At 40.2% G+C, this 117,536-nt stretch overlaps 2 protein-coding genes and 1 pseudogene across 11 annotated transcripts; 1 reads left to right on the top strand and 2 right to left on the bottom strand.

Annotated features, from left to right (window-relative positions):
* Nucleotides 1–16,819: 16,819 nt before the first annotated feature.
* LZTS2 (leucine zipper tumor suppressor 2) lies at nt 16,820–78,173 on the top strand (the record flags this gene model as incomplete). Of its 7 annotated transcripts, XM_081329368.1 has the most annotated exons (8): nt 35,785–36,101; nt 43,606–43,692; nt 45,181–45,302; nt 46,952–47,021; nt 73,093–73,503; nt 74,256–74,846; nt 76,254–76,523; nt 77,505–78,173. In XM_081329368.1, exons 3-8 carry the CDS (start codon nt 45,259–45,261, stop codon nt 78,171–78,173), a joined length of 2,055 nt encoding a protein of 684 aa, XP_081185494.1. In that variant the 5' UTR covers nt 35,785–36,101; nt 43,606–43,692; nt 45,181–45,258. The 7 variants fall into 7 exon arrangements, with proteins under 7 accessions (XP_081185495.1, XP_081185492.1, XP_081185498.1 ...); XM_081329366.1 differs by lacking the exons at nt 35,785–36,101; nt 45,181–45,302 and adding an exon at nt 16,843–16,975; XM_081329370.1 differs by lacking the exon at nt 45,181–45,302 and having other exon boundaries at nt 43,606–43,706.
* A 4,317-nt stretch (nt 78,174–82,490) lies between these two features.
* PDZD7 (PDZ domain containing 7) lies at nt 82,491–107,712 on the bottom strand. Of its 3 annotated transcripts, XM_081329357.1 has the most exons (16): nt 107,272–107,712; nt 105,625–105,765; nt 104,871–105,045; nt 101,266–101,442; nt 99,931–100,078; nt 97,822–97,882; nt 96,659–97,111; nt 96,138–96,323; nt 95,359–95,400; nt 93,925–94,070; nt 92,417–92,508; nt 91,544–91,647; nt 89,979–90,050; nt 88,778–89,377; nt 86,077–86,177; nt 82,491–83,192 (listed from the first exon to the last, which is right to left on the bottom strand). In XM_081329357.1, exons 1-16 carry the CDS (start codon nt 107,459–107,461, stop codon nt 83,046–83,048), a joined length of 2,835 nt encoding a protein of 944 aa, XP_081185483.1. In that variant the 5' UTR covers nt 107,462–107,712; the 3' UTR covers nt 82,491–83,045. The 3 variants fall into 3 exon arrangements, with proteins under 3 accessions (XP_081185483.1, XP_081185482.1, XP_081185484.1); XM_081329356.1 differs by lacking the exon at nt 95,359–95,400 and having other exon boundaries at nt 99,931–100,141; XM_081329358.1 differs by lacking the exon at nt 95,359–95,400.
* Nucleotides 107,713–111,322: 3,610 nt separating this feature from the next.
* On the bottom strand, nt 111,323–116,528 carry LOC308668698 (proton channel OTOP1-like; annotated as a pseudogene). The gene is made up of 2 exons: nt 114,559–116,528; nt 111,323–111,496 (listed from the first exon to the last, which is right to left on the bottom strand). The product of its transcript is annotated as a proton channel OTOP1-like (transcript).
* Between the last annotated feature and the right edge of the window lie 1,008 nt (nt 116,529–117,536).

Here is a 117,536-nt window from a genome sequence, read left to right as displayed (position 1 = left end):
AACCACATCACTGTAAGTTGAGAACCTATTGCATTTGATCTGGAAACACCAGCTCCATATATGACACAATGTGCTAAGGCCAGGATCTTACGTGAGACTGAGTGCCATAAAGGTATCCATGGGGTGCTTTGGTGCCCCCAGGCAATCTGCATAAAAAACTAGGAGTCCATAATGTACCAGCTTCCACAACGCCTCTAGACCTCATTAAATGATGGGTATCTAGCTTTTCAGAAGGTGTAGCTCTGCCCAGAAAAAGAACAATAGCAAGCATACATAATACAGAGCATCTTGTAGAAAGTGGATTGGGGGTATCAGGCTAGATGAGATAGCAGGGACATTCTGATAAACCTTGCCTTGTAAGTGATAACTCTCTTATGGCGTACATTTTACAAATGGGTAAGCTTTCTAATATCTATCTTCTGATAGCTGTCACAAGATACTTTCAAAGTGTAAAATGTGCCCACCAACCCACAGGTTTCCATTGCTAGGCTTATTGATATCACATTGTTATAATATCACCGTGCAAATAGCAATAGCACTTAGACTTATATACCACTTCACAGTGCTTTACAGCCCTCCCTAAATGGCTTACAGAGTCAGCCCATTGCCCCCAACAATCTGGGTCTTCATTTTACAACCTTGAAAGGATGGAAGGCTGAGTCAGCGTTGAGCTGGTGAGAATCAAACTGTAAACAGTGAACTTGCAATACTGCATCCTAACCACTGTGCCACCATGGCTCTTTTAAATGATACTGATTATTAAATGTGTTAGGCAAAATATTGCAGCAATACCCTTTCCCTCCCATCAGCCTGCCCACTTCTGTTGATCTTCCCTATGTTTACATTGATGTTTCTAAAAATTTCACATTGCTTCACCCTTTTTGAAAATTCTACATGCCTCGCCTCCCAGGCTGGGAACTGCTTTTTTGGAAAATGCAAAACATCCCATGAGCCTTACACTTCCCTCCCTCCCGGCATTGGTGCCTTCATTGTGACTGTAATCTTGACTACATATCAGAAGACTTTGTATTATTTTTAGGATGCATGGAAATCTATATTGAAAGGACCTTATTCGGCTCAGCTTTCATTAATCAGAGATCCAAATGAGTGTGAGTGGCCATGGCATTTAGGAATCCTGTTCATGTCCATTTGTATAAATGAGGAAGGAACACTTTTGGCTTCTTTTGAGTCCTGTAATATTGCAGCAGTTCACACATTGTGCTAAGCCACTATTTCATTATGGTTCGTTGAATAAGCCACAGTTACCTGTGTTTGCACAGTACTACAAACCATTAACTACTACTGTCAACAATCCGGCTAGCGGACTTCAACAAAAGAATCCCTCGAGGCAATTGAGTCCTATAAGGTAAATCTTTATTGGATACACTATCTTGGAACTGAAGAAGGAAAACCAGCTCTGAGTTTTCCCATTTGAAGGCTTGCTTAGTTTTAACAACAGATTCTTGTGGCCCCTGCCCACTGGGTGTTCACAGTGTCCAATCATAATATTTCTTTTTATTATGGCAACAGTTCACTTCTCCATCGAACACCTGTGGTAGTGACCTTGGTGTGGTTTAGGCTCTCATGGTTCATAAACAGCTTCTTGGCATTCCATTTGCTTTCTACCCCTCCCCCATTTTCTATGGCAAGTTGATTAGTGATAGAAGCTAGCAGACATCATAGCAATTCAATCTTGACAACTACTCATAAACCACAGTGCCTTGACTTACAAAGTAAACTAAGGCCAAATCAAAGAAACCACATTATGAATTGTGTACAAAGCTAGCTTTTTCTTTGCAATTGCTACCAATCACGGTAGAACATGACTCCTGGCTACTGATAGTGTGTATCCCATAATGCTGCAAAATTATGAGGTGCAGTCAAAAATGGTAGCTATCAAGAATGATCATGGAAGCCAGTTTCTCTTGCTGCTCCTGAGGATTGGAACCGCTTTAGTATTAGTACTGCTTTATAAAACCCTAATAAGACCACACCTGGAATACTGCAGCCAATTTTGGTCACCATATCACAAAAAAGATGTTGAAAGTTTGAAAAAAATTCAGAGAAGAGCAACTAAGATTATCAAAGGTCTGGAGACTAAAACAAACGAAGAACGGCTGCGGGACTTGGATTTGGCTAGTCTAAAGAAAAGAAGAAATAGGGGAGACATGATAGCAGTGTTCCAGTATCTGAGGGGCTGCCACAAGACAGAGGGGGACAAGTTGTTCACCAAAACACCAGAGGGAAGGATGAGAAAGAATGGTTGGAAACTGATCAAAGAGAGAAGCAACTTGGAATTAAGGAGACACTTCCTGACAGTGAGGTCAATCAACCAGTGGAACAGCTTGCCTCCAGAAATCGTGGGTGTTGCATCACTGGAGATTTTCAAGAAGAGACTGGACATTCACCTGTCTAGGTATAGGTTCTCCTGCCTGAGCAGAGGGCTGAAGACCTGCAAGGTCTCTTCCAGCTCTATTCTATTCTATTCCTGTGTAGGAGTGCCCAAATGAAAGTGAGTGCCCAATGATAGGCATGCCAATCAATCGATGAAAGAATGAGTGAGACTGCCATTCAAAAATTAACAGCATCGTGGAACATTTTTTCCTTGCAACTCCTTTCTCATTACAGATGTAACATTGATTCTGTAGAGTTATATAAAATGGTGATTTCAGAAATATGTTGTTTATGTTGCACAGTGTTTATGGTGTTGGCTCGTGGCTGGAAACATTCCTGATAAGCCAAGAAGTTGCTAGAGTACTCTGGCAACCACTAGTTCTCAACGTAACCTGATGTGTTCCCATGTATGCTGCTCCAAGCAGTCTGGCTAAAGCTATTTTTTAATATTCTTTTATTAAAACATACACTGGTGTAGGTGCTAAATTCTAATTTTCTGAAAGTATTAACTAAAATAGGGAAGGAAGTAGCACTGGAGTCCAAAAGAAAGATCTGTTACTTGATTCACCAAAGAGAAGAATATAGATCTTTAAAAATTCTGAACCTCCTAAGACTAATGTGCTACTCTCCCTTCAGGTAGCAGGTAAGTGCAGAGCAGACATGCTAATTCATTGTCTTAATTAATTATTATATCTTCTCATTCTATAATATTCATCTCATGGAAATGAATTATAACTTTCTGTTTCCTCCCTCTTATATCATTGCTTTTTTATTGGAAATTACAGGTAGTCCTCAACTTACAATCATTGTTTAGTGACTATTCAAATTTACAGTGGCACTGAAAAAACTGACTTATGGCTATTTTTCACAGTTATGACTGTTGCAAGCATCCCATGGTCATGTGATCAAAAATTGGCCACTTGGCAACTGGCATGCATTTATGGAGTTGCACTGTCCCAGTTAGTCCTCGTGATCACATTTTTAAAATGGGGCCCTCCCTCCCTTGACTTGGCTTAGCAATAGAAATTTTGGCCTCAGTTGTGATCGTAAGTCAAGGACTACCTGTATAATATCAGCAATCTATTCTACAATATGTACGTCTATTTCAGTGAAATTGCGCATTTGTCTAACTTCTAAAAATCAGAATAAAGATGAACACTGAATCATAATTAGCATATTTATAATTACTTTCACAAGGTAGAGATGCTCAACTGAGAATGGAAAGGTCAGCCACATGTAACTCTTATTGCTTATAGGTTATCTGATTTTACACAGAGGCAATTTTGCTGAATTCAGTAGGATTTTGAGGTTTTCCCCACTACTGAGGTAAAATGCCATTCACCCCACCCACCCCCATCTTCAGTCAGTGGTTGAAAACCATACCAGCATGAAAATTACTGCCCTATTGTTGACTTCTCTCTGTCTTCTATTGCCTTTGCTCTGATTTGTGGTCAAATGACGCTGAGTTGAGTTTGTCTGTGCAATGTGTACAGTCAAAGGGTTTACTACCCTCCCTTTTCTGGCTGGTAAAACACTTGCTAATTTTGCTGCCTCAGCAGGAACTGGGTATGTTGGCTGCAGCCCTCTGACATCTCTACATTTCTTCCTTGGCCCCTTCTCTTCTATTAACTCTGCTATGGCAATAGCCTCTGCAAGGGATGATGCTCTTTTGGGGAAGCAATGGGGTGAGAGGTTGCCTCACTCACCCAGAGTACTTAGGTGTCAGGTGTTTTTAAAATCTATAGGAATATCTCACTATTTCATTATTTTAACCTTTCACCAAACTGGTTGAGCACAATTACAGAGTTGAGCACAATTACAGAGTTCTGAGGAACCATTGGCTCAGCATGCTTCTTTGAGGGAGATGGTAGCAGAATGGCAGCAGATGAGCTGAATGGAGAGAGGCACGCCTGGATCAGCCTGTGAAGAATATTAATCCTGTTTAAAGTGTTGCAGCCCAAAGATGGAGGGAAAATGTCCTTGGTTTTAGCTTTGCTCCCACAAAGATAAATTGTTACAGGTTAGTAAGAGGGTTTTTTTTCCTCTTCTCGCCTAGCCTTTTCCCCAGTTGGCTTTCATGACTAAACAGGACTAAAATTCACTATTTCCTGGATTCTAACCTGGTACCTTTACCTTTAGACAAAGCTGGCTCTATTACAAGTTAGCAACAAGTGTGTATGTGTATTTCTCACTAGAATGAAGGTAAGAAGCCTCTGCACTTTTTAAAAGTCTCTTTAGTTTAATGCATGAACTTGTCTTGTTACTGCTAAAGTGAGAAAAAAGATTGTGCTAAAACGAGAAAAATAAAAATTATGCATTGTAACATGTATGGCTCTTCTGTAGATCTCCTCATTTTCAAGATTTGCAAGAGGTTTTGTGAGTGCATTTGGCTGAAAATATTTACAGAACTCCGAGAATGGGGAAACTGGTTAAAGCAATTTCCTAATATAAGCATTCTGCAAGTTCATTCAAAAGCCATCCCAAATGTTTTGTGTTGAGCATGCAAAGGGAGCACCTAAATTTGCAAAGTCCTTTATCGCCACAGCTCATATATATGTGGATCTCCTTCCTCTACTCTTATTTAAAGTTTTTTTACAGGCATTTTAGAAAATACCAACTAAGGAGACATGCAGAACTGTAGCTTAGAGCAAATAGAATAAATACTTTGTAGAATTAGTTATTCAGATAACTATTTGTTATCTGAATAACTGTTCAATGGAAGAACTAAGTTTGTTTTCAAACAAGCATCTAGATTGATTTTCCTCTCAAGCTTTTTAAAATTTAAGCATAGTATTAAAATGGGGAAAGGAACATTACTGCTGCTGTTAAGTACATAGTTGGAAGCTGAGGTCTATTAAAGCTATCCATAAATCTACTGTAATTGACCTTGCTCTAGATTTTATGCCTTCTGCCCAGAGGACGATGCATGCTATTTTTAAAGCCTTTATTGAAAATAAAAATGTTCTTCTGAAGCTTTTAGATTTTAGTGCTATTGTGTAGTTTTTATTCATTTATTTGTATAGTTATTTGCATGTTACCTGATTTGCAGTTTACCCTGATTGCCAGGCAGATTATTCTTTTTTTTTGTAATTATAATCAGATAAATATATAATTACAACCCCATCACTGGTGTTTCCATAGCTGGGGTTTTTCATACTGAAGTCCATAAAAAGGAAATTTGCTTTTACAGCTTTCCCTAAATGTTAACAGTGCCCTTTTGAGTTCACGATGCTAAAGCTGCTACAGAGTGAGGGGCTTGTAATTTGCAGGGCATCTCTGGGGATCTCTTCTTCTCAAGTAGTAGGTATCTGTTTAAAAAAAGTAGTATATGGCCACCTGCCACTATAAGGCAAGAGTGTTATAGGTTAGACAAGCACCATGAATTGGGTCCACCAATTATGCAGCTCTGCAGCAAAGTCTTTACTTTGCTAAGTCAATTAGCCTGGAACAATGGGCTGAGTAACTGCATTCTGTGACAGCTCTAGTTTCCTAGTTATCTTCAAAGAACAAATTGCAGTATTATAATTAGGAGATGACAAGGACATTATTCTTCAGCATCACCATCAGTTTCCAGAAAAGATTGCTTCTGGCAGAGGCACTTCTTTAACAGGAGCCATGAATCTAAGAATAACCTAGATTGCACACTTGCTTTTTCAAGTGATGTACAGCAGACCATCAAGAATGACATATGGAATATCCATGATGCCTGATAGTCTCTGTAATAACACCAACTCCATCTTGCTGAGATGCAATCTCAATCTGTTTCAGTTGCTAAGAGGTTCCAACCACTGTGTTAGGACTCTTGCTGCATCTCCTGTTGGGCCTGAAAATATATAACTGGATGATACCTCACCTCACACCACTGGACGATCTCTTTTAGTGGCTTCACATAGATATTACAGAATAGAGGAGAGAGCCAAACTTTGGGCTTTGCCATCCTTCCCATTGCAGCACTAAATGAAACTGCCCATTCAGAAAGGAGAAGACCTTTAATTAAACAATGCTCTCAATTCTCAACCCTCAGAGGCAGTCCAAGAAGATGGCAACAAACATCACTGAGAATTTAAAAAGTTTAGGCAAGATGAACCACGTCTATTCAGGTTTCGCCTTAGGTCATCCGTAAGAGTAATTAATGCAGTTTACATCCCATGCTTAGACCTGGACCTCAACTGGAAGGGATCTAGATAACTTGCTTGATCCACAGCCATGATCTCCCCTACCTCTTTCCTACCTAATAAGAAAAGGCTGACAACAGGATGGTGATTATAAGATGGCAGGGTTAGGCCATTGCTTCTTGGGTAGATAGTTTGCAGTCACCTCCTTCAAAAGCTGGTCTCTGAAGGGCACATTTCCCATTTTCCATACCAACCTCATCATTCCCTTCTGGCTTCAGAAAAAAAGGCAAGAGGAGCACGGAATTACAGGTGGTATTACTTATCCAACAAAGGACTCATCTGCATCTTCAAATGTCATAGTTTGAAAGAGTCCCAGATGACACTGCAACTGCAAGAAATTACCATGAGAACATATACATCCATCATCCAACTCTGCTTGAATATGAGTGATTTTGTCAGCAAAATGCCTGGCACTCTGTCCATAGCAGGGTTTTGCAATCCGGTAGTTCCCCAAGGGGGAATGAGTCACATTAAATAAGGCGGATGGGCAGAATTTTACAGCAAGATCTGTGCAGAGCAGTATTGATGCTTCAATCCTCTTTCCTCCATGGTGAAGGTTCAAACCTGAGAAGTCATCTTGACTTTTTGTCTTTTGTTAGCATTACTCCAGGCATTTCCTTCTATTTAAACTTTTTTTTTTGAAGTACAAATGGCCTTGCTCACCAGATTGTTATGAGAATGAAATGGAATATCTTCATGTACATTGCCCTGATTGTAAAAGGCATCTGGCACAAACCATTTGTCCTCCCCTGTGGACACCCACTCAGAGGAAGGTCAGGATGCAGATATGACATGAAAACAGAAACCAGCTATTGTAAACCTGAATGTCTGTTCTGTTCATTTCAGTTGTATGCACTTTAGAAATGGGAAAAAGGCCTTTCAATGGCAATTTTGATAGACTCCTTCATCTGCCACAGAGATATAGCTTGGGGATAGGCCCAATTGCCTTCCTTGTCTTACTAACTGCAGACATATTCACGGCTGATCAGTCTGCCATGCCTAAGTGGAGTTTTGTATTGTATTGTGGGTTCACAGACAGAATTGCCTAACACTTTGGAGAGTGAGGCTAACCACATGCCCCTCTCAACTCTGGTGCTGCCTCAGCATTCTTTCCTAAAGCAGCTCTCTGTTTAAATATTAAGCATCTTGGCTGAAATATTAAACATTCTGACTGTTCCACAATCAGTGCTAGGCTGGACACAGTGAAAGTGGAGACAGGGCCTTGTGCCAAATGTCTTGATGGCATTGTCTGTCTCTATGCAAACAATCCTATATTGGGGGTGGCGGGATCAATTCCCCACATAGAAAACACTTTTTAAAGACATGCCAAATGGAAAGTTTAGCCCATTTTAAATATTCATTTTCATTTGCTCAAAGGGCAAGCCAAGAAACCATCCATCCATCCATCCATCCATCCATCCATCCATCCATCCATCCATCCATCCGATTTAAATCCTGCTTCTTTCTTTAAAGGAGTGTGTTTGTGTGCTTATTGTTTGTAAACTGCCCTTATTGTTTGTAAGCCACTTGGAGTCACTGAGAGTGAGTGGGCAGCCATATAAATTCTCTAAATAAATAAATACAATGGGTGGTATGTGTCTTCCTCAATCTCAGATCCTCTGTTGGAGGCCGGGGAGTTGGAGGGATCAGTGCTACATCTTAGCTGTTCCTAACACTGCACTCTTCTGGTCTGAGAGCTCTGATGTTCTTCCTGGAATCCGTTGGAGCCTCTCCCTAAGCTTAGGAATCACAGCTCCGAGTGCTTCTATATCACTACTGGGACCACTTTGCCTTTACTTTCTACATTTTCTATAGTTCTTTGTTCAGGTCCCCATACTTCTCTGGCTTATCATGCCTCTTCCTGATATTGTTGTCATTTAGCACTACTATTTTCTGGTCCTTGCCTATTACCACTATGTCTAGTTGATTGGCCAGTACGTGCATGTCTGGATCTGAAAGTTCCACAGGATCTTAATGCTGTTATTATTCTCCATGACCTTCTGTGGAATCTCTCATCTGGACTTGGGAGGGTCCAGCCCATATACTGTGCAGATGTTCTTATACACAGAGCCAGCTATTTGGTTCTGAGAATCAGTGCATCTGTGTTCCTGCTTGCATCTTATATTCTGCACTATGTATTGGGTTATCTCTGAGATTTTCCTGTACAATCTGCACCTCATATCCTGTCCAGCATGGTAAACCCTTGATTCTATGGATCTAGTGCTTTACAGCCATGTGATATTTGAACCTTCAATTATTATTATAGCCGTAGAGCTTATCTCTATGTCCTGCTAACTGCAGTAAAAATTGCCTTGATAACAATTTTTAGAGGACAGATCATGACATTGCCTTCAACTCCTTCTCAGCCAGTCAGGGAGGCAGCTTGAAGTTGCTTCGACTGTTTCAGTTTTAATGTAGTGTTCTTCATCTTCTTCCAAGACACAAATCTTGCTGCATGAACAATCTGAGCCCCTTGTTTGCCAATGACGAAGGTAATTCAACCAGGAACTGGGGTCTGTCCAGCTCCTATTGACCTTAGCTTGCTTCAGGTAGGTTCCCTTCTCTCCTGCTACCAGGCACTGCCCTAGATGGCTATTTTGGCCTGTTCTGATGGAGTGACAAATATCTAGTTTCTGCAGATGCTTCTGCCAGTGCAGTGCTTGAATGAGCATGATGTGGTCTTTCTGCTGCTTCTGCCAAGAAATGATTTCATATACCGGTACTTTCTCCCTATTATTAGTTGTAATGGACAAGTCATCTGTGCCCATGCACAGATGGGTTTCTTCTGGGTGTGTCAGCTGTTGCCATTCTTTTTTTTTATTGAAAAGTTTTACAATACATTTTTGAATACAAAAAAACCCCTCCTCCCCCTCCCCTCTCCCCAACCCCCCCTCCCGTCCCCTCCCCCCTCCCCGACTTCCCAGAGCTGAATACAGGGTATAATAATACAAACAAGCATAATCTAAAATATGCTAACAACAATAATAAAACATTAAATTCTATCACACTTTAACTCTCCATAGTCAAAATATTAATAAAATAACTACTAACTAATTATACGTCATAAAAATCCGCTACTTATTCAAATGCTAAATGATACTTTTTAGTCCCATATTTATTCTGAATATATTCAATCCATCTTCTCCATTCCACAATGTATCTCTGTTGCGATTGATCTTTCAAATATGCCGAGATCTTTGCCATTTCTGCCAAGTTAGAGACTTTCAAAGTCCACTCTTCTATAGTCGGCAGTTCTTCCTTCTTCCAATATTGTGCTATTAAAAGTCTCGCTGCCGTAATTAAATTCAACATCAACTTTGTATCTATAACAGTAGTATCTGTAATAATACCCAATAAAAACAATTGCGGAGAAAACTTTATCCTTTTCTTAAATATCTTTTGCATATTCCACCAAATTTTAATCCAAAAAGCTTTAACCTTTTTACAAGTCCACCATATATGAAAATATGTTGCATCCTCACAGCCACACCTCCAACATTTGGGCTGGCAGTTCGGATACATACTTGCTAATTTTTTAGGATCTAAGTGCCACCTATAAAACATTTTATAAAAATTCTCTCTTAAATTTTGGGCCTGTGTAAATTTTACATTTCTAACCCAAATCTTTTCCCAAGTGTCCATTGTTATAACTTCTTGAAAATTCTGGGCCCACTTTATCATACAATCTTTAACAAGTTCCATTTCTGAATCAATTTCTATCAATGCATTATATATCCTTTTTATATGTGCTTGACCTTGATCTCTAATTTGTTTTACCAAATTTTCATCAATCATCGAGAAACGAACTTTCTGGTCCTCTTTCCATCTAGCTGTTGCCATTCTTTTGCACCACTAGTAATCTGGGATATGTGGAAGTTGGACTGAAATTGACAATAGCAGTGCTATTTCCTCATCTCAGCTGAGTGATAGGTCAGAAGTGCAGCTGAGGAAATGGACTGAATCAAGGGCTGCCCATGATAATCACTTACTATTGATACTGACATGCCCTTGCAGCCATCATACATAGTTTCTCCCCATTTCATCTGATGCCCCTCTGTTGTGTGTGCAACCAATCAACTAGGCTGCCCTAAAACTATGATGACATTGCCATTTATATAATATTTTAATGAGACAGTGACAATCAACACATTCCATTTCAGGGCTTATATGTTTTTTTGTGAAGATAAAGTTTATGATTATATTGTGATGAAACCATCACTGGATTGCATTATGTGTTCAATTAGAGAACCTGTGCCATTTAATACATTCTTTTCAAATAAGCAAATATTTATATTTTACAAGAGAAGTTCAACACTCTTGCAAAGTGTGTAAGAAGAAAAAGAACCTGCAATTATTATACAGAGAGGAATTTTGCCCAAAAAGAAAGCACAAGCTTAAATGACTTTTCTTCTGGGTTTTTTTTGGTAATATCAGTGCTTCATTCCTCCATCTTTACTGCTCACCATGTTGGTTTTTTGTGATGAAAGTGTTAAAAAGGCAGAACTTTAACTGCAAGGCTGCTCTGAAACTCAGTACAAGATCTCCAGGAGAGAGAAGGAAAGCTAGGAGAATGGGGATTGGTAGGAGACGTTTATAATGGGGAATTGTTCTGCCTTGCCTCTAATCTTGGGAGGCATCTCTGTTGACAATTGCAAAATGAAAGTTGTGTGATTTGAGCTGTATCATTGAGCTAGAAGAAATTGGATCATCTGCCCAACAATGACCATGACATGGGATCACTCGTAGGTGGCACCAGATCAAGAGTCTCACCAGGAAAATCCCCTCAGAGTATCCCCACTTAATAGGGGTTTGTTTTTTAATGTTCTAGAGGACATTTAATATTTTAATTGTTCTGGGAAGATTAAGAATTTTTTCTTCAAGTTCTCAAACCTAAAGTATGGAATGAAACAACACCCTACCTCTAAAACTCGAGTCTTACACTAAATTACTCTATTGCTCCTTTAATTAGGTTTAATGTGCTTATATTGTACCTGTATGGCTCCCCTTTTAATAATATTCATACTAGATTATAATAAAATCATATTTTCATTCAATCCAGTTAAGGTCCCACAACTTTCTACCAATGCACCAGTGCCGATTAAAGAAAGCAAGATGATAAACAGGTTATATGTAAGGACAACTGTAAATTTTTTGGTTAAAATCATACTTTTAAACAAATCTTATTTGCAGTGTTCAATGGATGTTTATAAACCTGCAATAATATTTTCCTGCGTCAATTTGTAATTCTCAGATCAGAGTTTTTAGTCTCTTTTAAAGTTATTTTTCAAGTACATGCACCATTTGATTTTATATAAGTCACACAAAAGTTCATTTTGTAGCTTAAGGGCTCCCAAAGTAAAACCTCTGCTGACTCATGAACTCTTTGTACAGTTGTTACACTTGGTAAAAGCACTACACTCAATCTTCAACACAAGCAGCTTTGGACTTGAACAAAATGTTTTCCTGCTGTTTTCTCTTACTAATAACGTGTAGCGGGGCTTTTTTTCTCATAGAACGCTCAGAACGGAGTTCCGGCACCTTTTTTGGATGGGACCTTGTAGGGTAGGCAAGGTGGGTTGTATGACATGTGTGAGTTCTGGCACCTTTTTCTTTTACAAAAAAAGCACTGATGTGTAGTGTCACTTAATCACAGCTGCAATTATGCATTCTGCTTTGACAACTGTGTGTACTCTTCTAACATCAGTTGTGTCTGAAATTTTTGCAGAATAGTACCAACAGAAAATGGTTTTGACACATTTGAGAATTATTTCATTTACTTGATTTTTATCATGCTCCTCTCCTTTTAAATCTTAATAAGCAAAAAAATTTTTTAATAATAAGCAAAAAAAACCACAACCCAACTATATTCTTTTCTGGAAAAACTTGCTGAATGCTTTCATTTTTGCAAAGCAGAAGTATACCTTTACCCTTTGAACTGGAAGAAGAGTGTTAAACAGCCTTTAAATAAGTCAAACATCTGTTCCTCATGATTTTGAAAAAAAATATCCTGGCAAATTAAAAAAAAGTGCTGTGGAACATTTTAAAAGAAAAAAATCATTAATACCTTTCAACTGTGCAAGATTGCTGTGGGGACAATGGAAGCATATTTTCTTTTTGCATAGATTTCCTATGTAAATGTTGAAATGTTGTAAAGTAGCTTTTATCCATATGTTCCTTGAGCAGATAACCTTTGGACTAGGTTCTCCAATTTCAAACTTGTGGTTTTCATTATCACACAATGATCATCATCTCCAATACGAAAACTATATTTTTCATTGGTAATTTTCCAAGGCATTCTATATATAACTAAAGAACAGTAGTGAAATCTAATATGCTAACATTTCTTGGTAATGTCTAATTGGAGCTATTAGTGGCATGGCTTCTTGCAACATTAAATGCGATCACATGAGAAGCTTAACAGTGCACCAGTATGTGTTGTTTCTACAACCTGATCAAGCATATACTATTCTGTAGTCAGTTCACAACTGGACAATATTCATGGCCCTTCTCTTTGGATTTCTTCTGCAAGTGATCTTTGGCATGTGATCCTATCATCACCTACCACTATAACATAAACAAGTACAGGTTGTTTCCTTCAGTTTGGAAGATAAGTTTTGCACTCTATTCTGATCCTGTCCCTCTTGAGGTATACACCATTATTTCTGGAATACAGTAAGTATCATAGGATTCAAAAAGAATTGTGTTAGGAATGACTCAAGACATACTGTGACATCACAAAAAATGAAAATTTAGAAAGTTGTTAAAGTAATGCCTAGACATCATGAGGGCTATCTGTTCAAGACCATCTAATTTTGTGTACATTGATAAGTTTATTTTAGAAAGCTTGGAAGCACATGTTGGTAAAGAATGATGTAACTTCCAAGCAGATAACAGAATGAATGATAACAGGATGCCACTCTTGAAACCGTTTGACCTTATGAACTGTATTCACAAGGACACAATCGTGCTATAATCCATACTAGAGATCTGTTATCTGGAAGATGTATTGTATTTATTTTTCTCTAATGTGCAAAAGATATTTTTAGTGAAAAGACTTAATTGGGCTAAACTGTACTGTATACACAGGATAGTAAGGGCAAAGTAATACGTTACAAAAGAAAATAAAGGAACCTTAGCCTATGATTGTTGGATAAATGTGAAGTGGGTTGTCTGTGTGGATTTTTATGTGAGAATTAGTAAGAGAAGGGAGAAGCTGACCTTTTGCTTTTCTTTCAAGAAGCTCTAATGTTGAAAGAAAGGTAAAGAAAGAGGACAACCAGCAGAGCTGAAAGACCAGATTAGGGGAAATCTATCTATGTGGTCAATAAGAGTTGACAATGACAAATAAATCAATTGATCACTTTCTTTCTAGCAATTTTGTCCTCCTCCCAGTGCTCTCCAAACCAATTGGTTCTCAGCAGAAATGGTAGAAATAAAGCACATTAGATCCCTTCAATCAATTTTTTTCCAGACATGTTGCATTAAAATCCCCAGTGTCGTCATTCAGCAGCTAATAGGCTAGTGGCTAGGAAGATGGGAGCCGTAGGTTAAGCTGTTTGGAATGACAGAATTCAATCAAGAATTTGTGCCCAGTTTTAGAATTGAAATCATGGCACCTTTCACATTAAAATAATTCTTCTGAGAATTTTTTCCCTACAGGATTAGCAACTCGACAACAGAGGGGAAAAAAGCCAGTTTTTGCATTAACAATTTAAAAGGAAATTCTCCTTTGGGGATATTGCAAATCAGATAGATAGGGATGCTACTTGTACTGTATATGCTAATACAGGTAGTAGTTAGTTCAGTTTGTTTAGTGACCATTCAAAGTTACAACACCCCTGAAAAAATGACCTATGAACTGTTTTTCAGTTACTTCATATTTATGACTGTTGCTGTGTCCCAAGGTCATGGGATCACCTTTTGCGACCTTCTGACAAGCCAAGTCAATGGGGAAGCCAGATTCACTTAACAACAGGATTACTAACTTATCAACTGCAGTGATTCACTTTTTTGCTTCTGTTGTTGATAAATATAACAAGGACTTTTGCATACGTGTACACTGCTGGGGAAGACTGAGATATTTGAAAGGATAAGTCTCTTTAAATAGGTGGATGCTAGTGGTTTTTTTTTTAAAGTACAATTACTTAATTGGAGCCTGGTACAAGAAAAAATAAAAAAAGAATTCATCTCAGCTGGGTCAAGAAAACAGGCTGCTTGGAGTCGTGGAGTCAGTGTTGTCTGATTTATGTGCTCTTGCAGAAACGGGCAAAGCAAGCAAGGATCTCGGCCCCATCTCTCGCAGAAGAGGCCAGGAACTTGCTTCCACTTTACTGAGAAATTATGTTTTTTATGATTCTGCATTTCTAAACCTTTGAAACAAGTGTGCATTTTTTTTGTAAAAGATGAAAATAGACATTTAATGGAAGTATGTGCTCCTCAAAAGAGTCTAGTGAAGTAGAAAAACAGGCTTCTGCTCACTCCCCAGCAAAGGAAGTTAACTCCTGTCTTGCAGGCAACACAGGAAACTGGCTTGAGATGCCTACATAGCATATGACAAAAAAAATCATGCTCTGTGATAAATCTTATATACGGTAATCATTCCACTGGAAATCATAGTTAACTAATTATGCATCATCTTACAGCTATGTGTCTTCCTGAAGCAACTTTAAAATTCAGGGACTCTCATGTGCTTCCTCTGTTTTCAGAATGTTGTTTACTTCCTTGTTTCTGCATAAGTTTTGCCAAATGTTCCTTTTTTCCTAGTTTCCAGAGACACCAGTCTTTTGCAGTGGACCTCTCCCTCAGTGGTGGGATTCAAATATGTGAACAACCGGTTCTCTGTGTGGATGCCGCTTCCTGAAGTCCATTCTAGGCCTGGGCAACAAAAAATTAGCTACTGGTTCTCCCGAAGTGGTACGAACTGGCTGAATCCCACCACTGCCCTCCCTGCTTTATTACTACATGTGTAGAAACTACTCTTCTCACAGAACTACAATTGATACACCCAGTGCTTTTTTTGTAAAAGAAAAAGGTGCCGGAACTCACACACATCATACAACCCGCCTTGCCTACCCTACAAGGTTCCATCCCAAAAAGGTGCCGGAACTCCGTTCTGAGCGTTCTATGAGAAAAAAAGCCCTGGATACACCTGAATAAATAAAATGTGCTCTATAACAACTCATGAGATAATAAACGTGCTAATTTTATGTTTCCAGAGTCATCTGGGTTTTTTATTTCCAGCTCATCATTTGAGTTGACAAGAAGTCTCCTTTTTCAAAATGCTTAGTTTCACAGAACTTCAAATGATATCAGGGCTCAATAATATCCCTACATCTTTTTTTCCCCTTTCAGATGCTACCATATTTTGCAGTTAAGTTGGGAGCCAAGTACAATTTGCATAAGATAATCAATGCAAACATCAGCTTACTATTTTGAAACAGAGTACTGGATTAAACAGATGATTTATTATAATACAAAATATACCAATAAATCTTATCAAATCTCTAACAGCTGATAAAGAACAGCCTCCTGTATGCAATATACATTCAATATATATATATTTATTAGAAAATGTAAGGTGGGTCATATTAAGAATTTTAACTTGTATCATGCATTGTAAACTTTATATTTTACTACTTTTTCTTATTGTATTAAGATATTTTTTTTTGTTTCTGGTACTTTAGAACTTGATATAATGGTAGTTAAGGATAGTGCTTTAGTTTGTTGTTTTTACAAAAACGTATGAAACTTACAGAAATCATGCGGACAATCTTGGTTCATTATTAAAGCAAGCAGCGGACCAACTTTTGAATGTTCCTAATTGTTCATAGTCAATCTGGATATTAAGAGAGCAAGAAAGTAAATGTTGAAGAAGGATCCTTATTTTACTGCGTCTTGTTTATGTAAGCCATTTCCCCCACTCTTGACTTCCAGCGCCTTCTCACGTCACTATATGAGTTCCCTCCTTCCCCGTCTCACTTTCTGTATTTTGAGCCCAAAATTTCTCCTTTTTATGGGCATGTATTTAATAACTTTTTAATTTTTGTAACTTTTTGTTTTATTCTTGCCCTGTACACCGCCCTGAGTCCTTCGGGAGAAGGGCGGTATAGAAATATTAATAAACTAAACTAAACTAAACTAAACTTTGGATCATCCGAGGCCGGCCGCCGGCTGTCGAGAGTCCCCCGAGCCCGGCCCCTTGCCTCTGTCCGTTCGCTCGACTGGCTGCCTTTCTGGGGAGGCTTTAGGGGGTGGCAGCCGGGCGGAGCCTGAATCTGAGGCAGAGCATGGAGAGAAGTTGGGGCGGCAGTCGAATGGGGTGGGCGACGGGAGCTGGACACTGGAGTCGGCTGTCCTGACGCTCATATTCGCGAGGGTGAGCGAGCAGCTGCCTGAATGCAAGGAAGGTGGGTCCGAAAATGAGGGAAAAGCGTGGCAGTTGTTTGTTGAAGGCAGGACTCCGGTGGTATCGACGGAAGAGAAAAAATGCAAGAGTTGTTTTCGTATTTGTAGGGAAACTGGGTTCGAACGTTTAGAATACATTAGCCAACCACTTTCTAGCTTAGTTGTAAAGGAACTTCACCGCGTGTGGTTATCTGTAGTGTAGTATGTCGTGTGAACGTAACAATACTGACTTGATTAAGTTGTGATTCCTTCAAACATCTTGTGCGAATGCACCAAAGGATGTTTACAACAGAAGCAGAAGCCAAGTGAAAAGCCATATGTCTTGAATGTGTGGTGCCCTGTATTTTAAATATGTATATTTATTTATACATTGAGGTGAATGGGGAAACGGATACACTTTTCCGGTTTCACATTTGTGTTTAGCTAGGTTAGTTTTTATTGTTCTTTATCTTGTGCTTTAGAACTGTTTGTTGCACATCCGGGAATGAGAGCGGAATTGAGTATAAGACAGCAAATAAATGCCTAAATAACTAAGTGGAGAAATGACTCACATTTAGAGAGTGAGCATCTCCTGGGCAGTCTGCAGATTTGTTAGGCCCAAACTCCCAAGAGTTGGAGTTTAAGCACATCTGGAAGAGGCCATGTTAGGGAAAGCTGGTGAGTAGAGGTTATGAGGTACCCTGTACTGTAGGGAAAGGCTGTGTTGTACCAAGTCTGTGGTTCTAATCTAGAGAGAGACAGAGCTTGCAGTGCATATTGCACTTGATGGAGTTGTTAGGGATTCAGAGAAAGACTGAAGGATGAGACAGGATGAGATGTGAGGATGGATAGTGGCCAGAAAAGCAGGCAAATGAAAAAGCAGATATATATATATATATATGGCAGATGGAAGAAAATATTTGGTGTTGTGGTGCCTTCTCTTCCACATCTAAGGATTCCTCTAGCGCAGGTTTTCTGTGAAGCTTCTTTTGAGTACATACAGTTCTCTGCTTCCCCAGCAACCTTTCCTTTTCCTTTCAAAATATTTTTTCTTCCCTGTGTCACAGCCACTTAAGAAAAACTGGCTGTCATGAAATCAAATACAGAGCAGTACTGATCAAATGAAGGTTTAGATTCTCCCTCAGCCCATTGTCCTATAATATATCAATTTCTGCTTTTTTTCCTTTTTGTTTTGCCAACATTTTTGGTTATTCTTATGCTGTCTGGATTATCATTAGGCACACTGTTTAAGACATCTCTGTTTGGGGCACCCTGTCCATACTTTCTGGGTATCAGCTTTCAGCCAAGGATGCAGAGCAGTTAACAGTGAAAAATGTACTTGTGTCCCCCCCCCCTTTCATTTGTTTGAGAGCTGAGTTTGTAGTTTGAATTAGAAGATTCTCATCTATAAAAAGGAGGCAAACTGTTCTTGATTATTTCTAGTTCTATACACGTTTATTCATCAGTAATTTCTCCTAATTGTCTGGGCTTTATTTTGTCCCAGATGAATATGTCTGGGATTGCAACATTAAAGCAAAGAAGAGAGTTTTATTGGTTTTATGTATGATTTCTAACCCCACTAAATTCTGCTGTGCTGCCTCAGGTGGGGTGGGGGTTCCCTGGATTAGATGAAAGAAGAACATTAGGACTGCAGGCTAAAAGTATGCAATCCCAGCAGAGTCACCTTAGATGTGAAGGTCATCTCAACTGCCATTTAAAGCAACCAGACACTTATATGAGACAGCAGCAGTACATGAAAGCAATAATAAACTATTCCTGTAGTTTACAAAAAACTATGGGTAGCCAATATAACATGATTGATGATATAGTGCTGAATGATAGCCCCTCAGATTGGATGGCACCGAACATGCAAACTGAGGAAGAGCAAGGGATATCTCAGAGCATTAGTTATAGTTACGATGTAGTAAGATTAAAGCTTTTGGGAAGTATAGTTGCTGAGGGAAAAGAATCCAAAGTTGCAAAGACAGAATTACTGCAGCTGATGTAACATAAGAAGAATGAATGAGGGAAAATTCAACACAGTTAAGGATAAAATGAATAATTCACTGATATCTTAGGCATCACCGAACTGAAATGATTCAGAATTGGACACTTTCAGTCAAAAGATCATACTGTTTATTATTCAGGACATGAAAAACAAAGAAGGAATTGATTCATAATCAGGAAGAATACATCAAGGATAATACTTGGTACACTTCAATCAATGAATAATGTCAAATAGACTCTATGGACAACCCTGTAATGTGACACTTACCCACGTTTATGATCCAGCAAATGATGGGAGCTGTAGAGGAGTTTTATGATATTTATGGTCAAATTCAGTCTGAAATGGATAGAATAGGCAAGAAAGATATGCTGTTCGTGGTTGGACGTTGGAAGTTGAAAAGGAAGAAAATATAGCAGGAGAACATCAATTTTTTCCAACCCAAACATTTCTTCATTGCCGACATAGTCTTCCAATAGCCAGAATGACTGTGCATCACCAGATGAAATATTCAGAAATGAAATTGACTATGTTTTTTGGCACAAAGAGAGAAGAGCCCAGTTATGATAGCAAAGCCATAGTCAGGGACTTACTAGGGAAGAAATAATAAGTCGTTCATGTGCAAATTCCACACTGAATTAAAGCAAAAGAAGAAAGCCAACTAATTTTGATATGAACTTCAATCACCATCATTTTCAAGAAGAACATTAAGAATCATTCTGAACTCCTGAATTTCACTGATAAAGAGCCAGAAGAACAATGCAATAAAATCAAACACATTGTTAAGGATACATGTAGAAGGAAACTGTCAAAAAACTAAGAAACAGAAGAAAGGAAACTGGATATTTGAAAAAATGATAGAAATTGCCAAAAAGAGAAATCAAAGCCAAAAAAGACAGGGATTTCAGGAAGGAACAAAGAATTTCAGAAAGATATTAGAAGAGATACAAAAAAGTAGTAAAATTATATCTGTAAATAAATATAGAAACATATATGAATAAAACAAAAGGCCTCCAAAAGATTTCCAAACTCAGAAAGAGATTCCAACTTCAAATTGGTTTGTTGAAGGATGCCAAAGGATGCCAGTTAGTAGTTAATTGAAGGAAGATAAAAGATGAAAGGCATATACTGACATTCTGTGCAATTCAGGTCAATGTCCAACATTCTCCACTTCCAAGACTATCTGGTGCTAGAAGATGAAGTTAGATTAGCATTCTAGTCATTGCTAAATTGGAAAGCTACAGGAATTCATGGAATATCTATAGAAATATGATAACAGAAAAAAAACTAGTAGGGATCCTAAACAAGCTCTGCCAGCAAATCTAGAGAATGACACGGTGGTTAACAGATTGGAAGAAGTAAGTCCACATACCAGTACCAAGGAAAATGGTTATGCACACTTTACAAACAGTGTGCAAACTATCAATATCTTTTATTTCACATTCTAGCAAAATAATGCTTCAGTGTAATGATCATTAGGGTCATTCTAGCAATGAAAATCAAAGGGCACAGTAAAAAAAAAACTTTAAATATAAAGAAGGCCAAATTAATAACAAGTAGAGAAATTCTCTGAGAGCTTACAGTGAAGATACTGAATTTGTGGACATCTTTTGCCTTTTAGAGTTGACTGCCAATAGTAAAACTGCAGTCAAAAATTAGGGTGAGGTTGGTCTGAAGATCTTGGTGACGCATCACAGCATCTTATTCTTTTCTGTCTACAAAGATCAGAAATGTGCAGGTCGTATTTTTTCCCTATGATATTTATGGAAACAGAAGTTCGAGTTTGAAAAAAGCAGTACAGGAAAAGTATTGACGCTTTTGATGAGAATAGCATGGATTGCCAAGATAACTAACAAATGGATCATCAAACAAATCAACTCAGAGTTGTCACTTGAGGTACAAATAATCAGGCTCAAATGATAATATCATGGACACATTATGCAAAGACCCATCTCTATGGAGAAGGTTATAATGCTAGGAAAGATGGAAGGAAAGAGAAGACGACAACAATTTAGGGGGCAGCAATATGGATGGACTCAATTATAACAGCAATGAATGAGCCTTTGGAAGACCTAAAGTACAAAACTGGGAACAGATTATTCTGGAGCAAATGTATTTATATGGTTGTTAAGAGTTTACATTGGCTTGATAGTACATAATGTGTTAATTCACAAATTAAGAAAAAAATAACTCAGCATAATTCTCATGAGGAGTGAATGTGTTTACATTTGTTCTCTTGCTTTTGGAAAAAAAAAGTTTGCTTTCCCAGCTTACAACTAAGGGCAAAATTCGAAGTACTTGAAAAACTAACTTTTAAAGTGGTATTTCTTGTAGTTGTATTTCTCTTGGTTTTTCCAAACTTGGTTCTATATGCAACAAAAGCCTGAGAAAAAGAAATGGCCAAGATGGCATTTTTATTGGATACAGTCTTGTTAACAAATATACCATATGCAACATTTCAGAGGATTATAATGCTTTTCTTCAGAGCTTGTAACTGAAACTGTTTAGAAGCCAGTGGCAGATTCTAGGCTGACAGCAGCTGCTCAGTGGTTTCCTCCTTGTATTTGGAGTAGGATTGGATATTTCTGTAATATAATACTTAAGACTTCAAAGCCTGTAGGAATTTAAGGGTGGGAAAGAGGTAAGGGAATAGTAGGAGCTCCTAAACTCTATGTGATTCAGCTGAAGAGAGAATAAACTCTTGGGCTTTCTCTTGGCAAAAATCCAGGAGTTTTTCTGCATTTTGTGCTGTGTATAATCTCTCATACAGAATTGTGTCTGCTAGGCCAGTGAACGCTGGCTGGGGAATTCTGGGAGTTGAAGTCCACATATCTTCAAATTGTTGAGATTGAAAAGCTCTGTGCTAGGCTATTCTAAGTTGTGGGACTCACGTTCATGGATTTCAGTGGGCTTTATGTTATGCCTTGAAACTGAGAACCAGAAGTGAATTGCATGCAAACAGGGAAGAACTTATGGAACTTGCACACACAACAAACCTAGTTGGCAGCATGAAAGAAATGTGAAGAAACAGGAATCTTACCCTGGTGTACTCTGATTAACTGCAGATGAGTGTTTGGCTATGACACTGTCTAGAAGGGTTTTGTTTTGTTGAAAGGGGACTTGAAATGCCAGTGTGAAGGACAGCAGGAGAATTCACCTTGAAACTGCAAGTAGTTTTAACTCTGGAAGAATGTGTCCTCTGTCATTTTCCTGCAAGGACAAGCATCTTTGGTGGTTGTCCTTTAGGTCAAATTACATCTGTTTTGTACATCTTTCCTGCCTGCCTGCTTGCCAAGTATGTGGTATGAGATGCAAAATGTAGTAGTGGCGATAGAACTCAATTTTCTAGGCACAATTTGAATCTTAATGTTGCCTAGAGGGAAGGAGTCCCAGATACGTTTCAGGAGAGAAATTCCATTAGGCTGCTGTTAAAATTAATTGCTTGTGCTTTTAACTTGGGTGCCCAAACTAGCTTTCTGGGTACAGAATTCTACTGTGCTGCAGCCAGATTTAGAGTGCACAAAATTATAAAGTGAAAGAATGATAAGAGTGATGGAAAGTAGAGAGAAAAAATATTTCATAAATAAAGGTTATTTTGATATCTAAATTGCATTGGTAGAAAGAAGGGAAGGTTGATAAATTCTGAGAAGGAATGATTTATGTTTTGCTTATGTATCCTATGTTGCTGCTTAACTTTCATTTGGCAACTGGATAGGGAATGTAAATAAAGTGATAGGAACTGATAGCTTATTATGAAAACCTGCTAAGATGACTGTTTGGGTTTATCACAGGATCCACAAGCAAAAGAGTTGTACTGATGTTCTGCTGGAGCTTCTAAGTTTCATTTTTTTCTTGCTTTTAGGAGAAAGTCAGAAACAGGGTGAGTAGTTCTCTTTCGAGATCTAAGACAAGAAAGAGCTCTCTGAGCAAGGATTACATAGATGGTTGTATTCATTGGATTTCTGAACATGGGATTTGTGTTCCAGGTTGAACGGAATTGTCTTGATGGTTCTGTTCTTGGTTTAATTAGTTTAAAACAGCTCTTTCTTTTGGCTGAAAGGCAAGGTTTTTGTTCACCTTGTAGCTTAGGAACTCTTTACAGGTTAGATCAGACATGTCAAACACAAGGCCTGGGGGCCGGATCCGGCCCACAAATTGGTTTCATATGGCCCGCGAAGCCATCCTGGAAACAGTGAGGGAACGGCCCCCACTGCCTTGGCCCTGGCCCAGAGACCCTCCTTCTGCCAGAGACCCTCAGATCTGTCCCACTCCAGCCCAGGCCCCCATAGGCACCCTTGATGCGAATGATGTAGAGTTGGCCATGCCCACCCAGTAGGCCACACGCACTCTAGCCATGCCCACCCAGTAGGCCACGCCCACCCTGGCCATACCCACCCGGCCCCTTGAGGGCAATCGCAATGCTGATGCGGCCCTCAATGAAATTGAGTTTGACACCCCTGGGTTAGATCAAAGCACAGCAGACATGATTGTCAGAAGAATACAGATTTAAAAAAAACACAAAGCACACATTTTGAAAAACAGGCTTCCTTCCCTCCTCTCTTCCGTATTTTTTTCCTCTTGTCCTTCATATTCCTTATACAGTATTTTTGTACTAGCTGAAAGGCAGATGGCTGACCTGGAGAGGGATCTGGGGGTGATTTCTGTTTGATGGTCTGTGGATAATTGTGTGTTTATATAAAAAAAACCCTCCTCCAAGCTATTGTTCAGCAAATGTATGGAATATTACAGCAGTCATCCCCAGAAAGAAACATCAAAACAAAAAAGGGGGAGGGGCTTATAACTATGCTGGGTAGGAATAATGGGAGTTTACTTCAGCAGCTTTCCAGAGCACTGACTTGACAGAGGCTTCATTTTAGGCAGTCACTGGAAATATACTTGCAAACACTGTCCTTAAAAACAATGCATTTAGTAACATGGAAAATGCTTCACCTCAGTGTTACATTTAGGACTAGCAATTTGCTAAATAAAAGCCAGCCATCCTTATTATCTGTATGCTGCCTTATGTCATGAAGCAGGTAATCTTTTTGAATGAGAGAACGGTATATATCCTGTACTTGCTACCTTATCAAAAACTGAAGCCTTTTTCTTTCATTTTGCCCTCTGGCTGCCAAAATGGAGGATTTATACTGCCTGCTTAATTTTGTATGGCACTTCTTTCTTTGTGGCAAGGAAAAGAAGAAAAAAAAACTGGGATAGTTGTTCTGACTATCCAAGGGGACTGAATTATGTAGTTACAACAAGGCTGCTTCTGTGTGAAAGCCACTGAATGGCTGAGAAAAAGCACCCATCAAACCATATAAATTTCTATTCTGTTTCAAGGCAGTTGGCTGCTTTGATGGTAACTTCAGGGAAATGAATGTCAGACTGTTTTGGAGCTTTTTACATACTGACAGCCTTGGGGCTGTCTTTGCAGTTTGTTACTGTCTTGTGTAGTAACGCTATAATTTACTCCTCTTGTGCTTCTGTTACATGTCTCCAGTTCAACAGGGTGATCCTTTTGTTTTCATTTCCCTGTTGTGTTTTGAAATGCAACTTTAATATTTTCAATAGAAGAGAATATGTGTAGCTCAGGGTTGAACTGTGGAGTCCTTGGTGCTCTCTGGAAAAGAGCCTAATGCTGGGAAAGATTGAGGGCAAGAAAAGAAAGGGACGACAGAGAATGAGGTGGCTAGATGGAGTCACTGAAGCAGTAGGCGTGAGCTTAAATGGACTCCAGAAGATGGTAGAGGACGGGAAGGCCTGGAGGAACGTTGTCCATAGGGTCACGATGGGTCAGACACGACTTCGCAGCTAACAACAACAACAACATTAAACCTCCCAAATACTTTCTAGAAATCATTTAGATCCATTAGGTTAGTGATGGTGAACCTATGGCAGGGGTGCCAGAGGTGGCACTCAGAGCCCTCTCTGTGGGCACCCGTGCCATGCCCCGGAGGTGGCAACTGTCCCTCTTCAACCAGCCGCCTGCTAATTTGCCGAGGTCCCACATGGCTGAATACATCCCAGCACGGTTGGTTTTCCTCACCCCCATTCCGTCCCTCCTGGCCTCGCATGCTCTCCTTTTCCCAGGCACAAACCACTGCATCACCTCCTCAGCTGTTGGCCGACCATTCATCTCGGAGGCGGCTTCTCTGAACTGCTGGCGACGGGCTGCGGAGCCTCAGAGTGAGCCTGTCGAGGGGCCAGCAGTCTGTGGCTACTGATGGACACTGTTGGCCCCCATGCGCTCGCTGGCTTCTGTGTGCGGGGGCCAATGGTGTCAGGCAGCTGCCGCCCCAGCCTTTGCCTTGCCCCATGGCAATGGCACCCCCACCCTGCCTCGCCTTACCCCACAGGATGAGTCTCCTACCTACCGCCCCACCTGCCAGAGACCTCCTGGAGCTCCCCCAACCCTGCCCACCCCCCACAGGTGTCCCTCCCCACAAGCAACATTGAGGTGACCACACCCACCAAATCTTCCATGACCACCACAGCCACAGCCACACCCACCCAGTGGGCCACGCCCACCTGGCACCCAGCGATAAATAAGTGGGTTTTGGGTTGCAGTTTAGGCACTCAGTCTCTAAAAGGTTCACCACCACTGCATTAGGTGTTTGTGCTGGATCATTCAAATTGGTTTCCCTAATGGAAGTCATAAGTGGCTGTCAATTATATTTGGATCAGGCTGTGATCTGATCATACCAACAGGGTGATGGAAATCCCTTCTGTCTCCAGCTCATATAACATCAGCTCTGGGGCAAAAATAAACTATGTATGACCACTTAACCCTTTTCAGACCCAAGATCACTTGAGGCAAGCTGACCCCCATGGGGGCTGAAATCTCCAGAAATCAGCTCCACGAGCTCAGGGAGAGATCCTGCTGGACAGCAAAGTGAATGGTTGATCAGTAGGGATCTCAAGGCAATTTATATAGGCACAAAAATATTGGTATCAGGAACCAAGTCCTTGATCACCGGAAGGCATTCCTCATGATCAAAGCCCCCTTCTACCTCCTCAAAGTACTGAACTTGCTCCAGGACCCAAAACACACTGTTTTGAAGAATTGCAGGTAGTCCTCAATTTATGACCACAGTTGGGACCAGAATTTTCATTGCTAGGACAGGCAGTTGTTAAGTGAGTCCCACCCAATTTTGTGACCTTTTTTTGGCCATCCTTGTTGAGCAAATCACTGCAGTTGTTAAGTTACATGGTCATGAAGAGAATCCGGTTTCCTCCACTGACTTTGCTTATTGGAAGCTGGTTGGGAAGGTTGCAAATAGCGATCACATGATCCAGGGATGCTGTAAACACAGGCTCGTCGCCAAGCATCCAAATTTTGATCATGTGACTATGGGGATGCTATGATGATTTGTAAGTATGGGGACTGGTTGTGACTAATTTTTTAAAGTGCTGTTATAACCTTCAAAGGCTTGCTTTTAAATGAATGGTTGTAAGTTGAGGACTTCCGGTAGTGAAAAAGTGGAAGGGCCATAGGTCAGAGCAGGGAGGAATTTGGATGTAAACTATTCCAAGTCCAGCCTGGAACATCCTCAGATATGATTGAGAAACAAAAGAAAACAAAACTTGAAACTCTGGGTAACTTCTACAGTGTGTTGTCAGTAAAACAATAATATCACTTGGTGATATTATTTACACTGGATATTAAAAGTTATTTGTGTTCTCTGCCAGCTATTTTTCAAAAAAGAAAAATTTAAATAAGTAAACTTCCAGAAGAGTGAGGGGAGGGATTTGGTAGGAAGTAACGTGAAATGAGCTAATCGGATGTAATTGTTGAGCCAGTTTGGTGTAGTAGTTAAGGCACCAGGCTAGAAACTGGGAGATTGTGGGTTCAGTCCCACCTTGGGCACAAAGCCACAAAGCTGGGTGATTTTGAACCAGTCACTTTCTACCAGCCCTAGGAAGAAGGCAAAGGGGAAACCACTTCTGAAAGACCTTGTCAAGAAAACTCCAAGGACTTGTCCAGCCAGTCTCTGAGAATCAACATGACTGAATGGAAGGGAAAAAAAATTGCAAAATGGGATTTTGCTTTTCTTATAATACATTGAAATTTCCTGTTTACTTTAGAGCACATTAGTATCATGCCTGTGAATAAAAATAGATCTAGTTTCACATGCTTTGTAATTCCTTCTGCAGTCAACTCAGTGGAAAATTGATTCAAACAGGCATAGCAAAATACTTTATTTTTAATCCCACCTTTTTTCTTTTTACAAATAACTCAAGGTAGTGAACCCACCTAATACTCCTCCCTCCTCCTATTTTTCCCTACAACAACAACCCTGTGAGGTTGAATTGGGCTTACAGAGAGAGAGAGTGACATGCCCAAAGTCACCAAGCCTCCAAAAGCCTGTACAGAAAAGAATAAACATTGATTAATTGGGACTATCCTAATATCGGGATAGGCTTATGTATGAACAACAGATATGTAGTACATTGGTGCACTTTTTTCCAATGCCAGAGCTACAGATGCAGTATTTTAATTTGTCTTCCTGTTTGAATATGAAGCCTTAGTACTGTACTGTTATTGTTTCATGGCTGTGCAGAAAGTACTCTATTGGTCTCCCACTTGGTATGAAATTATATTTCGTCAGGGGGTGGGGGATTGTATCTCAATAGAATCCCTGAAAACAGAGCAGTAATTATATCTGGTTAATTGCAGTTTCCTCCCAAATCTAAATAAATAGCAATCAGAAGTGGTCACAGCACCTAAGGAAGATGCTGTTTTTGTGGGATGCACAGATGGCACAATACAAAGATAACTGAACTAAAAAAAAATGTCATTAGAGTTCAGGAAATAGCAGGAGAAGGAAGAACGGCTCTGTGGGGCAGGTTCCCCTGATAGGCCTACAACAAGGTGTGTTTTCTTCCAGGGGTTGGCAAGAGTTTCAGCATGGCTGATTTGAGTGCAGAAATAGGGGAAACCATCTGTATAGTAAGCCAAGGCAGAACTTCTTTTTATGGTCCTAGAGCAATTTCTGCACTCCTCCTTAAATGGATCTAGGTCAATCTGTTTCTGCTACTTTTGTTGGAATTTCCTTGCTTTAAAGTGGTTCAGTGGTTAGTCAATGTGTCCTGCCATTCTCAGCAAGATCACTGGAACTTGCGTCTTAGGTTACTGTGCCTGGGGAAAATTGTCTGAAACTAATTGTTGCCTTATGTAGGAGAGGGGGGGGGGTATCAGGGTCCTGGATGTAAGGGCCTTTTCCTTCAAAATCCCAGTTTTGCTCAAAGTGATACGAGAAGCCTAGGATTGCTGGCTGTCATTTGTGATACATGTCAGCATTTAATATTATGCTATCTCAATCTGCACTAAAAGATTTTAAGAGTGGTGAAGTCACATTTTTAAGAAACTCAATTTTAGTACACACATAACTGTTTATGATTCTAAGTTCTTCTGTTATTTATTTTTTTAACTTCTTGGTAAGGAAAGGAAGAAACCTATGCTAGTTTACAGTATGATGAATCTTCCATGAACTTGTAGTAAAGAGTTGGCTTCCAAATTTGTGGTTAGCAATTTGCAGTGAAATATTTAAAAACGGCATGTGTTGGAAACCATAGCTAGATTCCACTCCATCTCACCCTGCTTTTCCAATGCTGATTTCACAATCTTGATGTATTTAAATTAGATAGATCTGATGTCTGTAACAAAGGCACTTAACCTAACAAAATATGAAGAATGAGAACAAAGTAGAGTTCAATCAGTACTTTCTATCCAAAATAGGTAATATTTTTGATGGCAGAGATGAATGAATGAATGAACCTTTATTATCAAAGTACAACATGTATACAGTGAGATTGGCTGAGCCTCCCTTCGTGTCCCCCCCCAACTCACAGTGACAACAAACGCACCATCTTGTTACACCATGTGAGCTAATTGCACAACACACCGGCCTCGCAAGTCTATCATACATAGAATTATTTCCCGTTCGGGAGCCTAACAGCGCATGGATAAAAGCTGTTCTTCAGCCTGTTGGTATGGCTGGCTATACTTCTATATTTCCTACCCGATGGTAGGAGAGTAAAGAGGTTACTGACTAGGGTGTGAGTCGTCCCTAAGAATTTTCCTCACTCTTCCAAGGCAGCGGGCCCTGACGATGTCATTCAGTGGTGTCAGGGAACAGCCCAAGATGTTTTGTGCTGTGCTCACCACCCTCTGTAATTTCTTCCTATCCGCGGCTGTCAGGCCAGCATACTAAACCACAATACAGTACGAGTGGACGCTCTCTATAGTAATAATGAACAAAACAAGCCAGAGCTAGGAGGCACATGGTGGTAACAAATCAGAGTTCATTTCTGAAATGTGCCTGTTGAGGCAAAAAATAACATTCATTTAAAATTATTAGCTTCTGAGTATGAATTGTTGGGGGCAGTCTGTAGATAACGCTCTTTTAAAACCAGTGGGACCTTGACAGATCTGTACCTTTATCTGGATTACAATGGGGCTTCAAAGTTTACTTTAGATACAGCCCTAATCCTGTTAATGTGGCAAGGAATATGTGATAAAAGAGAATTGGAAATCCATCTATCAACTACCTCTCCTCCACCATAAGATAATTTTTCCAAATTTTTCCCTGGTAGCTGATCTCCAGTGCCGAAATAGCTTTACAAATATCTGATTAGAGACATATCCACTTTTGTGCATGTAGGACAAACTATGCAGATTTATGTATACAAAAGAGGGGGGGGGGAGACAAACAAAAGAGAGAGGCAGTGAGAGAAAGACAACTGATTTCAAATTTAAATATTTTATTTTCCTGACTACTCTTTTTGCCAGCTACATATTTGGAATTTTGAAAGCAGGTAGTGCTTATGTTCACAAAGTAACTGCCATAGTGTTTCAATAAATGAACATTCATTTATTGAAAGTAACGTAGCACCCCCAGATTTTGGTGATGCCTCTGAGTGGTATTGTGCCAAATACATGTAATTTTAGTGCTCTGTTCTCTAATATGCTTAGATTTCTAGTTTGATTTGAAGATTGTCTGATATTAAAGGAGATACATGAAGGAACATTGCTGTGAGTACCACATTGCTCTCACCCGTGGAAAATTAAGAAGCAGGATAGAATTGGGGTCTTTCTGAATTTCATCTTATTGGAATAAAATCGACGGTGCATAGATTTTTATCCAGAAAGTTATAGGTTTGTCAAGGCATCATAACCAGATTTATTCTGAAAACTTGCAAGTGTCCACTTGAATGAATTTGGTTTCCATCCTATATGTGTAGTCCTGAGATTGAACTGGGTCATGGAATCCTGGGCTTCCAGTCATTTGGGGGAAAATATCTTTAGAAAATAAATTGTTCAGATATGTAATGAAAACTGTCACAAGTAAGTTGCAAGAACAATTCAGTAGTTACTTGCAGACTGTTGCCTTTGTAAAGAAAGTGCTTAAAATGGCTTCCTTCAGCTGTGGAATTTTTGTTTTTGATGTCCTCCTCCTGACCTTTCTTATCTGCTTATGTTATCTTAGGTCTTTAGCTAAAAGGAGGTTTGTGGTATTGTACTTCTACATACAACTCTGTGGACAATGCTGCTACTTTCTCCTTTAAATGAGGCTTGTTTTCCTCCGAGTATAGCTGTTTTAATGCAAGCCCAAACCTGCACGTGGTCTGTGTAAAACTCCAGACAGAGCCAGACAAGACTGCACTCCTTCATCTGCTGGGCAGGAACAGGCTCAACTGCTTTCCTGGGCTCTGATTAGAGGGTCCAGTCACGTAGGTTTGCTGACTTTGTGGCCTGTTTCTGCACTCTTCTTTTAAACGGCTTCTTGTGGAGCAAGAGTAAGGCGGTGCATTTTTTCCTACTGCTCTTCGATGATCCAGCAGCTGTCTGGATCTTTGCAGCCCAGATAGGGCAGACATTCTTTTCCTCAGTGGTAGAAAACTAGATTTACGAAAACTGAGAAACATTTCCATCTAAAGCAAGGGCTAGATTTGGCTTCCTTGGTGATTCTGTTGTGATTCAGGGTCAGCCTGTGGGTTCGGCAGTTGGGTCGGACGACTCAGAGGAGGAGGGGGGTGTTGAAGACCTTGCTGAGGGGGTTGAAGATCTTGCTGATGAGAGCCCTCAGCCAGGCCCCTCCCACCTGGTCACCACGGAGACCCAGCTGTGTGAGCCTGACAGTGTGGATGAAGATGACCCACAGCTGGCCCTGTTCAAGGACGCCCGACGCAGGAGGCAGTCAATTAGGAGTAAACAGAGGAAGGCAGTGTGGCTCCTCGGAAGGAGGCACAGAGAAGCCACGCCCTGAACTCTATATAAGGGGAATGTGTGGGAGGGCTGGTTTGCTGAAGGCAACCGCTTGGATAGTTCATGTTTCTTAAAGCTCCTGTTTCTTGGTTTGTCTTGTTCCGTTTGTTTTTGTGGTACTAAATTTGGCAGGCGTAATTCCAGCCTCTTGCCTTCTTGTAAAAGGGGTTGTGCCTGCCTTTTCAGATTCCTTGATCACCAGAAAATCTAGTGTCAGGCGCCATATCTTCTGATTGGTCACTAACAGCAGTGGATCTTTTGGCTGCTTCCTGCAGAGATTCACACATGATCACTTAATATGGTTCCAGTGTAATTGGATGATTAGTTGCAAAAAAGCTTGCAGAATGACAAAGTTTATTGTTGTGCAATTTTGTGACAGACGAAATCTGATGAAAGCTATGGAGTGGGCTCTTGTGACATCACCGAACACAGAAAGTTGCAGGTTAATTATTGAGCAACCCCAGATTGAACTAAAAACTCACTGCTAGGAAGTTTAGAGAGCCAATACCGGTCAATGTTGATGGTATTAAAGTTTGTATTTGACTAAGTATGAAGCAGTTTCCTTTGTTTTCTATTACCATGCCACGTTCCTCTTGAAAAAGGATGGATTACTGAAAGGACACACATTCCCTGGGTGTCATTTGCGCTCCTTATTCTATATATCAGCCTCCGAGTAAAAGCTGCTATGGCAAAACCAACACTTCTTACCAAGGTTTCTCTATCGTTCATTTCAATCAAGTATCAGAAACTGAGGTATTTATTAAAAAGTTGTAAGTAGTTGAATGGAGCATATAAAAATCATGGAACTCTATGTAAGGAAATAAGTAATATGCAACACTCCTTCATTTAAAATGCCATCTGGCCAAGGTGGGAGCTTTCCAGTGTATGTTACTTTGACCTAATAATGGGGTGTCAAGATATAAGGAGAAGTGAGAAGTAAACACAGAGCATGTGATTTTTCTCAGGGAAGAAGGTTAGATCCAAATTTAATGAGCTTAGCTACTTACAGTTTCTGTAATGTACTGAGGACAGGCAATTATCTATTTCCTTGGGATGGGGTGTTCATTTTGCCTGGTTATGAGTTCAAATACATATTCTTCTGTCATGTTTATATAATAAAACATCCTTGTCTCTGGAGTTTTCTCATTTGTAGGAAAGAATGGGATTGACTTGGTCCCTGTTCCTCATTTTTTTTTTGAGAAATAGATTATAAAATATACTCTGCTTGGGACTGCCTGAAATTCCCATAGATATTTCAATTATTGCAAAATGCTGCATTCAGAAATAGCAAAGTAAATGCCAGAGGGACAATTGTTCAAACATCCTGCAGTGGGAGAAAGATCTTTGCAGAGGTAAAGAAGAAATATGGATGGGCATGGAGAAAAAAAAAAGTAGGGGGGAAAAATGGAAAAAAATAGAATAACTCCAAAGAGAGTAATTTTGCATCTTCTATGAAAAAGTATGGATGTGGAATTTTATAAGAAGAAGAATGAAAAATGATGCTTGATGGAATAATGAAGTGAAAGAGGCTGTGGATTGTGTGTGCAGATGTGAGAATGGTTGCTGCTTGTTTATTTTGAGACTCTCACACTAAATTAAGAATTACATAGACAATTGTATGACTTCATTCAAATGGTAGTGTATGGTTAGATCAGGAAACGGAAGTAGAGAAGATTATTACTTTATGAATAGATGAACTAGCCTGACTTTCCTTACAAAGATCAAGTAATTAAGACTTGGTATGTACATACAGTATATGTATGTTTGTACCCTTAAGAGTTCAGTATTCATGTAGCCTTGCTAAAGTTTTTGTTGCTTCCAGTTAAAATTTGACAACTCCATTTCAGAGAAACAACATTCTCTTTGCCTTTTGTTTTTCTTAAGTATTTCACCATGTATACTCTCAGTTTATATTTTGATCACTTCTTGGGTTATGTTATTCAGTTGCTCATTTTAAGTGTTAAACCCAATTTGGTGAAATCAGGATCTTAGCTTCAGAGAGTATATATACATTGGTGATATGGATTGTCTCTTGGTATATTTATTTATGAGCATGAGCTCAATGGAAAGTAAGCAACATTTTTTACATGCTTTGGGATGAGCCTTTCTGGTCATAATTGGTTTCCTCCCATGTTTGCTACCTTCAAGACAATCATATATTTCCATATGTTGCATAATCCTTAAAGAGATAAACAGCCCCCACCTAGAATTGTTATGATTCTCTGGCTTAACATCTGAGATGTAAAACCTATGTCTGGGTTTTATTAGCTCAGCTGGCAGGTAGATGATCATTTATTTAAAACTTCATAAAAACAAAACACAAATTCCTCAGTCTCAAAATTCAATATGGCAAAGCAAAGGCTTAACTAGATGGTCTATAAATGAGAAAAATGCTTTTGTGTGTGTGTGCGTGCGTGTGTATGCTTTTAGGAATATCTATCTACCAAAGCGTTGGTCTAAAAAATGGAAACCAGGCCCAGTGGGCTGTCTCTTCAGAAGACAGGCCTTATTTCCAAGGAGTATTCTTTCCCCCTGCTAGGTGGAACTATTAACAGTAAGCCAGGCATACTTTGCAAGGCTTTATGCTGCGAGAAAAAATGAAGAACTTTCCAAGTATTAAAAGCATCCAGGATGTTGAAATCAACAACAGACATGATAGGGATTCCCTTCGATGTTGCTGGAAGAGGAATTGTATTTATACAACTTTTAGTATAAAGTATAGAGAACTCAAAGAAAGGGAAAAAAAAGCTTATCAACAGTCCAAACATGGTTGTAGGACATGTTACCTAGTTAGGTAATAAAATGTCTGCAAGCAAAGAACCATGCTGACAGAGCGCCAAGAACCCCATTGTTGTCCTTCATTTGTAAACATATAAAAGGCTCCTGATGACATTGTTTTTCATTTGTAACTTCTCGTATTGCTGTTTTAATCCCTTGTCATTCCTCTAAAAGTCTACAAAGGAGAAAAAGATGAAATAGCTGTAGAATGCCCTTTAATTGATAACAGTAGAAGCCATTCGTCTGGCATCACCTTCTATTTTCCCTGTTTCTTACTGCTTCCATGTTTCTCCTGTTCCTTTGTTTGAGGTCCTGTTGAATTTTAGATTGTAAGTTCCTGTGTGCAGGGAAGCTGACTCCTGTTACTTAATGCTATTTTCATTGATGATATGCCATGTCATGTTACATAAAAATAGAATAGAAAAAATTAGAATGTCATCTTAAGGGACCTTTGGAAGCCTCTATCAGTGCAGTATAAAAATGTTCCTGTATAAGAAATGTATATGCAGAAGTTTAAGAAGTTGAGGGGTCCTTGGTGCTCTCTGAGCTTGCTTGTTTTCTTACAGATGTTTCATTACCCTAACTAGGTAACATCATCAATGCTAGTCTGATTTAAGCTCTTTGACATCTAACTTGGTGGTATAGAAGAGGATGAGATGCTAACAATTCTACAATGGTTGTAATAAGGCAGTAAAGAACATTTTTCTCAATTTTCAGCTGGCAAGTCTATGAAGCTTTGAGTTCAGATTCCAAGGCTTTTAGATTTAGTTAAACATAAGTAGCATTCCTCAATCTGATAGCATCCAGATGTATTGGACTTCAGTTCCCAGAACTACTAGCCAACCTGGCCTTTGCATATTAAGGCTTTATACATCTGGAGGACACCAGATTGGGATAAACAATGATATAAAACCATGTCCTTGGAAAATTTGGCAAATCACAGTGAAGATTTAACCCAAGAATCATTCCATGCTGAGCTTTGGCAAATGTGATAATATAATGAACTTAGTTGATGCTTCTGAGAATGTAGAAAATGTATTTTCTTCACTGTTGAATAGCCACTATTCACCACTTCACATAGGAGATTTATGTGGAAGGTTTTCTAGAGTAGATGGTCTTCATGGAGGTAGCATCTACTGTAATATCTTTCTTTTTTAATCTATGACCACTGGGCAGTTAAGCTGCTTGTTATTCTGAGCCAAACTAGAGAAGTCAACTTAGCAGGATCTTTGCCTAGTATTTGTATGCTACTATAGGAATTTGATGAGAAAAGTGCTAGGTGGATGATGAGGTATGAAATTGGGGTGGTTACTATAGCTATTCTGGCTGGCAGAATCCAAATTTTAGGGTCTTGGAGTGCTGGATTGCTGCTGCTTTGAATTTTAGTGGCACTTGTTTGTTTCTCATTTGCCCAGCTGTATATTTCTAACAGAAATATCTCAGGTCTCCAGTATCATCTTCACACACAGAATGGATTCCAAGGAGTTGCCCTGAAATTTCTTTTGAGTCAGGAGAGTGAGGAGCATTGCAGTTAAGAGATAACCATGAGACCTCTCAACTAATCTTTACATGTTGTGCATACCAACTGGTGAGCACGCCTTGTTATTATTTTGCTAGGGGAGTGAAGGTTGCCTTTCTTATTGACTCAGACTTTTAGGAGTCAGGGGGCATCTCTTCTTTGAGGGAATGTCCACTTTGAGGGAAACAAAATATTACACTAAGTATCAGGTAACATAAGGAGCTGCCTTTGATGTTTAGCACTTGCTCGTACAGATATTGAGATCTAAGGTTCTAAATCTTGCTGGCTGACTGGCAAAGGGCTGTGCAGAAATGTTCCATCTCCTCCCACTCCATCTGGCAGTATCTTTGCCTGCCAAAAGAACTTGTTTCCGCATCTCTGTTTTATTTAAGAAATTCCCCGCTCAGAACTTGAAGCAGAAGAATGCGCCTTCCTGGAAGCAACAAGTCTACAGACCCTTCCTCTGCTCCAAACTCTCCTCAGGGGAAATGGCTGCTGGCTGTGCTCACAAAGGGCATCAACGTCATTCCTACACTGAGATGATATTACCAGACACTTGGTGATCTTCAGATGGATGCGGTGAGAGAAGGGCGTGCTTTCCTTGCAGGCTGAATTTTCTCCAGAACAGGCCCAACTGGTGCACATGTGGGAGGCCTGCTGAACACGGCCTTCCTACCATTTCTGTTGTTTTGCATTGGGGGGGGGGTGTTTCCTTGTCATTGGGACATGAGTGTTGATACTTGGGAGGAAGAAACCACAGCAGTAAGCTGTGGTTGAACTTGAAGTCAGAGTCTGCAACCGGGCAGCCATGAGACAGGAGCCTGCAAGCATTGTGTTTAGTTGGAATGGGCTAAACCTAGTTTGAAATATTTTATTCAGGACTGGATGATCAGCAATAGATTGGTAAGGCTTTGTCTCCAACTTGTTTAACGATTACCGATCTTATTTTTCTCACTTAAATAAAACGGTTTTGAATTGTTGCTTGGTATGCACTTTGGTTAGATTTGGATTTCCCCATTATTGTATGGCTCACAGGAAATAACAACTCATTGGCTCCTCCCCCCCCCAGTGGCCACCAGTATTTGAACTGGTTTGCACTATGGATGTGTTTGTTCTGGGAACTTACACAAATGATTCAGCACACTTGAGTCTTGTCTGTTTTACTGTAAATCACTCTCAAACACTACAAGATCCTCTTCTGGTAAAAAACAAAATCCACTAAAAAACCTACAGTATGCAAATTAATACAAAACTAAGAAGGCTTATGATTGTTTAAAAAAGAATGGAAAATTAGAAAAGAATATAATTACACCATAGCCAGATTCACTTTTCTTGTCCTGTTTTAGTTATTCATCTGACTTTATGCTCCATATTTTTTTAACTACAGGTTTTGTAAATGCAATTTGATCTTGGCTATGATATGACACAATTTAGTTAGTTTTGAATAGTTTTGATTTTGAAATGCTGGATGAACATTTCCACCATCCATCTATAGAGGACACTTGTTAAAGCAATTGACTTTATTTTTCATCGTCAGCAGATTTAAAAAGAAAGAAATAGGAACAGAAAGGCAGAGGAGTACTCCAGTGCTCTGGAAAGAAACTCTTGTAGAGAAGCTGGCTGTATCATGCGTTCCTTTTCATGGAAACAATCCTGCCCTTCCATGGACTCTGAGCATGTCCCAACAGAAGCTCTGCTGTCTATAATTCCAAGCCTCCCCCATATTTTTGTACTGTGAAAGTAGCTTGAATTTTGTTCCACTTGCTTTGTTGCAGTTTATTTAATGAAGGGGCTGTAACCTAAAACTTCAGTTTGCAGAGATTGCCCAACAAAAGGGTTTAGATTTGAATCAACTCCTGAAGGTGGCCACAGTCATGGCTATGTGACTGTGTGGGGACTGTGACTTTTGTACATACCGTGTTTCCCCCAAAATAAGACCGGGTCTTATATTATTTTTTGCTCCAAAAGACTTATTAAGGCTTATTTTCCAGTTAGGGCTTATATTCAGGGAAATATGATACTAAATGCGTCCATCTGGCTGGCGATCTTAATTGGGGCTTATTTTTGGGGTGAGGCTTATATTATGAACGTCCTGAAAAATCATGCTAGGGCTTATTTTCTGGTTGGGTCTTATTTCCAGGGAAACACGGCAATTGCAGCATTTTTATTTTTATTTTTAAAAATCATTTTCTTTTTCAAGAGATTTTGATTTAGCATGGCCTAAATCCCAGCAGCCATGTGAAGAGCTGCACCATACCATGGTTTACCTTAGCTTTCGCTCGTCTAATTTCTTCCCTAATACGAGTTCCCTAAAATCTCTCCCATCATCTTCCAGACCATATTACAATGTAGCCCAACTAACCTGAGAGGCGCCTGGCTGGGAAACTATTAACCTGCAGCTATTCCTTTCTAATTTGGGGAATGGGACATACATTGGTGGAGCAGTGGGCTAATGCCTCCTTAAGTAACACCAGCTGCCTGCAATTAGTGCAGGTTCGCATCCCACCAGGCTCAAGGTTGACTCAGCCTTCCATCCTTCCGAGGTAGGTAAAATGAGGACCCAGATTGTTGGGGGCAATTAAGCTGACTTTGTAATAATGCCGCTTGGGGTGTGTGTGAAAGCCCTAACAAGCAGGCATATACATAGAATGAAGGCTACTGCTAAGCTTGTAAGCCGCCCTGAGTCTTCGGAGAAGGGCGGGATATAAATGTAATAAAAATAAAAATAAATAAATAAAATAAATAAATTTCAGTTGAACTTTAGTTGGATATATAAACTCTCTTGGAAATTGCTTTGGATTTTTAGCTATACGCGCCAATTTCAATATGGTATTAAAATATTTCAGCATGCACAGGCAAGTTACGAAGCTTTGCAATGCAGAGATAAAGGCAGTTCTCAACTTACAACCACAGTTGAGCCTAAAATTTCGGTTGTTAAATGAAACATTTATTAGGTGAGTTTTCCCCATTTTACGACCTTCCTTGCTACAGTTCTTATGTGAATCACTGCAGTTGTTAAGTTAGTAACATAGTTGTAAAGTGAATCTGGCTTCCCTATTGATTTTGCTTGTCAGAAGATCGCCAAAGGTGATCCTATAACTCCAGGACCCTTCAACTGTCAAAAATACATGCCAGTTGCCAAGTGTCTGAATTTTGATCATGTGACCAGGATTTAAGTGTGAAAAATGGTCATTAGTGACTTTTTCAATGTTGTTGTAATTTTCAATGGTCACTAAATGAATGGATGTAAGCCAAGGATTACCTGTATTTGGCACAATGACACTAGGAAAAGCACTGCAAGACAGAAATGAAATTGTGGGCAGAGAGGACAATACATCTGAAGTATTAATCAAAGAAGCAGTCAGTTTTGAGGATTAAAATCATCTTTTCCTTTTATCTACTATGAAAATAACTCTTTACGAAGATGGATTCAGGGGCTGTTCTTGGGATTTCCTTGGCTATGGAGAACTTCTGCAAGTTTTTGTCAGGACACCATTCCTACTAAGTCCTGCCTAAGCAATTAGCTTCGGCCCTTTGTCTATTCAGCACTGTCCTTCACTCAAAAAAAAAAAAAGAATTCAGCAGTATAAATAAACTCCAGATGCAGAACACCCCACTCAGAACATTTCAAGCTTCATATGACAGGATGGAATCTATCATGTGCCAGTCATGTGGCTAAAGCCTGAGAAAACTTAACTCTTCACTATCTGATGCAGGCAAACCATTCAGCCTGCAAAGGCCTGGCTGAAGACAGTGTTAACCATTCACCCCTCTTCCCCCCCAAAAAAAGTCTAATGCACCTCTCGCTTTACCATCAAAGTAAATGCCACAACTTAAAAATCAAAGGGGGTAAATACCAGCCCCGCTAGTCAGTGTTGAGCTGGTTTGGAATTTTAAAATAGATATTTTCCTGACTAATAACAAGTGTGGAATATAAGGGCAATAGCAAGCAGCACAATATCATAACAGAACATTGTTAAGATCTATCTGATTAAACTTAATAGAACATAACCAGAGTTTTAAAAGATTAATAGGATAAAGTAGAGTAGAGAAGTAGAAGTAGAAAAAGTAGAGTATGTTTATAAGGTACTGAAATGCTAAAATCAAAACAGATGCTAAAATAACCCATGCTATCCAGCCATAAACTTCAGTGGGAACCTCATATAATTGCCTAACATTTGGCATTGAAATCATGCAGTCAGAGAAGCTGATATTGTGTAAACTGTATGTTGCCTTTAACTTTATATTTAAAGGAGGACTGTCAAGAGGAAAGAACTTCATATTTCCTTTTTTCCTTTCATTCTGAAATGCATACACTTTGTGTTTCCTGAACAAGAAGGATTTTCAGCTTTCCCCCCTAAAGCTGTGGTTCTCAGCCTTTTCTTCACCACGGACCCCCTTTAATACCTTTTGTGGCCACGGACCATGCCCACAGACCCCCACCCCCCAAGACCTAACTCAAGATTTAAATCATAACCTTACTTCAAGCTTTTGCAGACTCCCTGTGATGACATCGCAGCACTCTGGAGATCTGCGGGCGAAAGGTTGAGAACCACTATCCTGAAGTATTCTCAGATTACAGGTAGTCCTCAGTTTACAACAGTTCATTTAGTGACTGTTCAGAGTTACAACCCAGAAATTTTGAGCTCAATTGTGGTCGAAAGTCACATATGACCCATACCACACAGGAAAATGCTCTTCTGAGCCTTGCCTAAAAATCAGGTAAATCATCCTTCCTCAATTTTTTTGCCTTCTAGATGTTACATGAGAATTCTTGAGCTTATCCCAGTATATCAGGGGAATGAGAAGGAAAGAAAGCAGTTGTAGATTTATTTGACTTTTTTTTAACTTGGAGAATTGAAACAATGTGAAACTGAGAGGTGCTATCTTTGCTTATTATTTTTTAAGAATTTAGGCAGCTTCCATTAGTAGCTTTGAAAAAAAGAATTGGGCTTCTTTTGAGGATCATCATCTTGCATGTCATTCTGCAATATTGTGTATCCTGATCATTATGATCTTTACATAAAGTGGAATCTGCCATTACTTGCCCAGGGGACTTCAAAGTGGATTCCACAGAAGCAGCAGTCTGGAATGAAAATTTAAGAGGAGTGTCCAAAAACCTAGTATTACGATCATAAAGAGAACATCAGTGGAGGAAATATATTTATCCATGTGATAAAGTCACTTTAGTAAGAAATGAATTAAACTGGAGAATGTAGCAACAGCAGGAAGACAGCACATTATGCTAATAATGAAAATAATAAACCTTTATTGTCAAAGTACAACATGTGTACATTGAGATTAGCTGAGCCTCCCCCCCCCCGTGCTCTCTCCCCCGAACAGACAGTGACAACAAACCCTCCATCCTACCACACCATGTGAACCCACTACACCACACACCGGCCTCCCAAGTCAATTCTGCATAAGTTCACAGAGATTATGTCCCATTTAAAAGCCTAACAGCCCACAGATAAAAGCTATTTTTCAGCCTGTTGGTACGGCTGGCTATATTCCTATATCTCCTACCGGATAGTAGGAGAGTAAAGAGATACCGTCCAGGGTGTGAGTCATCCCTGAGAATCTTCCTCACTCTTCCAAGGCAACGAGCCCTGGTCATCCAGTGGTGTCAGGAAACAGCCCACAATGTCTTGTGCTGTTCTCACTACCCTGTGTAATACTTTCCTGTCCGTGGCTGTCAGACCAGCATACCAAACCACAATACCGTACGAGAGGATGCTCTCTATAGTAGACCGGGTAACTTCCCGGGTAAGAACCTTAAATAAAGGATTCTACAGCATTCACATTTTCACACATACAGTATAGTTCTTTGCCAGAGTTTAGGCACCTTGATCAAACTTGTATACTTAATGAATTTCAAAGTGAATAGAAGCTGATATAATCTGTACAGGGCATAAAGAAAAATCTCTCTACAAATTTTAATACATTTTTATTATTTGTATGCTTTATTTGTTGATTTGTTTATTTAACATTTGTAGCCTGTCCCATTGGTAGCAGATTCAGGTAGTATGTACAACAAAGCAAACATAAAAAGCCAAACTATATAAAAATAAATTATTGTTATGAAAATAAAAAAAATAATCATAATGATAAAACCAAAAGCAAACTAAGAGTGAACATATGCTAGAATAAGACTGTTTTGATCTACTTACAAAAATACAGTTATTTAAGAATCAAAATAAGAAGAAAAATATAGCAGATACAAAGCCTGGACATCCTTGAACACTTCCTTCGACAGAAGTAACAGCTTTCAAGCATTTCCTAGAGTCCTCCTAATCTTGCTTTTGGAATCTTTTCCTTACACTTCCTTGCAGAACTATTCTAGCTTAGAAATATTCTTGTAACCCTTTGTGTGCACTGCATCTTTGAGATCTTTGTTCAAGTAGGGGCATTCACAACTATTGTCACTGGCTTCAAAACGACAAGGCATGACTGGATGCTCCTTTTTACTGTGCATGTAATGGGCATTTAGTAGGTCCTTCCTTCCGTCTTCTATTCCTTCCTTCCTTCCTTCCTTCCTTCCTTCCTTCCTTCCTTCCTTCCTTCCTTCCTTCCTTCCTTCCTTCCTTCCTTCCTTCCTCCCTCCCTCCCTCCCTCCCTCCCTCCCTCCGTTGATTACATAGTTCCAATTTCAGCTTCCATTTCTTCAGTGACTGGAACATAGGATATGTTGGTATTTATTTGAACCCTTTCTTTTTTCCCACCCACACAATATTTCCTGTGCCACTGGCTGCCACACAACCTTAAAGCATAGTAGAACCACCCCCGTGCTTAATAGCTGGCAAGTGTTTTCTTCAAATGCTTCATCCTGTTTTTTCCAAATGTATCTTGTATAGTTGTGGTTGAACAGTTCAATTTTTGTTTTATAGGTCAAGGGATCCAAAATGTTTCAGACCTATCAATATTTTCTTATTTTTTTTCTTTTTTTCTGTTTTTTTCTCATGCACTTTCTTTCTCTTCTTTTTGATCTGTATTAGTTTTTATCTTTGCAATTGCAATTTTTAATAAGATTACTATTAAAAAACAACAACAGAAAACAGCCACTGTAACATCAACATTTTGGGGGGGCTCCTGAGGGGCTCCAGGAAAGTAGAAGCTGGTTAATTTAACATTTGTATTGGGATAATGTGATTTTAATCCATATTAAAGGTAACATTAATTGCACAGAAGAAATAAGCACATGGCTTCTATACAAAAGACATATTCTATGTTGGAGACCATGTTTTGGTTTTATTTTTATTATCTTTTCTAATGAATACATAAAAAAATAACACTGCAAATATAATGCCTTTATAGAAATCCATAATTATAGATTAATTATGATTAAAACCTAGTAAGACAGAGATGTTATTTCTTCGTAATTTAACTAGTTAATACTGAATTTGGCTTTGGTTGTGCTCATTTTTCTCTTAAATGAATGAACAGGATTATAACCTGGATTTTTTTTTCCTGCCTTCTTTTGGAACTGCAGATGAAGGCCCTGGAGGGTTATTGGGGGATAGTAAGGAGAAACGTAGTATTGTGGAAGTATATATTAATTCATTAGAACTGGAACAATAAAAATATTAACACAATTCCAGATGTTGTAAAATGTATTCCATCATCAGCTGGAGATCCAGAAAGGCTGAATTTACAAATACAAAATTTTGTATGTTGGTGCAAGAGTTAGAGAAGTTGGAAAACATGCAGTCACATTTTTAAGTTTAATCGAAATGTGAGGGAGAGAAATTCTTCTAAGGCAGACTTTCAAAAGTGGACTTGAGGTTGAACATTTGTTAGAAATAGGCAGAAACATGTATGAGCTGGCAGCAGTACTTCAGCTCAAAGTTTCCTCTGTTGGCAAACTAAGCAGCTGTTTGGTGTCTGTCATACATTTGGGGCTTTAGAAATTTGAAATTTCTGATTACATGAGCATGAGATTGGGCTGTCTGAAAGCGGAATATCCTATTTATAAATAATAAGGAACTCTTTTGTGGTCAGCTAAAGTATTTTTATTTAAGATCAGTCTCGACCTGCATTAGATGATGCCTAAGTTCCAATAAATATGGTGTTTTAAATATTTCAGAATGACTTCAAAAACTCAGAATGCTGCAAAACTGTTATTATATCACTGCTGCACTGAACTGCAGGCCAGTAAAAAGTTGTCTGCTTGGTATGTGTCCAAAGGTGATTCTTTTGTGACTTGCTGTATAAAAGACTCCTTTAAAATCTTTTAAACTATTGTAGGCAGCTCCTGGGCTTGTGTGCTTCCCTCAGAGCCCCCATAGTGGCTGGGCCAAAATGTTCAGCCCTGATTGCTTTTTGAGGTGTGTGTGAATGTTTTAAGGCAGGGATGTCCAAACCTGGCAACTTTAAGACTTGTGGATTATAACTCCCAGAATTCCTCAGCCAGCTATACTATTAAGGGGTAAAATGTGTGTTGTGTAAATAAAACTGGCCCTCAGGCTAAAAAAGATCTCACACACATACACATAAACTAAAAGACAATGACTTGGCCCTTCAGATTATTCTAAGTTTCACTACAAAAAATGTAAGTAAATTTAAATTGAATATACCGAAATGAAATAAAAAGCGGAGGAGATGGAATCTGAATTAAGAAGTTCTAAAGTCTTTGGGGGGTCTTCATAATTCCTATGACTTTTTCAGAGTATAAAATATTTTATATTTGATGCTCTCACCAGCCCTATGAAATTGACCCGACTGAAACTTGTCAATTAATTTTGCCTCCTGAGTAAGTATGTGAGATACTAAGCAAGATTTGGAGAGGCCCAAGTACAACACTTGCCTCTTGAATTCCACTTACATTCATTGTGGGGTGTTTCTGCTTTTTAAGAATGCCTCACCTTTATTTCTCACTTTCTCTTCCCCACCTGCCCAAATAACTATCCTGGAGCAAGATTGTTCAGTGAATTTACAGACACCCTGCTGGGCCAATCACACTACTGCTCCAGACACAGAAGGGGTTGGAGGGCTGGGCTTATTTATAAACAGCAAACATCAAAAGTCGACATAAATGCCAAAGTCTGAAGCAGGATGGGCAGGCAGGCTTGCTTTTTTACAGGAGCTACAGGTTTTGATTTCAATTTTATTACAGCCATTAGCCATCAAAAGGCTGAGCTGTGGACATATCTTACCTTCTCTGTGAGCCAGTCTTAAAACCATCTATTTTTCTTGAGTAGATGATGGGCAACAGCTCCAGGGAACTCAGAAACATTGAAAACCCAAAGAGCTGTTGGTTTTCCAGTGACTTTCAGTCTCAGCTTAGGCAGCTCTGCCAAATGGGAATCCCCCTTAACTCAGAGTCCTTTCCTTGCCCACTCATGTCTTACAACTGTTGTGGTATCAAGATAAATTTTCTAAGTATTTATTTTATTTCTTATTGATTTCATGATTTATAAGGCTGCCCAAGTTAGATAGTGTGACTTGGGGTGGTATCCAAAAGAAAAAAAACCCAAAATTATCTAACAGCACACAAACAAACTCTATATAAATACAAAATGTAAAATGGCGACCAAGCACACAATAGAACAACCACAAGGGACACTCCCACATAACTCTCCCCAGTGCCTGTGAGAATAATCTTGAGGAACAAGAGCAGCCTGTCTTCCCTTCTGATGGCCTCTTCCTTCTGTTTCTCCAGGTTATTTTCACAATCCATTACAAACAGCTAAGTCTTCAGAGCTTTTCTAGAGATGAGAAGACTTTGGGCCTGTTGTATATGGGGATAATTCCAGAGAGCAGGGAGATCCACAGAGAACACAGGTATCCTAAGTGCCATAAGATGACAAGGTCTAAAAGAAGGAACCTGGAGCACGTCCTCCCTGTGAGAGTGTGTGGGGCAGGCAGATGTTCTTGGAAAAAGGTCTTCACTCAAGTAACCTGATCTTAGGCTTTAACATTAATCACCAGCACCATGATTAGGCTTTAACGTTAATCACCAGCACCGTCTTTCCCAGATTCCAGGTTTAAGCAAAAGAGAGAACATGCCGACTCCCTAAAGGGAGGCATAGATTATTATGATGTCACAGGATACAAACTGAGTCCCAGTTCATGCCAATTGGTTTCAAATTCTTTCAGTGTCTTTTCATGCTTGCAGTCAAGCAACTTAGCTGTGAAAGCTGTGAGCCTTTTCCTCATGTTTTCAGCATAAGTTGATGAACCAGGAATATTGTTTTCATCAAATCATTTTGTAAATTGTCCCAAGGGTGCTTTTTCAAGAGACAACTGGACTTTCTTGTAATGTCGTATCCCTCCCCCTCTGTTGAAGAGAGGGCCATTCAGTTTTGACATAGATGGCCTTTTTGACCTCTCTTTCAAACCAGCGGTCCTCTCTGTCCAAAATGTGGACTTTGCTGTCTAACATTTTGGATAAAGAGGACCATTGGTTTGCAAGAGGTCAGCTATGTCAGAATTGAACAGCCCTCTCTCAATAGAGAGGGAGGGATACAATATCATCTATCTCCGGTCTACGACATAGTCCTTTCAGCAGTTCCAAGAAGGCTCCACACCCATTTGAACCACTAGGTGACCTTGAGGACACAGATAAACCTCCAAATGGCCTCAATGACTCTCTAAAACAGAGGTGTCAAACTCGCAACGTCATGTGGCGTGTCGCGACCTATTGTGACTTTTTCCCCATTGCCGGCAGTGGGGTGGGTGCAGTTTTGGCGTGATGCATCCAGCCCGTGGGCTGGCAACTTGACACCCCTGCTCTAAAAGAATGCAAGAATATAAAGAATATAAATCCTTCCATTCCTCCCCATCCAGTCAGAGCTGAAGAAGCTTCTTGGGTGAAAAGCAAAACATCTTCAAAGAAAAATAGGAAAGTCCAGTTGCCTCTTGAAAAAGCACCTTTGGAACAATCATGACCTGGATGACTGAGAATCTTCATACACGTTGTGTAAATTATTTTACGGCAGAGGCACAAAAATTAGTAATGCCTTCAAATGACAAGTCAACAGGGGATAGGGCTGCATTCTAAAAAGTAGGTGATGTAGACAAGATAAAAACAGAATTTCACTTTATTTACATTTAATTTAAAAGGTTTTGTTCCCCCCTTTTCTGCCATTTTTCCATTTGATGAAATCAGTTGGTAATAAGCTCAGAACAATTAAAAATTGTTGCATATAGAACAACCTACTTGGATTGGGAATGTTGGAAACTATAATCCAACACTTCTGGAAGGCAGAAAAATGGCAAAATTATTTGAAAGGCCACTTCTTAAAATATTTTGCTGCCGATAAATCTTCTGATATCTGCTTGTTCTCATACCATTTTCGAAAATAGTATTACAATATAGTGTAACCTTCTATCACAAACCGTGTGTTGTAGGCAAAACCAGAACACTTCTAACACGCCTAACTTAATCTAGAGTGTTTAAGTGTGGTTTACTCCTTCTCTTTTATTTGCAGGAGGCTTCCCTTTTCACATCATTGGAGGCCAGTCGACTCTTCTTGCCTGCCTGTAGTGGATGAACAGAAGGTAACGCCTAAACTAAAGCATCCATATTAGAATGATGCCCCCCCCAAGATGCTTTGGGTGGCAAATCTCTGAATGCTAATCAGCCAAGTCAGTGATGCTGCCAGGAAATTATGACAACTGTAATACAGCACATCCAGAAGTCATAAACGTGGGGAAGCGTGGGAGACACACTTTTACATATTAATTAAAATCATGTTTGATATAGCAACAAGGAATTGCTGCATGCTTCGTTTGGTACCAAAGATTTCCAACCTCTTAAACGCTTCAACTTCTTGCAATTAAAAAAAAAATCTTGAAAAACTGTAAAAGCTTTAGAAACAAGTTCCAAGAAGACAAAAGATATATAGAGGATCAATGACTTATATAGAAAGAGGAAATAGTTATTTTAGCTCAAGGGAATGGAACAAAGGAAGTGTTGACAGTTGCCAGATTTTAAATAGATATCAAAAATGACAGGGAACCATTTTCAACTCAAGTGAACCAGGCTAAGCCAAGTGACAAAAGATTTAGATGATAAACAAGGAAAAACTATATTAGCGCAGTTGTTTAAATTGGGGTTAAAGAAAAATGTACCGTCAGCAAACATTTTTTATAAACACTGACTAAAATTTAAGTATTCAGCTCATACCTTCAAGGGCTTGATAACTTTGTGTTGAACTTGATATCCAAAGAATATCTGTATCTATTTTCTTTGCAACAATGTAAGAGTGTTTTTCCATTGCCTTTTTCCAGATTGGTTTTTAATTTCTCTGTCTAGGTTATAGCCTGTTTTTTTCCCTTTAGTCTCCCACTTAAGTATTAACCAGATCCAATCCTACTTACTTTTTGAGATTAGCCAGCCTTGTCTATGTCTCACTTAAAACATTTATACTGTGCATTCAGAGGTCTGTTTCTCCTTGTATGTCAAAGGAATGCTTAAACAAAAATGTCAATGGGAAAAACGCTTTACCCACAAGATACCTGCCATCTGTTGTCATTGATAAAATATTAGAGATGTACCGTACATATGAATATTATTTGACTTAAGATGCCAAAGTTTGGAACAAATTAAATAATCTTGTGTGATCACACTGACTAGGAAGTGTGTATAATCAAGCACACATATCTACAAGAATATGTAATTTAATGCTGCCCTCTTGTGGTTGAAAAGGAAAAAGCTGTCAGAATTTTAAAAGCTGATTCTCTGGAGTGAAGGTAACGGGAGAAGATCTGTACTGTATACAGAAGGATTCAACAAAACTTGAGGAATGGGAGATTCGCCATCTGCAGACAGGATAGTCTGCAAATGCCAACACGACAGCAGGTAGCTTCTTGCATATGTTTTGCTACAACCAATTGTGCCAACTCCTCCATTGCAATTGTGTAAATAATATCAGACAGCAATGAGCTGACTTCCTAACCTGCCTGCTAAAAGCCTGGCACAACTTGAACAAACTACCTGTGGTAGAGAGAGATATAAACGCTGCAGAGAGCTTGTGGCTGGATAGGACAGGACACAGCAATGACTTAGATGGAATGATCAGGTGGAAGATGATGTCCTGAACTAAGTGAGCTGAAGATGTTTACTTTTAATACCAGTTTCTTCTGAGTTTCTTGTGATAATAAAAATTATTGAAAACTTTCTCCTCCTGCTTTCTTCCTCCCTCTCCCCACACAAAAACCACATTTTTAAGTTTCAAGGATAAACTAAAGCGCACCATGACTGATTTCTCTTCTTACACTGAAGCAGGAGAAGAGAATTTGGGGTCTTCTTAAAATCAGTGAGCTTTTTAAACATTTATTGAACCAAAATAAGACATGCACATAGAAAGTTTTTAAAAATATTTTTACTATTTGGTATTTTTATTTATTTATTTTAATTCCATTTATATCCCGCCCTTCTCTGAAGACTCAGGGCGGCTTACAAGCTTAGCAGTAGCCTTCATTCTATGTATATGCCTGCTTATTAGGGCTTTCACACACACCCCAAGCGGCATTATTACAAAGTCAGCTTAATTGCCCCCAACAATCTGGGTCCTTATCTTAGAACTCATTCATTCCTGTAAAAGTCTTGTGAAGTTGGATGCTGGCATTTCCATTTATTTATGGAGAAATGAGGCTGAGAGATATAGCAGGCTGTATGTTGATTGAACCACGTTTCCACTTATGTCCTGTGTTCTGTGCATGTTTAATGTGCAAGCTTAGTAGTCCCATAGAGGATGTCACTATATGCTTTGTAAATGTATAAACACAAACTGCCTCACATAATTGAAATTACTAAGACATCGTTCCTGGGGAATGTTCCACAAATATATTGTAGTTCTCCTTTACAGATCATTAAACTGGAGGGAAGCTATAAACAGATGCTTTCGCACGTTAGACTAAAGATTATGACAAGATTCTGTTCTTTGCAGAATCTAGACAGCTGGCATTTTACAATATATTTTATTGCAAGTTCTTTACTGTTACTGTAACTCAATATTTGTAGCTTAAAACTCAGCAGAAAACTGTTAAATAAAAATGAAACAATTTTTGTTTTCAATAGGTTAAATGTAACTATTTACATTTTTTAAACACACACACACACAAATCACCTTGCAATGGGAGAGCGGGGAAAACAGCATCATCCCTTCCAGTTTCATCATCATGGTGCTCACAGCATCACTTAGCTATTGAAAATAATTTTAATTTTTCAAAAATAATTCAATTTCCTGCGACAAAAGTTTGTCTACTATTATTATATGTAAAAAATAATCAGATAAAAGTTTAACTCTGAAAAGTATTTTTCAGCATGCATGAGAAATTAATGATTTTTTTTTCTGAGGGTAGTTCATTTCCTCTGCTTTTAACAACATGGATTGTTTAAAATGTTCTGATTTTCCCAGAAGTTTGCAGTCAGAATAAACTTAATGTTGGTCAGGGAAGGGCAGAGACTGTGAAGGAGAACTTAACAGAGATTCTGTAATTAAAAATATTTCAACATTTTCAGAACTGTGTCCAACTTTTCTATCTGGGGCCATTGTAACTAACCTTGCTATGGTGGTGGTGATCTAAAGATAATTCTTTAGATTGATTAGTAATCACGCAGAAAACAGGATGTTGATGCATGTTATCTCTGAATACAAACTTGAAGCTGCCTTTGCCGAGGCTGGCTGAAGGTCTATTCTGGATATTCTCGCCGGACAGAAATATTAAAAAATAGTGACAAGGATATAGTTGTGCCGGATCCTAGCATGACACCAGGAACCTGTAGGACTTGATCAGGTAATCGGTATCAAAGAAAGAGCTGGTGAAATTAGAGGCAGAAATTAGATGCAGGGCTTGAGTGCAGGGCTTCTATATTAATAATAATAATAATAAGTTGGAAGGGACCTTGGAGGTCATCTAGTCCAACCCCCTGCTAAGGCAGGAAACCCTATACCATTTCAGACAAATGGCTGTCCAGTCTCTTCTTAAAAACTTCCATTGTTGGAGCATTCACCACTTCTGGAGGCAGGTTGTTCCACTGGTTAGTTGTTCTAACTGTCAGGAAGTTTCTCCTTAGTTCTAGGTTGCTTCTCTCCTTGACTAGTTTCCATCCATTGCTTCTTGTCCTGCTTTCAGGTGCTTTGGAGAATAGCTTGACTCCCTCTTCTTTGTGGCGGCCCCTGAGATATTGGAACACTGCTATCATGTCACCCCTCACCCTTCTCTTCATTAAACTACACATACCCAATTCCAGCAACCGTTCCCTATATGTTTTAGCCTCCAGTCCCCCAATCATCTTTGTTGCTCTTCTCTGTACTCTTTCTAGAGTCTCGACATCTTTTTTTACATCTTTTTTATATTGTCTGCCAGTATGTTGGATATTGTTAAGTCTCAAGGGGAGCTTCCAAGACAGTACATTTTCAGTAGGCCGCCCGTTCGTGAGGTCTGGATACAAAGCGGGCTTCGAGTCAGCCCACGAATGGCGCCCGGCGTTGCTCTCGCGGCGCGGCGCTCGCTGCCTGCTTGTGGGGGGGGGAAAGGCGGGAGAGAGGGAGGGAGCGGGGAGGAAGAGGAAGAGGAGGCGAAGGAAAGCGGGGCCGGGCCAGCTCAGGGGAGGGGAAATCCAGGCACCAGGAGTCCCGGGCGGGCGAAGGGAGGAGCCTGTTCAAACTTGTCGAGAAGCGGCGGGACTGATCCGGCTGGAACTGTGTTCTGAGCGGCGGAGCTGCGGACCGGCACCATGGAGGCGGCCCGGCGAGGTGTGGGGCTGGGAGCCCGGGGGCGGGAAGGGGGGGTCGCTCAGGGGGGGGGCGACCCGCGTTCGGAAAGCGGGGAGAGGGAAGCGTGTTTTAGGCTCAGTGGAAGCAGAGCGCGCGCCGACCTTCTCTTCCTTCCCCTCCCCCCCTCCCCCACTTTAATAAATAGCTCGGGCGATCTGGGCGCCGAGACTCGCCCGGGGTGCAGTTGGAGTTGCAGTTGGAGACTTTTGTTGGGGGCGCTTCTTGCGTGGTAGTCTCTCCTGGGTTCCGAGCCGGGTTCGCATCCCGGGTTCGTCTCCTATCCCGGTTCGCCCAGCTCACCGCGTTGTCCCCCGCTCAGGGTTTCTGCGCGATTTTTGCCCTCTTCCTAAGCCCTCGGTGACGGGTGCGAACCTTGCTGGGGTCTGAAGCTCCCGTCGCCGTCCGCATACCCGGTTTCCTGGTGGAAAAAGAAAAGAGAGGGATAACTTATCTTTTGTCTTCGGGTGCTTTGCCTTCGGCTTCCTCTATTACAGGGGTCTTCAAACTTGGCCCTTTTATGACTTGTGGACTTCAACTCCCAGAATTCCTCAGCCAGCAAAGCTGGCTGAGGAATTCTGGGAGTTGAAGTCCACAAGTCATAAAAGGGCCAAGTTTGAAGACCCCTGCTCTATTACTTTGTCGTGAAAAGGCGGAGGAGGTGCTTTCCCGTCTGGGAGTCGGAGAAGGTGCCCCTTTCCCTTCTGCTGACCCCCAGCAACATTTTGCCAAACAACCTCTTGAAAGGGGCCTACCGGACTTCTCTGCCTCTCTCCTTAAATTCACTTAGAAAAACATGGCCCACGCTAACCCTCACCTCGCTGGTGCTCAGAATGTGTATCAACAGCAACAATTAACGATTGTCAGCAGCCTGTGGCTGGAAGCTCTCCTAGCATCTCTCTAGTTCCCCTGCCCTGGGCTTTTGTGAACTAGGGTGGGCTGAGATGGGCTTCATGCCTGTCAGAGTCAGTACCTGGAAGGATATTGGGACACTTGAAGGTCCTTTGGAATGGTATTAACAGCCGGAGTGACTTGTCCAGGGGTCTCTGATACCAGTATTCTGTAGAATAAAGTTCCCAAGCAGATTTGTTAGACTACAATATGAGATTGTGCAAAATACCTGAGAACAAGAAATGCAGGGTGGATAAATGGTGTATGTTGCTTTTGGCAAAAGAGGTACCTACGGTAGATAAACACACATGGGAGAGGTTAATGAGAAAGTTTTCTGTGCAAAAGTGATACTGGGGTAGACTGACTGAAGTCACCGATTCTAATGAACTAAACTGGGAGGCCTTTTAAAAACTTCACAGAAACCTCTAATAAAGGCTGTGGCTGAAGGCAATTGGGGTTATTTAATGTGTTTATATGATTTGTTTTGGAACGTGTGTAGCACTGATTGTCCCAGCCTTCATGTACACATTTTTATTCATGAGTTCTACATCTAATGCTATTCTTCTTGCTATGTTTAGTTCTGGCAGAAAGGTATTTGCCAGAATGTGGGATATGTTATCTTTCCACTTAAAAAAAACACCTCATGATGTGCACATGGGTTCACTTCCACATTTTATCTATGTGACAGCTCAGATTACACTGACAGATAATGACTTGTATCATGTAAACAACATAACATAAGTGAGCAGGAATACCTTCATCTTGTCTAGAAACACACATTGTGTTAGTTTGTTGTTTCCTGCTCATTAGAAGAGAAGTAACAAGGGCCCTTCTGTACCCTCTGAGAGAAATAATTAGGAGGAGTGAGAACAAACAACTTCTAGACAATGGATTTTACTGTTTTACCCTTTATCAAAATGTAGTCTTGCTCCACATGATGGAAATTTTCCCACCATTTTGGGGGCGTGTGTAAAAATATCTTTGAGGAGAAAATGCAATTTCTGTTCATCCCTTTCAGTTGCTAATGCAAGGAGCCCTTGGAGTGGAGACATCCCAATAAGCAGGCATTTTATCTCAAAGAAGTGGGTGCTTGATTGTTTTTCTGAGAGTTTAATGCTCTTTGAAGACCTGCCTGAAGCTTAGAATTACTTGGTAGAGTTCTGCTACTATGGCCAACTTCCTTCTTTTTGGAATAGGTTTGTGAATCCCTGCTTCGTTCTCCAAAGAAGCTGCTGATATTGCTAAGACATTTTGGCACAGGCACAGTTGGTCCCCGTTAGGGATTGGTGATAATGGGGAAAGCTGTGCTATCAGAAATCTCCCAATCTATGTGCTGACCAGTTGAAGACAGTGGTAAAAGTACTGAAGAGCTGTGAAGTCTGTGCACTACTCCAGGGTAGCATGCATGTAGGGAATCGTTGATGGTTGGTTCATCCGTGCATGCAAAGAATAAAACAGACTCTCCTTGGGCAGACTCATCCAGCATAGCTGAGAGGATTGTGGAAGTTCACTAAGGGTCTGCCTGCCCTGATCATATTCTTTGTTTCTCAGTTTTCGTCTGGACGAGCACGGTGGCTTCAGCAGATGCCTTCCTGCTCTCTGTGCTTTGAACTGAAACTGATGGGGGAAGGGTGGGTATAACCCCTTGATCCCTCCTCCTCTTCTTCCCTGCAGTGCCTTGTTCACCCAGTAGCACAGAGTTGAAGGCCGATGCTTCAGAACAGAAGTATGAGGCTCTTTTGATGGTTTTGTTAAGCCTTTGTTTGCCATGTGGGTGGTATATTTGATTTCAAAACATGATGACAAAAGTGCTCTGGGTATGGGCACTGATGTGTAACAGCCAGACTGGATTTCTGGGGATGATGTGGATTGAGACTTGGAAATATGCATGTACTAAAACTGCAAGTGGTAACTCAAGTACTAGGAAATTTCATTGTCTTGATTTTCCAGTGGAGCATGCAGTTTTTATGTGGAGATCTCTGCTTTCTGCTGCTGATTGTTAGATTCCCTATAAGACACAGATAGCTGGCAGATTTTCATTTGTTCTTTAGGATCATAACCTTTTATGTGTTGCATGTGTCTCAGCAACTGTGTCTGTAGCTCCAATGCCAAGGAATCATTTTTATTTTTTGATTTTAAATTTATATCCTAGCCTTTGTACAGGAGTTCAATGCACTATGCATAGCATTTCCTCCTTCAATGTTCGCCACAACAACCCTGTGAGGCAAATTGGAATGAGTGTGACTAGCCCCAAGTTGACCAGTGAGCTTCTGTGACTAAGGATGGACTTGAACCTGGAGCTCCTTTATCTTTGAGAAATACCTTCATTATTACACAACACTGTCTCTTAAATTTCTAAATATGAACCAGTGTAATTGCTGACCCGATATTGTAGGTTGACTTGTTTGCTTGTGTACAGGTATTTGTTCTTTAGATGTCCAGACATTTGTCCAAGAATATGTAATAATAATAATAATAAGTTGGAAGGGACCTTGGAGGTCATCTCCTGCTCAGGCAGGAAACCCTATACCATTTCAGGCAAATGGCTGTCCAGTCTCTTCTTAAAAACTTCCAGTGTTGGAGCATTCACCACTTCTGGAGGCAGGTTGTTCCACTGATTAATTGTTCTGTCAGGAAATTTCTCCTTAGTTCTAGGTTGCTTCTCTCCTTGACTAGTTTCCATCCGTTGCTTCTTGTCCTGCTTTCAGGTGTTTTGGAGAATAGCTTGACTCCCTCTTCTTTGTGGCAGCCCCTGAGATATTGGAACACTGCTATCATGTCACCCCTCACTCTTCTCTTCGTTAAACTACACATACCCAATTCCAGCAACTGTTCCCTATATGTTTTAGCCTCCAGTCCCCCATCATCTTTGTTGCTCTTCTCTGTACTCTTTCTAGAGTCTCAACATCTTTTTTACATCGTGGTGACCAAAACTGGATGCAGTATTCCAGGTGTGGCCTTACCAAGTCATTGTAAAGTGGTATTAGTACTTCACGTGATCTTGATTCTATCCCTCTGTTAATGCAGCCTACCACTATGTTGGCTTTTTTGGCAGCTGCAGCACACTGCTGGCTCATATTTAAGTGATTGTCCACTAGGACTCCGAGATCTCTCTCACAGTTACTATTGAGCAAGGTACCACCTGTGCACTACCTGTGGATTTGATTTTTCCTGCCTAAATGCAGAACCTTACTTTTTTCACCACTGAATTTCATTTTGTTAGAGAGCGCCCAGTGTTCGAGTCTGTCCAGATCCTCCTGTATTTTAAACCTGTCTTCTGGAGTATTGGCTATTCTTGCCAGCTTGGTGTCGTCTGCAAATTTGATGAGTTCCCCATCTATTCCCTCATCCAAATCGTTGATGAAGATGTTGAAGAGCATTGGGCCCAGAACAGAGCCCTGGGGCACCCCACTACACACTTCCTTCCATGTAGATGCATTGAGGACCACACGCTGAGTACGGCCTGTCAGCCAGCTACGAATTCATCTGGTTTTGATGCTATCTAACCCACACTTTTCTATCTTATCAAGTAGTAGGTTGTGATCTACTTTATCAAATGCCTTACTGAAGTCCAAGTAAATTATATCTACAGCATTCCTCTGGTCCACTAGTTTTGTTACTTGGTCAAAGAATGCAATAAGGTTTGTCTGGCATGATCTGTTTTTGACAAACCCATGTTGACTTTTACTGATGACTTTGTTTGCATCAAGGTGTTTGCTGATTTGTTGTCTGATTATCTTTTCCAGAATCTTCCCAGGTATTGAGGTCAGGCTGATAGGTCTGTAGTTTCCTGGATCTTTTCCCCCCCTTTTTTTGAATATGGGAACTACATCAGCTCTCTTCCAGTCCTCTGGTAGTTCCCCAGTGCTCCAGGATCTTTGAAAAATATAGTTCAGTGGTTCTGAGATCATGTCTGCCAGTTCCGTGAGAACCTTGGGGTGTAATCCATCTGGTCCTGGTGATTTGAACTCATCTAGGCTGGACGAAAATGGACACTTACCGTTTTCTTGCGTACCTTAACTTGCGTTTCTATTCTGTTTTTTATGGCACTGGTTTTGGTAGGTTGGACTGTTTTTCCCCTTTGTGTAAAGACAGATGCAAAAAACGAGTTAAATAGTTCTGCTTTCTCCCTGTTGCTTGTCACCTTGCCACTTTCCCCCACTAACAGACCAATCATTTCCTTAACTTTTTTCTTTTTTTTATATGTTGAAAGAAGCTTTTTTTGTTATTTTTGACTTTGGTCGCAAGCCTTAGTTCATTTTGATTCTTAGCTTTCCTCACTTCATCTTTGCAGGCACGGGCTATTTGCTGATATTCTGCCTTATTTATGTGCCCCTCTTTCCACTTCTTATACTTGTCCTTTTTATCTTTCAATTTATCAGAGAGTTCTTTATGAAACCATGCTGGTTTCTTTTGAGAGCTGTTATTTTTCTTCTTTGTTGGTATTGTGCTAGACTGGGCCTTTATTATCTCACTTTTCAAAATTTCTTCTTGAGTTGTTTTCCCCTTTAGGATTCCCATCCATGGAATTCTTCCCAAGGTCTCTCTAAGTTTATTGAAATTAGCTGTTTTAAAGTCCAAGACTCTAGTTTGGCTGTGTTCTATTGCTTGTGCTTCCAGAATGTTGAATTCCAATATTGCATGATCACTTCCCCCCAAGGTTCCTGTGGCTTCGACACTTTCTATCATTTCATCTCTGTTAGTGATAATTAAATCCAATATGGCTAATCCCCTATTTCCCTTCTCTACTTTTTGGGAGAGAAAGTTGTCTGCTATGTTTGTCAGGAATCTGTTTGATCTTCCACTTGGTGCAGAGTTTGTCTCCCAGTTGATATCAAGTCCCCCATTACTATTGTGATGTGCTTCCTACATACCTTAGTTCAGTGTTTTTCAACCTTTTTTGGGCAAAGGCACACTTGTTTCATGAAAAAAATCACGAGGCACTCCACCATTAGAAAATGTTAAAAAATTTAACTCTGTGCCTATATTGACTATATATAAAGTAATTCTCTTGAATAGGAATCAAATAAACACAAAGAAAGTATTTTATAATTACTTTTCAATTTTTCCCACGGCACACCAGGCAACATCTCGCGGCACACTAGTGTGCCGCGGAACAGTGGTTGAAAAACACTGCCTTAGTTAGCTGACTGGCAAAAAGTTCATCTATTTCCTCTATTTGGTTGAGCGGCCTATAGTATACATCTGTGGCAATGTCATTTCCCCCCCCCCTTTTATATTGACCCAAATGCATTCAAGTTTACAGTTTTCATCATTGTTGTGCTCTATTTCCGTAGAGATAAAGTTATTTCTTATATAGAGAGCAACTCCACCTCCTCTTTTGTTTAGTCTGTTTCTTTTAAATAATTTAAATCCTTCTAGCTGTGTGTTTCATTTGTGGGTTTCGTCCCACCATGTTTCCATAATGGCAACAATATCATACCAGCCCTCATTTACCTGAATTTCTAGTTTACCCTACTTACTGTTCATACTCTGTGCATTGGTGTATAGACATTTGAGTCCTTTATATGTAGTAAAATATGTCTGTCTTGTTGACTTGGAAGTCCTGAGTTCAAATGTTTCAAATGTTTCCTGTCACAGATCCCCATAGCAATTTCAGGCATGCCATTACTTTCTCAAGTTCCTTATGTAAGGGTCCCTACTTGCTGCATCATCATTCCTGAAGTAATAATTGTGCACCATTTGAAGAATTCTAAACTTTTATATAAATGCTAATTTTGTTACTCTATTATGGCTAGTAAGGATTATAGCTTTGTATAGTTTTGAGTTGTCAGATTAAATATGTAAACCTGTACTATATAGTGCTGAGCAGGGAGGCTTAAGCTGTTGCTGTTAACAAATTAAAAAATCATCCTCACATTTTATTCTATATTGAGCAGTATCAGATGTGTGTGTGTGTGTGTGTGTGTGTGTATAGATATATAGATATATAGACACACACACACACACATCCCAAATACATTTGGAAGATTGATAATAATGCTCATGAGTTCAGCTGTTAAACTGGGTTTGGGACATTTATTCAAAAAATATAAAACATATTTCTCTCTCTTGAAAACATTTGCACATTGTATTTATCCAAAAAGAAAGTAGTAGATGAATTTGCAGACTTAACATGCATCATAGAAATGTGGCTGGCAGGAGTGGGAATGTCCTAGATTTGCTTTTCTTATTTTTAGCTCTAAGCCAAGCAAATTCAAGTTTGGGGAGTTGGGGGCAGGGTGATAATCTTGTGTGACCCTTTAACTATGAGCTGGTGTCCTGCTCCTCGCATGACTTATGCGTGCTTGCATTAGAAATTGGGCCGTAGATACATATTACGCTACAGTGCGGATACTTTCTACTCTGCTGCCTGAATGGCCCTGAATTCATCACAAGGCTGTTGGTACAGAAGAGCAGAAACTGTGTGTTGCTGGATCAAACACCCCTGACCCGTCTGATCCAGCAGTCTGTTCCAACAGTGGCACAAAAAGCCTACCGGCCTACGGGGAGATGGCCTTCAGAGGCAGTCACACTACCATCAAGGCTAATAGACATTCCCGTGACTAATTGGTCCAAACTTTTTTGGAAGCCAGCCAAGCTGGTAGCCAACACCACATATTATGGTAGTGGATTTCAGAGTTTAATTACACATGATGTAAAACAGTATTTCCTTTTGTCTGTGCTGAGTCTGACAGAATTCAATTTCATTGGTTGACCTTTGATTGTAGAATCCTGGGAAGGGGAAAACAGCTTCTTCTGGTCCAATCTGTCCACACCATGCATAATTTTATACATCTCAGTCATGTTCCTTATCAGTTTGGTGGACGAGCAATTAGAATAATCTCTACCAGACACCTAATTTATCCTGTGGATTTTCAACAGGTGCTTGAGGTTCTCCCCAGAGATGTGGCCTTGTTGAGTCCTGGAGTGTGAAGAAAGTGAGACTATTGTTCCAAAGTTGTCTCTTTCTGTGCATTAATCCTAGTGTGCTCCCTGATTTACTGAAGAGCTGTGGGATGTGAAGTAACAGAAAAGAACTAATATGAATGAGCACATTTGGGCTTATTCTTCATTTTTTTAGTGTATCTACAGTCTCTCATAAGCAACTTTGTTTAAAACAGTGTGCAGCTGACGGACAAATGTAGCCCAGAAGACTCTCCTGCAAGCCATTGTAGAAGAGCTCGTTACTCTGTGGCAGGGGTCCCCAACCCCCGGACGGTGGACAGGCATCGGTCTACGGCATGCCAGAAACTGATCCGCACAAACAAGCAAATCCCCATCTGCAGAATGCAAGCAGCACACAAAAGCACACTCCCTCTGGTACACAGAAAAATTTCTCTCCACCGAACTGATCCCTGATGACCAAAAGGTTGGGGGCCACTGGTCTATGGTAGCAAAAAATCGGAAGGCATCTGGTAGCATCTTTTCTGACTAAAAATTTTATATAGTGGTAGAAAAGAGGCTCCTGGGCTCCTGATTTTCTGCATTCTCTGTGACATATTTTTTCAGATAAAATCATTCCTGTTCATTTTGGATTAGACATCATTGGGGCAGAATGGAATGAAATGAAAGGGGCAGTGTCTTGTGAAATCATCTGCCTGAAGCAGAAGTTGCTTTCCTATGCTATTGCAGATCATGGCAGGACTTAAAATTCCATCCCCCCCTGCTACATAGACATAAATGAAAGGAAAAGAATTATTGTTTTCATTACCTTATCTCAAATACACGTGGAGATTCCCTGCTGAGTTAACTTAATTATACCCATTTTGAATAATGTCCCTGATCGGCATACTGTAGGTGCTGTTCTGGGTGGGCTGCTGTTTCACCTCTAGCCAGCATTCACTGTGATCATAATTCATTGGTTGCATATGTGCAGCTACTACAAAACCTATCCCGATATGGAACTGCTCTTCAAGGGATTTATTCCATTCCTGAAGCTTGTTTTTAGTCTGAGATTTAATGTGTTTTTATAGATTCTCCATGCCATTTTTTCCCATTATGTGTACTCTTTGTGTAACCTGTGCCTTATTCTTCACAGAGCATCTTACTGTGACAGTGACAGTGTCTTTGTGATAGCTAATGCTTAATAAATTTAGTGTGGAAAAAATAGCTATATCTTTAGTACTTAAAGGGCACAAAATGATGGCTGTGTTGTAAGGGGCTATAATTTTGAGTAGGGAAGAAAATATTTTTGCATTTTGCAGTTGATCAGTTTCTGGACCTAAATAAAACCTGTCCACTGAATCCTGGAGATAAGATTTGGGTCATAGGCTATAAAAGTGACAGAGATGGTATTGATGTTTTGATGCCACTATCCCAGCTTAACCCATTTTGGTGTCTTTGTATGTCCAATCTAGCTGGATGGTTTCTGGCTACAGAAGACATTAATGGCCTTTAAAATTACTTGTGATTAGCCATTTTTGCAGAACCCACAAAACAGGCTGCCAACTGCAGTAATACATATCCATTGAAAGAAATCCAATATAACTTAGAAAATGCCTGCATTACCTTCCTAGGATCCCTGATTATCATTGGGGCTCTAAATACTTTCCCTCCTGCTTTTTTGTATTATTTGTTCTGTAACCTCTTATATATTTGAGTATAAGGATGTCTGGTTTTCTATATTCTGTGTTATATTTTTGACAATTGGCAATTTGTGTTCTCTCAGACTTAATTTTCATGTATTTATTTAACTCTTGATCTGGAAAGAAATTCTGGATTTGTTATAATAAAGAACTGAAAGAATAAAATGCTCTTTAATTCATCATGCTTAAGGGAAAAAACCACAAATCTTTAGTTATAATTCTACTAATAAGAGGTAGGTTTACGTACTCCACCAGGTTCTAATGTGATTGATAGGCTTAGTGAGTATTGTGAATTCAACCAATTCATGTTCATTCAGCAAAATGTAATTAAGCAAGCCATGGTTCCATGTGGTTTGATCATGACTGATAGATATTGTAGAACACCCTTAATAAACAGACTACTGGAGGCAATCCTTGTGTCCACTCAAATACTGATCACACTTAAGAACAATCTAACATCTCATTGATTAAGCTACGATATTAGTATTTTGAAATCCTTGCTTTACAAAACACTTTTGAATTGTCCTCTTAAATGTGGAAGGAAAACAACATCATCACATATTCTTAGGAATAATTATAAGATATAGACTATTTAAATTTTGATTTTATGAAATTCCATTAAGCTATTGACTTTACTTATTATACAGTTGCTAACCCTCATCATCAAATGCATTCCGTAACTAAGAACTTGCCAGTTCTACTTCCTCAATTGTAGGATTTTACATCCTTTTGGGGAATTTGCTTATTATTTATTTATTTTATTGCATTTATATACCGCCCTTTCCCTGAGGAAAAAACTAGTTATGTTTTCTTCTGATATTTGAGTCTCTTCTATATTTCTTTATTTCTTATCTTCAAAAACAAGTCTTCCCTGAACTGACCTTCTTATTGAGCTCTCTCCTCTTGTATAATGGGTTTCCCAGGTGCTAGGCCTGAGTAGCTCAGTGTGCAAGTTTCTTAGGCTGTTGTCTCTGAGAGTGACCCTGCTGTGGAGTCATATTCAGGACCTCCCTGGAGTTCCAGGTTCATTGGTTCAAGCTATATTTGCATGAAAACAGCAGCTTTGTTTCCTACTTCAGCTTCTGCCTTACTGTTGTTGGTGGATTATTTCACCCATAATCCTTTAGCTCTGTGGTTGCTGGGCAATGTTGATTATGCCACAGACAAGAGGATCCTGGCATCAAACAGGGTCTAAAGCAGCAGGATATTGCTTGCAATACAGATCTTGTTTGGGGACATATGTCTACTCTGGATGAGTAGTAGTAGCAAGTGTGGGTTGGAGAGGGTATGTTTCCTTCAAAAGATAAGTGTTGGAAAATGTTTCTGTGGAATTTACCAATAAATGTTTTTTCCCCAGTTGTGAATTCTGTTTAACCAGACTAGATTATTATAACATACTTCATTTGGAATTGCTTTTAAATCTAGACACATTAGTTAATACAGCAGGAAAAATACTTGTCCGTGGTGGAATCTTTTAAAAACCATTAATATTTACTGTTTCCAGTAGCTGGGTATACTATTATATAGTCATAAAGCCCATTGAGTAGATCTCTGTATTTTTTTGTCAGTTTATGTTATGTATATGCACAAAAATTTTAATTTTATGGCTCTGCTTACAGCAGAAGGATTTTGTATCATTTGATATATGTGGGTAGCCTTATATTTTTTACACTTCTGCAGGTTTTGTGGATTACGTTTGTGATATTATTTTTATATTATTACTGCTTCTTGAGAATTTTCTAATCATATACAATAGTTGCCATAGAAAAGGGTTTGAGAAAAATTGAGGCTTTAAAAAAAAATCCAGTCTTAACTAAGGCCATTCTGATTAGGAGTGATGGAGCTGAACTCTGATTCATCCCTTGTAGGCCATTGAGTAAGATTAACTGATTTGTGCCAACTGTTGTTGTTGTTAGCTGCGAAGCCGTGTCCGACCCATCGCGACCCCATGGACAACGTTCCTCCAGGCCATCTTCTGGAGTCCATTTAAGCTTACGCCTACTGCTTCAGTGACTCCATCCAGCCACCTCATTCTCTGTCGTCCCCTTCTTCTATTGCCCTCAATCTTTCTCAGCATTAGGCTCTTCTCCAGTGAGTCCTTCCTTCTCATTAGGTGGCCAAAGTATTTGAGTTTCAACTTCAGGATCTGGCCTTCTAAAGAGCAGTCAGGGTTGATTTCTTCTACGACTGACAGGTTTGACCGCCTTGCAGTCCAAGGAACTCGCAGGAGTCTTCTCCAGCACCATAGTTCAAAGGCCTCAATTCTTTGGCGCTCAGCCTTTCTTATGGTCCAACTTTCACAGCCATACATTGCAACTGGGAAGACCATAGCCTTGACTATACGCACTTTTGTTGACAGGGTGATGTCTCTGCTTTTTAGTGTGAGGTTCTATAGATAACTAAAGTAATATGTAATTTTGATCTTCTCTTCAAGATCTGGTGCCCCTGTGGTCAGGCTATCAGATTGTGACCTGCCTTGGGTAGTTTTCTGAGGGCCTATTCTAACTTCAGAGTTTCAGATCTTATTGTTTATACAATCTGGTTTGTGACTGAGCTGCTTCTCCAAGGGATTTATCCACAACCAAAAGAAAATGTTGGCAGCAGCACTGTCCTTTTCAAAGCATGCTTATGGGAACTAAAAATGTATTATGTTGCGTCAGACTGAGAACAGAAAATGTTTGTTGTATCAGATTAAGGAACGTGGAATACTTCTATGTGAATTGGTGTACATGTTAAGGGTGAGGCGATTCCCCTCATTGATTAGGCTACTGCACACAAAAGGTCTTAGGTTCATTCTCTGACATTTCTTGTTAAAAAGATGAAATAGCGGTTGAGAGAAAGGTCACTGTCTGAAACCCTGGGGAGCTGTCGGTGATCAGAGTAGACCAAGCTGGGCCAGATGGACAAGCCCTCTGCCCTGAATGATGACAGCAGATTTCACTCTTTCCAGTTCCTTACATGCAATTGCAACCGTCTAGCACTTTTGGAAAGATGACAAACTTAATCAGGGAAGCTAATTTGAATTAAGTACACCTGAGTTTGTATTCTCAGCCTTTAGATTAAAATATATGGAATAAGGTAGTGGTTACATTTTTAGTTTCTCCGAAACGTTTGGGAGTTTCAGCACCCCCAAAACCCCCACAGTTCTCAGTGTACCCCAAAACAGTTATGAGCGCTTGAAAGGTTTTTCCTTAATTTTCACGCTATGAGTGAACAATTTGGGGAAACCCCACCCCACCCCCAGCCAGAAAACTGTTTTATCATTCAATTTTTGGGAAAGGGGTTGGTTTGATTTTAATTTAGCCCTCTATTTGTCCAGACTGAATGGTTTAATCCAGGGGTCCCCAACCCCCGGTCCGTGAACTGGTATCGGCCGTGGCATGCCAGCAGCCAGTCCACACAAACAAGCAAAGCACCATCCGTGGGATGCAGGCAGCACACAAAACCACGCACTCTCCAGTCCATGGAAAAACCTTTCTCCACGGAACCGGTCCCTGGTGCCCAAAAGGTTGGGGACCTCTGGGTTAATCCTTATTTGGCATACTTAATGCGAGTTTTCTTAAGCCGTATTTATTTATTTATTTTTGGCTGCCCATCTGACCACAAGGTAATTCTTGTGGAAAGGAAGTAGGACCCCTCCCTTAGATAGCGACCCTATGAAGAACGTCAAATCTCTAAAACTATATATCCAGCCACATGGACATAAGATACTTTGGTATTTGAACGTAAGAAAACCCTTCTGAGTTTTATATTTCATGCTGCTTTTAAGCTTTAAAAGGTTTAATAGGTTTAATAGGTGTAACCAAGTGAACTAGTGTCCAGATAGTCCTGAACTTATGATGAGAATTGAACCCAAAATTTTATGTTGCTAAGTAAGACATTTGTTAAGTAAATTTTGCCCCATTTTACTACCTTTCTTGCCACGGTTGTTAAGTGAATCACTGTAGTTGTTAAGTTAGCAACATGGTTGTTAAGTGAATCTGGCTTCCGCATTACCTTTGCTTGTCAGAGGGTCGCAAAAGGTGATCACACGATGCTGGGACACTGCAACCATCATAAATATGTACCAATTGTCATGCATCTGAATTTTGATCACGTGACCATGGGGAATGTTGCAACGATCATAAGTGTGAAAAAGGTCATAAGTCACTTTTTTCAGTGCCATTGTAACTTTGAATGGTCATGAAATGAACTGTTGTAAGTCGAGGGCTATCTGTATTTTAAAATTAAATCAATTAACTGTGAGAGAGTGATTTTGTCCGTGATTAATTCAGAATGTCATCCCTCAGTATAATCAGTTATCAACTTTGTTCTCTTCATTGAAATAAAGACTTTAAGATAATTCGCTTCAGTTCTACTGTGTTGTGTATCCTCCTATTCATCAAATGATGAAGAATCAAGCCTACCATTATCTCCAAATATAAACGTTATATTCCAACTCCTGTGGATGACCCCACTGTAGGGTCACTAAATGTATAAAGTTGCAACTTTTTCATCACTATTTGATCTTGACTGGTGAGTATATTGGCTTACTTTCTCAGTTACGTTCTGTCACCATTGCTTGGAATGTAGCAAGTCTCTGGACTTCAAAAATCTGGGCAATAATTGAAGAGTAACAGATAAAAACAACTTTCCTTTCTGCCATCTCGGACTTTGCAGTTGGATGGGGCATCCTGAATAGAGCTGCTACAGATCCCCTTCCCCCTTAGAACAGTAATGAATTTGTGATAGACATAGAGAATTATTTTAAAACAAGGTAAGTCAATTGGTAAATTGAATAATAGAATTGGATAATCTCATATGGTTGCTTATTATCACTATTATATCTTTAAAGAAGCAGGTTCTCTCCAAAACAGATCACATCACAAGGCTATCTCTCTCTCATTGCTCAGATCTTAACTTCCACCCACTTAATAGTCACAGGTTGTTTTGGGATATGTAGGAGTGGAATCTTTCATTTGATTGAAGAGTCACTGATAAAATCTTTTCTGTTCTGAATACTCAAATTGCTACTCTGTAAAAATGTACACCTCCCCAAATTCAATTGTTGATTGTTGACATCTTTCTGCTAATGCCCTCGAACGCCCAGAACAGAAAAGTTATTCCTCTGCTCAGTTTTTGCAGTCTTATGATTTAGGTGCAGTTGACTTTTTCCTCTTTTTTTCCTACTTGTGGTCATTCTATTGTTTCCTCTGACCTTTCGGTTTTAATTTCTTCTGAAGTGTCCCCCCCAGATTTTACATTTCTAATTTCAACTTACAAAGTGTCCATTGGCCACAATGATATCATGTACATTATGATGTTATTATGGAAATGACATGGATTATTTGACATGCTAATTACTTTGGGATGCAATTGAAGCCTACTACATAATTCACATCATTTGAAAGATGACATCATGATGCACATGGTATCATTTCTGCCTATAGACATCCATGACCCTGGGCAAATTTTATTTCATCTTTTATTTCTACCAGCTCAAAGCTTTGATCCAATCGTGTGTTCCCTTTGCCAAAATTAACTGTCCATGGGTCTTTTTCTGAAGTCTGGTGTAGAGCCTGGGGTACCAACATGCCTACAAATACCACTCTTTGCCTCGCTGTATTTGCCAATATTTTAAACAATTAAAAATAAATTTTAAAAGCTTGTTTTCTGCAAAGCAAATTTCTAAATTATTACTATATACACAAAAATGTGAAACCATACCTGCCACAGCTTTGGCCTTCATATGCATCAAGTTCTTCCCAAGAACCTAGGATATCATATAGAATATATCTGGACCTGAGAAATGTGGGCTTTTGTAATTGACAGTTGGAAATTTTGTCAATGCACATATTTTCTAATTGCTATCCCAAGATTTTTTGGTATGTATCCAAGGTACTGGTAACCACTGGAGCCACCATGGCTGGTTTATCCCATAATCTTTCAATTTTGATTATTATGGTTCACTGCACAGTCAGCCAGATGTTTAGACTGGATTTGTCATTTTTATCCACCTATCGAGTTCTCATTAAGGGCCTGGGATAGGCAGATATTATTAATGGTGTTAAAGTATTTTAGCAGGATGTAAGCTGTTCCAAGTAAAGCTGCAATTGACTGATGGTCATTTTGTCAATGCTGATAGCGTTCAAGTGAAGTGTTAATACCACCTTATAATGCCTTAATAAGACCACACTTGGAATATTACATCCAGTTTTGGTTGCCACCGTATAAAAAAGATGTTGAATTTCTAGAAAGAGTGAAGAGAAGAGCAACAAAGATGGCTAGGGGACTGAAGGATAAAACATCTGAAGAACAGTTGCAGGAATTCGGTATGGCTAGTTTAATGAAAAGAAGGACTAGGTGTGAAATGAAAGCAGTGTTCCAATATCTAAGGGACTGCCACAAAGAAGAGGGGGTCATTTCTCCTCCAGAGCAGTGGTCCAAAATCTTTCCAGCTTGGCGGCCCAACACAGGGGGGGAAGGGAGGATAGTTCCGTGTGAGTGGCAGGCACGGGCCTGCATGCGTGCACAGCTCCATTTGTGCAAGCGCAAGTTCCTGTTGCTTGTGCAAGTGGAGGTGTGCGTGTGAGCGTAAGTACCTGCCGCTCACACACGCAGCTCAACTTGTACGAGTGGTGGGTGCTTGTGAAGCTCCACTCACAAGCGCCCACCACTCTCATGAATGGAGCTGTGCATAAGTGCTTACCACTTGTATGGCCAGAGTTCCAAACCATGGTCTGGTAGTGGGCCGCAACCTGGGAGTTGGGGACCCCTTGCTCCAGAGCACCTGAACACAAAAAGCAGTGGGTGGAAACTAATCAAGATGAGAAGCATCCTAGAACTAAGGAGAAATTTCCTGACAAAATAATCAGTGGAACAACCTGCCTCTAGAAGCTGTGAATGCTCCAACACTGGAAGTTTTTAAGAAGAGACAACCATTTCAGTGACATGGTATAGTAGGGTTTCTGCTTGAGCAGGGAGTTGGATTAGAAGATCCCCAAGGTCCTGTCCAATGTTATTTTGTTATTCTGTTAAGATTCTGGGTCCACTAACTAGCATCATCAGCTACAACTACGACTGGAATTGGAAAACAGTTGCTGCCAGTGAATAGAAAGAATACTGAACTGAACAGAGTTGTTCAACCTCAGGCAACTTGCAGTTCTAGCCTAAGAAGGAGTGACCATGCTAACTAGGAATTATGTGAGCTATAGTCCAGAATATCCTGATAGTACCATATTATGAGGGACACGGTGGCTCAGTGGGTTAGGACGCTGAGCTTGTCGATCAGACGGTTGGCAGTTTGGCGGGTCGAATCCCAAGTGCCGTGTAACAGAGTGAGCGCCTGTTAGTCATCCCAGCTTCTGCCAACCTAGCAGTTTGAAAGCACGTAAAAATGCAAGTAGAAAAATAGGGACCACTACGGTGGGAAGGTAACAGCGTTCCGTGCGCCTTTGGCGTCTAGTCATGCCGGCCACATGACCACGGAGACGTCCTCGGACAAGCACTGGCTCTTCGGCTTTGAAACGGAGATGAGCACCAGCCCCTAGAGTCGGAAACGACTAGCACGCATGTGTGGGGGAACCTTTACCTTTTACCTTTTACCATATTATGGTCCAGGAGGATTCCCTCCTATTGTTTCTAGAGGAGTAGCTGTGCTTGGGTTTTTTGGTGGCAAAAATAACAAAATATCTTATATGATGTACTGGACAAAGTAGTTTGTTGTGGCACAAGCTTTTGATGGATCACAGCTGACCTCATCTGATGCATGCAGTATAGTTAGCAGAAGGTTAAATGTACTCAAACAGCTGTGGGTGAGGGCAGAGAGGAATAATGAAAGGAGATGATAAGAAAAGTGGAATAATATAGAACTAATTGTTAATGATGCAAACTTATTGGATTGATGAACTGAATAATTGTAATACAAGAAGAAAACTTGGTCAGTGTTTGATCTGTGAAAATTAGTAATAACTGAATGAATTGTCCTTTGATTGTTTTTTATAACTGGCAGCAACAGTCAACATGGCTGGGGATGGTCAGAAATAATAGGAGCTACATTCACAATATTCAGAGGGACCCCCTATTGGAATGATAGATCATAGAATCATGAGACATTCAGGATCTAACTTAATCTGATTTTACGTATTATCATTGTATTTTCTTTGATTTATTAAAGCTTATGTAACAGGACTCTGTATTACACATTAGGTTTTGCTTGATAATCTGTAGCAGTGAGGTCGTTACTCTTTGTCTTCAATAATTTTTGCTCAGTATTCATGTCTTGTAAACTTTCTGACCATATTTGGGGGAAAGGGTTACTTTATCAGAGATACAAATTGCACTTTTTGTTCCCTCTAGAATTGATGGTTGCCTCAGTCTTAAGTGCAGATAGTCCTTGACTTATGACCACAATTGAGCCCAAAATTCCCTTTGATAAACAAGGCAGTTGTTAAGTGAGTTATGCCTCATTTTACAACCTTTTTGCCATGCTTAAGAGAATCACTACATTGTTAAGTTAATCATGCGGTCGTTAAGTGAATCTTTCTTCCCCCATTAACTTCGCTTATCGGAAACTCCCTAGGAAGACTGCAAATGGCAGTCCCAGGGCCCACTGAAACCATTGTAAATACGTGCCAGTTGCCAAGCACCCGAAGTTTGGTCATGTGGGGATGATGGAGCCATGGTAAGTGTGAGAACTGGTCGTAAATCATTAAATGGTCATTAAACAGTGGTTGTAAGTCAAGGACTACCTGTAATTCTAATTTACATGTCTGCATTTATAGATTTAACTCGAGAGGCCTTATCCAGAGACTTGTCCTTGCTTTAAAATAAAGAGCAGAGTCTTTCACTTTAATTCATTCCAGCAAATGGGGCAATGACCTCTGAGCCCCTTTACACCCTGGGGATCATTGGAGGGGTCTGTCTTTCCTTAGAGAGCGGGCAGTGGGAGAGAAGCAAATGTTTGCAAAAAGAAAGAGAAGCATAGCCAAAATATTAAATCAGAGGTCATAGAGATTTCCTCATCTCCTCAGCAGATCCGTTGTTTTTGCAGTACTAATGACATCCAGCTCTGCCCAAAATGGAGCTGAGCGAGGGCTGGTCTAGTGCCTAAGGTTAAAATAAATGCGAGTTAGTTCCACTTCATGATCCTGAACTGCCAGCAGGAGCAGGAGATACAGGCGTTTTTTCTATTTAAAGCACACCACAAAGGGCAGGTTATAAAAAGGAAATCTGCACTAGAGGCAGCAGCAAAGGGAGGGGGGAGGCCGAGTTGGCAGAAGTGGAGGAGGGCAGCTGTTACCGTTGCTGCTACTTGGACTTCCCTCCCCCCAGCGCTCTCCTTTGTTGCTGGCAAAGCAGGGGGAAAACCTTCCTGGAATCCTTGTTTTTATCGCCCCAGACAAGTATTTTGCAGGTCCCGAATGGATAAAGTGCCTCCTACACTTCACATTAATTAACACGAGAATGCTCTTGCAGAAAGCACAAGTGGTATTCTGGGATGCATTTACGAAAATATTTTATGTAACATTTTTTTGGTCCGTGATTTATTTATTTATTTTCTGTTAAGTAGAAATGCTTCCGAGTCCTGTGAGACTTGAACAACTGCGGAAGGAAAACGCTTGTAAACAGTGCCAAAGCAGGTGGATAACAGACATACTCAGATTTTCTTGGAGGCAGATAGATCTATTATTAAAATTACCCATACCAGCCCTTTATACTTGTGAGAGGCAGCTGGAATAAATGATCATGGTGTAGGTAGAGGTCATCCACATTAATAATCCCCAGAGCTTGAAGGGCCAGGAGAGGCTGATCTTCTTTCCAGATGAGGCTGTTTTGGCTCAGCTAATCTCAATGTACACATGTTGTACTTTGACAATAAAGGGTTATTATTATTATTATTATTATTATTATTATTATTATTATTATTATTATTATTATTATTATTATTATTATTATTATTATTTCCCCCTCCTTTGAAATAAAAGCCTGAGAGAGGAGCCCCCTTCCCAAGTTGCCTGGAAAGAAGGTTAAAATGCTCTGTAAATGATAATGGATCTTATGCTACTCCTGCCACTTGGGTATGTGTGCCAGAGGTCTCTGTGTCTGAACATTTCTGAGTGGAGATGTATGTATGTGCTGTGACACATGCACAGGAGCTCCACTGCTGCTGAATAATTTTGAGGTCGGCAATGAAACATTAAATGAACTATGCCGAATCTTTCTGATTTAGATATTGTGCATACACATGCACACAGATACTTTCACAGCAACTCATGTGTAGCATCTTTTTAGAACAACACTGAATAGATGCAAAATTAGACTTGAGGCATTTTCAGCAAACAAAACAAAACAAAAAAACCACTCTCCTCCCACTCAAACACCTCATCCCAGTAAAATTGAGTGAGGTTTTCATGTAAACATAGCATCTGCATAAGAACTCCAGGGCATGAGAAGTATGGGAAGATTTACAAACACCATAATCTCTTTAAGATCTGATGCTTTATTTAGCAAGTCTGCCTGCATCAAGGGAAGGGGGGAAAAAACATACCCTACCATCACTATCCAAAGAAAGTAGGCTTTAATCTTATTCTAGGAAGATTTTCCTTCTTCTGTTTGTAATAAGTTAAAATATCATTTCCTGGCTCCTCTTAATCTGCACTTTGAATGTGTTTTGGCTGGATTCATGTAACGTGCTAAACTTAATATAACAAAGTATAGTTGTTGCGTTGGCATGGTATGCTAAGATGGTGCATCCAAGTAAGTAATCCATGTTATGGTTTAATTGGGGCTATGACTTTATGACCACAAAACGCCAGTAAAGGCACATATAGGCTGGATTTCTGTAATATGCTGAATCATAATTTGCCCAATCTTAGTTTAGTCTAATTCAGAAAGTTTTTTTTTATTATCTTGTCTCCAGAAGATCAGGGCAGTCCATACATAATACTTCACTGTCCAATTCCCCTTCCCGAACAACATTGTGCAGTAGTTGGACTGGCCCAAGGTCTCCAGCATGTTTCTTTGACTGACACCAGCCTCTGCATAACAATTGAATGAAATAGATGGATCACTAATGTTTCCTATGTGAATGAAATGTGAAATATCCAAATTTGCTCTTTAGCTTATTTTTTGCTTTGCTTTACCTTCTACTTGTTGAGGTTTTCCATTTAGCATTTTTAACAGATCTTTCCAATGACCCTAGTCTGGTAGAGCGTGGAGCTGGGAACTAATAAACAACTTTATGGTGTCCCAGGGCTGGCTTGTCTTGGCCTTAATAGACGCCAAGTCTGGGAATTGGATCCTGAGTCAGAAAATTGAGCCCTGTCCCCCATTTCTCTCTAGACATAGCAAGAATGTGAATCACTTTACTATCTCTTCTGCTGATATCATTTTCATTTTCATAAAACACCGGCTTATGTGGCAGGGGACAGAGGGAGGACATGCACTGTTTTATATATAGGAAATTGAATTAATGTTGGGAGGGTTAGACAGGCTGCTGTGTTCTTGTTCTCTCTCTCTCTCTCTCTCTCTCTCTCTCTCTCTCTCTCTCTCTCTCTCTCTCTCTGTGTGTGTGTGTGTGTGTGTGTGTGAGTGAAAGAGAGAGAGAAGGGGGAGGAAGGTGGAAGTTGCATTGCTTACTGTTATCTAGCAGTAATTGGTAAAAGAATGTTTTTCTCAAAACTCTTGTCCTCCATTTCCTTTTAAAGAACCAAATTTCTATGACTTAAGACTATAGTAATAATATTGAGAAATGCCATTCAACTGATTTAATTTAGCACAGTAGGTAGTAACCGTTTCTAATGAAACTGGCAGTAAAGTTTTTCAATAAACCTGTATATATCCATCAGTTACTGCTATTTCTTTCCCCCCATGTTATTAAAAATCATTCTCTAAATATGGCTGACAATAATATATTACATTGAAATAGGAGAAGAAGAGTGAGGGTCTTGACTTCAGCTACAGTTAGTATATTATGCTTCATTGCAATTTGATATCTCCTTAAACTTTTAATTACTTAGGTAACAGAAAATAACTATTTTTGCCAATCATCTAAGTCATAAAATTAATATCGTAGTTCCAAACAACTGTCTTAGATACAGTTTAAAAGTAACTAGAAATCAGACAGCACACTAGAGTGAGAAAAAAATGGGGTTGGGTCATTTGTTAATACGTTGTATGATCCAGGTCACCACATTGAGGTAAAGTGTAGATTATTTTTTTAGGCATAGTTTTTTGTTATGTGAACCCAGCCTCACAGAACATAAGACTTAGCCCAGATTTGCAGAAATTCATATTTTCATGCATTTCATAAAAATAGCCAAAGCTCAAAGTAACCTTAACCGTCCTTAGTGCCTGATCTCAGTTTATATTTTTTTTCTTTCTTTAAAGATCACCTGCAAAGGCGTTACTGTGAACATCATGGCCATAGTGCAGACCTTGCCTGTCTCCATTGAATCTGCCACTGAAGGGGCTTCCCAACTCTGTGCTAGTGCCAGCTCATCCCCTGCAGACATGGGAAGCGTCAGTAGCCTTATTTCGGGTCGGCCTTGCCATAAGGCTACCTCTGAGTTTGGTGCTTTCCCCCTGCGTGGAAATGCTGGCTCCCAAGAGCTTCTGTGTCATGGACTCCCTACGAAGAAGAGCACCTACGCTTACGGCAATGAAGAAGACTGGGCTGAAGCTGTGTCCCCCATCAGCCCTTGTAGTGATGCAGAAGACCTGCAGGATGACAAGCCACGGAGCGGCATCGTCCGTGGACCACCTCCCAAGTTGGTTCCTGTTTCAGGGAAACTTGAGAAGGTAAGAGGAGAACGATATTTTGGCAGGACCATTAGATCTTTCCATTTAGAGCTATCTATTTGTGACTAGGCTCGGAGAACATATGCTTCATTTGATTTTTTTTTCCCCTGGTAGCCAAGGGAGATGATTTCACCTTAGAGCTAGACCTAGAATTTTGGGCCCTTTAATCATTTTTGAGGTTTAGTTCTTCCCACACAAATGAAATGGATAGGCTCAGTTTTTGGGAGACATATTTATTTCACTTGACTTTTATAAAATAATGGAGGAAAAACTATACCATTCTTATTCAATATGTGTGCTAAGAACCTTTTTGGCATAATCCTGAATGTTTTGGGGGACTAAAAAAAAAAGTGGGTCTGCCAAACTTTCCCTACACTTTAATCTTGTAGTGGAAGCAAGTGGTTCACCTTTTGAGAAAACATATAATATCAATGAGGGCTCCCCCCCCGCCTTTGCTTCCCTAGGACAGAGGAGTAAGGAAGATCCGCCATCCAGTCTACACTGATTAAATAATGTTGTGAGTTGTTTCTATCTCTGTTGGCTGTAAGTGACCAATTGTGATAGCCTTCCTAGGCTGGGAACTGTTCCTAGCCGGATCAACACACTATCTGAAATGAGGATAAAGAGGAGCCATCTTTTTGTTTGTGAAATATGGTATTTCTGCTTGAGGCTTACTGAAAGCATATTAATGGGAGAGGGTTTTAGTTAATATGTCCTTCCTTCATTAAGTTCTGCTTTCTGCTGTTTCTCAGAACATGGAGAAGACGCTAATTCGCCCCACAGCCTTCAAACCAGTTATGCCCAAGAACCGCAACCTGCCACTGCAGAGCCACTTGGTTCTGCGTCCTGGGACTTCGGTGCTCTCTGAGAGCCAATCCAGCCTAGCCCAGCTCTTTGGTGCCAATGCTGTAAGCACTGCAGAGAAGCTCAGTTCTTTGAGCTGCCATGCCAGCTCCCACTCTGGGACAATGTCAGACTCTGGGCGTAATTCCCTCTCCAGCCTTCCCACATACAGCACTGGGGGCAGCCAGCAAATAGAGCCAGTCAGTATCTCCATAGGCCATGCTAACCTTGACAGCCATGGCAGTGGCAGTTCACGCGGTCTTACTGGCCCATCAAATTCAGACAGTGGGCGGTCGTCCTCAAGCAAGAGCACGGGTTCCCTGAATGGCCGTGGGCATCCTTCCTCTGACAGCGGCTCCTGTGGGGGGCGTTCCCCTATGCACAGTGGCGCGGACGAAGCCCTTCTTGTCCATGAACTTGAAGAGAAGCTGAGGGAGCGTGAAGCCGAGCTGCAGCATTTAAGAGAGAGTCTGGATGAGAATGAGGTGGCCATTTGCCAGGTAACCTGGGGGTGGGAGTGAGGGTATCTTATTGCTCTTTCTAATATACGGGGCGGGAGGGAATGTATGTTGTCTAAAGACTGCTTCTGCAGGAAAGCTGCCTTTATCAGTGACTGATAGGCAACTTCCATTTAGCGGCTGGTATAGGGCTGGAACTGGTTGGATTATATTCAATAACTTGCAGGAAATCTGAGCTTCCTTCAGGGCCAGATAGGCCAAGTGCCAGATTTGTTTTTCCCTTATTTTTGGCAGCTTCAGTGGAAAAAAAGGGTGGATGTTTACAGCACTGAGTGGAATACTGCTGTGAAACAATTTGTCCTCTGTAAAGATTAATTAGCAATATAATTTAATTTTCATTATTGTGAAAATTATTAGCTGCTTCAACTTGTATCCCTTTGATCTTTCCTCCATATAAGTAATTCCTGGAATCTTATCTTATAATTTCTATTATCATTTATGATATAGGTGGTTAATTTTGGAGTATTTGTGCTGAGATCTAATGGGACCTAAGAATGGTTGCAGGTACCTACATCCAAAATCTTCTTGCCAATAAACCTGCTGTTAAGAAGACTGCTGTTGGGCCATTTAAAAAGTTACCTAGTCTAAAATCTTGTATCTCAAGAGTGGTCAGCTAGATGTCAGTCTTATAGCTTTGTTATGTGCTGAAAATCTTAGTAGGCAAAGACAAGCTGCTTCTGATCTTGGAGGTGGCATATTGCCATCATGACTAATAGTGAAGTGCTTCATGAATTTGCCTAATTCCCTTTTAAAGCACATCTAAATTGGTAGCTCTCATCACTTCATTTTGTAATGAAATTCAGTTTCAACTAGGTGCTATGAAAATAAACATTGGTTCCTGAATCCTCCATTGCTGAGTTTCAGTGGGTTAATCTCAGAGAGTAGTGTTAGAAAAGATGTAAAACCATTTTTCCTTTCCAATCTCTTCACCATACAGAATTGTATATATTTCTGTCCTTCTTGCTTTTATTTTTAAAATGGTCAAATAGATCTCAGGGTTGTTTGCTTCACACTCTGGATCATGGTTGGTTTCTTTTTGCACTACTTTCATCTCTGTTTTGATCTCTTTCTGAAACTTTGTTCTCTTTCTGTCTCGAAACAACAACTGTGGCACTCTTAGATGTATAATTCTGTCCTCCTTTAATATTTATAGTCCAGGGTCTTCCTTAACAGGCTGCCCACAATTTACTGTCTTCTTGAGAACTTAAAGGAACTACAGTTCTGCAAAGGAGTAACATTGACCTCCTTGTTTGAGGCAAATTTTGGGAAGGAGGACTACAGTTACAGAAAGCCCAGGATACCAAGGGACTATTCTGTGGTGAACTGAAGAATCCAAGGTTATATATCAGGGCTAGTTTCTAACACTGGTTTTCCCCACCTTCCTTCCAGGTATATGAGGAAAAGCAGAGGCGCTGTGAAGAGGAGATGGAAGAGCTCCGGCAGGGCTTCAGTGCTAAGTTGCAGCAATCAGCCCAAAAGGCTCAGCGTAGTCAGCAGGTGTTGCAACTACAGATTTACCAGCTGCAGCAGGAGAAGAAGAAACTCCAGGAGGATTTTGTTCAGCTGCTGGCAGAGCGTGAGCTGCTGGAGCAACGCTGTGCCACCTTTGAGCGGGAACACACCGAGCTGGGTCCCCGGTTGGAAGAGACCAAGTGGGAGGTAAGTGTGTGTGTGGGGGGGGGGGGGATGCTCTTCCATAGTTCTTGAAACTGAACGTGGAACTGAACGAGGCATCAGCATTAGGAATGGGGATTCTCATTCTCCCTCCAGCTAGACAAGGACAGATTGGAGAGATCAAGCTCACTTTTCCGGTTGTACCGTAGAATTATACTGCACCAGCTTTTTAAATGTTTTTGCAAATCGGTCACACTAGCGCTCCCATGGACTCTCTAACACACAGTTCACACATTATATTAAGTCATAAAATATAATTCTATTTTGTATAGATTTTTATCTCTAGTTTATAGTTCAGTGTGTTGTATAGATTCAACCAAGTGTATTTTACTCGGTTAATTGTGATTAAATGAGCAGTGTGGTGGCCTAGTGGTGAAGATGCTCACCTCCCTCTCAGAAGGTTGAGAGTTCAGTCCTAGGTAGTGGAAGATGTTTCTCTCCTAGAACGTAAAGACAAAAAATTATCTGCTCCTTGTAGGTGTCAGAAAGGGCATCCTGCCAGTAACCACTCAAGCTCTATCCTGACTCTACCATGAATTAAGGAACTAAAGTAAAAAGAAAAAATAAAGCAAGGGGTAATATGATCCCAGATAAACAAACACTCACTTTTTAATAGTATTCTGGTAATGGTATTGGAAATAATGTGGGGAAGGACAGCAGAACAGGGGAAATAATGAGAGAAGAAATTTTCTGTTACCCTGAAATACTTTCTGTTTGCTGATCTACGGAGAAGTATAGGAGAATGTTCACATTGACATGTTTGAAGTCTTTTCAATCTCATTCTCTGCTGACCTGAAGGCAACTTTGAGTTGTGATCTGCCCGAGTCCATTTTTATTCCTGAATTGAAAGAGAAACAGGTACTCTCATCATTCACATCACAGAATCAGATCTTAGCTCTGCTGAACTTGAAATGGAACATTGTGGCACGTTCCCTGTCATCTTATATCTCTTTTCCTTCCCACCAGGTTTGCCAGAAGTCAGGTGAGATCTCATTGCTGAAGCAACAGCTGAAGGAGTCTCAGGCAGAGGTCGTGCAGCGGGGTAATGAGCTCGTGTTACTAAGGGCCCAACTGAGAGAAGCACGGGCTGATCTGCAGACGAGCGAAGAACAGGCCTTGAGTTTGCAGGAGATGGCCCGTACCAAGGCAATGGAGTTAGAAGTGTGTGCCAATGAGTTGGCCAGGCGCAAGAGTGAAGCAGAGCTGCTGCGTGAGAAGGTAGGGCGGTTGGAGCACGAATTAGATGCTTTGCGCAGCACTAGTGGAGAACTCTGTCCCCTGATGGCTGAATGTGATGAGGTAAAAGCTCAGCGACAAGCAGCGGATACCCTGCAGGGTTTGCGTGCACAAGCTGAACGGCTGCGCACAGAGCTATTGTGTGAGCGGCACCGTGGGGAGGAGCAACGGGAAGTTTTCCAGGCTGAGCGTCTCACTTGGCAAAGTGAAAAGGACAGGGTCATCCGCTACCAGAAGCAACTGCAGCATAATTACATCCAGATGTATCGGCACAATCGTGATTTAGAGTGCCAACTACGCCATCTCAGTCTTGAACTTGAGGCCCGGGACATGGATGAATATGAGCTGCATGGAAGTGAAGGCATCTGCTTGGAGGAGATTGCAGCTACTGAAATCTGAACGTGCCTGTGGAAGCCGTATTGAATGGGTCACACTCCCACAAAGGGATACTGGTCAGGCTGGAGCATTTTTCCCTGGGATTTTGTGTGACTGAGCAACTGAGAATGCAGTGAGCCTCAGTTCAGTAGTGGAAAGAGCTACCTTTCCAGTCATAAATCCCAGTGATAGAACTTGTTCTGTCACTTAATCTTGGTCATGACCTCTCAGTAAGTCAACAGTTTAATGGCTATTAAAAGTAGAATAGTGTGTGAAACTAGGCAGCTGGCCTTAACTCTAGGAGGTATAGGAAGACCTGGTTAAAGATTTCCTGGTCAACCTAGGAGAAGGAAAGTGCAAATCCTTCCTTTGAAAGCAGCAGCAGCAGCAGCCTTTATTCCAGCATTTCACTGAAAATGAAGCAGGAATAGCCTTTGCTTTTGCAAGAGGCTGTTAAATGGTGCTGCCTTTCAAGTCCCAATATTAATTAGCTTTCCATAAGACCTTGGGAATCACCACTTGCCTGTTGCTCTTTGGGCTAGTTGGAGATGAGACTTGCATGGATGGGAATGCCAAGATTGTGTAGAGCACTTTTGCTTCTACTCTGTTCTTCTGTTACCTTTATGTAATGATCCAATGGACTGTCAGTCACCACTTACTGAATTTTGGGAGATTTGGCTGTTCAACAGCTAATTAGCTGCTAATCCAGTTAGATGCAGGTTTTAGACTGGCTGAGGAAGCTTTGTCTTTACAAGGCTTTTCTTGGATTTTTAGCCCACTTCTCTGCTGTATGTGAAGTATATCTTTTCTGAAATCCAAACACATAAATGCATACAATCAAAACCTGTACTATGGACCCTGTTACTGTGCATATGAAATACATTTGCATTTATTTCCTCTTTTGCACATGCTTCCTGTAGTTATGAAGGACAAGGACCTTTGTAGGCAATTCTTTGGCCAATAGATGATGTGGGCCAAAGAATTAGGGATCTGGGCATTACTCCAAGCTTATTTCTTTTTATAGGACAAAATATTAATAAATTATACTAGGTTCAAAACTGATTCTCAGTATTCCAAATTCTGTTGTTTTTAAAAGCCAAAAAAATAATAATTATGGAATACTTGCAGTCCTTTGGCTTCTCCCACCTAAAGCTTTGTAGGAAGACCCTATGCTAAGTATTTTTTTAAGGGAAAGCATATTCAGTACTGTGGAAACAGACCTAGTCTCTCTCTCACCTAATCCCCCTCCCCCCAAAACATATTGCTGCATCCATATTATAGACTTACCTGAGAGTAAGGCTGTTCAGCTCAGTGGGACTTGCTTCTCGGTAGGCATATATAGGAGTGTATTATAAAAGCCAAAGATTCTTAAAACAGACTCAGGATCTATTTGGTTATCCCAGGAGCCTATCTCTAGATTACAGCACCAAAATTTGGCAGATTCAGAGGCACTAGATTTTGTGCACTTATTTTAATTTCTTTGTTTTTTAAAAGAATTCCAGAATATCTGTTCCCCTCAACCCCTCATCCCAGCTCTATACCAAATATTTTGGCTCCACTGCCATTGCTACCCTCCTCCCCATTCTTGAAGGGTGAGTCAAAAAAAAAAGCCTAAGCATAGCATAGCTATTTGCTATGATGGGATCTGGATGACTTTCCACTCTCTCTTACTTACCTTTCTGTCTTTGGTTGGAACGCTACTCAGAGTATCTTTGTCATGACCTTGCTTGCCTGGGTATGTCTCTCTCACCACTCACCTTCATCCAGCCTCTACCTGTTTGCCCACCAACATCCACGTCCCGTTCGTATCAGGGTCAAAGATGGCTGAGTTTAAATCTCCTGCATTTCCCTGATAATAGTCTCGTACAGTAAGGGATGCAGTGGCTCAGTGGGTTAGGATGTTGAGCTTGTCGATCAGAAGGTTGGCAGTTTGGTGGGTCGAATCCCGAGTACCGCGTAACAGAGTGAGTGCCTGTTACTCGTCCCAGCTTCTGCCAGCCTAGCAGTTCGAAAGCACGTAAAAATGCAAGTAGAAAAATAGGGACCACTACGGTGGGAAGGTAACAGCGTTCCGTGCACCTTTGGCGTCTAGTCATGCCGGCCACATGACCACGGAGACGTCCTCGGACAAGCGCTGGCTGGCTCTTCAGCTTTGAAACGGAGATGAGCACCGGCCCCTAGAGTCGGAAACGACTAGCACGCATGTGCGGGGGAACCTTTACCTTTTACCTTTTAGTCTTGTACAGTATCCTCTATAGTTCCAGAAACTCAGTTTCCCAGGCATCCATATTCCCTTCCCATGATTTTTGCAAGATCTGGTCTTGTCTGAACCATGATCATTGTGAAGTCCTACAAATGTTTGCACGGCAGTCTGTCCTGTTGAGGTACAATAACTACTTGTCTACTTTTGTAATATGCTCAAGACTAATTGCATACTAGAATATGGTGCCTAGTCTGCAGCCTCCTCTCTTTTAAAGCTGTCCATGCACCTATACATGAACCACGTTTATTGATTGCATTTGGATACAACAACTTCAGTAGATACTCAGTCCAGACCTACTGCTGATTTCCTACCCTCACAGGCCAGTGACAACTGCAAGGAGCTCCTTTCCAAGAAAAAAAAGTTCTGTTTGTAGAGGGTCACGTGGACCCACCTGGACTTCTATAAAAGAAGATGTGGGGGCTATAAATTGTTAACTGACCTCCTCTCTTTGTCTTCCAGTGTATACTCAGGAGAAAAATGGTCAGTGAAACAGGGTAAGTCAGAATTATGGACTGCAGAAAAGCCATTCCCAAAGGAACTGGGCTGACAAAATAGCCAGTTAACTACAAACTGAAGTGCTCTCTTTGCTGGAGAGATGCGAGTTCTTTTTTTCAGGCTAAGTAAACAAACTTCTTCGAGGTTACAAGAGGCTGAAGAAATTTGAATAAAGGAGCCTCAGAGCAGGTTTTATATTTTGGTTCCAACCCATGGGAATCAAACCAGATAGTGCAAGGCATGCTCACTATGTCAGCTTGGTTAGATTTTGTGAACCTTTTTCCTCTGGCTATAAAAAAGTCAACTGCCCAGAATTGGTGCTTTGGCTGGAAGCAGCCAAAGTACAGCATACCGTGGTTTTGTCAACCTATTTAGGCCAATCTGGGAAGAACTGCCATATTGCTAGAATAGAGAGCAGCTGCTTTCTGCTACCTTAGTGTGACTCTCCCTTCAGGTCCTCTTGTTCTTCTTCACGCAAAAATGAACAGACAGAAAAATTTGTGAAGGGTGTAGCCCAGCTAGAGTTTGAGACTATTTACAAGAGGATGATGGCATTTAGCTACACTCTGGAAATTCCGTGCATTCCAAGAGAAGAGGCAGTCTCTGTTCACTTCTACACAGTGTTCTCTTTTGCCCCTTGTTATGAGAGGAGCTTGCAAAATGGGTGCGTTGAGACAAATAACATTAGACCAAAGGAAAAGCTTGGTGCATGTTACTTCTGTAATTATTAGCAACCTATACCTCTTGCTTAACCCACTTTAAGCACCACTGTATATTTTTCTTTTACTTTATTTCTGAAATTGTATATTTTCCAGGCGGTGTAAATTTTTTTGTACAAACCAAAAGAAAAGTGTGAAATAAAAAAAAAACTTAAGAAAATGTCTATTTTCTTTTAAGAAAAGTCACATGTAAACTTGATGGATGGGGCAATGAAATGTGAAAGAATGAGCAGAGGGTGGAATTATTCTAATGGTGGACAAAGGCAGAGATGAAAATTTATCTGATGTCTAGCACAGAGTACGCTTAGTAATTTCTCATTCCTGCTCTTGTTCCTGGGTCTGAAAACAAAAACTGGGTCTAAATGAACTTCTACCACTACTGCATTTTTTTCTTCCACTCTGGCTGGTGGCGGCACTTTGTAAACAGCTGACAATTGTTCCATATGAGAAATATTGATCTGGAAATCAGCCAGTGTTGATCCACAATAGTTACTTCAGCTCAGGAGTGAGATAACAATAACAATATTCTTTAGTTAATCTTCTTAATTAGGTGATCTTGAAGACACTGTTGAATCTGGCTTTTAGAGAAGACTATAAAAGCAGTAATTTGATTTTTTTTTTCAGTCTACGTACCTTGGTGACTTGCATCATTGCAATCACTAAGAGTAACTTTGAGGCCGGATACAAAACAACAACTGTCTCTTTGTTTTCCTGGGTTTTCTTTTTGGGATCACTGCCAGTTTGTTATTCACTCAAGAATGAATTTAAGGAGATTCAAGTGAGAATATTATATCCAGAGTCTTGAATTTACAATCTGAGATATTGGATTATTGTCTTTCATACTTTATGGTTCACTTACATATGCACGAGTCTAGGTAAATTTATTAAATTTAATGCTATGGTGCATTACTGAACACGAGTTCACAAATATCCCTCCAGTGATTAATATTGACCTTTCTTTGTAGTCTTTTCCTTCTGGCTCCAGTTAGCTGGAGATGGCCTTATCATCTAGGAGTATCAACTGGGGTGGATCGGAATGTCAAAAACAGTATTTCCTCCATAGAGAGATGCCAGCTCATTTCAAAACAATTGCTCTTGGTGACAGCTGCCCACTTGCAGCTAACTGTAGTTTTGGAAACAATACTTGTTGCTTGAATTGGGCAATGTGATCTCTTGCCTGCTCCTGTTCCAACCAGGCCTCTCTAGAACTGGGAAACTATTACTTGCTCCATTAAGCCTGAAAGCTTACTGAATGACAGATATTTTAGCGAACTGCTACCAATTTGTTTCCCGAGTGCCATATCTTTCTGAACAATAAGCAGGTATAGTTAAACAGACTCTTCATTAACACTAGCATTGCAGCACTCTGATTTCTGAACTGATCACACTCTTCGGGGTAAATTGCTTGATTTGCAATATTTATTTGATTTTCTTCGGCACCTTCACCACAATCTTCATGGGCTCCTTAGCTTTGTTGCGGTAGGCTTGGCGGATTATGTCCACAGCTCGCTGGTGCGTTACATTCTGTAGACTCTCTCCCTCTACTGCAACCAGCTCATAGCCAGCCTAGCAAAAACAAAGAAAAGAAACATGGGACAAAACTGAAAAACAGTAAAAAAAGCATAGCAAATTACAATTCTACCCTTTTCAGATTTGATGTGTCATCATTGGTTACAGATAGTGCCCGACTCATAACCATTTGTTTAGTGATCATTTGAAGTTACAGCAGCACTGAAGAAAAGTGAGTTGTGACCAGTTTTCGCACTCCCATGGTCACATCAAAATTTAGGCACAAGGCAGGTGGCATGTATATATGACAGTTGCATTAGGTGATTGCCATTTGTAATCTTCCCAGTTGACTTCTGACAAAGTCAATGGGAGAAGCCAGATTTACTTAATAACCACATGATTCACTTAACAACTGCAGATTCATTTAACAATTATGGCAAAAAAATTCACTCACCTGCCTTGCTGAGCAATCAAAATTTTGGACTCGATTGTGGTCATAAGCCAAGAACTACCTGTATATATTAGATGTGGGAATTTTGAAGCACTAATATTAGTGAATAGTTCAATTAGTACCGATAGTATTTCTGAAGCCTAATCTGAACCCTTCCAACATTTAAATGATATAGCAATGGGTCGAGCAGGCTCTTAAATTAGTTCAAAATAAATTGGCATCTCTGGGTCACCAAAAAAGATCCCAAATTGGATCTTCTAATCTGTTCTCAACTCCTAATCTATACCTTCGCTTCAACCCTGAGTAAATAAGTAGGAAAATAAAGGTTTTCTTAGTCCTAATTTCCACAAACTCCTTTATACTTATATTGTTTCCAGAACAAGCAGAAGAGACAACAGGATTAAGGATTCTTGGAAATTGGCAAAGTCCTGTTAAGGTATATAGGGCGGCCTTCACCAACTCAAACTTTGATACTTCCATTAAGCGGCAAGTCTGATCCGCCTTTACAATCCAAAGCAAGAAGAAAGCTGCAAGAAGTGGCTCCAGCCCTTTCCTGTACTGCTGAGAACAGCTCGCAGATGCTAGAGGCTTGGAAAAAGTGTGCCAAGGCTTGAAAGTGGGTTCAGGAATAGACTGGATACCTGTTAAAGCCACTAAAACACTAGCATTACACGACCATTTTGGCCGGTTCCAGTTAATAGGTTAGAAACTCTAGATTCTAGTGAAGTTTAAGAACTGCAAAGGGGTTTCACCTGTGTTTTTACCAGTCAATCCCATTCCCATCTGCCCTAGCATCCTAAAGCCATTTGGGGCTTTAATCCAAATCAGCGTAAATGAGACCTGTAACCTCTAAAGGAAAGAGGCCCCAAAGAGGAAAATCTAATTAGAGCAGCCTGGTGGGCGGGCAGGCTGGCCAAAGTCCACAATGGTTCTTTGTCGACCCCCCAGCTTCATTAAAGAGGCCTTGGGAAATGTTGCACAGTGCCTTGAACTATGAGGGACCCTGAATGGCACAAAGGGGTGTGTATGTTGCTAGGCCTTTAGCTACAAAGCACAATGAAGTTTGTTTCGTGTAGGGTAGGAATCAGTTTAAATGAACAAAATGGCCAGGCTGTGGTATGAAAAAACAGCAAAGTCTTCAATGCAGTCAGAAGGAGGAGGGAAGATGGATCAATTGTCCTTTTTAGTCCTTCGAATCTGAATTTTATTCTGCGTAAAGTTTTGTTCACATTGTGATCAATTCATTTTTATCCTCATTCTGCAGGTCTGGGACAGTCTGGAATAGTCCATATTTGTTGTGATTACAGTATGGAAATCATTCCAGACTGAATAATCCAAAATAAAAATGGCAAGTTGTAGAGTCATTCTAACCTCTGTCTACTAAGTTGATACCTCTTTCTTTTATATTTTATTTTTTTGGCTTGGTTACATTTAAACGTACCTCATGTTACCTCATATTAAAAAAAACAAGTAGATTCAGGGTATGGTTACGAAACTGTCTCCTCTCGGTATAATGGCAGAATTGCTACATTTGCAAGATTAATTTGATTAACTGAGAACTTGATTGTATAACTAAAACTATTGTTTCTTCTCCCAGAAAAATCAGTCAATTCTTATGCAGCGTGCATTTTACATTAAAGTTGTATATCAACACATCAATAGATTACTCATTATTTTAGTTACAGAAATGGAAAGACAGTGTGCAACGGTAAGAACATTACTAATTATTTCATAATTTCATACATGGGTTGATGTTTTGAAGAGGCCCCCATGAACATGGTGGTCTTATTTTTGAATAAATATATGTAGTATTGGGCAAGATGGGCATGCATAGTGCCAGAAAAGAAGGAGAGGCAAAGAATATAGTCCGGTCAAGACAGCAAAGTGATGTTCCCTGTTCCAATATTTATTTTCCTGAGTGACTTTGCATCAGTTACATCTATAATCTTGCTATAATGGGACAAGAAGAGTGCGGCTGCTGCTGTCCTGCTGGGTGTGTGAAGAAGTGTAGTTTTCAACAGAGTTTCTGAAGCAATCAATTTATGCAGTTTAATTGATAAAAAATTCTTTTGAAAGAAAATGATCTATGCAACACTTGGAGAAACTAAAGTCTGTTACTACAAGTTCAGAAGCAGGAGAAAAAATATAATTACTGAAATCTGTGCAAGACTTACACTTGAGCGATGTGTCAAGCCCCGTGGGCTCGACATTGATGGGAGGGGGGAGGGAGATGACTGATACCTGGGAGGAGGCTAGTGATGTCACCGAACAGCTGAGTGGCTCCTCAGCTGGGCCGCCAGACAGCTGTTCGGCGCAGGAAAGCCTTAGGGAGAAGCTTACTCATTATATAATATGGATGGCTGTAGCAAGTTGATCATGGTATTAGAACACTTCATTAAGCTGTTAAAGAAAGAAACATCTGGACCTCCTATTTGTCCAGCTAGTAGTAGTGACAGATCCCCATTTTCCCTTCCCTACTGCTTCAGCTACCTCCAGTTCTCCACTCAGAGATGCTGCTCCCCCAGGAAATATCTTCTCAATTTTCACCATTGGCTGCAATTTGGATTCAATTCCTCCTGAAATGCTGATGCCTGGAAAACCAACAGTGCTGTGAGTATTTAGAAAGTGGTGGCATGTTTGAGTTTCTGTAAATCCATCTCAAAGATAGAATTACACCAATCTAAAAAGTAAGCATCCTGCACGTTAAACTTGGCTACTGATGACTTCACCAACAAGCCTGCGTATTTATTTATTTATTTTTTGCACAATATGGAAACAGTTTGTCATTGTCTTCTTCCAGGATGTTTTTTTTAACCTCATATTCTGAACTGGGATTTCCTGTTAGTCTCTCACACAAGTACTACGCAGGCCAGACTTTGTTTCCTTATTGAGAGAGCTGTCAGGATCAGAGAGATGTGTAGTTTAAAGGATTCTGTACTAATCAGCAAATGACAATGTTATTTCTTCCAACTGATTTGACAAGAGCAATCTAATTGACACCAACACCAAGCTTTTCCATAAATTTTTTATTCTAGTAAACTATCCTTACTTTACTATATTTTATGTACACTTTCACGGTCTCTTCTTCACAATCTTATAAATTTCCTCAGTCCTCTACTTGTTTTCATCTTGTTCACTCTTTTTTCCCCAAATCAATCCTCATTCATTCTCTTTATAAGACCAACTCAAAAGTTCTTCTGTACTGGATTCTCACTTTTGTATTCAGTCCACAATCATTTAGTACCCATTCATTTTTGGCCCTATCTCTCTTTGTTTATCACACTTCTTCAGTAACCCATACTCACTGTGTTCCACTTTTGGTTTTTTTTTACATACTCAATTCTTATTTCTGCAAGTGCGCCCAAGCACCCTTACACTTAGCATCATCATACTTTATCTACTTGTTTTAGTTTTTCACCTTTGTGTTTAGCTTGCAATTGTTCTTTTTAGACTAGCTGGTCTGTGATTCATTAATTTTCAGTTCTGTACCACTCATTGGTTCATACAGTCTAACATTTGCTGCAAATCTTTTGGATTATCAACCCACACAACATCATGTCTGCCCAGAAAGGTACACATTTACTTTATTTTATTTCTATCATATTGCATTCACCACAGTCAGCAAACATCGTTCAATTCCATTCTTTCCTTCCCTTCCATAATTTAAAACATTATCAAAACGTTCTTCTTATTGTGCAATAAACTTTATCTCATACATATATTTTCCAGTCATCAGCTGAAGACACATCCTGTGCCTGACATAAAAGCACATCTCCAAATTTTGTTTGTTGTCACCTTTAAAACTCTTTTGAGTAGAATTCTACCAAACTTCTCCCAAGACATACTTAAAAAAATAATCCTGCTATAATTTTTACATTCATTTTTTTTAACCCTGTGCTTTCTATCAGAGAACAACAAGAACTTGTGGGCTCACTTGCCACTTGCACAGCCCAGTTCCAAACTGGCCAGAGACTGGAGGTGGAGGACCCCTGCTCTATTTTGTTTAGTTTTAAGCATTACTTGCTCTCTTTGATTACATTCTTACTATCTTTTTCTCTCTATAAGCATTGCACAGTATCCTGTTTTTCTTCATTTTTCAAGAACTCATTCTTTTGCATGCATTTCTTTTCTCATTACAGCCTTTACATCATAATTCCAACAAGAAAACATTTTCCTCTGCATACTACTAAAAATCTAATTGTGTTTATCTATTTGTCTGTTTGCACCCTTATATTAGCCCAAAGGGTGCATTAGACCACAACCATTTTTGAATCAAGATATCTAAAATCCACTAATTTAAAGAACATGAAAAAACTATAGGACCCATTACTCTTGTGGAACTGAAATTTCCACAAGGTTCAGAACAGTTTTATTTGCAAAACTGTGACTGTTGCAATGTCCCTATAGTCGTGTGAATATGATTTCCAACACTGCCTGCCACCTTCCCAAAAGCAAAATCAATGGGGAAACCAGCAGGAAGTCAGGCTTGTTCCCAAACCCACTGTTCCCCCCCCCGTGGTTATTCTGTTTATCTAATCAGGTAAGTAAATACTGATTTATTATTGAAGTTCATTTGCCACTACAATTATTTTTCTATTTATGATATATACTCTTCTTACATGATCATGGCACCATTCAGTAGTAGAATAAAAAATATGGTCATCCTAATATTTAATGTACCTTCTGGTTGCTGCACTTCTTTTCTCTCAAAGGATGGCCCATTACTCTTACTGGTTGCCCAGTATTCCTTATAGAAAATTCCACATGCTTCTGTTATCATTTTGTAAACTTTTTTTATACTTGGCCCCAGCAGCCTCCACACTGCCTTTCCTTACATCCACTTTCCAAATATTTGTACTAGATTATCTTCTCATACTTTCTCATCAGAAGAGTCCTACTTTCTCTCCCTGAAGCTCTTCTACTTTCACTCTACTTGTATTCTTCCCTTCCCTGTTTATTTTTCCCCATGATCTATCTTTGACTACTAAAGAAGTATTGTTCAAGTTATTTTGGCACATGAGGCAGAAAAGCAGAGAAGTCCTTGAAAAGTAAGAAAAATGCAATTGTTACCAGTGTAATAACTCGCAATTTGCTATCCATTTATGACACCAAAAGTGATTTGCTGAGGCTTCTCACTCTGCCTAGCAATAGGTCTGCTTCTCTCCATTTCAACTTAGAGAGGTCTGCTTACCCAGAGATTGCTTGTTCTTGGATAGGCTGACAGTCACCAATTCATATTCCTCCTCTTCCTTGTTATGGGGGCCATTTTGGAGCGGGTTCTCTGGGATCTTATCTCCCATTTCTGCTTGCATTACCTTGCCAGTAGCTGAGGTTTCCTTGAAGAGCTGTGAGAGCAGGGGCCTAGCTGTGCATGGTCGATTAATAACAGAATAGAGGGTATCCTTGGCAGGCAAGATTTCCTCATATGGTCCCCATGCTACAGCCTGTCTATGGCTTGATTTTGAAGAAGGAGGCCTCCCTCTGCCAGGTTGTACATCCAGGGTTTGCACCTGAGAGGATACAGTGTGTAGGGAGCTCATTGAGGATTTAGTAGGTTTAGTTAGACTCCAAAGGGGTTCCTTGCTACTGGTCACTGAGGAAGAGACCCTGTTGGGAGTGTAGGCATCCAGTGGCACATCAGCAAGAGGAGTATAGTTTTGAGGTTGAGTCCGTCCATGTCTGGGAGAGAGCTGCAGTCTTTCCATGGCATCTTTCAGTATCTCCTTGTGTTCCTTCTCCCCATTTGCCCTGTTGGTCATCACTGGTTTCAGAAGAAAACTACCCCTGAAATCTATAACCAGATTCACAAGATCAGATCATTATCATTCCCCCCCCCCCGTATTATGAAAATTACAGAAGGGAACATATCCAGTATTTGCTGCTTGAAGTGAACATTACTGTTGTGTAGGTCTTGGAGTGAAATTTTGGCCCCGGATATTGAACATATAAGCATGTTGCTGTGTGTGTGTTTATGTGTGTGTATTAGTTCCCCCCTAATTAATGAAATTCAGATCACCCCCTTGTGACATATTTGGTAGGTAGTATTGCCAGCTTATACCAGGTATGCCAATAGTATTTCGATTCAACACTATTTCTGTCCAATTAATTGTTCTTTGAATTATTTTTAAGTGGCAGAGTCACACTGTTCACAACTGCCATCTTACTTTTTACTATTTATTTTATTTTATTTTAGAAATCCAGTTATAAAAAATAGTCTCCTACATAGATATAAATGCAGTGTCTGAGATGAAGTGTGCACATTTAAAGTTGTGCACAATCATTACATCTGTATAATTTTCTTCAAGTCTAGAATTCAAACTCTTGTGTTACAGTTATAGCTAAACCGGCTTCAGGGACAGGAGGGTGGAAGGGAAGTTAACAGAAAAACTCACCAGGCACTGGAGTGATAAGATGTCTCTTTGGGGGTGTTTCATGTTGTGCTGGGCGGAGGGCAGGTGATCTTACTGTAGACACAGAGAGAAAAAAAGAGTGGCTCACTCTCTTTCCCATATTCTATACTATTTCTGAGATTTTTGGATACCCCAGCAATAGGTGGTATTTGGTGGCTTTCTCTGTGTAGTTAATTTCTAGACCAATGTTCTCAACTTTAGCATCTTTAAGATGGGTAAACTTCAACTCCCAAAATTCCTCAGCCAACACTGTCTGGGGAATTGTGGGAGTTGAGGTCCATTCCTATTAAAGCTCCCAGAGTTGAGAAACATTGGTCTAGACCAGGGGTAGGCAACCTCGGCTCTTTTATGACTCGTGGACTTCAACTCCCAGAATTCCTGAGCCAGCCTGGCTCAGGAATTCTGGGAGTTGAAGTCCACGAGTCATAAAAGAGCTGAGGTTGCCTACCCCTGGTCTAGACAGTAGAATCTCCACAGCTCAAAATTGTTTGGAAGTAATGCTTTCTTCCCAGATGCTTGTGTTTGTGTGTGTATGTGACAGAGAGAGAAAGGAAGAAAGAAAAAGAAAGATTTGCACTCTTTTAACTTGCCATCATTTCAAGGGTCAACTGTTGGCATAAACGGCAGACTAAAGGCAAGGCTGGTTGTCAATTGTCAAGATTTGCTGGTGATACTAGGGTGTTGATAAGCCTCTTATCATGTTTCCCGCATTGCACAGAGCATTAAGCATTTCAAAATATGCTTATAGATGCCCCTCCCCATTCAATATTAATTAGTTCCAGTACTAAGGCCCTGCAAGTTCCAACTCTGGCAGTCGTTGAAGAGTTGAAATTAAACTTTCACTGTCTTTGATCACCATTCTGTATAGACCTGGACTGATTATATAATTGTCTATTCGAAAGAGAATCATATCTGCAGGGAAGGAAAAGGAGAGGAGCACGTTCCCATTTTGCAAAGATGAAGGAGAGAAGCAAATGCAGTAGATGCAGATCCTGAAGGGCAGCAGTAAAGTGTTAAAAGGAAGAGAGAGCTGCCTTCTCCTCCTTGAGTTGTTGTGCTGTGAAACTGTTGAAGAGAGATTTGATGCTAATTTTATTGACTTTTGCACAGGGAGTAGGAGATGGACACCGCTTTCTTCTTTGCCTCAAGTAGGCCAATGGCTTGTGGCTGCATTGCCAATCCAGGCAATGCTTTGTAGGAAATAATAACCGACTTGAGGTTTTTATTTTCTTTATCTGGATTTTTTAAAATGGCCAAATAAATTGAAATGTTCTTTTCCTGGTCATAAACCTCTAGGTAAAGGAATCTTTTCCGCCATGCATATCCATACATTTTGGTTTATTTTATTTTTGTGCCATCTTTGATCAATGTGCTTTATTTTGTTGTTTTCAATTTGTTTTAACTGTTGTCATCCACCCAGAGAATTCTTTTTATAAGACTTCAACTTTAAAAAAGCCATATACCCTAAAGGAGATAATTCTGAAATCCAGCCTATCCACAATATAAATAAACCCAATATAAATAAAGATGATAAATGCAATTCTTACAGATTTCCTCGCCTGTTCTGCTCTTGAGTGCACCATAGGCTTCCATCTCCAGGGGTACCACCATACTGTCAAAGCGGCCAAGATCTGTAGGGGTAATCACATTTCTGGGAAAAAAGGAGGAAAATTCTGGATCATTGATTTATAATGCAGATCGGTGTTTGCATCCATAATGCAGACATAATACAGGTGTTTCTAAGGGTGAACATAACCACCATTTTAAGGAGCCCACATATAACATTATTCCACCATAGTTTCATAATCGTGATATATAAGAATACATATTCCATTACCTACAGCAGCTAAGGGTCATGTTGCATAAGATAATGTCTGCAGGCATTGTATAGGCATTATAGGAACTGTAGTCCAACACATTAGGAAAATAGATGCTTGGGGAAGACTGTTATAGGCATTGTAGTCCAACACATTGAGAAGATGGGTGCTTGGGGAAGGCTATTAAATTGCTGAAGGAATCACAACAAGAGGTGCAGTGGTGGGATTCAGCCAGTTCGCACCACTTCGGTAGAACCGGTAGCTAATTTTTTGTTGCCCAGGCACAGAATGGACTTCCAGAAGCGGCATCCACACAGAGAACCTATTGTTCACATATTTGAATCCCACCACTGAATAGGTGTATCTTAAACATGTCCTATATATTCTTTTTTCATGTGTGTGTATGAGTTTATGTATGACATTATTCATAATATATGCCCCGTTTCTCCTCAGGAAGTTCAAGGCTTTTTCTCATTTTACTCTCAGGACAACCATCCTGGTGAGTTATATTTAGCTGAAAAGGAAGGCCCCAAAGTTACCTCGTGAGCTCTGTGGCTGGACGGGATCTCAAACCTGGGTCAGGATGCCTGAACTTATTCTTACCTGATATCTCGGAGAAGCAACAACTTCTCAGGACGGTCAAGAATTGCCAGCAGCGGCCTCACCAGGTCTTCCACCCCTCCTTCTCGGATGTACTTTTGGAGGGAAAAACGATCAACATCAAATAAAGAATAGGTGCTTTATTTGGTTATCCTGGTTTGGAAATTGTGTGAACTGCCTTCTCTCCCCCACCCCCCATCCTTGTTACCCTATCACTCGTGTGAAGGCCACCTGTGTCACTTAAGACTTATGCTCCCTATTCAATAGTTTGACTTCAGGAATTCAGGGAATATAAAATTCCCACAGGCATTTTAAGGGGAAAATATTAACTCTATTACTAGACATCAAGCAGCATTAAATATAGAATTGCATAGTTGTATTTTCCCATCATTCTATTTCAGGTTTTATGAATTTTGAAAACTAGTGTCTTTCAATAACTTCCTACCAGTACTCTAGACATAAATTCCTACTGTGCATTGGTTCAAAGCTCCCTCTAATGGCTGTTCTGCAGATGATGAGAAATGGGATATGCCAGTAGTTTAAATAAAATTTCTCCAACCTGGTCCCTCACCCCATGGTTTGCTTAAAGCAAATTAGGCTGGGAATTCTGGAATCTTCCCTGGAGGGAACAAGGTTGTGGAAAGCTAGTTTAACCTGGTGAAAACCAACACTGCCATTTGATTGGCAGGCTTGCTAATCTGAACAAAAACTAAAATTTTCAGAGAAGAATATTCTCTTGAATTATATACCTATTATATGGAATTTGACAATTGGACAACATAAATGGGTTCTCAGTCCCTTAACTATGGCCTAAAGATTAATAACACAGCTTTGGAAAGATAAAAGTGGCTCATTTATTCAAGGAATGGAAAAACTAATTGCACTTGACACCTATAAGTGGATTGCCTATAGACAGACTTTGTATAGGCAGGTATAATGAAATATGGAACTCATTTATACAACATAGAGCAAGTTTAAACATTGATAGTTATATAAGTGTATTAGAAATAAGTATATATACATTTGAATAATATTTATATTTTGTAATCATGTGAACTGTTAAAACAATATATTTTGTTTCTTTTTCACTTTTTAAAAAAACACTTTTTATGTGTTGCCTTTGTTCTTGAGAATGCATGTATTTGCAGCATAATTTTCTGTGTGTTTTTCCCCTCTTTTACTATTTAATTTAAATAAAAAATAATTTTAAAAACGTTTTGCTAATCTAAGGCATCCTGAACTAAGGCATCCCCGCACTATGTAAGTATACTGTGTATGTGCATAGATGTATATTTGTAAAACAGGGGGCTCTGGGTGAATTGTCTCAAATACAAGAAAGCAAGCCAACCAACACCTTTCTGCAAGAAATGATAGAAAATACAACATTGAGTTAAAGCTTTACAGCAGTGGTGGTTCAGCACAATTAGAGGACAGTACTTGGAAGGCTGCTGGAAATCCCCGCATGATATTTAAATCAGAATCCCTTGGAATGCATGAGGGATGTGCCTTACTCGGGTGCAATGTCGCAATACAGCTGCCACTTCATCTTCCATCAGCAGCTTCCTGGCCATGTCCTCAATGAGCAGCAGGTGGCTGTCACCAACACTGTGTTTCTCAGGTGCCTTGGAGCTCAGAGACACAAAGGAGCATCCTTTTCCTGGAGAGGGTCAAGGAGTGTATATGTTTGATCAGCACTGAACAAAACATGTTGGCCCTGCTCAAACCTGGAAGCGCACAGCTGCAAGTCACACACATGCTGTTTTATGTCTGAACAAGCTGCCAGATTTCTGCATGCAATTTCCAATAACCCTCCCACACAAAATCCTCTAATGAAAGATTATCAGAGCCAGGATATGGATACAGATACCGGATGGAATGATGCCATTTCAGTTTTGCACGCCAGCATGGAAAAAAAAAAACAGGACACCAACCGCGCGAGTTGTGATGGGAGTCTCCCGATACTCCCATGTAACACCTCTTCTCCGCGAGCTGCATTGGCTTCCAGTTGCCCTCCGGGTGAGATTCAAGGTGCTGGTGATGACCTATAAAGCCCTAAATGGCATGGGCCCGGATTATCTGAGGGAGCACCTGCTGCCAGTGTCAATTTCCCATCGTCCTGTGCGCTCCCACAGGGAGGGCCTCCTCAGGGTACCGCTGGTCAAGGATTGCAGATGGGCGATCCCCAGGGGGAGGGTGTTCTCTGTGGGTGCACCTGCCCTATGGAATCAACTGCCAACGGAACTCCGGACTGCCCCCAACCTTCATTCATTTTGCCGGGACCTAAAAACCTGGCTCTTTGAGCTATCTGGTCTGGACTGAGGGGTTTAATGTTTTTAAATTGTGATTTTAATTTTTTGCAGCTAGACTTAATTTTATTTTATTTTAATTTTATATTATATTGTTTTTAAATTTTGCCTTGTAAACCGCCCTGAGTCCTTTGGGAGTAGGGCGGTATATAAACCAAATTAATAAATAAAATAAATACATGTGCTGCCTGTGGCCTTACGAAATTTTGTGAATGATTCGAGACAATTGTGAAGCTCAACTAAATGAGCTTGGGTTTTAGATAGGTTAATCAGTCCTTTCCAAAATATCCTCAAGTAAGGGTTACTTACAATGATTCAGCTACCAGAGGAAAACTTATATTTGACTATTGTAGAAACAAAACAATGACAAGTTTTGTCATGGAAGATGAACAAATATGGCATGCAAACTAACGAAAGTGTGACCTTAGATCACCAAATTCTTATGTTGTAATAAATTGTTAGTATATGCTTTGGTATAGAGATTAGTTTAATTTATACTCTGCTTTCCCTTAATGATTATGGAAAGGCAAGGTCTAAAGAAAGCAAATAACAAACGTTGAATTTGCACTGAGCATTCCGTACTTCCAAGCACACATATGAACACTACACCAAGCGCATGCTGCACTCCTGCTCATTTACCTCGTTTCAGAGTCCGGTTCACAAATTGCTGGATAATGTTAACTGCAGATTAAGGGCAGTGGGAGAAAGACCAACAGCAAAAGGATTATGAATCTAATGAAGAAGAGTGGATGAGCAGAGACTGGCCTAGAGCTACTATACTGTACTATTTATCATAGTACTTGCACATAGTACTTGCAATCCTTGAAAGATATATAGCCAAAAGTGTTTTCTGAATCCTTGGAGAAATCTGGTTGTCCAGATTTTTGCAGCTCAGATCTAATAGCCTCTGGAGGGTGGTTAACTCCGAGCTAAGCTTCTGGATGAGAGTATTTCTACCTTGGCGATTTGAAGAGGTGTGGACTTCATCTCTCAGAATTCTCTCTCTTTAAGTTGCCAAGATTGGGAAATAGGGCTCAGGAGCAAAAGCAATATTTGCCTCTCATTTTGCATTCTTTTATGCAAATGATGCTTGAAAGTCTGATTTTTTTTTACTGCCCCCAATTGCATCAGAAATCCAAGGAAAGCAGCATTACTATGGCAAGGTACAATTTGTCAGATATCTTTTCTTATGTATGCATGAGTTAAATGAAAAACATTTGAACAGGATTTTAGTACCTTTCTCCAGACATGACTGTTTGTATACCAAGGACCTATTGATCCAAAGTCTCCAATGCTTACTTTAGCCCTTTAGAAAATTTGAAAACTGAACCCTGAAAACCCTCTGGGTTCCATACAGTCTATGCTTTGAAAAACTCCCTACCCTTGGCTATTTGTTTAAAAAGCTCACTTTTTATTACCTTTCTCCCCTTCAGAGTGTGCAGGTAATTTGGGCTGCCTCTGTGATTCCAGGGATCCAGTGGTTGAGCTTGGCCTCCCTAGTCGGGTGCTCTTAAAGAATAAGTTTATCAGGGTTTTGGAGCGCTGGAGAGTGACTTTCTTCTCTGATGATAGCAGCTTCCCTTTCTTTCTTTGATGCTTTTCCTCTGGGGGGAGAGGGGGAAATTCAGGAAGTCAAATCAGATGATCACAACTATAGGAATAACATGACATCTCAGCCTTGCCTCCAAAGCCCGCAGGGCATTATCGTTTCAGCAAAGTATTATAACTGACATTTTCAAAGATGATCAGAAAAATTGTGTGTGTGTGTGTGTGTGTGTGTGTGTGAGAGAGAGAGAGAGAGAGAGAGAGAGAGAGAGAATAACAAATTAGTAATAGAGCTAAAAAAGTAATTGGATGTTTATGTGATGTTGCCCTTTGAGATAATCTATCCTTTTAAATAATCAAATAGAGGTAGTCATAATGGCTTAGTGACACATACCACAGATGGTCAGATAGCTCTGTGATCGCTTAATGGGCAGACGGGGATGGCTGAGCGCTAGTAGAAGAGCCATTTTGGGGGATGGCTCTGTGATTTCCTTGCTAACAAATGGCTGGTGCTTTCTCAGGTGGCTTTCTGTGCGAATGGCCGTGTCCTTTAGGATTTCCATGGGCTGCACAATCCTCTGGGTTTCTGAGATCAGGCTCCCTGAAAAGAAGGCCCCATCAGGCAATGGTTCTGTCTGCATGGCAGTCTCTGCCCTCTGTGACAAATGGCTCTGAACTGGCAACTCTGCGGAGACGCCAACATCAACCATGCAACTTTCCGCTGAGCTGGGTACTGGGGCCATAAATAGGCCATTCATGGAGCTTAAGGGGGTCCCTGAGGAATAGGATGACATGGACGAGCTGGATTCAGAGGTTTGGGACAGCTGCTGCAACTGGCCATTAGTCACTGCAAAGAAAAAGTAAAAGTTGGCTGTTAGGAGGACTTCAGTATACAACAAATACATAGCTGTTGTGCAAGGTGTACATATTTCATGCATTTCATTGGTTTGGTTTTCCCAGCACTCAATGTGCTATATTTTGCATAAAGGAAAAAAAACATTACTTTGCCAGATAATGCAAGTATTGCCATTACTACTGCTGCATTCAGTTGGCTATGTGAGTACCATTGATATCTACATGGTATTGTAGAATATTTTGGTTTTAATATCTATCATACATGTATTTGTATATTTATCCCTCTCATATCTATCTGTCTGTCTGTCTGTCTATCTATCTATCTATCATCTCATCAGTTTGTATATTGCCTCAATCACAGAGACAGCTTTAGGTAGTTTATGTATTAGGATAAAAATCATAACATAAGGATAACAATAAACAATGATACCCACTGGTATACTGATCCTTGATATTGCAAGGAAGTATTTAGGTTAAAGACCCTACTGGGATGTGATAATTGGCCACCATAAATATCTCTCTGGGCAACACAGCACCTGTTCTTGGGTTCCTGTATGTTTCTTAAAGTAGAACCATTTATGTGCAAGGGTAGCAGAGCAAAAGAATGTTTTCTGAAATCCAATAACGAAAAAAATTGCAGATTGATTTGCATCCCTTATTCTTCCTTAATAAAGCAACCCCCTCTCCAAAAAGATGCCTTACATCTGTTGAGCCAGCAGTATTCAGCCACCATTTCCTTGTATGCCGGGAATCTCCCTGTTTCCTAGAAGGGCGGGATAGAAGAGATGCAATGTGTCATGGGGTCATTTGCTGCCTGAGAAACAATGTGTGAAAGTTTAAGATACTAACCAAGTGGAGAAACACTGATAAATGCGTGTCTCATGGTTAGGTCCTTTTCTAGATGAAATTGGATCTGCTATATTTGTCCCAGAGCAACTTAAGGAGGGATTCACTTGGCAAAAGAAATCCAAGTACACTTGGAGCACAGAAAAGTATACCGTATTTTCCGGCGTATAAGGCGACCCGGCGTATAAGACGACCCCCGACTTTTAAGAAGATTTTCAAGGTTTTTCGTCTTATATGCCGGAAAATACTTACATGCCAGTTGCCAAGTGTCCGACACAAGCCCGATTCAGCCCCGTCTGATGCAGATGGTGCAAAGCCTCCCTTTTGAAGCCCAAAGGGGCTTTTCCTTCCACCCACCCATTTGAGAGCACATTTGCAGACGGAGCAGCCGCGCATCTGGAGCCAAGCCCCGCCCAGGAGGCGGTCAGCCAGGTGGGCTCGGAAGACGCGCTGGAGAGGCGGGCTTGGGGCGGCCATGCCAAGGCCGGCTGGCGAGGGCTGCTGCGTGGTCTGCGGGCGAGAGGGGCGCCAGGCCCGCCAGAAGTCCCCGGAAGTTCCTGGAACTTAGAACGGCCTGGCGGCGGGCGGGCGCTCCCTCCCCAGGGGGATGCAGGGGAGGCATCCTGCGGGGGGGCGGTGCAACCACCCCACCAGCGCCTGGGGTCCAGCTCCACCTCACGGAAGGCGGCTCTCGGGCCCCTGCGGGGAAGAGGGGCTGCTGGGGGGGGCTCTTGCCTTCGAGCTCTGGCCGGGAGGACGCCTCTCAGCCCAGGAGGCTCTTCTCAGGGGAGGGCGCGGGGGACGCGCAAAAGGGGCCGTTTCACCTGAGGGCTCCTAGGCCTTGTGGGGGGCGGTGAGGGGGCAACTTTTGCCAATTGCACCTGCGCATACAAGACCCGCAAAGGCGAGAGCGGAGGGCCGCCCTGCCCTCCCTGTCCGTCGCAGAGGAGGCGAAGGCCCGACTGGCCCCACCGGCCCTCCCGCTGCTCCCGCGCTTCTGCCGGCCCCCGAGGCGCAGCGTTTCCCAGGCGGCAGGCAGCGCCGGAGGGCAGCCGCCACCCCGCCATGGCCGGCGCCCCTCCTGCTTCCCCCCCAGGCCTTGAACTTCTCCCATTGGGCGCAGGGCGGGGCAGCTCCGCCCGCCGCCTCTTTTTTACAACTCATGTGCCGCTTCCCTCTCACTGTCAGCCGAGGCGTGCTCGGCCCGGGCTCCCGGTCCCTCTTCCCGGCCGGCTTCCCGCCCTGCCCCTCATGGAGCTGGACTGGGCGTGCAGCCTCTCGGTGTGGATGCTTTTCCTGGGCAGCCTGGCGGTGCGGCTCCAGCGCTCGGACCTGTTGCTGAGCCGGCGGCTGCTGCTGCACGTGGGGCTGCTGGCCATCCTGCAGGCACTGGGCCAGGCCATCCTGCCGCTGCCCCTCAGCACCGCGCTCACGGCGGCTGCCTGCTGGCTCGTCTCGGCCAGCACCGCCCGGCGGAAGCACATCCCCGCGGGGGGAGAGCGGTGCTGGTGACAGGTGAGTCTGGCGGGCGCGAGGCCCTCCCCTCAGGCAGCGCCGCCTTCGCATGGGGAGAGCTGCCCGACGCTCCCGCCCAGCCATGTCCCGGAGCCGCGCCGGAGATAGCTCGGTTGCGCGGGGTGGCCCGGCTTTGCAAGAACGGGGACGCTCGACTGATTTATGTTTTTTTTCTGGCGTATAAGACGACCCCCCAACTTTTGAGAAGATTTTCATGGGTTAAAAAGTCATCTTATATGCTGGAAAATACGGTACTAGAAAGCTTAGCTGGCTGAGGTGATTGGTCTGCACCTTTCCAGAACTGATGAAGTTCTATCTCCTCCTAGCATCTATCATTTCTTTAATAACAATGAGAATGGGATATAATTTGGATAATCTTAGCCCTTCTGTGATTAATACCCCTTGCTACAACTTTTTTTTGACTAATACTTAGGAAGACATCAGCCTCACCTTAATGGTCAACATGATGTGGGTCTGCCCCTTTAGCACTTCCACTGCCCTGCTATGGCTGATGTTATCAAACTTGACTCCATTGGCTGCAAGAACTTGGTCACCAACTTTGATCCCATGTTGCTCAGCCAGCCCGCCAGGATCCACTCTGGGAATGATACAACATCGAACAAGCACAAGGGGGGCATTTGAAAGAAAGATCAGGCTTTTCCTGAGCAAACAAGGTAGGAGCAGAAGAAAATGGCACATTTTAAGAATGGGAAAGAGAGCAACAATGTTGAAAAGAAATAAAATGTCTATGTTAAAAATGGGAAGGCAAGCTCCCCTAGGTCAGTTTTTCCTGGCTTTCTCATAGCATTCTACCAATCTTGATGTCAGTATTCATTAAATAAAACTGTTTTTCAGCCTAGTGTTCACCAGATATGTTGGACAATGACTGAAATCTTCCACTGTAAATAATTATGAATAACGTGAGTTGTAATTCAGCATATCTGGTGAGCATACAGGTTGTGGAAGGCTACATAACAGCCTGCACATTTTTCTAGCAATCAGTGTGGGAGACAGTAAACATTTATTTCTGATAAATTTCCTAATATTCAATATTGTATTGTGCAGATAATGACATGCTTTATTTTATAGAGAATATTTGGATAAATAAAATCCAAGCTTATACAGTGCTGAATATGATTATATTCCCAAATTGTATCAGACCATGACCTATGTTCTTATAGAAGTGTCTTCCCATCTCTGACCCAGAGGATGTGATTAGTATACCAAAAGAACATAGAGTTCCTTTTGGGTTCTGAAAAATCAACCATAAGTGAGACAGAAGAAATTGGGCTGAAAGAAGACCAAAGGATAAGGCTTTATGGGGTTAGGGTGGCCCATGCTAATTCTATACATTATATTGTTATGGATTAAGTGATTAAACTGATAATCATAATGTCTGTCTAACCTTTCTACCTTCCCCTAAAGGGTGATTTATATTCTAATTTAATTATAGGGGGAGGGAGCCTTAGCCCAAATCTATAACTGCAATGGCAGTCATGATCAGGTTTTGAATGTTTTGTTCCCTCTGAAATCTCAGGTTGGATCATCCCCACTGCATGCTTACTATTTGCAAAAACATAAAATCTCCCATTGAAACTAAGCAGCTTTTGACGTGGAGGTTATCAATTCAGCCACTAACAAACCAATCAAGATCTTGGGCACTGCTATTTTGCAATAGGCAATTTACTTCCCTGAAAAGGAAACATCGCAGCTAAGGTGAAATTTAAATCTAAATCAGGATCTGAAATACTCAACAGAGAAGTCTCTAGGAAGAGCGAGACTCACTTGGAAACGTAGATGCCAAGGCCATACTCCTTCCCTCCGCGGATATTGAAACCCAAGCAATAATCATCAGATGTGGTGTAGAGATGGATGATGTGTCGCCTTCCAATCTCAGAGCTGGTATCTGAGGGAGTGGAGCCACTCCTCTCCACAATCAAGCGCCTGTTTACCACATCAACCCTGTGAGAGGTAAAGAATTAAGAAATAATTTCTAAGCAGCTGAAGTCTTTGAAGATGCCTGCAAACTACCACTTTGAGAGATAACTCGTTCCAGCTTCATGGGAGTGGGTGTTATTTTCAATCAAGGCTGATCAAAATGCACGAGCATATCCGGCTGTGGCCCTCAAACTTATATAAACAGTCCCATTTCGGCATATGTGATTCCCTCCCTCCTTATTTATATAATCAGCACCCCCCCAATACATCTGGATTTATACTTTTAAAGAGAATGCCTGTTTTCCAAGTATATTTGCACCTTCAACCTTCTAGAATTTCAGAAGAAGCTGTTTTCAAAAATCCCTACTAGACTGTGGGACTGGTACTTAATGATACTGTGATGCGCTAAGAAAATCTATATTCTGCTCTTTCAACAATCACCTCCAGATGGAGGAACTTAAGCAGCAGTCATTCAGTAACTGAAGGCTCTGGCTTTCTGCGTGGCAGAAAAAAGGAGGCAGGGGGAGCAGGAGCTATTCCTGTACCTCTGTATGTATAAAGCCAGAGCAGGAAGGGAATACCTATGATTTTATTTATTTGTATTTACAGTATTTTTTAAACTGACATGGTGACACAACCTAATGACTCTCGGTGACTTTGAAGATGTGACTAATCAACATATTGGCAGGGATCCAAATATGAGGTGGAAGGGGGCAAGCAGTAGCCAACGAAACACAGCATGACTGCAGCCTCGTTTTTACAAAGGGGAAAGAAACATCCTCACAGCTTGCCAAGCTAACTGAAGTTAAGAAAACTTTCCCATGAGGTAAGCAGCAATAGGTCCAAATAAAATCAGCACTTGATGAAGGGACATTTAGCAATGGATAGAGGGACGCGGTGGCTCAGTGGGTTAGGACGCTGAGCTTGTCGATCAGAAGGTCGGCAGTTTAGCGGGTCGAATCCCGAGTGCCGCGTAACAGAGTGAGCGCCTGTTACTCGTCCCAGCTTCTGCCAACCTAGCAGTTCGAAAGCACGTAAAAATGCAAGTAGAAAAATAGGGACCACTACGGTGGGAAGGTAACAGCGTTCTGTGCGCCTTTGGCGTCTAGTCATGCCGGCCACATGACCACGGAGACGTCCTCGGACAAGCGCTGGCTCTTTGGCTTTGAAACGGAGATGAGCACCGGCTCCTAGAGTCGGAAACGACTAGCACACATGTGCAGGGGAACCTTTACCTTTACCTTTACCTTTAGAGGGTAAAAGAAACATAAGAACTTACAGGTAGGAAGAAAGGGTAGAGTGGAATTTGGATGGAAGGGAAAGAAACATAACTTTTAAGAAAAATAGAACACTTAAAATGTCTTTATAGTATGAATAAATTGAAATATGTCTTATAGGTAGTCTTGGACTTACAACACTTTCTTTAATGACCATTTGAAGTTACAATGGCAATACAAAAAGTGACTTGTGACCATTTTCCCCAATTATGAACGTTACAGCATCCCCAGGGTCACCTGATCAAAATTCAGACCCTTGGCAACTGACTCATATTTATGACGGTTGCAGTGTCCTGGGGTCATGTGATCACCTTTTGCAACCTTCTGACTAGTACAATCAATGAAGAAGCCAGATTCACTTAACAACCATGCTACTAACTCAACAACTGCAGTGATTCACTTAACAACTGTGGCAAAGTAGATTGTAAAATGGGGCAAAATTCACTTAACAAAATCTCGCTTAGCAACAAAAATTTTGGACTCTGTTGTGGTCATAAGTCAAGGACCACCTATATTTTGTAAATAAAATTGTTTTGTTGAATGAAAACTTGTTCCACTAGGCTGACCTGTGTTTATTTTCTAATTGTTGCCATTACCAAATGACAGCAGGCTTTCTCCCGCTTGGTGCCGTCCAAAGTATGGACTTCCATTCCCATTTCAATTCCCAGATTTCCTCAATCATATTGTAGAAGTTAGTCACTTATCTGAACAGTATCCAGGCTGGGGAAGGTTGTACTAGTTAGTATATGAAGAGCAGTAGCCAGACGAGCATTTCTGCATTAGTGAACTGTAGTACATTGTTCTGGCAAAATAAACCATCTCCTTATTAGTGATTTATTTCTACAGTGATGACTGAATAATAATATAAATTATTAATGCAGAAATGAATTATAAATTGCTCCTCTGGAAATATTCTTTCTTCAATACAAATAAATATTTTCAGATATTCAAATTCAATACTATTTTGTGTTTTGAATTTAAAGTGTTTTGAATACTAATTTGATTTTTATTTTTTCTGAAATTGTTTTTACATTACAAATGAATTCAAAGGCTTCTACCATATACATGTTGTTATTTTTGTCAGTTGCATGTTATCACAAACCATTGCCTTTTACCTATTAAATGAGCTTACATGCTAGCTATTATTGCAAGACATTATTCAAGTATGATCAGAGCAAAAATGTATCCCATTGTCAGAGCCAATTTTAAATACACAGTTGAGAAAGGAAAAGGCTAAAATACAGTTCTGGATGAGCTGAGCATTCCATGCCAGTTCTATGAACTCTGTTGGTTTTATGGCATAGATGTTAAGACTCTAAACTTCCTCTGAAGTCAGGAAGTTCAAAAACTACTGTAATACATCAGTGTATATCAATTGTCTGTATTGCCCAATATTAAATAACACTACATTTCAAATTACCTATCAAGCCCTATCAAATATTAACTGCCTGATATCTGGTACTGACATCATGTCTCATTTTGTACCATAATCTGATATTTAATGGTGCATTGTATTCAAGTTTACATGTCACAGAGAATTTTCAGAGCTGATAATAGATGGAAATTATTTTAAATAAAATGTCATCAAGAAATTCATTCTGGCTTGGACTTCCCCTCTCCCAATATTCTCATCACAGGTGTTTTGTTTTGTTTTTTACCCCAAGCTTATCACTTCCCAAGGTGTGATCTGAGGATATCTGACACACCTGCCCTGCTTAAGCAAAGGAAGTTAGTATCCAAAGGGTGCAGTTTGTATGCTGCTGTGAGTTCCAATGGACTCAATTTTTCAGCCACATCTCAGGCAGCATGATTATCTTCCTTCCCCTTTTCCCCTTTTATTAAATTAGGTGGTTCTCCCCCATCCCACATATAATCTTCATATGCTACCTTCACATTATACAAGTGAAGCCCACTCTTAACCATAGTTTTAAAGTAGTTCATTTTGGAAGAGGAAGTTTAGCCCAGTAACCTCACATCCTTTTGACCTTTCCCCCATCCGGTTCCCTATCACAGTTTACTTTAATAGCATTTCCTTGCATCTTAGGAAACCTGATCCCTTGGTCACTCCTCTTCTTAAGCCAGTCTGAGTTAGTACAATTGTGATTTTTGGGTTATCCATAGTTGACAACAATGGGTACAAATTGGCAACGGGTACAAGTTGGCAGTTCAACTTACCATGTAGTCTTTTCTTTGGAAAACTTTATCCCTGGCACTTTGCCCATACGTCTCACAACCATTCGCAGCCTGTTATTCCCTGTCAGGACCTTGATAGCACTTCCCATTGTAATGTTCTCCAAGCTCACACTGTTCACCTCTGTGATTTTATCCCCAACACAAAGGCCGGCTTGTTCTGTTTATATTAAGCAGAGAATGCTCAGCTTCATAGATTTTCTTTTTCTGAGCTTACTAAAATTAACAAACTACTTAAACAACAAAGAGACAAACTACAGCAACTTATTAACATCAAAATAGATTAGAACTTTGAATTATTATCCATTTATATGCAGTATATTGCAGGACACATAGTATGTTACCCAAATATTAAGATAAATATCAGTTTGGGGTTATCTCTTTTTTTGTGCTATATGGATAAAGCTGTAGGTTTTTTCAAGTGTTTTGAAATACATAGCTTTTTATCTTCACATTATCAAAATGCTGAATGTTCACGATAGTCATAAGCAAGTATGTGAATCCTGACATATATTTTCCAGAACGTCAGTAAAAACATTCTAAAATGTCAGATTTAGCAATATGATATACAAAGAAAAATATCTGATGAGTGACCTTTCAGTGACATTATTTATCTTTTTGTTACAATAGCCAGACACATGTACTGGAGAAGAAGTGACAGCATTGAACCCAGAATATGTATTTATATTCATAATTTATAAGCAGATAAATCTGGGAATGTTGAAGCCATTTTACTGACCTGCACTGCTGCCCTCTTCCACCTTGCTGACAAAAATACCCAGGCCGTGTTCAGAGCCCCCACGCACACTGAAACCCAGCTTCCCCTCTTTGCTCTTCTCCACTGTAAAGGCATTGATAGCCTCACTCTCATCACTGTTAGCTGGGAAGGGAATATAAGACAAAATAGTAAAGAAGGTATAGCTTCAAAAAAACCAAACACCTCAATATACTGGCATGCCCAGTGGATGCTTAATCTTGCATCCAAAACACATTTTCAATTCCATAGACAGAAAATCAGGAGAAATGTTTTAGACATTTTTCTGAACTATGTGCAGATCAGCCTTTCTTCCCCCCCCGCCCCCCAAAATGACCAATTTTAAGAATAATAATGAAATAGGCTGGAGCCAAAGGCCTCGGACTGTGTTATAAATCTCAGACAGGTTATTTAAAAAGCGAATAACCAAGACTCCATGGTTGCTGCATGAGATCAAACCCCTGAGCTCTCCTCATGGGTTCCATGGGTTGGTTTTGAAGTAAGACACAAAAATTTGGTTTAAATCCTGAAATAATTTTACAAATTACAAAAATATCTCATTTGATTTAGAAAAAAAAGAAAATCCTGCTTCTGTCCATTTATTTATTATTTTTATAAATACTCCAGGAGGTGAACACATCCAACACTTCTACCTCCCCCCCAAACAATAATGCTGTGAGTTAGGCTGAGAGAGATTGACTGGCCCAAAGTCACCCAGCTAGCTTTCATAGCTAAGGTGGGACTTGAATTCACAGTTTCCCACATTTTAGCCTAGTGCTTTAATCACTAGACCAAACTGCCTCTCTATTTGTGCCTATTTCTATGTCTACGTCTCTATATCTACATATAATTATATCTATCTGTATAGTTGTATCTATCTATCTATCTATCTATCTATCTATCTATCTATCTATCATCTATCTATCTATCTATCTATCTATCTATCTATCTATCTATCTATCTATCTATCTAATCTATCATCATCTGCCTGCCTATTTCATCATTTTCCCATTCATTGCATTTTCCCCAAACTGTAAAGTTGGTCCTGATCCATTCCTTGATTACAATCTAGGGAGACTTAACAGTTGTCCCCCCATACATATATATTTTTCTTTTCTATTAGAACAAATTTTCCTCCCCAAGGGCCTTTTAGATGTGTAGGATGATAGTTCTTAGTGCATCTGTTGAGCCTGTTAGCTTGGACTGACAAAATTCATAGCCCAACATATCTGGATGGGTGTAGATAGTTGTGGAAGTCGATATATTAAAATCCACCACAATATTTAGAAGATGGTCATGCTTCATTACTGAAATTAAATCTTTAAACCATATTTCTTTATTAATCCAGTAATGTGTGTACATAGAAAAATAGAGTAGAAGTCTATGAATACACAAGTGCTATGTAATTGTGAATAAAGGTTATCTATGTTATACAAATGCCTAACTGGTAGAACCTTTCACTATTGTTCATTAAAAGGACACTAAATTTTGAAGACAAGCTGCTAATAAGATTTGGAAACTTTAATTTCAACTTTGATGAATATTCATAAACTACATCAGAGCTATGAAATCAGAAATAAGATATGAGAAATGTCATCTGTGTACTGTCTTCCCTATTTAACCCAAAAGTACCTTCTAGTGGTGCGTTGATAAGAATAACTCTTCCCATAGGTGATGATGGATGGAAGTTTTGATTATTCCCATTCATAAGACGATTCTGCCTGCTCAGCAAAAGGAGGTTAGCTATGCTGATGTCACTGCTGGAGTCCTGAGAATGAGCAGGAGGAAAAAACTTCGGGAAGGAATCAGAAACATGAGCCATGGCCAGATCAGACTTTGGTTGCTCCTGGAGAGACTTTCAAGCCATCTGATTCTACGGATCTTTTGGAGCAGCTTTTGAGTGATGGAAGAGTCTGTTTTCCTCATGAAGGCGGACAGAGTTGGATTTTGGCCCCTTTGGTTGTTTTCTTCAGAGGAAAAAGTTGTTGGGTATATTCCAGTGCATCTTGCTATTGGGCATGTGAGTTCATTTTGCTAATGAAAATTGTATGAAAATACAAATACAAAAAATACAGAAAATGTTCTTATCTTTAAAATGGTGGATCTAGTGAAAACATCTTGCTTCTCAGTGGGTTTGATCTGTGATTTGCTCTCCCTTCCATACAGTTGTGCTATATTAACCACAAATATGTAATTATACACACACACACACACACACACACATATATATATATATATACACACACACACACACACATAAACATTTATATGCTCTCTGCAGACATATTATTAGGAATTAACATGATGAATGGAGAATTTCAAAGTAGCAAAAGTATTGTGCAGCAAGGAATTTATACAGTATGTAGAACAAAGAGCAGAGAGTTATGAATAAAGCTGATTCAGGAAAGAAATGGTTAAACTTAAAACTGAAAGGAAGATGAGGTCAGAGTCTTTCCTTTCCAAGATCACAGTCTGATGAAGAAGTTAAACAGAGAGCAACTTTACACAATCTGGCCTTCTCCAAATGTGTTGAATGGGAATTATCCAAGATTCCAAAAGCTGCAGCATGTACACTTCTGTCAGGTTGGGAAATGAAAGCCTAGTATACCTGTTTATTTTATTAATGTAGCATTAGGTGTATAGCTTGGAAATTTCATACAAATCTGATGAGTTCCCATAGTTCCATATTCAACTGAGACCAGAACTGAATTCTAGACTGAAAGTATTTCATTTGTTCATGATTACATCAGAGCACCCTGACATTTCTACAGTAATTGACTGGGGTCAGTGCAAATCGAAATGTTTTAATGACAAGAAAAACAATTCTTTTAAAATTTATTCTGATATTATTTTCTGGAAAATAATCAGAAATTAGAAATCAGGAATATATTTCAAAATCTTTTACTGAATTGCACAAGAATCTATTGCTTTGGTCCAGCTAAATGCTCACTACCCTAGCATTTCAATTTGCAATATTCACAAAAATAAAAACAAGGAAGAGAAGACAAATAATTAGATAAGTTTTATGAAATTATAGAAATTAAAACTATATTTTTGTTTGCACCTTTATACTTTCTTAAACATATACCACTTTGTTCCCTACTTAGTACAAATTAAATGAGTAGGAGTAACTAAAACAGTCACTTTTCACACATCTACTGGCAGGAACAGACCAATTGCAAATCAGGAAGATGTGAAATGGAGGCAGAGACAAATGGATATTAAACAGTAAACAGTGAGACCCTCATCAAAATGAAATTGCAGAAACTGCAGGACAGATATTCATTTAGATCAATATCTTATTTTGAAATTTCACTCTAAGCTTACACTGAAAGATTATTTCATAGTTGCACATCAAGCTGGATTTGAATTTAAAATTCATTCAGTACTTCTGTTGGACAACATGGGAAGTCTGTTGCAATCTCTGAAACATCTGGCATCCCAGAATCATTAAGCCCCACATGCTTAGGACTTGAACATGTCACAGCAAAATATTTTGCTCTTAATATATACCATTTTAATTTTATTAGTTACAAGCTCTATTGTACTCTCAGTAATATGTGCCCTTTGTTTATAGGCAGCAGAATTGACAGCATTGTTATGTCTAAGAATCAGGAGAGTTCTCCCTTTTGCTACGTAATCTCACATAGGAAAGAGAGAAGGGATTTTCCAGGCTCTTCAGCGTGAATGATATACTAGGCCCATTCCCTTCCCCTCCCTCCACAACAGCCTCTTTGCTTGCACATTATCTGGAAACAGCTTGCTTGCTCAGTGACCTGACCCTAATAAATAAGTGATTTCATCCTTCCATTAGAGACACAGCACAAGGGTGGGGAACTTACAAAGAACTACGAGAGAAGATGAGATACGGAGCATGTTGCATCTAATACAAGGCCACTGGTAGATATTTTTCCAAGAATACTCTCTTCTGCTCCTTTTGCTCCAGAGGAGCAAGAATTTTCAGGACCTTGGACAGAACCTCTAAACCAATTGGATTAAATTATGCTCTACCCTTGTTGAGGTAATCGTTGTTGTTGGTTTTTTACTTGTCTTGTTAAAACTACAGTTCATTCTTAGCACAAAAGAATTTGAAAATAGTTAAGAGACAGAAAGGGAAAGATAAACCATTAAAATGTCTAATCTAACCCATTAAAAATGCCTCACCTGTTTCCACGTTGCTCAGTAAACTTCCTTACCTGGGAAAAACACACACCGATACCTGCAGAGCTAGTGTTTGCAACAGGTACCTCCCACTATGTCAGATGGATTGGTTAATCCAACTAGGAACAAAGGCTCTCATAGGTTAGACTACCTGTCAATTATTTACAGTATTTCATTAGTTGTAGGTAGAAAAAAAACACAGCTCAGTGGAGGAGTAAAATGTGGGACTGGGAGTTTAACAGAGAAAAATATGAGCACTTTAGAAAGTACCCTGAATAGCTGTAGAAATCAAAACCAATCATCAAAATCTTGTTTTTAAAGTTTTGAACTGATGCATATATTTTAATATAGAAAATAGATTTTGCTTACTAATTGCTAGATTGTTTTTTAAGATACCATTAAATTTTACTGGAAGTGCTACACAAGTCTTGAGCACTTTGATTATTTATGTATCATATTTATACTTTCATTAGCAAAAGGGTTAATTACAAAAGATTAAAATGTGCTTATGTTTTAGCAAGTGACACATTGGTGTAACAAAGTCATTAAAACATATAAATTTATTAAAATAATTAACACCTTTTTGTTCCTTCTATATTAAGGTCCTTAAAGCATGTGCAGCTAAATGGGAAAGATGATTTTTATCAGGTGGAACATAGGAGATGCAGAAATAAATTGGATTTTTCCCGGAATTTGTCTTGCAATTAAATGGGAAAGATGGAATTATCAGGTGAAACTTAACTGAGGATGTTAGAATAAGTACATACAATTAAGAAGCCAACTGAATAGTCGTAAGTTCCGCTTACTTCAGTTATCCCAATTTTCAGACAGTCTGTTCCTAGTACTTTGACAGCTAAATATTTATCAATCTGTCTCTTCTTTGACACCAGTCTGACTAGAGAGGAATAATAATATATAATTATATTTATATTTATATATAATTATATATATATAATTATATTTATAATTCACCGCAAACTCTTCCTTAAATTCAGTGCCTTTAGAAATTCCTCATACTATTTACCCCATGATTTCTGTCATTAGGAATACCTAGGGATATTTTGTAATTTTACTTAGACTACAGCTTTTGAGCAGAGATTCTGTAGTTGAACATCTTTATAATCCCTTGTATAGAGAAGGTGACCAGTCTGATATTAATTTCTTTCTTCAAGTATCTATTTGGAACCAATTTGAGTCTGGACTTTCCACTTGCGCATACAGACACTTATGAAACCTGATTTCTGAATCATTTTGGGTCAATTGGTTTAGTTTTGGTTTCTCCAGAAAATATATCAGATAATCTATTTCCATAAATTATATGCTGATTGTGATGATGATAATATATACTGTTATATTTGTATAGGTGAGAGGAATTGTGATGTGTTTGATTTACAAGTGCTTGATTGGATAGCATAGCAACTGTTTTGGAAATAATAGCTATTTTCCTTCATCTATCCACTTTTAGTATCATCCTCATGAGGTAATTAGGCAATTATTATCCTCAGAGCTGGTATGCTCTCTTTCAGCAGGTGTTGCAGTAGACTTCAAAGAGACTGGTCACTGAATGCATGCAATAAAATATGCTCAATGGCAGGGAAATATTGACCATCATGGCCCAGAAAATAAAACCATAGAAAGACTGTTCAATCTGGCTCACAAAGTATGGGCGTGTTCCATAGGTGTACAGAATCCACACCTAGCCAAAGAAAAGGAGACAGGTTAATAAAGCAAACTTTGAAGCTCTATGCATAGGCATTCATCAGGTCAAGGCCCATCGTATTTTAGGATACAAGTAGAAACATTTTGAAGCTAATAGCTTCGCCCCTTTTACACGGCCATGTAACATCACAAAGTATGTAGAAAGAGGCCAGGTTTGTATCATGACACTGCCATCCCACTTTTATTAGTCTACCCTGCCCTGCTACTGCCCTAGCCCATTTGATTATCATTAAAAAGTAGAATAATTTCTGAGGACTTTTTCTTATGTTTATATTTGACAACATTTTGTTCTTTTTTCTCTTACCTATTACTTTTTAATTTGACACATTTATTTTTTATTATTTTTGGAGGCGAATTGATTTTTGCATGGGGTTTATGCTACAGTTGTAATTGTGACTGGTTTTCAATGATTATGGATGTTTTCATATTTGTCTTACCTATGCTATGTAAGCAACTCAGAATAAATGGATTGTGGCAGGGTTGAAGTTTGTGGAGGGTGCATAGGGAATGGCCTTGAAGATCAGGAGGAAGAGCTGCTGCCAAGGCAATGATCAGAGAAGCAAGGCTTGAGCCAGAGCTAAGTAAATAACTTGAGAAAATGTCTCAAAAAAGCCCCTTCGTAGTTCACAGAAAGGGAGGGAGAAGTAGATAGATAGTTATTCTTGTTGGTCTGTCTTATTGGGGCCAACAGTTTGATATATTAAGTAAACTTATATAAAACAGATATGTTCAAAAAAGAAAATTGGTGGTGATGTATATTTGAATGCTGTTATATATTAATTCACGCACTTACACAATGTACACTTCATGATCATGGAAAGAATAGTTATTTTTCCCCAGACAGTATTTTTTCAGAAGTGTCACCCTGAAAGGGTGATGGAAATCTGTCTTTTCTTCTAAACTTTCCATTAATAAACAAATTCTTTGATTTTCTCCTAATCCAAATTTCATAGTTGGAAATACCACATTTCCATAGACAACAATCTTCTACATGGGTTCTTTCCTCTGTTGTTTGAAAACATAACTCTATATGCAAAGATTACCCAGAAACTGCAATAAAACACTTTGTTTTGGAATCCAAGGCACCACTTTAACAAGAAGATGCTCAATCTCAGTGGTGCACCATAGGCTACAAATTATGGAACTTTGACTGACTGATTTATTTATTTGATTTATGTGCTGCATGTCTTGTCTTTGTTCATTTTTTTTACTTTTATCCTTTATTACTTTATAAGTCACTCAAGGTGGTGGACATCTGCCTTCCTCATCCTATTTTCCCCCACAACATGAGCCTTGGTGGAGCAGTAGGCTAATGCCTTCTTAAGTAACACCAGCTGCCTGCAATTAGTGCAGGTTCGCATCCCACCAGGCTCAAGGTTGACTCAGCCTTCCATCCTTCCGAGGTAGGTAAAATGAGGACCCAGATTGTTGGGGGCAATAAGATGACTTTGTAATAATGCCGCTTGGGGGGGCAAAAGCCCTAATAAGCAGGCATATACATAGAATGAAGGCTATTGCTAAGCACATTGATTTGTGCTTAGAGTGTAAGCCGCCCTGAGTCTTCGGAGAAGGGCGGGATATAAATGGGATTAAAATAAAAAAAATAGCACTGTGAGGTAAGCTGGGCTGAGAGAAAGCAATTAGCCCAGAGTCACCCAGCCAGTTTTCATGTCTAAGGTGGGAGACATGAAACTCATGGTCTCCTGGTTTCTAGGAAGCCCCTTAACTGTTATAGCAAACTGGCTCTCTGTGAACATGGCCACCAAGAATTACTTGTAAACAATTCACTAGTAGGGAAAAAAAGCAACAAAGCAAGCAAAATTCCCACTGCCTTATCCTCTTCAGATCTGACAAGCTTAGCTAAAATGATTGCTTGCAGATGATATTTAACTGAAAATATCTAAGTATCTGCATAAAAGTAACCAGTGCTTTTTTGGTAAGAAAAAAGGTGCCGGAACTGACATCTTGTTAATCTTTTATTTACCTTTTGCACGTAGTCAATCACTGTATAGACACCCACGCAGGTCAGTTGTGTAATGAAACATAACGGTCGTCGCCCGCAGTAAGCACTCAGTGCATGACCAATCACAAGCCGAGCAGTGCCCCAAGCTGAGCAGCTGGACGAAGTATGCATGCATCTGACTCGACACACAGGTAGCCCGCATGCACCGTTTTAACGATTTTGCCACCGACCTGCTATGCTCAACAGGGCGATTTAAGTCCATGTGGACCAAACATCAAAATTTCAAAACTTTTAAAACTTGGAAAATCTGTCAAAAAAAGGTGCCGGAATGCCATTCCAGTGAGTTCTATGACAAAAAAGCACTGAAAGTAACACATTTTCATTACCCATTGGCTGTCTTTCTCCCCCCTGCTCTCCATCACTCCCAACATTTTTCCTTCCTTTGTTGTGAGTCAGTTCCAGCCTTTGAAATCCATCATAAAGCTATTACATAATCACCACAAGCTAAGCCTAGAATATGAAAATGTGATGCCAAGCTGTGGGATTTGGCAATTAAGAACTAATTTGATGGAAAACAAGAACAGAGAACATTTAGATGCCAAATGCCATTTAGATGTCAAAAGACTTTATTTAAGGTTTTGATGTGTTTCTAATTCTGTCCCATATTTGTAAGCATTAAGCATGAGCTGGTATTTAATATATTCTCTTTCTCCCTTAATAGTTAATCTTATTTATGAAATGCTTCTAATGTATTTCTATAATAGATGTGCTGATAGTTGTAATTTAATAACTGTTCATAAATTAACCATTCAACAATGGCATCTCTCCATGCTGGCATACAATGCCTGGCCCAATTAATTGTAGCTATTCTTATCTCCACAGAGCACACGGCTTCACTAGGCCTGAGCTAAGACCTGCCACTGTGAAACAGGTCAATTATGTTCTCAGAATGGCATCAAGAAGACACTATTCTAGTGTTCTAGACTATAGATCTTGGACTCCTGAAGAGGCTGCCCCTATCCAGAATTCCAGTTGCCATTTGATCTAGGAACCTTGCTAGATATGACCAAGCTCACTGATATGTTATAAAAGTAAGAAGAATTGAAATATTTTGTAGAATCTTCCTCCTGGTACTTGATCGCCTCTGTTCTCCTTTGATGTGTGAACTCTGGAAGAGAGACTGGTCATTTCCATAATCTGATAGGTTTCTTGATGATTGATTAGCCAAACTGGACATGAAATTGATCAGTAGGTGGGCTTTGGAGAAAGGTCCATTATTGTTCTGTTGAGGACCTCCAGAAATGGAAAAGACCCAGTTACTACTAATACAGTCAGTGTTGTCTTGTGCATTTGGTTCATGATACAGACTAGAGTACAAGGCTTCAGTAATAAACAGATTCTGACCTAAGATCTGGATAGTCTTGCAGAGGGAGAAGCAGAAATCCAGAAGAGAGCAGCTGTCATTGGCATGAAGAAAAAATATGGCAACCACAGAGAAGATTGATATCAGGAGAGGTCCAGTAGAGCTCCCCAAAAGCAAGGTCACATCTAACCTTCTTATCACACTCTTAGAGTATCCAGTGGCAGATTTTTTCTTCATCTAGTAGGTAATGATACCTATCAAAGTTGCCAAGAACATGGCAAATAACAATACAGAGTTGAAAATGTAGGATGTAGGCAGAGCTCTAGGAATTGTTTCGGGAGACTTGGCAAGTACTCCAAATGCGATCATTACCCCAATGGTTGCTGAAATGGTCAAGGCCCCTAATATTAGTCCAGTGAAAGCCCCACTCAGGACAAAGTGTGCCTTATGAGTGAGATGGGATTTCTGGGGAGATACTTCCCACCCAGTGTTCTTCCAAATGATGTACAGCATTGTAGAAGAGAACAGACCGAACTCAATATTGAAGGGATGTAGATAGGCAGCATGCTCTGAGAAGTTGTGGCAAAGACTGGTGGTACAGATGAAGCTATTGGTGTAGGGACCACCTGCAGAGACACCATGACAAACATGCTTGCTGGACTGTTTAATTGTAATAGAACAAAAGGTAAACATGTGCAGATGCCTATCCCAACCAGAAGAAACTTTCTTCATCCTACTTTCTTGCTTTATTTATCTAATCAAACTATGGGGGGGAGGTATGATCAAAAACATCCCAATAGAACTGCTTCAAAATTTCTTGGGTGTGTCTAGTGGTGTGTGGGCAAGCATTATCGTGAACCAACACCACACCGGAAGTGGGGCCATAGAAAATCTCACCAAATATGAAGATGCCAAAGGAGTACTGCTAGTGAAATTCATGGAGTGTGGTTTGACCATCAATTCAGAAGTCTACTGTGAAACATTACGAAAACTCAGATGAGACATCTATAACAAGCATTGGGGCATGCTGACTTCCAGTGCTAGACACACCCAAGAACTGTTGAAGTAGTTCCATTGGGATATTTTTGATCCTCCACCCACCCAGATTTGGTGCCAAGCGACTACTAATGAATTTCAAACCTTGTAAGATGTTATGACAAGTGCCTCAGTTTGAATGGTGATCACGTCAGAAAGTAATGTAATGTTGTAGTTTTCTAATGTGTATAATAAAAGTTCTGTATCTGCGAGTGTCTGTCATTGATAATCAAATGGAGGTTTATTTCCAAATTGCCCTTGTATGTAGAAACAAATGCAGATTATTACTGTTTAATTTGGGAACTAGAAGTTTATTCACACAGATGCAGATAAGCATGCATCACAATTGAAAGTTGTTTTGCAGGCCAGGTTAGGTCTGAATTTCAGAACAGCTGAGGTGGGCATCTGCTGTGCATGTTAACATCTTTTATGTAATGACTCCAAACCACATCAGTTCTCAGCCACTTTTATCACTTTTAATAAAACCAATTACATGCCTTTTGGTATTTTGTCATGAGTATTATTCCCTCATCCAGTGAACATGTCTACCTTCTCTTGTTGAATCTTGTAAAAAAGATGTCGAGACTCTAGAAAGTATACAGAGAAGAGCAACAAAGTTGATTAGGGGACTGGAAGCTAAAACATATAAAGAACTCTTCTTGAATTGGGCATGTACTACATTTATGAAAAGATGCACTATGGGTAACATGATAGCAATGTTCCAATATCTCAGGGGTGGCCACAATGAAGAGGGAGTCAAGCTATTCTCCAAAGCACCTGTAGGAAGAAAAGTCTCCATCATGGTTCCTCCAAGCGGGGAATAAACATGGCAACTGCTTTGGGAAGAAGGTTGTAGTTTATTGCAGAGGAAAGGCAGACAGAAAGATGGATCCAACAGGAAAAGAAGGACTGAGCACATGTGGGTAGTGGGTTTTTATACCCCCTGGACTCTATTGTCTGGAGTTATTTCCTGTTTCAAGCTTTGTATTTCTTTTGTCACTATTCTGTCCTGAGCCTAGGTGTGCCACTCTAGGATTCTTGCTGGTTGTCTGTCCCAGCCCACCTCCCTGGGGCTGGGGTATGTAGATTTCAGAAGTCTTCTTAGCTTCAACCTCCCTGAATGGTTTACATCTGCATTTCTATAGAGTTGGTTTTCGCTTGGGGGAGGGAGACTTGGGGCTATTAAGAAAACCTGGGCATGCTTTTTCTGTCTCTTTAAGATCCTTTTAGGAAATATATTTTCCTGCCCTTTTAATATTTCCTTCTCTGGGGAGCTGACTTCCCACACACCTGAAGGCAGAACGAGAAGCAATGGATAGAAACTAATCAAGGAGAGAAGCAAACTAAGAAGAAATTTCCTGACAGTGAGAACAATTAATCAGTGGAACGACTTGCCTCCAGAAGTTGTGGGTGCTCCAACACTGGAAGTTTTAAAGAAAAGATTGGACAACCATTTGTCTGAAATGGTATAGGGTTTCCTGCCTGAGCAGGGGGTTGGACTAGATGACCTCCAAGGTCACTTCCAACTCTGATATTCTGTTATTCTTCCGTGATCTCCATTCTAGTATTTTCCAACCAGCAGTATAAGATGAAGTCTCCCCAAAACACAATCATCTGCCTGTATGTTTGCTCTGCACAAGTCTCATGCACTTCATC

The sequence above is a fragment of the Vipera berus genome (assembly GCF_964194415.1).
Source record: "Vipera berus genome assembly, chromosome: 5".
Lineage (NCBI taxonomy): Eukaryota > Metazoa > Chordata > Lepidosauria > Squamata > Viperidae > Vipera > Vipera berus.
The sequence above is the reverse complement of the archived record's forward strand: the minus strand, read 5'-3'. Positions and strand labels throughout refer to the sequence as shown.

Excerpts from the sequence above, each read along its gene's own strand:
- PDZD7 (XM_081329356.1), bottom strand. The coding sequence starts at position 107,461 with ATGGCTCATGTTTCTGATTCCTTCCCGAAGTTTTTTCCTCCTGCTCAT. Across the intron at positions 105,046-105,624 it reads GGAAGAGGGCAGCAGTGCAG|AACAAGCCGGCCTTTGTGTT; the intron begins GTCAGTAAAATG and ends TAATATAAACAG. Across the intron at positions 100,142-101,265 it reads CTTGGCATCTACGTTTCCAA|GAAAAGCCTGATCTTTCTTT; the intron begins GTGAGTCTCGCT and ends TTGTTTGCTCAG.